Here is a 112,955-nt window from a genome sequence, read left to right on the forward strand (position 1 = left end):
ATGGTGTAGGGAATCCCTCCAGATAGTCCTTTCGTTGGGCACCTGTTGCGAATGTAGCAAGCTGTGTTTACAGCTTCTGCCCAAAACATTGGAGGCGCTCCCGCTTGTCTCATCATGCACCTAGCCATTTCCACAAGAGTTCTGTTTTGCCTCTCTGCCAATCCGTTTTGCTGCGGCGTATATGGGGCACTAAGCCTACGCCGGATGCCGTGCTTCTTCAGATAGTTATCAAACTCCACGTTGCAATATTCGGTTCCGTTGTCCGATTGTAGTGCTTTTATTTTCCTTCCGGTGAAGTTTTCCACTTCTGCTTTATATTGCTTGAACATTTTAAACACCTCAGATTTTTGTTTAAGGAAATATATCTCGCAATATCTTGACTGATCATCGATAAAGGTTACATAATATCTGTAACCACTCATGGACTCTTTCCTCATTGGCCCGCACACGTCGCTGTGTATAATTTCGAGCAAATCAGTCGTTCTCTTATCAATTGTAGTTTTATAAGTTTTTGTAGTTTGTTTCTCACTTATACATACTTCACATTTCGACAACTTTTCGTTGTCTTTGACATTCATACCGTAAACTTTGCCGCTTTTCGCCATGCTCTTTAAATCTCCTTCGTTTAAGTGTCCCATGCGGTAATGCCACATGTCAATATTCTTTTGACTGCGCCCTTCTATGTTGTTTGCTTGGATCCGCTCACTGTCCAAGTAGTATAGGTTTCCATATCTTTTTGCACGCAACCAAACCGTATTATTGTTTTTCATTATCAACGCATCGTTTTTTCTGAAATGGACCTCGTAACCTCTGTCTGTGATCTTTGCGATCGACAGCAGATTTTGTCTCAGATCGGGCACACAAAGCACTTCACTCAGAGTTACATTCTCTTTTGTTTGATTTTCTACAACTGCGATTCGTACATCACAGACTCCACTGATCTGTGTCGTTTCATTGTTTGCCAAATGCAATGTCTTTTCGATCATTGCGATATTTTCAAAGGAATCCACATTTGAAGTCATATGCGCCGTACATCCACTGTCTAGGCACCACATACCAACTTTATTTACACAGAAATTGGTCTGACAAGCGAGGGTGGCTTCTTCAGCTCTCTTTGCTCTCTCTCTTTGGTTCTCTGGCTCTTCGCCTTTGCCTTTTGCCTTGTTACGACAGTTGCGCGCTATATGTCCCGTTTTATTGCAAGTAAAACATTTTCTGTTCTCTCGCATTTTTGCCGGCTTATCGCGTTTACCGTTTTGTCGGTGAGCGAACATTACGTTTTGTTCTTCACGTTCACACTTAGTTTTGCGCGCATTTACTTCTTCTAGTATTTTTACTTTTAGAACATCTGACCTTGGAAGATCATCTCTTGCTTCCATTGCGCACCGAAACGTTTCGTATGATTCGGGCAAACTGTAAAGCAGCAGTATGCTGAGCAAATCATCGCCTATTGTCACGCCAATTTCTCTGAGTTGCTTCACAGCCTCGAAGAACTCGTACACATGTTGGCGCGCATTGCCATCTTCACTTAGCCGCGACAATGCGATTTTCTTCAGGAGAGATGCTTTCCGCACTGGTCCTCTTGATTGAAATGTTTCCCTAAGCTTTGTCCAGCAGTTGGCAGCTGACGTACATCCTTCAATTACGGCCAATTCGGATGGCCTAATCGCCAACACTATATCCGCACGTGCTTTTTCGTCATACGTTTTCCATACGGCGGAGTCGTTCCCGTCCGTGAGAGGGCACTTCTTAGTGCCGTCCACGTACTGCCATAGGTCGTTCTTCACTAGTACGGCTTGCATTTGTAATTTCCATGTATCGTAATTTTCTGCGCACAGTGGTTCTATTTTTATAAAGGCACTCATTTTTTCACTTTTTGCATTTATAACCTTCTATTGTTCTCAAGTGATTATTATAATTTTCCGCGCAGTGGAAGCGTGCTGGGCCCATAACCTGTTGGATATTTGGGGTTATGGGTGCAGGCTTACTAATCGAAACACCGGGCCCATGACCATTAATAACACGAGGAGTTTTCTATAGAGGTTATGTTCATATAAACGTTTTAATAACTTTTCGTCGAGCGCTGCGCGACCTTCTCTGCTTAATGGAATGGAACGACTGAATTACGCTAATCAATGTTCTGCTCGTCTTTACAGTGATCTGTTAAGAGACTCGCATACAGGATGTTAAGGTACCTCTATGTACATTGTGCATACAGAACTATGTAAACATTGTTGCTTTAACATATTATTATACTATTCGCGATAATAACAATATAAGCAATTATGCGCTTCAAGTTTCAAGGCTCAATGGTCGGACACACGCATGACGAACATTGCACAAAACCAAGACACTTTTGTGTCTTCGTTATCAGAGAATAATTAGTCATCTATTTAAGCAACTAAAAATACACTTTAAAATGTCGAAAGTGTGATTCTGAAAAATATTGTCAGACAAACTGTGTTGACACAAAACAGAAGTAATACAAATAATTTATTTATAGAAAGTTTGAAGCTAAGATTTTGTTTGGACACTAAATAAATGCTCAAATATTTATTACCCGGAGGTTGTTTGTAAAGGCAAAAATCAATCAAAAAAATAATAAATGTGGAGTTCAGAACGCAAGCCCCTCAAAACTCCAGAAATCTCGACAATAAAGTAGTCCTCAACTCATTTTTAAATTTAAACAAGAAATGTAATGGAATATTAATGTGTAATTATTACTGTTGGACTTATCTGGAATATAGATACGAGCGATGTGAATTGTTAGCTTTACGAGTTTAGCCTGTTCTCATCTCTATACTAAATAATGAAAAATCGTCCTCACCTTATTATTTCCAAAACGGAGGGTTGTTTTCTGCGATTCCCATTGATTTTCTTTTCTTGATCCCAAAGTACATTTTCCAATAGCGAAGGAAAACTATATCAAATTTCGATAGTGTTCTTTGTTGATGTGTACACAGAACTATAACTTTAGCTTTTTTGCTGCTCCTAAATTTATTAAACAATATTTTTTGAGATTTCGCTTTGTATACAAATATTTTGGAGAAGTATAATTTAATTTGATTGTACGGCAATTCACACCCAGGCGGTAATGTGGACTGTAGCTTTAAAATTGTGGAATGTACGTAAAATCCAGAAATGTATTTTTCGTTTTTAGTTTAATTTTCTAAAATTCATTTCGTATTTTTTCAAAGTGTAGCTGCAATCCTTCAGTTCTTAAAGTGCTTGTGCTTTTCAATAGGGTATTAAGCCCAAAGTAAACCGGTTGGCCATGTTCATGTGCAAAGTGCAGACATTGCCAATTGTTGTCTTGTTGTTTTTTTGCTGGTGTTTTTGTTGCATTGGCCTCGCAAATTTGGCCAAATTTGCAACGGGTCGTACCTGAATTAGATTTGGTGTGCCCGAGTCTGAGTTTGATTTTTTCGTTCATGTTCGGTATTTTCTATTTATATAAATTATTTGATTTTGTTTTTGTGTGTTTTTGGTCGGCTTTAATGAGTCGCGTGGTCGACCGAACGGACCGCGCTGCATATGCGTAATTAATTCAGAAATCACATCTAGCTGGCTTTCGTTGGGGCCACAGCCATAACAACAATCACCAGAGACAGGCACAAGTGGAGCAGCAGACAGGAGGGCTGGTGGAGGGTGGTGCTCGACCAAACACAGGTGGATAGGGATACGGGGGTCCTTGACTGGAGCCAGAATGCTTAGGCAACCTCATTGAATACATAAGAAGCAAATCCAAAACAAATCGACTTATAAATTATGCATTATAAGTCACACATGATTTCCACAATATATGTAATACAACTACATATTTAATTTCATTTCCCTTCTGCTTGGACATTACTGTAGATATTAGAAGAGAGAACGGTGCAGTCGGGCGTAACTTGTACTGCGAAACACTTTGATATGAACAAGTCAGACCACCTAATTACGGGTACCATAAAAAACGGTGGGTGTAGCCAAGAAATACCCAATTATGATGGAGATTCCTAGTAATCTATCCACCAAGTTTGCCTTTAGAATTGCGGTAGATATAGGCTTTTGTGAATTTTGGAGGCGGGATTGGGCATGGCTAAAAAAAAAAATGTTGGTGGAGTTTCCTAGTAATCTCTATTCCAAGTTTGGAAACGGAAGCTTTTAAATTACGAGAGGTATAGGTTTTTATCGTTTTTGGTGGCCGTGCTTGGTCAAAAATTGTATTTCCGAGTTTTTAAAAGGTTTTACTAGAAATATACCTTTTCAATTGGTGACATATATTTCAAATTTTGTGGTTTTGTCGATTTACACTAACAGGTATATCGGGGGACGAGGAGTGGGCGTAGCCATATAGTTCTTTTCTATCAATCTCTTAGAGGAGTTACAAGTAAAATACTTTCAAGATTTTGTGACTCTAGCTTATAAATTGTGGAAGATATACGCATTTCAGATTTCTAGGGCCAAAGTTCCTGGAGCTGCACGTGTGGACTTGGTATAGAAATACTTATGCCGATCTTTGAAGGAGGCTACCAGTAAATTATCTTCAAAGTTTGGTGACTCTATCTTTAAAATTATGAGTGATGTGCGGATTTATCGATTTCCACTTTGCGAAATACCGACTTTGGCTATTATGGGCGCAGGCCGATCTTTGAAGGATATCGCCAACTATCTACCAACAAAATTTGGTAACTGTAGCCTTAAAATTGTTTGGGATATGTGGTTTTATCGATTTGCGATTATCGATCTTATCAATTTCATAGCCTCCTAGTGGACGTAGCACTCCACTTTGTACACTTTGACGCGGGCACATATCATTATATATTCCATGTTTCAAGTCTCTATCTCTAAGGGTGTCGAAAAAAGTTGCGTTCATACAAACAGATGGACGAACAGACGGACAACAAATTTCTATTACTATGAATTCGCTCAGAAAACTTACAAATACTTTGACGAGATTCTCCGAAACTTTGCGGGTATCGTTATTTCTTTATTAGACTCGCAATAAAATTCTGTGAAAAGAAACAGACTCTAGGTAACACAACGTTTGAATTTAGACAGGACAAAAAAACCATACAATAAATATTATGATTTAAATAAAGTTAAAAAAAAATAAAATAATTTTTTAATCATTCTTTTATTATTCATTAGACTATATATAGTCTGACTGATATAGTCTGATCTGATTCTTGATCGGAAGCAATATCGAAATCTATCTGTTTGAACACATGGATTGCTATAAGCTATACGCCACAATTTTAAAGTTATATACATATAGAGTATTACTGAAATATAATTTACCAGAATAATAGAGGAAACTAGCGGAAGCTGGCAGAAATATCTGTGAATTTACAGATCTTTGTACTCTGTACGTATTAAATTAAATTCAAGAATAGCTGGACATGGCAATATCAACTCACCTATTGATACTGATCAAGAATGATGACAATTATGTAGAAATACCACGAAAAATTAGCTTACGCAATATTAGCAACTCTTTTCGCTAGCTAGTTATGTTATATGTTCCGTGGAAATATGAGGATTTGGAATTAATCACGCGGGATTGCGAACTTTTATGCAGCTAAACTCTAGACATAATTGAAACCAATCGAAGAAAATATAATAGTTTTAGATGCTATAAATAGATTGGAAATATCGAAAAAGTATTAGATGAAGGATTTATAGTTTTAGGTTTACCAGAAATAAATTCTCAATTAAATGTTTTAAACATAGATGGGAATAATGAAGATGAAAACTTAGAAGATAATATTGTCCAATTAATTAAACAACCAGCTGTACTTTCAGCCGAAAACTTAGGAAATATTTTTAGAAGATATATCTAACTCGTGTTTTGCACAATGCCAACCACATATCTGTGTATTCCGCGCCGACTAATATTAGCCATTTTTCAATCTCTGTATAATATGTATAAAAGTAAGTCAGGAAGTGATTCAGCTTCTGTTAAAATACTATTATGCGCAGCCACAGGTAAAGCTGCCTTCGGAATCAGTTGATCAACACTTCATTCCATAATTTCACTCCCAATTAACCAATCCGGTTCCGACTGGAGCGCTTCAAGCTATGGCTTAGTGAAAACATTGTATTCAAGGTTGATTGACCTTAAACTCATAATTATATATTAAATATCTATGATAGGCTCCAAAGTGTTTTCTCATTTGGACTCACGTATGAACCAAATTTTTAAAAATTCTTCTTTAATTGATGGAATCTCTGTCATAGTATTCGGAAATCTATGACAGCTCTCACCTAAAGGGGGTCGGTGGATTTTTGAATCCAATTCAAATGATCCCTATAGTTCAATTTATACTTGAACACTGAAGTTAAGCGACAACGGGAGGATCAAATTTTTTCTTCTGCTTAAATAATATGTCACTGATATTAGTCTTGTCCATGTTAAAATTTTGCCCTAAAAAATGCTCTTAGCCATAACTTTCACAAAAGTAACTCTATTGTAAAAAATCAGGATAATGGTTTGACTTCTATATGAAAACTGCATTGAAAGTTGGAAAATTTTTCAACGCCATAACTTTGTCAGAAATGAATCTATTTTCAAAAACCTGGTGAAAAACAGTGATCTTATACCAAAAAAAATGGTCTTTGGGACAATTCAAAACTTTCAAAAAAAAATAAAAATTTTGTTCTTCCGAGTCGTCAATGTCTGTTCTGATAAAAATATAAAATATATTATTACTGTCGATGTAAATACTGGGGATGAATTAGTTTATGGAGCTTAATGGAGTTTAAGGCAAACGAATACAAATAGATTTCGATGCATCTAACACTCCACACACTTTTTGGATGAAAGAGTGGAAGTAGGAGTAATTGCTCGCTTAAAATATACACATCGTACAGAAGGTTCGTGGATCCCCAGTCAGAAAATAGTGGTAGCTTTCTTTATAGATGAATTGAGCAAGTTACTATCTACCGTAAGCAGTTTCCTGTTGTACCTGGAAAAGGTATAACAATTCAGAAAAGTCAGGGAGCTACTTAAAGCAAAGTGGTGGTTCACATTTGTTCTTGAATTCAGCGTGCTGCAATATATACCCGATTTTTTATATATTGTTGGGAATTTTGTTTCTCCTAGAAATCCCAAAAATGACGGACAGAAAAACTACTTCGAACATATTTTGATTATTTAACAGTTACGGCATTGAAATTTTTATACTATAATACTGAAAACCTTCACTTTCACATTGTTGCAATAGTCCATTTTATGTTTCTTTGAAGCCTTATAATGAAAATATTGAAACTCCAGGGTTTTCCATTGTTGTCCGTCTGGATTGTGAGACAATGCCTCATGCAGTGCGACCTAAAAGGGAGATTGTTATTTATGTCAGGAATGAAATTTTGAAAAAGTAATAAAATCGTCTGCATCAGAAGTGTTCGAGTTAGCCGTGTTTCGATTGAAATTTAAGTCCTCTTTAATTGTTTATAGGAGTACGAGGTGTGTTCAAAAAGTATCGCGAATTTTGAATTTTCGCGGGTTACGTATATTCGAATTTCGATTTTTTTGTAGCGTTATGTTGGTACTCATGTCTCTCACTTATGCCGACAAGCTCGGCCATTTTGAATGTTCACTTAATTGTTGACAGCTGCTTTGCTTGCACGTGTTTTGGATCGTCTTCGATTTTTACCTATTCAAAAAATGTTTTCCGAATGTTGATTGTGGCATACGGAGAAGCTACCTTGGACCGAAGCAACGTTTATCGGTGGTACAAAATGTTCTCAGAAGGCCGAGAAGATGTGAACGACGAAGAGCGTGCCGGACGCCCGAGCACTTCAACACATAGAGAAGTTGCTGAGGAGCTAGACATATCGATTGGCTCATGCCATTCGATTTTTATCAATGATTTGGGCATGAGACGGGTCGCCGCGAAATTCGTACCAAAATTGCTCAATTGCGACCAAAAACAGCATCGCATGAACATTGCTAATGAGATGTTGGACTCTGTCCGCGACGACCCAAATTTGCTCCAGAGGGTCATAACTGGTGACGAATCGTGGGTTTATGGTTACGACGTGGAAACCAAAGCTCAATCATCTCAATGGAAGCTGCCGCACGAACCAAGACCGAAAAAAGCGCGCCAAGTTCGGTCGAATGTGAAAGTTTTGCTGACAGTTTTCTTCGATTGCAGGGGCGTGGTGCATCATGAGTTCTTGCCACAGGGTAGAACGGTCAATAAGGAATATTACCTGCAAGTTATGCGCAATTTGCGCGAAGCAATCCGCCAGAAACGCCCGGATTTGTGGAAGAACAAAAATTGGCTTTTGCACCACGATAACGCCCCTGCTCACATATCGTTGCTTGTGCGCGACTTTTTGGCCAAAAACAACACACTAATGATGCCGCAGCCACCGTATTCCCCAGATCTGGCCCCCTGTGACTTTTTCTTGTTCCCTAAACTGAAGAGGCCCATGAAAGGACGACGTTACGCTACGCTTGACGAGATAAAGACGGGATCGAAGGAGGAGCTGAACAAGATAAAAAAATGATTTTTTGAAGTGCTTCGAAGATTGGAAAAACCGTTGGCACAAGTGCATAATATCTCATGGGGATTACTTTGAAGGGGACAAAATAGATATTCATGAATAAATAAATAATATCTGAAAAAACACAAAATTCGCGATACTTTTTGAACACACCTCGTACATCTTATTCCCTTACTATATTTAAATAGGAATTTTAGGATCGATTTCAGCAACATTCAGTTTTGAATGATAAGTATACTATATTAAGAGACTTTAATTCGTGCTTAAAAATAAATTTGATAAATGTGGGACACTTTACAATGAACTAGTTCGGAAAGGATTTCGGTGCTTCTTAGATTTGAACACTTACACTATCAATAATAACTCTTTGGTTGGGTGTTTTCAAATATTTCCAGCGGGTAAATTAGCTAGGACCTTTGAAATTGTTTAAAGTTACTACAATGGGATTTATATTAGTACTGAGACTAATGTAAATTATCTTTTCTTGGAAAATTTCTTTAATTAGAATGTTTGCATATAGATATTTATATAAATAAATCTTATTTTTACATATTCTAAAATCCTTAACCATAATAAAAATGAACATAATTAATATATAATTACGACATGTGTTTTTCCTATTGTATTTAACAGCTGGGTTCAGGATATATCGTAGTAGATCTGACTGGGCTAAAACATTCTTACTTGTTAAACATTAGAGTTTTACGATTTGACATATAAAAACACTTCAGGTAGATCTATATCATTTAACTTGAAAGAACGATTCGAGCCGTCAATTCCGAGTTGCTTTTCAGAACATGAAAAGGATTTTTTTCATGAATAATAAAAATGTGATTTTGCAATTATTTTACATAGTATGAAATATCTTCCAAAGAAATAGAACAGAAGCCTTTTAAGAATTTTCTTGTATATTTAGAAAATATTACATGGCGATTTCCAAATTTCACGCCGATTTTATTTCTGAGTGTATGCATATTGTATGAGTGTATTAAAAGTTGAAGACGACCGATTGAGCTTAGCGAGTTGCGTAAAGTTAACTACCAAGTTTGCTGCTGTGAGCAGCCCAAAGTCTAAAGATCTACTATATGGTCTAATCCATGGTAGCTTAGCATAGGCAAACCTAATCCGTGCCAGCTCAACCAAAACGACAACAACGCCAACTGTCTATCTCTGTCTATCAAGTTCATCTCCAAATTGGCAATCTCAGTGCACATTCCAATCGAATGCCGCATATTGCGACCACATGCCTTGGACTTCTCGGCCAACTGGATTTTAGTTCAGTTCTGGCCGAAAAAACAAAACACAAAAAGCAAGAAACTAATAAAGCAACTCAATTAAGCAGCAGCTGCCGATGCCGCTGCCAAAAATATATTCCCAATCAGCAAACATTTTTAGGGGTTTTATTCTTGTTATGCTTCCTTTTTTTTTGTATGGCTGCCCCAATGCAGGACACGAGGCCGCTACACATGGCAGTCGGTTTTTTGCCTATAAGTGCGTAATAAATAAAAATGAAACTAATTTCATTAAAAGGCAGTCGTTAGGCAGCAACCAGCACCACCATCGGCCATAGAGAATGGCTTTTTTGGCATTAACGCACAACGCCCATGGCTCCTACCCACACACACTCATAACCACACACACACACACACATATATTTATGTACATACTTTGCTGTGAGTGCCCCACAGCCAGTTAAAAAAATCAAGTCGCCAAAAGACTCATGCAGCTCGCAAAGTCTTTCACAGCATGTCAACAGTTGTTTTCAATACTCTGCATCTTGGTGTCTCTTAACTGTGGATTATTTGGCTCTGTTCATTTTGAAAGACAGATAAGCCCCATATATATATATATTTAATTTTTAGATTTAAAATTTTCATTATTTAATAGTAAGTGCAAATAAGTGCATTACCTACCAGACCTTCAGCTCTTCTAATAATAATAGAGACCTATATTTTTATTTTTATTCTAGGAAATTGCAATCATAAGTATAGTTACATATTTAGTCGATGTTGGTGACAAAATTGGATGATAGATGGGATAAGTGGGTCTTAGGTGAGGAAAGTGGGCTTTTCTCATACTATCTAGTGTTGAACAGGCATCTAACATAGTTCGATAGCTGCTAATACCTCCACGCAAGGCAATGTGCTTTTAGAAATTCTAGCACATTAAAACATGTATCATACATATAATATTAACTATGCGTATCGGTAATTTATTCATCATTATTTATTTTATGCAATTCTTTTTTGCTTTTGAGAAAATTTTAGAATGAAACATAAAGCTCAGAATTTAATTGAACTCTTTGTTGTGATTAGTTCGTTGATAGGGTTTCCTTTGGCAGCATTTAAAATATTAAACTTCAAATACAAATACTTTAATATTGGATTAGATTTGACTGCAATGAAACAATCATTTAAAATATAAAATAATTTTATGCAATCAAGAATTATTAAAAATCTTTTTATTAACGTGAAGTTTACCTGCCAAAAGTGTATTGGACAATCGGTGTACGGCATTTGGTGTATTCAATTTTGTGACGTTATGTAGTAGCTTGCCTCGTTTGATAGTCATGTAAAGAGGGGCGTTGGGTCTTTGTGGCGCGGAGTACAGGCAGGCGGGTGGAGACAGAGGGTTCAGCACAATTATTTATGCGTCGTGTGACTTGTCGTTCGATTCGCGACGCATTTTACATAAGCCGCCAACAGCTGCACCGCCATTCACAATTTGATTGCTCCGAATCTGAATTTCGATTCGATTTTGTGGGTCTGATAAGTACAGCGATAAGATTTGGCATTTCCTGAGCAACTGACAGCCTCTGTTGCCACATGCCACATGCCGCATGCAACGCTGCATGCGCCTTTTCCCAAATTGCGTATACGCAGCATTGCTCAAGCTAAGAAAATTGATCAAATTTACTAAAACTAAAAAATGTCAAGAAACAAAAATTAAAAAATTGTTGAGTGCGTTTCGAGTGCTGCAGCTAATTGCAGCACTTAAGTCCAATTATCTGCGAATTTCTAGTTTGCCGCTTGCAGCATTTTAATGCCCCTCAGCCATTATAGATAAACACGTTTGTCCCAGCCAACATAAAGACTTACCAAAATATACATAAAAGACCAAAGAAACTTGTATACTATTTTAAGCGAATGATTTGAGAACAAATCGAAATTTTCACATATTGCACAGAGTCTGAGAATTTGCCTAAAATAAGAGACATCGATTGTTAGCTCTGATTCCCAGTTCAATCATAATTTTCCATTGAGTTCTTGAAAATGAGCACAACAAACAAATTGATTGCAACATTTCTGACCAGTGATGATAATTAAAACAATTGTTAACAACAGCTTTGGTGATAGGTCTGTCGCTGTTGTGGGCGTTACCAGCCCTGCCCTCTTTGTAATTGTTATTTTGTGGACAAATTTGTTCACATAATATCTGCAAATGGCATCAAAAGTTGGCCCATACAACAGTCTGAATCGCGTTTCTAACTTGAGGACTCCAAATTATCATTATGCAAGCAAATTTCATCACGTACAGCAACGCAGATTAAAAAGTTTCACTTGCAAAATGAAAAAAGTCAAAAAAGTAAAAAAAAGTCAAGGAAACGCTAACACAGAAACTTAAAATGACGCTGAGAACTGCTAAAGACTTAAACACTAAATACGAAGCACATATCAGATTGTAATTAATGTAATGTGTGTAGACTTTGAAAATGAATTCAATATAAATATCATACGTTCATTAGTTAGATATTGTGATAATGTTATCAAAAAATGAGCTATATATTTTTAATATATTTAAAGGCATCTCAATGAGAGTAAGCTGAGCTGTTCAAAATTGAAAAAGTTTCGCATACTCAAATGTAAGCAGGTGTAGAAGTGCTCCCATTTTTGTTTGCGAAGCATATGTACTGAAGGTACTGGCTAGAATACATAATGAATCAATTGACATTATAAATAAATAAAATATTATGTCAATTATTGCTAAGGTAAATCGAAATATTTCGATATTTTCAAGTTATCGATAAAATAAATTTAACTTGACAGGCATGGTATATTCGAATTTATATTATTTTTAATTTACTGGTCTCTGAGATTCACGAGTTCTTACATAGCTGGATCGACTCAACTGTCGATCCTGTTCCAGAATATGTATACTTTAGATCGGAGAAGCTTCCATCTGCCTGTTACAAACTTTAGCCCAATACCATTATACCCATTTTAGCCATTTTCAATAGGTATACTTAAGTATAAAGCCTGTTGTATTACAATGTATATAAAAGTAGCTCTACTCACATTTTCATGAGCAATTCAAATAGAATTCCAGAGAAAATCAAATCTGAGGTTAACAAGCCTCTGAAATCTGTGAAAACATTGTTGAAAATTGAACAGCTCTTTATAAGCGGGTTACTACAAGTTCGATTTAACAGACTTCAACAGAGCCATGAATAACTGAATGGATGTTTGCTTATACTTAATCTTGTTATCTATGAAAGCTTTTGCTAACTTCAGCCCCAAGCCCTCCCCCCTTCTTCCGCTGGTAAGTATCGGCTGTAAAGATCAAATATAAAATTAACCAAAAATCTTGTTTGCCATAGACTTATACCTACAATACAATAACAACACAAAATTAATGCACAAATTTCACAACAAATTAACACACACACAAGCAAAGTGTGGGCGGCATTGATGATAACTTGATTGAGATAAAAAAATAAATGAAAAAAATAAAATGGGCGTATCTGACGGCCCCGACGTTTCTATCGCAGCTGTGGCACGAACAATTCTACTTATGAAATAAAATACTCGTTCTAAGAAAACGGAAAAATGTATATCTAAATAAAAAGAAAAAATAACGAAAAAACGTAACGCAGACAAAATCTGGCCCCAAAAAAGAATCTCAGCGTTGTCTTTTTGAGGCGTGCGGTGATTTTTTGTCGGTGATTTTATTGTTGTGCTTATTGTTGTTGCTGTTGTTGTGGTTGGGAGGTGCGGGCACTTTTGCTTATTGATTCCCAAATTGAAGGCCGAATTTTAATGTGCTTGGCTTCGTATTTATAAGCACTTGTCTGTATGAGTAGGCATCTATGTAAGCACTTATATGTATACATGTATTTACGAATATATTGTATATACTATATACTATTCTGCGACTAATTGAGTCCAACGGGCCACAGCATCACCTCAATTTGCAACAGTGGGCCATGTCCACACGTACCACCAGAGGCAAGTGTTTTTCCAGCTCAAATTCAATTGACAACTTAAATTTTGTTCAGCTTTAAAGGGCTTCAAGTGAAAATCAAAAACATATATGAGTAGCACGGAGGCATATTAATAATACGTCAGCAGTATAGTATATAATTAAACGCAAAGTCTACACATTAAGGAAAAAATCTGCTTGAATTTTATAAAACGGTCCTGAATACTAGTAGTTTTTCTTTTTTTTACAATATTATAAGAATAATATCTAAATATTAAAAAATAAAACTGTTTTTAACTTTGCAAGGCTTCCTTTCTATTTTTCAGGAATATATTTCCTAACAATCGAAAATATTTTTAACACGTAGAAGTGCAAACTTCAGAAAGGAAAGTTGTTTTCTGAAATTCCCAAAACAATAATTAAATTTGCTCTCCCGAAATATACATTCTGAATAATAAGATAAAATCTGGTTATTGCTCAAATATTTATATATTCTTTTGTTAGTTACTACTGAATAATGGTCCGATAGGTATGAATATAGGATATAGATTGTAAATAAATATATGTAGAAATCGTTTTGAAAGCGGTATCCTTGACCTCATCACTTAAAATTCTCAAGCCAACAGTTATTCATGTTATGATCCATGACATTTGAATATATAAAATGTAAACATATATTTGTGTGGGTTTATTGTCATATCATGTTCATAATAATTGGTGCTATTTATTTTGAGCACCCATTTAATCGAGAGCCAAACATAAACGTCAAGTTTGACATGCAAAGAAGACGTAATGCACATTTTGTTTCATAGATGTTGTGGGTCGATGCCACTGCCACACCGAAGACAAATTGATAAACGCCGCTCATTAATCTTGAAAGCCGTGGAAATACAATGCAAAACTAAGAAAATCAAAAAAATAATAATAATAATAAATCTAATATTGCATAGTGCCGTCCTTTGGTGATCGGTGCTTGGTTGTGTCTTAATGGCCTGACAGCGGCGAATGTTTAGGGAAATGTGGTTCCAGACGACGGCGACAACAACAGCAACAATAGAAAGCAGGACAACAGACAGCGCAGAACAATGGGCCAAGAACTTGGACAACAACGTCAGTGACATCAATAGGCGCAATTGAAACAAGTATTTTGTCACGCCGTTGACAGCGACGCTGACGTTGACGCAGGCGGCAACTGCGACGCCATTGTCCTGTTCTAATGGTTGGCAAGCAACGGTCAATGCAAAACACTGTCCTTTTCATGATACCCTTGCCAACGCTGTGCGCTTAGGTGTTTCTGTGTAAATTGAATGCATTTTCCAAAATGCAATGAGCAGAAAATGGAAATTTAAAAACATCAATTGACTTTAAGTTAGAGATGGCACTGTTTGATTTATGTGTGTATGTATGAAATTACGTATGTATGTATATATGTATGCATGTATGTATATAGGTCGCAGAAATGGGAAGTTTCTTGGAATTTCATTGGCACAAGCAAGTAATTAATTATGAACCTGCTAATATTCGATACAAGGTTTCTTACAAGTGATAATATATACAAATATACACTGTAATTGTAACAAGGGACTTGAATTCGGAATTCTAAATGGTAAACCACCAAGGGTATTCAGTCATCGCATTTATTTTTTGTGTTTTGGATTTTGTTGATTATTGTGCCTTTTTGACCCAAATAGACATGTAAAGTTGCGTCTGACTGGAGAGAACAGTGTGCAGATTGTTTTAAAATTCCTAGGAAAGCATTTATTAGGAGGGCGTGCCTGCAGTACAAAAGAAATATGTAAATTTCAGACAGACCAAATAGTGGTAAAAAAAACCAATATGAGCAAGATTATCGCGCATGGCCATCGATTGCTGATGTCTTGAAAACTGTATCTTTATTCAGCGACCAAAATGCAGTTAGAGTGCTTAACTGTCGCTATTTGTCTTGACGGCAACAGCAACAAGAGCAGGAGCAGCTCATCTATTGAACATTCCAATCCTTAGAGTGCATTTGTTGAAAGTCTCTGAACCAATTGAAAATGGGTAAAAAGGGTATACTGGCTTGTAACAGATAGGTGCAAGCATCACCGATCACATAAAGTTTAAATATTCTTGATTACTATCAACAGCTTAGTCGATCTAGTCATTTCGATATGAAATATATTATATATATGTATATGTAATCAACTGAAAACATTTTATGAAGGTCGAACAAGAAACAAAAAAGTTATAGTCGAAACGTATTCTCATGTTGAAATATTGTGTTTAATTTAATTAATCATACACGCGACAACTCATTTCCTATGTCGTTATATTAAATGAATAAGTGAATTAAAGGAATCGTTCAAAAAATTCTCGGGTACTCGTATCGTTCGCGTTGCTAACTTCAAGTGCTTTACGAATGGGTCTCAGTATTTGACTGGGAATTTCTGCTCAAATTGCAGTTATACTTGTTTGGCCTAGTTTGTAAATTTGATTTTTTTCAATTCATTCTCAATTTATTTGTTGTTTTATTATTCTCACGCAGCAGCCGCCAAAAAGGCGCGGAAATTGGGCAGCCAGCCAGGGCCAGCCAATGTATCCATGCGTGGCCCCAAAATCGGGGCCTGTCTTTTCGCTTTCAAATGCTCTGACAACAGTGGACCAGGCGGTGAGAGGGGCTGGATAAGGGGAGGCCTTTTTGTACGTTGTTTGATTTGTGATTTTGGCATTTTTTGTATAGTATGTCGCACGCTGCTAAAATCTGAGTTGGCTTTCGATTTTGTGGGTCGAACAATTTTTGCGTTGCCCAAGTCGTGACTTGGACTGCAAGATTGCTGCATGAAGCATGGAGCGTTACAGTATTGAGCATGGAGATGCAGTTATGCAATGTATATGCGTGTGTGTATGTATGTGTGTGTCTATGTGTGATGTGGGGGCTGAGCAGACTTGTGAGAGTTGCCTCCATTGCACTAGATTCAAGGAGCAGCTGTAACTTGTTCAATGTTTTCGCGGCAGAACAATTAACGACGCAACGCTTTGCCAGTTACTGAATTTTAGTCACATTTTCTTATACCATTCAATACGAATTTTGTACGCATAATTTTTGGAAAAAGTTTTTTGACATTGACTGATTAAATATTACAATTTTATGGACATAATCAACGGCCAATTATGCAACCGAATAGTGAGCAGTGAATATTGAAAATAGGTAAATAAAGTTTGGCATGATTAATAGCAGGCAATCAGTAGAAAACAACGACTGACACTTGGAAAGAAATGGCTTTGAAATTTAGAAATGCACCATACCTATGCCACTAGGGTAACTCACCTAATTATTCAGACAGTATATTTCTTTCTCTTAATTTCAGAGTAAAATTGTATAATAGTTAAAAAATAAATCCAATATTTTAACCATTACTTTTTTTGTTGCTTATATTATTAATAAATATTAGTTTCTTAAGATTACATATAAAAAACATTTTAGGTAGCTTTATAATAAATGCATTTCATTTCATTTGAAAAAAACGGATGATTTTACGGAGAGTCGAACCGCCTACACCCTTGGTCTATGGGCTGTAGACAACAACTAAACTCTTATATAATAATCGAATCAGATAATCCTATGAAATGTACTTTTAGTAATAAAAAAAATTTCTAAAATTTACGGCAAGCCTTTCAAATTTTGTGAATTATTTTTTTCTTGTTTGGAAATTATTTTAAAAGTCTAGTTTCCAGTGCGAAGCTTCATTGGTTATATTTCCAGTTAGATGCTTGACTGCATTTCAATTTTCAAATAAGTTGAGTGACTTAAAGACTAGTCGTATATATAGCTTGCAATCATAGCGAGTAATTCGTAAGTAGTTCTTGTTAATACTGTTGACTTTGTTAAGCAAACAGGCTAAATTGCAAGTTGGGGTTTCCTGCTGCCGCATACTTTGGCAAGCTGTTATATTGGAATTTCCTTGACCGAATCAACGAATTATTCAACAACATTTTCCAATTAAACAATGGCATTGATGATGTGATCTCGATTAACTTGAATTTGTTGTTGTTGCAAACTGAACGGCAATCAACAAATGGGCAGAGCAACAACTTAGGGCGGGTGTTGGCTGCGAGTTGCAAGCTACAAGCAGCGTCGGCGTCTGCATCTGCGCCACGTTCCGTTGCATTACATTGCCGCGCCTGTGCAGTGCGAATATTCACAATGGACCCGCGGCTGCCTGCTTTGCCAAAAAGTCAACGCGCAACGAATTGCAAACAAGTTTTCCGTGGCTGCTGCTGCTGCGGCTGCGACTGCTGCTGTTGCTGGACCATATTTTCCCAGCCATACCTGTGTGTGTGGCATGGTATAAATAGACGCAAAGAACGCGATACTGAGACAGTTTTCGATTCGAAGCCCAGCAGCCCGGTGCAGCAAATCAACAAACAACTGCTTATATTCTTTTTTTTGAACGTGAAACAGCACACAATCAATAAAACCCATTCAAAATGGCATTCAAGGTGCGTAAAAGTGTCAGCCCAGTACTGAAGTGTATGCAAGTGTGTCTATGTGTGTCTATTTTTGTGTGTGTATGTATGTGTGTGCCCAAGTGTGATACAACAGCAAGGCAGATTGACAAGTTGACTGCCCGACAGGATACACTTTGTTGTTGTTTCCAGAGTTTGCGAGAAAGAGTGAGTTAGTGAGAGAGAAAGAGAGGCAGAGAGCGAGCGAGACAGAGAGAGAGAGAGAGAGAGAGACAATGGAGAGATTTCAGCTGCAATTGCGACTATCCCTTGCACTCAGGTGTAACAGATTCAAGGCTGGCTGTAATTGTCCTTGCAATTTGATTGAATTGCATTTGTGGCCACAATAACTCCTGGCACTCAAAAAGTGCAAAATTCAGCTCAGCTTCGATAAAACTATAATTTAGCCATTTGTGTAATGTTATTTAAAAATTTAAATTGCTGTTTCGTATTCGTTGTTAGGGTTTTCAAAAAACTTTAGTGCATTTTTTAGAGTACCTCTACTAATTGAATTGACAATGCAAACATGACAGTTCGGGAGAAACTTTTTAAAACATCTGACGTAAAACTATATATTACTCAAATTATATTATTTTGCACTTATTATTATTTCCACACTTCAAAGAGCGTTCTCGGTTTCTTTTACTGGCACAGTACAGTGTGGCGGGAATTGTACGACTTTTCTTCGTATGACGTATATTTGATATTCGATCAACTGTAATTTTTAGGCAGCATCAGCGAATTAGGTAGGTATGAAAAGATCAGAAAATATGAAGTTTCCATAAAGTCTTTGTCCATTTTGAAGTCAAAACAAACATATTTGATTCGCGAAAGCCATAAGTCGATGACAATGTTAAAGGAAAAACAAATTAAGATAATGCCATAGGAGTTGAGCAGCGACCAAGGTAAAGTGGGTCAATGAAATGAGCAAAAGTCATTTCAAGTCATACAAATATTTCATGTGAGAAGTTTTGCATTGGCTCAACTAAAATTGCCCATTTAAACCTGCTCCTTCAAGCTAAGCTTCTATACTATTCTTGCTTTAATTTTTGTCTTCATTTTATTTTTGGATGATATTGTCCTACCTCCCGCCGGTCTGCCCCCCACTTCCTGTCCGGCAGTCGGTTACGCTTAATTAAAATCAGATAAATACCCAAAGACAAATAAAAGCCGCGTCAAGTCAAGCACGAGGCAGACTGCCATGCAGAAAACAAAACACAGCAGAAAAAAGGACATGGAAACGAAACGAAAGTGATATAAATTTTAAATAAAAGAAGGCAAGCAAAAATTCCCTGTTGGCCCAACTCACCCAGCACTTAAATATTTGTTGTTTTTCTTATTTGTTATATATATACATATTTTTTTTTTTGCATTTTTGCGCGTAAATTGAAATTCGAAGGAATTGTTTATAAAATGTAAATGTAAAATCGCAAAAAGCAACAAATGAACCAAAGCAGAAACAAAAGAAATAACGCACCCTACAAATTCTCTATCATGGCCAAACAAAATCTAGGTAAGCACCAGTTCAAAATGAAAATTCAATAGAAGCAGTAGCGAGCAAAAAGAAACGATAAGCAAATCACAAATAGTAACGAGTTGGCAATCAAAAATTAGCAAAAGAAGAAGCTAAAATTAGAAGGGATACAATGAGAAATAATTATAGAAAGGCGGAGAAATCGAAACCTAGTAACGAGAAAAAGGCGACGAATAGTTACTTGCGAGTAATGAGTAATAATGCTGAATGTACCAAGGGAATACCAAATGTGGACCGAGTTTGAATGTACGAGTAGCGAGGGGCAGCTAACGAGTAGTTATGATATTAAGCAGGTATATGGTATGATAAGCAGATGCCATATGTTAAAACAGTTTGCCAAGCTCAAAGCACAACAAAAAGTTGCTATGGCCGCTTTCCAAGCAAGTATATTGTACATAAGACGTATTTGCCGCATTGCCCTTGGCAGGGCAGCAAATGTACACGGCTGCCGTGTGGCATTCACGAAATAGGGTAGGCTCTCTCGACATAAAGAGAGAGAGAGAGAGAGAGATAGAGAGATAGAGAGACCCAGACAGAGAAAGTGTGTATGTGTGAGAGAGAGAGAGAGAGTTTTCAACTACTTTGGCAACTTAATTAAAAGTTGATGCGCCTGCAATTTCCTTGTGTTTGTCTGTCGACATGTAAACGAAATACAAAAGAGTTGTCAAGTGGCTGCTAAGCTCACTGATTTATGCATGGCGTAGTGTGTGTGTGTGTGTTGTCTGTTTAAACTGTATTTAAATGATTTACGCGTATACAGCTCATCTTCTGCGTGGCCGCAATGGCGATTGCTTGCGCACAGGCCAAGCCCGGCGGCCCCGCTGCCTACTCGATAAATGCACCAAGCGTGGATCACGGCTCCGTTGGCAACACACAGGAGCATACGGTTAAGGGACACTATGGCCAATCATCGCAATCAGACTATGCCAGCCAAGTGCAAACCGCCCACTCTCAGTCCCATGTGCAGCGCTCCAGCATCAGCAACGATGGTGGTTTGGCGCCCGCTCATTATGCTGGTTAGTACACTCAATAAGTACTCACTCATTCACTCACACTTGCACATGCACAACATTCACAACACAAAGCGCACAAGGCACTTATTGAATATGCAAGTAGTTAATATGCTAACACACAAAAAACAAAAACCCGAAAAAAACACAATTCGAATTTAGCGGCGCCTCAAGCTAGCTACTCTGTTGGACACACTGCACCCGCTCAGATACAGTTGGCATCCAGCGGACATGGATTGGCCTATGGCGGTGCTCACTTTGCGACCGCCGCTGCTCCAGCACTGGCCTATGGTGGCCATTATGCCACTGCTGCTGCCCCATCCTATAGCTATGGCGGCCACTATGCTGCCAGCGCGCCCGCTATCCACCTTGCGGGCGGCTCGCATCTGGGCTTGGGCTATGGCCTTGGTTATAGTGCTCATGTTGCTGCACCGACATTGTCGCATGGTTATCTGGCTGCCGCACATGCTCCAGTTGTGAAGTACGCTGCCGCCGCCGCTCCAGCTTATGGTAGGTGCCACAAAGTCCAGTTAGCAGCCTCCAGCACATCCCAAACTCTAATCTCCTGCACCTTTTGCACACGTTAACGCTTTGTTGCTAGTCTTGTAGATACGTAGCTTTTACTAATTTTCTACCAATCATTTTAACCATTTTTTTGCAGTTCCTTAACACTTTAGTGATCTGCGGTTGGCAAACAGCTGCAGCAGCTTTAGTCCTTTGACGTTATTGTTCGGTCGTACTTTCGCTTTTACTGACCAAGTACATTTGCCCAAAACCAACTTTATGCTTTGTAAACACAAAGCACACCTTTATTCGGGCCATGTCTGCATTCAGACAGATAGGCAGCGGGATTGCCGGGGGATGAGGGAGCAGTAGTAAAAGCGCGTGCTTGTAAAAAAATAAGTAAACATTAACTCTTTGACCCATGACGAGGGCGGGCAGTTTCAGAACTTGGATAATTTTCACGAGTTGTGCACTGGCACAAAGTGAGATAAACTTTGAGAATTTGCACTTGCTCCTTTTGCTGACAAAAACATAAACAAATTGTTTTCGTTTTTGAAAACAGTTAAAACTATTGTCAACTGCAAGCATTGCACTATGAATGATTAAAACTAGATAGATACTTAAAGAGCAACATTTCTCAAATGATTGTATATCAGTTATTTGAACTTAGGCCAGCCAAACACACCTTTTCTCAAAATATTTGTAGAAACAAAAAAGTTTTCCATGCTTAATAACACAACTTACTTATGTTTTAGGGCGATAACCTACATAGGAATCAAACATTTTTAAATTGTTATATGTGGATATGTTGCTCATAGCTTTAACAAACAAAAACCATAACACATAAAAATGAAAGACACATTCGTCGGTTCAATAATTATATAAATATAAATGAATGTATCAACGACAGCATGCTGCAACTTCGAGTCTGCATATAAATACTTTATTATGCGGTCTGCTTGGCGTATACTCGGCAAGAATTCAGTGCAACCTTTCTGGGCTATAAGTTAATCGATAGATATCAGGTAATATACATTATGTAATTATCTCATCAATATTCCATAAAGCCCAGCAACTCCCTGACTGAACTGAAAAGCCACCCATATATTATCAACAAATAGGGACGTGTTGCGCATTTCATAAATGAATATTTTCAATCGTTGAACGAATATATGAGCGAAGTGGGGGTTTGTTAGCAATGTCGGCCAACGCATGTCGTATAATTAATCATTCATTCATTGTTGCCAACTACCTTAAATCATTCGACACGTGGCGGGTCAATGGTCGTGATGATGACGATGACGATGACGATGACGATGATTGTGATGATAATGATGATCATAAGTCCTTGCTGCTCAAAATAGGGCAAGTCAGCTTGTCAGTCATTTGGAGAAGTGACATTTGGCATTGGCTAGCCATGCGAGCTGCCAAAACAGCAGTCAGCGACTATCTTTTTGTCTAAATGCACATTTCACATATGAGAGCATTTTAAGTGAAGTAAGAATGTGAGTGAAGCAACCAACTACTCATTGTAATAAATTCGGTTCGAATAGTTAGTTTCATCTCATCTTTTGTCGTACCTTAATGGAATATATACTTACTTCTATTTGAATTTATACTTATTCAATTTATTTTACAATTTCAAAAATTATATACAGACAACTACTTACTGTAAGCAGCTCTATGAAAATTGTCAGTCCCATCTGCTCTTTTATGCTATATTGATAGATTGAGGGTAAAGTATCATTTAAAGTCTCCTTTGTTGCGCTTGGACATTTCATACTGCTGGTTTGCTCAGCTTCAGTACGTTGTCACCGTCACTGTCACGGTTTTCGCCGTTTTCGTTGAGCTGTTGTCGCTGTGTAAAATATGCCCGCTTGACAATACAAAATGGCAGACCTTGGCATGTCAGTTGATTGATGTCGACTTGTCAGACGTGTTCGTATTCATGTGCCCGAGTGTGGCCCAACCTGCTCAGATTTCAAGCTGCTCTCTGTGCTCTTGTAACAATGACCAAAACAAAATTTGAGACATGGTCATTCCCATTGTTAGTGATGACAAGCAGTCGGGCTTTGAGATTATGGATCCTTGTTCGATACCTGGCGCCCGGCAGCCGTATATCAAACGTGCTCCACACTGATTATTCGCCTTCCTGTTCGCATACCTGTCTACCTGCCTGCCTACCCTCCTGCCGCTTGTTTTTAATGCAACTTGTATTCGTTCTTCGCAGCACCTGGCATTATTGGACACGGCATTGGACTGGCTGCACCGGCCGCCTACGCAGCACCCGCCTACGCCGCACACTCTTATGCAGCACCCGCCTATACCACGCATTTGGCTGCCGCTCCCGTTCTTAAGTGAGTAATTAATGCCGCTGGGCTTTATAAATAGAGATGGATCGCCTCATGCTCCTCATCATCATCAAAATCATCTCATTTTTACGCAGGGCCGCCGTTGCTGCGCCCGCACTGGTGCACACATCCGTCTCTGGCCATGGCATTCACTATGGCTACTAGAGCAGTATGCTCGGGATGACCCACAGCATTCAGCATTACATCGTAACACCCGTCACAAACCATCAACGACCCTAGCATGGAGCTAGCGGCTGAAAATATTTCTCACGTGGAGCATTTATTGTAAATAATGCGTCTTCTTTTGCCCATATTATTAGAAACTCTAAATTTTAAATGGCAACTGCGTAAATGCATCGTTGCCAATTTTTTCTGAGTCATTACTCATCCTATATTTTTTTCCTTTCATTTCGTTTTTATTTTGTTAGCTTTTGCAAGACTCCACGTTAAAAAAAGTAGAAAAAACGAAGCAGTCTCTCTTAACTAAGTAAATTTCCCTGTATTTTGTGCGTGTGTTGTGTTTTTGTTGTTTTTTTTTTTTTATCGCGGTTGAATTCACGTTTTACTTAAAAGTTACTTTGTACAGAAAATGCATGTCAAATGTTGGAAAAAAATAAAATCATTTAATATATAAACACTTGATGAAGACCATGTAGTTTATTTCACCTCGTTTTATGTGATATACATACATGTATGTACATACATTGGTACAAACACAGCCCTTCTAGTCACCCTCTCCCACCATTCACAGCAGTTATAACATGATTTATGATGGCCGAAAACTATGCTGCGATTTATATGCCAAGCTTCAGTTGAGCACTTGTCATACGTATGTACATAGTACTGCATACTTTATGGCGCATTCCGTAGAATTTATCATACTCGCAACATACCATACACATACACATATACATGTCTATATGCTGTATGTAGGCTGAAAGAGGTTATAGATATATGGCTAACTCGCAAATGTGGCAAATGCCAAACTGAGTATTAAAGTTCAAGCGACCAAAAGCCTTTTTAGGCCACACAAGCATAGCGTTTCACGCATACGCTCCATGCTCTCCCACAGTCAAAAATAGCATATTGAAACGTATTTTTAAATCGAATGCCTAAAACGGGATGAAGATGTCTAAACACGGAAAAGTTATGCCAAGCCAAGCGAAAAAAAATACTTGTAAAAAATTGTTTTCAAAAGCACAACATTATTTTAAGGTGTCCTAAAAATACTCAAATTTGGCAATTTTATTTAAATTACATACTATGATTTGGAAGTCTAGCATAAAGTACACATTGCTAAAAACATTTCAAAGCAATTAGAATTCCATCAATTATGAAAATAAAAATTGAATAAGACTGGTTCTGTCATAGCTTTTTATGCCATATATATATTGTATGGTCTTGCAATTTGGTATCCCTATTTATTCGTTCGGGATACAATTGCAGCCCTTAAAACCAATCAAAAAAAATATGTTTCTAACTACAAAATCATTTTTAAAAGATGGCTTTCAGTGTTCACTTTAAACCCAGATAACAGTTTGCCCTAAACTTTAATACATTTGTAGATTTCAAATTATAAATGTTTTGATTGCAAAGAAAAGAACACAGATTGAATTAAAAATAAGAAAGATTGCTGTAGTCGAGTGAGCGGCATGTATCGATATTCAAAAAACGGATGCAGGTATCGATAAAATGAAATAAACTTAATCTGTGTGTACACGAGATTCTATATACATAGCTCCTATAGTCTTCGAGATACGCATGTTCATACAGACGGACCGACGGACGAACAAACGGACATGGCTAGGTCGATAGATAGATACTAAACAGGATCGGAGATGATTCTTGTGCCAATATCACAAAACCATTATAGCGCATAAAAATATTTCTCGCTTGCATATCATTGTCAATCTTACTGATTTATATATTTTCTGCATAGTATTTTGTATGGTATAGCATGTAGGAATTTTAAAATTCTTCATTTAATTTGATGGAATTTTTGTTCGCAATATGTTGTTTTTGTACAAAAAATCGAAGTTCGAAAATTAATGCATCAGTTGCTAAGCAATTTTTATGGAATTTAGCAGTAAGTGGCAATTTTAAGTGGGTTTGGTAAGCGCAGAGTCTTTGAACAGAGTTTTCAATGAAAAATCAAAAATTAAAAAATTGTGCATTTCAGGCATTAACATAAATGGAATGCTGTTTCAACACTCAGATAAAAATCACCATGAAGTACTTTTTTCGCGGAAGGTAACCTTTTAAGAGCCAGCCAAAATCAAAATGTTCTAAATTCTGGAATGTTTTTTAAGTGATCACCAAATTCTAAAATAAGCCCAGCGATTTTAATGTACTTTTTTGCTTTTTCTAAAAGCATAAATGCAAAATTTCAGAGATATTTTTGCTATGTGCATTCTAATATTTACTTGTAGATTTAAATATGCGTTCGTGGAGGTAATAACCGATTATTTCACACTTTAACAAGAATGAAAGCGTTTCCAAGATACCAAATGCAAGTGGTTAGCAGGGTGCCTCAGCGACATACTTTTGTCTATAAGGAAAATGGCAAATACACCAAGCCGGATACAAGAGTGACTAACAAATATTGAGGCAGAATCTTAGGCAAAAACAATTACTTTGCACAAGTAGCAGGATATCAAATAAGATGCAAGGTTGTGCCACAGCAACGCAATGCCCGAAACCCTCTCCTCCCCACCCCAGCCCAGCAATATTGCGTTCGATTGCCTTGTGCCTCGGGCTTGCTGTGTGTGTGATAAGTGTGCAGTGACTTATTTCGTGTAGCAGGGAGGGTCTTAGAGCACAACTGTCAGGTAGCAACAGTTGTCAGCCAAAAATCTGTTGGTATTTTCATTTAGAGACACCTTAAATGATAATAGAGTCCTGTGCCAGTGTGCAGGACACCTGAGCCCAAGGATACAACAGTCGCGCGCCAATATAAATATACGAGAACAAAACAGTGAAAGCCATGGAAAAGAAAAGCGCAATGAAAACTCAATGCCAAAACACGACAATTGCATTAAAAATTGTCACTGCAATAGAGCTCTTGGCTTTACCACTTGGAAAGGGAGAATAGGAGACAGAGTTGAAGTAAGGCCAAGTCAGTCCGAGGCATGAAGAAGAGGCACTCAAGAAAATTATACAATGCTAATCTCAGCAAGATGTCAAAGCAATGCAAAATGCCAACAATATATGAAGTCATTATTCGACTACATGCAATGGGGGACTGAAACACTTATACGTGTACTTGTTGTGTGTGAATAACAGTGCATTATTATTGCTGTATTGGTTTAGGTTAAAGAGAAAAGCAAACTTAGCCAGTAAGAATGCTGGAGTCGCATGAGCTCGACTACGAGACAACCTTAAACCCAGCTGTTCGGTATACTTTGCTTGTTTTACTGTCAAATATTCCTTTGGCAATTTTTTGGCTTTGGCTTTGCACGCTCAAACTTAAGCAGACGTGGAATATAATATGGTTCTAAGGTATCAATTGAAATGCTATACTATTAAAGTTGTGGTGTTTATTGCTACCGCTAAGTCGATACGTATCGATTGTCGCGAAATTGGGAAACTTCATCTGTGCTTGATATACGACAGTTTTATTGCAAATTTGTCTGTAGCTCTTATGGTCTCGGAGATCCGTCTGCTCTTACAAAGCGGACGGACGGACAGACAGACATGGCAAGATCGATTCGGCTGTTGTTTCTGATCAGGAATATATATACTTTATGGGGTTCGAGATGCTTTCCAAAGTCATTTGGTGAATAAATTAGAAGAATGTTTTACCATCAAATTTCATGCGGGTGAATTATTTGTACGTTGATATAAGAAGAATGAGATATCGTTGAGAAGGGGGTGCAGAAGCGGGGTGAGTGTGAGGGTGAGACTAAGGGTGACTGGGGTCGAGTGCATGCATTTCATTCTGACCATTCTGTGGCTACTCCCAAACCTAATATGGTTCGCATAGAAAATTTCAATTTAGTGGATCCAGCCAACAACATGAACAAATCAACAGAAATGTGCAGCATAAGGCAAACGGAAAAGTGGTTAAGTCGGACACAGATACACTAACAGACAGACATACTATGCCACAAAACAAGGACGAGAGAGGAAGAGAGGGGATATACCTGTGCATCCAGACACAAATACGTTGTGGCAATGTGCGGCGATTTCCCGTTTCCTGTTCATTGCGCTAAATGACAGAACACAGCACAGTCAAAATGTCCAGCAGTGACAGCGATGAATGTAAAAATGTAAGGAACATGGCACTGTTTCTCCATCAACGCGTCCTTCCCATTCCTCCCCCCACTGCGGGCCAACCATTTTTGTGAGCCTGCATTGCACGCTTGCAATGTCTTCGGATTAGACTGGACCACATCGCATTCCAATTTTGTCAACTATGCCATATGCACAATGTCAGAACAAATATGTCAATGTTGTGTTCATACCACAGCACATTTGCCTTATGTCAACTGCAATTAGTTGCTAATTAAATTTGTGTGCTCTTGCAGATGTGTGGAAATGAGAGACAAGATATAAGGAAGTTGTGCAAATCTTTGAAAGAGGCAGAAAAAAACATATCTTTCATTGTAAGGGATATATTTGTTTGATCAACATCAACTGCAACAGTTTCATCAATGAGCTAGCCGATTTCAAAACCAATAAAAGCTATAAACAAAATTACTGTACTAAAGTTGAGATATAAATGGGATTAAGTTCGGTCCCGTAAGTTTTTAAAATAATAAAGAGCAGGTGGAGTTCGACTAGCAAGTTTATTTGTTTATGACAAAAAAAACGATGAAAATTAATAAAATCGTTTATCCCATAAGTGTAAGTTCGTATAATGGAGATTAATGGCAACATATATGCTAGAAATGCAGAGACAGCAAATAATATAAATTCCGGTATTAACCATATTTCAGAGATTATTTTTAGTTCATTTATTTTAATTTGTTGTGATTTTATTACGGACAATTTGGGACTCATAGCTGCGTAATTGCAAATTTTCACGAGCTTAACAAAAAATATTGAATAATTATAGCTATTAGGATAATAATAAATTAAACTAGTTGAAAGCAAAAAAAAAAAAAAAATGTTTGACAAAAAAATGTGAGTTGATTATTAAATAGTCAGTTTAATTTGGTCCACTTTGGCGAACTGGATTCGAGGTGCGACAACAGCGCCTGGCACTTTGTGAACTCAGGCGGTTTTCTTAGAAGTTGTAGTTGAGATTGCCGCTGCTGAATCTAAAATGGGATACGGCTGACGCAGGTTGGTACGATGGAGTACGTATTACGGAAGATTCTGGAACGGCCATACCATAGTTAGTACTGCTGGTGGTGCTGGGGGCAATTTGTCCAGTGGCGAACTGTTGTGCAACATTCTGCTGCTGATCGCGCAGCACATCTTGCTGCTGTTGCTGCAGGAATCCCATGTGCTGCTGGGTCGAGTATGAATCGCTGGATGGCGTTGGCAGCAACTGTGACTGAAACGGGTACTGTTGCTGCTGGCGTTGCTGTTGTGGCTGCAACCCGTTGTTGCTGCCAAAGACCGTCGGTTGTTGGCGTGTAATGAAGCGACTGCCGGCGGTATTAATGATAGACTGTTGCTGCTGCTCGGGTTGCTCATACTGCAGATGTTGCTGCTGGCCAGAGACATCGGGATAGTGAGTGTACAGCTTTTGCAGCAGCTGTTGCTGTTGCTGCTCAAAAGCCAATCGCTGACGCTGGTTATCCAGGTAGGCGGACTGCACCTGTTCCGCTTGCAGTTGCTGTTGTGCCAAATATTGCTGCTGCTGTTGGAGCTGTTGTTGCTGCTGCAATAGTTGCTGCTGCGTATTGTCAGTTGGCGCTAGCTTTGGCTTGCTACTTGTTGCAACGGATTGCTGCGGATATGCTGCTGAATATTGTAATCCAGCTGGCGTAAATCCGCTAAATTGAGTTGGATTTTGCTAAAAGAGAAAATAATAGAGTATAGAGAGGGAAAGTTAATTAGTTGATATACAAATGCCAAAACCTAATCCTTTACCAGTTTAACACCATTATTGGGACTTGTGGTAGATTCCATCTTTAATCAATTTCAGTTTGAGTATACACAATAACAATTTTGGTTTTAGCTGTGATGCACGTAGAATATAACCAAGCAAAAAGTAAATTTCTAAAATTCAAAATCAGATCAGATAAAGCTACCAAACGAAACTGCCAATCTAAATACATACAGTCCGGAAGTTTAGTTCAAAGCCTGCCCCGTTGCGAACACTAAGCCCAGTAAAAACATCAAATCACATCAACAATAGTGCTAAAATCCAATTGATTGATCATACGCCGCGTTGCACAGATGAGCGGCACGCAAGCCGATGACGTGCCAAAAATGCTGCATAAAATAGGCTGTAGAAACACAAAATCGACACAGTTGAAATATGCATTCTAAATTGGAATTAGTGCTGCTGATGGGCTTCTTAATGGGCAGGGCCTGGTCGCGTGTCACCGCCCAGAATCCTTTCGAGCAACTGGCCGTTGGTGCGCTCAGCGTGGGTGGCCAGATCATGAATAGTCTGCAGGAGGGTGCGCTGGCTACGCAGCAGATGAACTTTGATACTGGCTTGGTGGCCATGCGCTCCAAGACAGCGATGGGTTATGGCGATGCAATGCGACCGGTCAATGATGATGACTCATCTGAATCAGATGAAAGACGACGACGCCGTCGCCGCCGACGCAGCATGGATGGAAACAACAGCATAATCAGTCTGCATCAGGCGCTGCACCGTATCCGTCGCTCGCCGTGCAATTGGAAGCAAATGATGGGAGCTACCACGGAGATGACGGATGATGATATCGAAGCACGCAGAAGGCGTGCACGCAAACGTGCCGCCAATAATGCCTCAAAAACGCGAGTCACCAAGTCCAAGACAAAGACAAAGAAGAAACTGCTCGAAACACGTCGTCGACGTCGTCAAGCGCTGGAGTCGCCGCAGCAGGAGTCGGTTGGAGCTAATCTCGGAGAGCGGGTGAAAGGCTTTTTTCTTTCATTTATGGGAAATGTGGGTGATATGATGCAACAAATGGGACAAAAAATCAAAGGAACCGCTGCTCAAATCACCAACAGTACCAGATAAATCCAAATTTATTTCATTTGTGTTAATTTTATATGATTTTTTTTTTTGTTCCTTACTATTTGAGCTACTTAAAGCAAAATGTAAAAAAAAAAACTAATTTGAGAGCAAATAAACATGCGATAGAAATATAACTGCAACTTTTTAAATTAAATACGATATTAAAAAAATAATATTTGTAGATTTTCATAAAACTACGACTTGAAAAGAAAAAGTTAGTTTACTAATAGCAAAACCGTATTGAACAGAACTATTCTTTAAAAGTGGAAGATGAATTAAAAATTAAAATAATAATCCACTTAATAAAATGCATTATGAACAATGGAAAAAATAATAATAATAATAATACTGAAAGAGCCAACACTATATGAGGACGTATAGCAGAGCTTAAAAAATGAACATAGTTTTATCAATGGTTAGATGCTGTTGTGTTCAACAGTACTTCAGATAATATCAGCTAGTTAACCAGTAAACACTTCCGGCACGAGACATAAACAACAATTCAATGCACGCCACTTTGATCGTGGCCCAATACAAAAAGAAAAAAGTCAATTTGCATTGCGACAGTTTATACAATGAGTTCTATTTGGCGTTTACTATTTGGACTGATCTTGTGGCTAGTGGTACTTATGCAGGTGTCCTTCTGCCAGGACGACTTGGAGCTGGACTACTCCAATGAGTACGATGATGTGCGACCGCATTTGATTTACCCAGATGAGCCGAGGCTGGACAAGCGTCTAACCGAAGCGGCAAAGGAGTTTGGGGATAACATTCGGAATACGTGGCAGTCCATGGTGGACTCATTCCGCAGTTATTTTGAGGAGCTGCGGAATGTATTTGCCGAAGGCGTCGAAAGCAACGTGGAGACCTTTCCGGTGGCCAATTGAACCGAGCTCAATTATAAGCCACATTCAAGAATTTCTCAAATCGTAGCTTTAACTATTGTTGGCGGATAATATTTAAATTTCAGAATTAGCAGCGCATTGGGTGCAGATGGAATTGAAACGCATTATGAAAAAGATCGATTTTTGAATGAATCTAAGAATTGTTGAATATAAAATGAGTAAGCTCGTTAATGGCATGCAATTAATATAATCAAAAGAAGAAATTGAAATGAAACATTTAAAACAACCAAATTGCACTAATAAATAAAACATGAGCTCGAAATTAACGGAAAATGGTGAAATTGAGCATGCGATTTTCACATTAGTATATATCGAATCGCAGGGAAAATATTTCGAAAAGATATGAATAAATATGATGATGTAAAAAAATAAATAAAACAGAGTAATATCGCTTGGCGAGTGCATCCGGGGTTGTTCAACACTGGCACATAATAAGATCGCCGATACCGCATTGGCAATGTGGCATGCCAGCACCAATATGTGAGTCGCGTCGAGCACAAAACAGCCCGATTAAGATATATTGCCTGTAGCGGATGTGTGCAGCAAGAACACGATAGCGACTGTAATTATAGCAGTGTTGTTTTGCATTGTTTTTACTAATTAGCCTAATAGCAAATGGGCTCCCATCCAAACGACGACGATCAGTTAAATAAGCTGCATCGAGCGCCAAATTAACCAGTCCCAGAACGAAACCCAAACAATTTCCATACAAATGCATTGGACGGTTGTTGTTGCTGCTGTTGCAGCTGCTTCGCTGCTGTTCAGCAGCTGCACAGAAGGTAGGCCGCAGGTAAGCTCATATCTATCACTCAATCACGTATGTATGTGCATGTGTGCGTATGTGTGTTTTTTCAAGGATTTGGCCACTGGCATGCTGTTGGCTGTTGCACAGGTAAATCAGCTGGTGGAGACCGGCGCTGCAGCGCACGATGAGAAGGAGGTGGAGGTGCTCGGCCAGAAGATGGGCGGCTCCATGAATTTTGGCTTTGGCGATGCAATGCGGCAGCCAATTGGACGTCGACGCAGAAGTGAACACCAGCAATTGATGCTGTGGACTACTTTGTATCCGACTCTTATCTAGCTAAATAAATGCACTAACTAAACTTACGGCTTGTTGTTGTTGCAGCTCCGAATGCTGTGGCTGTGGCTGTGACTGTGGCTGTGCCTGCTGCTTAGCAGCGCCGTAGTAGCGCGTGAAGCTCTGCTGTAATCCGGGTGTCTTTAGAGTGAACGAGTTGGTATTGGCATCGGTGTGAAGGGATAATTGTGCGTGTCCATTGTGCACCAGCAAGCAGAAGGTCAGAAGGCCGAATGAATTTTGCCACAAGCCAAGCATATTTCCAATTCAAATTATTTATAATGATGCCACCGTCTTAAAATGCAACTTGTAATTGATTCAGATACCACGCTGCGATGCAGTTTTTTCGTTCTCCCCCTCTCTCTCTCTCTCTGTCTCTCTCTGTCTCTCTTTTTCTCTTTTTCTGCAGAGGCTAATGGCTAATGGCTAATGGCTAATGGCTGATGGCGTTTTCGTCGGCCAAGTTGATTTAATTAGGCGTTACGTATACGGCAACAATGTCCCGTTTCCAGCGAGTAACGAAAGCTATGACAACAAACCGGCTGCAGTTCGTCCAAATTACGACTGTGCTTTGCCCGCCCGCCGCTTAAGCGTTTTATACTAGCTTCGCTCTTGTTGACATTGAGTGCGGCTTTTGGGCTCTGTGCTGTGCGCTGATTTTCGATATTTAGTTGGCATGCAACAAAGACACCGAATGGAAAATTTTCTTTGTTGGCTTTGTCTTCACCAAGTGCCGCAAATTTAGCAGCATTGCGAGTCGATGTGTGTGAGTTGACAGCACAACGGAGAACAGGTCTGCGAAAACAATTTAACATAAAATAGGGAAACTGGAACTAACTTGAGATCGACTTAGAAGTCAGATTGTGGGGCAAGATAAAGTTGCACGAATTTAAGTCTAAGTCACAACTAATAAGTTCTATTACCCCCAAATTCTCTTACGCACTAAAGAATATGTAATTTCTTAGCATAATAAATATAAAGCGGTCAGCTGAAAATTTGAATAGTATCCAGATTTAGCTTTGTTCTTTGCAGATCAAAGCCAGTGGCAACTTGTCAATGTTTAGTTAAAAACTTTATAATTACGCACCATACATCATATGTGAATAATAAATTCTATTTTTATTTAGTTTTTTTTATTAATATTTCACTTTCTATAAAGTGGCGCTTAGGCACCCACAACACTTTCCCAAAATGCCTTTTGAAATTGAATGCTAAACAGCAACAACAACACCAATAAACTTCTATGCATATTGAGTACGGGTACTATGAATGCTTATGTAACACACTGTGGGGGAAAAAGGGCAGCAAAACTTATGTGACCACAGTGGTGTGGCCAACTAATATAAAGACCGGTATACAATGCTGTTTATAGAGACGTGCGTGGCATACGAAAAGCTCGAGTGCCTGCAACGGGTTTTCAAATATCAATAAATTTACAAAACTGAACTCCGAAAAAAAAAAAACAGAAACTGATAAGGAAGCGGGGTTGAGACTAACGGATAAGACGTTGACCACGATTGCATTTGCAATTGGTTCAAACCGTTTGCAAACTTTTCCACAAAGATTATGAAAGTCGAGTATTATGAGTGCGCAAACACACACAATAAATGCTTACACATGCATGTGTTGGTATGTATATTTAAGAGTCAGTCGCAGTGGTCAAGCATTTGCCGTCCGTCCACACTGCGTATACGTGATCAACATACATATTTTTGTTGGTCGCGCGCCTTTCATTTCATTTTGCAGACGCAGTCGCAATTGAAAGCGCAGTTCAAATGATTGAAAGTTGCTTATGTGTGCCATTTGGTGGCAACATCACGTAGATGCCATGCCACGAGGCGTGAAATACCCATGGATATGCATAAATGTATATATATTTAGGTATGGAAATTATCTTGGGCTTACGATTAGGATAGGGATTGGGCAAGGTTTGGCAGCCAGCGTTAAGCATTCGTAATTTACGATTTAACATGCAATGTGATTGTGACAATGAACACAAAACAGCCAGTGAACAGCAAACAGTAAACAGTCAGCAATAACCTGTTGCCAGTTGTCTGCTGAAATTGCTGCCTGGTTTGGCGACAAAAAAGGTACTCTGGGTTATTGCAGTGGCGCAAAAGTGTAACAACAAATAATAATTTACTAAATGTAAACAACAATAGCAGTTCGAATCCTACATTACTTTGTCCTATTATATTTTCCTCACACTTGTGTATTTGTAAAAGTCCTTTACAAAGTCATAGCTTATATGGAAATACATATTTACTAGTTTGTTTGATTTAAAAAAGTTAATAATTCTACATGAGCACACGTACTCCATCCACGGGAGTTTAAATATATAGGAAAAATGAAACGATATAATTCATTTGAAATTGTTTAAACATCGATTTTCGACAAATTCACGTAATTTCATTTACAAGCGAGTTAACAAAAAATGTTTGACTTACTGTTGGACCTTTAAACCTATTAAATTATTGAAAGCACATCAAAATGACTAGCTTGTTCTGGGTGACTGCGAGATACCCCTTACCAAGGTGCTTAATTTTTTAAAACTAAATACATTGCAAAACAAATGCTGATCATACGCATTAAAAGCCAAATATCATTAATATTGGCCTGAACTTGAGCTAAGCAGTGTAATTTTAATACTACTAGCAGACTTTTTGTCGGAAAAATAAGATTAGAACCTTTTAAATTTATATACTCTTCTTATCTCAATCGGAACACATTCCTTTGTGTCCCTAACGGGTACCTATAAGTCTCAATTTAACAAGTCGATCTTGCTGAAGCAGTTGTTAAATAATAAATACATCAAAAGAATAAATGAAAAGAATACAAATCGTAATAATATAATAAAATAAAAAGAAAACATATGTTAAATTATCCAGCAGAATTTGCTGAGACGTGTCACAAAAGAAGATGGCTAGCCAATCGTAGAGCATAACTGCTAAATAACGGTACTTAATCATATAACTGGGTCAGTCGAAGGGAGCAGAGCGACCTCCACTGCGGGTCTGCCAACTGACCTCTCAAAATCAGAACCGGAGAAAAACGGCGAGCAGCGGGAGGCGAGAGTGGTAATGTGGATACTATATGGACCGTGTGACCAGATACAGATTTGAGGCTGTTAAACTCCATGGCTGAACTTTTGAACTCGTACTGTGACCCCATTGCACACAAACTCACGCACATTTTTACACAATCCCTCCTATCGTTATCCAGCTCCCTGCGTTTTTCCATTAAGTTTATTGTGCTGCGAATCATTTTCAGCTATTTTTTTTTTATTTATTTTGCTTTGCATTTGCACAAATTAAACTGATGGGACAGGCCACGTGCCTTCAGTTCCAGCTTCAGCTCCAACTCCAGTTTGAGCTCCTGCTTCGTCTCCTGCACTGACTCCCCAATCGCATCCGAATTCGCATTCACATAGTATACGCAGCTTACCTAGGCCAGTGCCAAAATACATATATACGTACGCATCAACCTTTTAATGTCATTGCCTCTACACACGGCACTCAGTATAGTTGAAGGCCTCAGAAAAATAAGTGTTGTGAAATAATAAAAATATAAATAAATATTTGTGGAAAAGTTGTAATATATCTTTAATATAATGAAATTAATAATAATTGTAGTTATATATTTAGCTTAATAAGCTTTCATAATCTGTTTATACCAATGAAAGAGATATTGATGTAAAGTTTCAATGCCTCATTTATAAAAATAGGGTTTCCTTAAGTTTTCATACTGCTTGCCAAAAACCTTCGGCAAATATTGTGCCAATGCAGCATACTTGTGTCACTGTGCGTAGCTGAAACGTACATAAATAAAAACAGGAAAAGGGACACCAATTCAGCAGTTTCTTTTGTGGGTTTAGCTCACATAAAATATTTTTATTAGTTTCTCTCTTTGTTTTATACACCAAATATAAAACAAACAAAATCTCAAAGAACAAAATAAAACCGTATTCAATACAATCAAAAATATGCGTATATAAGTAAACATACATACATACATTATATTGGGGGCAATTACATTTGATGTTGCTTTCGTAGACTTTATTTGGATTTCTTTCATATGCACATTCCATTTGCTGCTTAGCATTAGTATTATTCGTTTTTTTATAAAGTTAGGTTGGAGGGTGTCCACTAATAGTTGGTATATAGCACCAAAAAAAAAAATAATAAAAAATAAAACAAATAAATGGAAATGCAATTCGTGGGGCTCACAAGAGTTGCAAGACTTTCTCGAATGCGGTTTTCGGTTTATTGTAACACAAATATACATAAGTGGACATTTGAGTATGAGTGTAATATGCGCATAGATATTTAAGGATATATTCTTTTCTGTTTGTATGATAACATTCAATAAACGGATTTTTTTACTGTTGTGTTGTAGTTTAGCATTAAATATTTCTTTTTATACCCTGAACCCATAAAAATGGTTAAAAGGGAATAATGGTTTTATGCAAATGCTTGTAGCAGACAGGAGGACTTATCTCCGACCCCATAAAGTTTATATATTCTTGATCAGAATATAAACATATCCGTCTGTCTGTTCGTCCGTCCGTCAAATTTGGAATATAGATTCCCGTATACACTTATTGATCTCATTTCTATCTGCAAAGCCCAGTTACCTACGTATGTATGTATGCCAGCCAGCTCTGTCTTAGGTTTTTTTTTACTCTGCAGTCCGTGTGCCTGCCATAAGAAAGAAATGCACTTGCAGACCTGCTCACATATATTTAATATATATATTTAACAGCTGGGTTCAGGGTATATCGTTGTCGAGCTCACTCGACTTGGTTAGTATGATATTTTGAAAACTTATACACAACATTTCTCCATAAATATTTAGATTGCATACTTATGGAGTTTACATTAGAATTATTATGTTTGACTAATTTTCTGACATTTTAACATCAATTTAAATATGTAACTTTGATAAGATAACAACAATAAATTTTGCATCTTACACTGCCTCATTATAATGAGAGTGCTCTTGGTACATATGTATGCACAATATTTGTATGTTTTTAATGTATTTAATTTTTGTTTAGTTTAAACATTGATTTTTATATGGCTGCTTGGCACACTTTGCACGCGTTTGGCAATGTTTGAATATTTGATTTATTTTTTATACTTGATTAAACTCAGCAAAATTTGTATTGGTTTGACTTTTGTGTTAAAAGTAGTTTTGCTTCATATTTGTGGTTTATACCAAATTTGTTAAATATATAATGTAACTTCATATATTCTTGCTGTCTTGTAGAAAAAATGTAAGTATAGCTTTCTGTAGCAAAAATCAAACATTTTATTTAATTTACTTGTTTGATATCATATATTGTAAGTTATTTTTCTCATTTGATATTTTGCTGTAAATATTTCAAGATTTTTTTTTTAATTTTCGTTTTGTTGTTCATTTTTGTAACATCTTTTTTAATCAACTGTTTGCAGTCGCTTCAACATCCCAAGGAACGTTAAAAATTCATGATTTTTTACATTACAATTACGTGCATATAAGATTTTTAAACACACACCGTAATAAACGCACATATTAGCGAATTATGTAGACTAATTATTTATTTAAAAATGGTTTTTATTTCCCCTTTGCGATAAAAATCTTGACAAAGCAGTTAAAAATTCTCGTACAAAACTTGCAGCTCACATTTGGCCGCTCCAGACAAAATTTAATACAAAAACAAGTTAGAACGTTGCAGTCGGGTGTCACCGACAGCGAAATACTCTGATACAAATTCAACTTACCAGCTAGCCGACGGCAAAAAACAGCGTAGGCGTAGTCAGCCCTTCCTAATTTGATAGATATAACTCAGAAACTTCGGAAGATATACCAATTTACGATTTTTATGTGGTGGTCGTGGCCGATGCCGATCTTTTAAGGACACCGCCACCACCTACCAATATTATTTGCTGATAGCAGCTTTAAAATTTTTGGAAGATATGTGGTTTGCTCGATTTGCGATTATCGATTTGATCGTTTTCCTAGCCTCCTAGTGGGCGCAGCACCCCAATTTTAACATTTTTTTGACGAGGGTGCAGACATGTACAGTACGTGTTCAAAGTTTAAAAGCTCTAGCTTTAAAGATGACGAAAAACAGACAGCATTACGGACATTGCATTGGACTAATATACCTTTATACCTTCGGTATCAGAGTACAAACATATTCCATCCCATTCACAGCACCCTCTCCCATTTCACCTGTACTACAGACTACTCCTAAGCTAACAAGTAGAAAAAGTTACAGCTGCAAAAATACTTATTATTTAAAGAAGAAAAAAAAAATGCACACACATACACACACACACACACACACACAAAATGCGACTGCATTCCGAGCTTATTTGGGGAGACTTAAATTTCTGGTTTGGTTTGCCATGGAGCGTTTACAGCTCGGCGAAGATATTCTCCCTGAAGTCGAGTTCAGGGTGTGCCGAGTGAGTGGACCCATGTCCATAATCTCTCGACTTCATTGAGCTGCGTGCCGAGCTGGAGCTGAAGCTGGCGTTTCTTGGGCTGCTGCGGCGCATCCGCACATCGAGGCCGGTCATCTTGTTCAGCGGCTGTGTGGGATCCAGCTCACAGAATGCGCCCGCAATCAGATCGGTGCCGTTGAGCGAGTTGAAGCTTTCGCGCTTGGAGCCGCGCGTGGAGATGCCGCCGACGCCACCACCACCAGCCGCATGATGCGATCCGGCGCCGGAGCTCTTGCGACTTAGCCGTCGGCTATACTGATACTGATAGGCAGGCGGGGGGACGGGCTGAGCGGAGGCCGTGGCTGGCACCGCGGCGGCATTTGTCGCTGGCGGCAAATTGTTGCTGCTACCGGGCGTATATCTGTCGTAAAAATCCTGCGGCACTTCATCATCCTCCAGTTGCTGCTGCTGATGTGCCTGCAACTGCAGCTGATGCTGCTGCTGCTGTTGCTGTTGCTGATGATCCTGGAGCGTGGAGCACAGACTGTACTCTGTGGGCTGACTGCTGCTGGAGAGCGACATACTGAGCGGGTCACTGCCGGGCATCACCAGCGCTAGAGATGTCTTATCATACCCACAGCCGGAGTCTCGTTTGGCTTTTGGAGAACGTTGCGCGTAGAGCTTGCCAATATCGGGTAGCTGGCGGCCAACACTGCCGCCGACAGACAGACGCGCCTTTTCGCCGATTTGCTCGCGTTGGATCATCTCCTGTATGTCCATGCTGCGCTCACGCTCCAGCAGATCGATGATCTCCAAGTCCCGGTCTAGTGTGCTCGAGGAGAAGGTGGTGCTGCTGCATTCGCTGAACGAGACATCCTTGCGACGCATACCGGTCGAGTTGGGCCAGCGCTGTGGTGGATGCATCCTGCTGCTAACCACGGAGCTCTCTTCGCCATCGCCATAGTTGCTGGTACCGCTATCATCCAGCAGCGAGCTGTTGTTTGCATTGCAGAACGTCGATCCTGTCAAATTGGATACTGAGTTGTTAGAAACGGACATTGACTCCATTGCCGCCTGGTGGCGATTATGACCGTGATTGCCGTGCGGTTGCCGACCGAGACCCTGTGCTGGATGCGGGTGAGCGGTGCCGGGCGTCTTGATGCGGCTGCTGCTGTTGTTGCTGCTGCTGTTTGCTGGCTGCTTGCGTCCCGATCCATTTGTCGCATGCCCGCCATCCGAGATGATGTTGATCTTCACATCGTGCTTCTTGCCACGCATATTTTTGCCGAGATTATTAACAACGCCAGCATCGCCAGGGCCGCGTCCACTATTCGTGTTGCCACTGCGTTGTCTATCCCGTTCCCGTTCCCCCCTATCCCTATCCCTATTTCTATCCCTATCCCTATCACGCTCTCGCTCCTTGCTGCCGGACTGGCTCTGCCTGTAGGGTGCACCGCTATACCGATCAGTCGAAGTTAAGCCGTGACCCTGACCACGCTCATGACGCAACGATGATAAGTTCCCCTTGGACAGCGTCTTGGGTGGCTCATTTGCCGCTGTTTGTCCAGTGCCCACAATGCTGGTGGTATTTGTGGGCTCATCCTTTTCAATGGAATCGTCACGCCAGTCCTCACTGCGACGCTTTGACTTCATCTTCCGCTTGGCCGACAATCGAAAATAGCCGCGCAGACGCTCCTGTTCATTCCTGAGAGAGAGAAGTGAGAGAGAACCAAAGAAAAGTATAGAAAAACGAAATGTATTTACAAAATGAATGCAGTGAAGCAATAAATTAGATTCGTGTCTGGCACGAATCTTCGCTTAGGCAACTCCATTAAAATATAAAATACAAAATACATTCCAATCCATTCATATGCTCAAACAAATGATGATACTACTCGTATGCTAACTAACAAAATCATTGAACACTGTAATGCAACGCAGTAAAATAGCAAACTTACCTTGGCAATATCTGTGAGGCATAAATACAAGGAAATATGACTGTGGGCAGAAATGCAACCCACACAAACATCAAGTAGGTAAAATCAAAATGCTTCTGATTCTCATAGGTCTCCTCGAGTGAAAGCCGTGCGAATCTCAGTATCATCAGAGGGCACAGACAGACCACCTGGGTGGCGGCCATGCTGCCAAAGTTGCGCTGCTTGCGCTTCTCACGGTTCACGTCCAGCTCGGCGCTGTACAGATCGTAGGAGCGGGTGCTGGTGCCGTGTCCATTGCTCAGGCCAGCCACGCCCCCGCCGCTGTGCGTGCGCGGCTCGGCAGATGTTGTCGAGGAGTTCCTGTGGAGTTACAAACAAGAACGAAACGAAAGGAGGAGAAAAAAAGGTACGAAAGACAAGTAGCGAAAGGTGAGCAAGAGAAATGTGCAAAGAAAAAGTTGTCGAGGAAATCGAAGTCATTAAACTGCCATTGGGTTGGAATTGAGCTCATTAGCAACGGGGCAAGCAAGATTGCTCAGGTGTCACGTTGCCCAGTGGCTCTCTAGTTACCATATCCTCTCCCCCTTACACAAGCTTGCACTCAACCAGCTCAATCTCAATCCGTTCACAAAATTAATCAGCGCAATTAGCAGTGTTACGACTTGCAGGATTGAAACCCAAATCGAAGACCAACGACCCAGGTGTGTAATGAACTCAATTTTTACCAATGCCCGACCATCCCTTAATATTTAAACTTAATGTAATACGCCCAAAGGTAAAACATTGACAGCAATTATTAGCCGTTTTTTCCTTTCCTTTACGTATAATTTAAAAATGATATACTTTTGTTAGCTTTGTACATAAAGAGATATCTGTATTTCTGATAGTTAGAGGGCCTGAAAACAGTCAATCAGTTGAAACCAAGAGCTAGTTTTTGTAACCATCACTATACAAACATACATATATAATATAATTATTATGTACTGCTAATTCTCAAGTTATCTGAAGAGAGGCTTCATAATCTCCGTTTCTAATATAAAATTAGAAAAAAAAATTTTTTTTTTTTTTTTAAATTTGGCAAAAGTTTTTGATTTTCTACTAAAACTACTTAGGATAGAAATTTTTTGAATGAAAATTTGAGATTTTTTGTCACTATGAAAGATTTTATGCAGGTTTAGTATAGTTATCACCTTTGTCTCATGCGAAGATCAGCGCGATGCTCGTACATCATAACCGCAAAGGGTCCGTCCGGTGGTCGCAGCTCCTGCGAGGTACGTATATACAGATAGGATAATAAAATGGCCGGACCGCAGTACCTGAAAGCAAACAGATAGAATACATTTTCGGACTCGAGCTATTGTTCAACTGTCGTCGACATGCGGAACCTACATGATTAGAAACAATCCCCTTGAATATTCTTGCATGTCATCCATCAAATTGACAACGCACAGACCAATGCCATCCAGCTGCGGCATGTAGACCTGCAAATGAAGGATAGACAACAAATACACAATCAACACACTTACGCATATTATAAAAAACAAATTTCGAGCCAAGTCAAAAGGTCAACGCCAGGCATTTAATCAAGCCGTATGACGGTTATAAATTTGACTTTATAATTGCCTCAAATAGTACACGAAAACAAGTTTGAATGCTGTTTACTCGACTGATCCATCTGATGAAATTCTCACAAGCTTTAGCAGCTTTCCATTCTCTAATAGTTTTTGAAAATACATCAACATCAACATGCTAAATGAAAATAAATCTCATTTAATCAGCTCAACATAATTGGTACTTCGGCCATTGCAGTTAACGTAACAGTTAGCCAGATCTGATTACAGGGTATCCTGTGCAATTGCACAGAAATTTTGTTTGGTCGGTCACACATTATCGATTCCCGTTTCAAAACCAGATAATTGAATAAAATTTCCATTAAAGTTTGGTACACACGAAAAGTTCAATTTGCTCGATGTCCCTGGCAATGGCCCTGACTGTGGCATGGACTTTGGCCCTGGCCTTGGCTGTGGCAGATGTCGTGGCTTGTGACCAATGACTGCGCTCCAACACCATATCTGCTTCTGTTTCTGTTGCTATTGCTATTCCTGCTTCTTCTCGCCCACCCAAAGTTGTATTGTTTATACCCATAAGATTCTCCCACACTTAGAGTCGATCTCCATGCCATTGGCTTGTTGTCGCATTTTGCGTAATTGTAATTACACATACACATTCAAGTATGCATATGGGCGTCGTGTGGTAGAAGGATGGGGGTGGGAAAAACCAGAAGCCGGAAATGAATTTATGGATACAGACTTATTGCCGTAATGGCCCAAATGATAACACACATGCGTCTCAGCTGTGCACAAGAAAAAAAATATATTTATATATTACATTGCGAGTAGACATAAGAATTGATGGCAAGAATGTTTCTTATCTGAACCTTAATGGAAAAGTTCTCAAATTACTCGAACGCAAGCGGGTTGGTATTGGTCCACGGATTACGTATACGTCGAGTGTACTTTCAAAGCATTATGTGGTGCAAGCAAAAGCTACGAATATTATGTAAATATACAACATATTGATTTACTTTTGCTTTTTTGCTGCTACTTGTATAAATGTAATAAAACCTTTTCGAGAGTATTGCATCTACTGCAAGGATGTTGGTACCAGGAAAGTCATTGCGTGTGAAGATGTCTGCTCCGTGGAGCTTTACAAGGCAGCCGTGGCGGGGGTTGGCGAGGGCTATCTTGCGGCTAAGCTGGTCGCTCTAGGCTGCAGCGAAGTTCCGAGTAGACCTCGGACAAGCATCTGGATTCCGGCATCATTGAATGAACCGGACCAGGTGTTGAAAAGTTGCAAAGATGCAACTCACCCTTCCCAACCCATGACTGGAATGTGGTCAAGATCGAGGCCATACAAGGGCTGATGAATCAGGTGGTGGTGGTTCTGAATTAGAAATCTCTGCACCGATTGAAGCGGCCAAAGTTGAATGAAGCTTTGGCTTCAGTTCTGTCACCATAATGGAGTAAACGTCCGTTTCGGCGGCCCTGGGAGACTCTGCCAACAAGCCAGTCGACCAGAATCCCTCGTCAGAGGCATCCGACGAGCTGGAGCCAGGTTATACGTCTGATGCGTCGGCGCTGACCCGGTGCCTAAGTAGACGAGGAAGTAGACGAGGTCGATTTTCTACTGTCCGATGAGGAGGGCAGCAGCAAGACGGTGCTGAGAGTGGGATCTAAAAATATCATTGCGTCTTCTGCAGATTAACATACATCACTGTAGCAGCATTCACTACTCTAATGCTTCACTTGGCTGGTGGTGGAGTCGACGTAGTGCTAGTTCAAGAGCCTTGGGTAATTGGAGGAAAGTTTTGCCGGCCAGGAAGCGACATGGTAGTTCAAACCGAAGGTAAAATAAGAGCTTGCATTCTGGGGAAAAACAATAGTAGTATGCGTGAAGCTCTAGTTAAACCCGATAGGGCTATTCTCAACGTATATGGCTCACAATAGTACTGAGCCAACACCAGACGAGATCACACAATCTGTCGTCCTAGAGTACAAGAAACATTTTAACTTCTGAATGTGTAATACGAGAAATTATTCTACTTTGGTCGTTAAAAATCGGAAAGCGGTCACAGACCTGACCCTTGTGTCTGACGACCACTCCTTCTCTGATCACAGGTACATTGAATTTGAGCTTAAACAAAAACTAGATCGATCCCTTAAGGAACACCCTACGAAAGGACCAAATACTTTCGCTCATCTCTGTTATCTCACAGACACTCACAAGGGAATGTAAGTTTATCTTTAAGCCTACAAAAGATTGTACCATTAGTAGGCTCCTGCCCAAAAAATAACCACCATGGTAAACACCTCAAGTCTATTTTCAATGTCTAGTTCGGTGGAACACAAAAAAGCCGTTTAAGTCTTCAGGTAACGATAAAATACGTCCGCCCAACTACAAAAGGCGGACACAACATCTACATGAACTACTACATGAAATTTTGAAGAAATTTCTTACGACTGACCAAATCCCACCCTTTTGGCTTCAGTCAACTATCACTATCATATCGTAAAAGACCAAATCATCACATACCAGTTCTAAAGACGTTAGCTCCATCAGTCTATCATATTTTATGTTAATAATATAAGAACGACTCATTAGTCTCCACCTCACAAATTCGATTGACTCTAAACTTATCTCTGGGTCCTAACATGCCTACTGGAAGGGCAGTTCTACCGATTCAGCTACCATCTCGTGGTCAACATAAATGAAAAATCTCGAGTAAAGAGTATTCCCTGATAGCTTTCTAAGACATGGAAGCTGCTTTTCACAACGTCATTCCACAGGCGATAACTGGAGCTCTGTTGGAACTGAAAATTGACTTGAGAGTGATAAACTGCTTACTTGCAGGACTGTGAAATCTACACTTGGATCGTCAACTCTCTCCAGGTATGTCAGCAGACGAACGCCTCAAAGGCGCGTCCTGTCTCCCCTCCTATGCAACATACCAGTAAACAGACTGCTGCGGGACATGGAGAAAGGTTGCCACACTGTTGTTATCTTTATAGGAAAGTACTCCCAGAACCTATGTAACCTAATGACAAGTAAATAAAAGTATTGTCATTCTGGGCAGATAAATGTGGGCTAGGCGTAAATTACACAAAAACCGATCTTGTTCTCTTTACAAGAAATTATAAAATGCCTCCTGTTCTCCTCCCAGACTAAAAACATAACGCTCTCATTCAGTAACAGCGCCAACTTCCTGGCGCTGACACTGGATAGGAAAGTAGACTGGACAGGCAACGGTCGCTTTATACACGTGCAGGACATTCGTTGGAGTCAAAAATTTTCCGAGGGCTATATAAATAAAAATTTTTTTTATATAGGGTTATAAAATTGTGGGCTTGCTTAAAAGCCACTCAGAAGCAATTTAACAAAGTTCAATGCATCTCAGATGCTTTTCTTCTGGGATATTTCATGTTTTCAAAGACAAGGCATGGAAAATGTAATATTCATGGCCTGAGGGAACCCTTAGTCTGGATTGCTCAGGAGAAAGGTCATGCATCTATTCTAGATGGAAATACAAGAATCCTTAAAAAAAAGATTACTGTGCCACTAGTACAACCTAATACACTCTTCCGTACGTACTTCCACCAAAGGATGAATGGATCCACGGTATCCTCAGACCACCCGCTGTCGTAAGCTTCTTCACAGTTGGATTAAAGCTGGATAACAGTGTAGGCGGAGGCATCTGCCCGGAGCAACTCAATATACAGCTATCTTTCAGTCTTCGGAAACACTGTAGCGTTCTTCAGACCGAAATACTAGCCATAAGAGAAGCACTTAATTGCCTAACGAGGCTCGAAATCAGCTCAGGTAATGTTAACATATATATTGATAGCCAAGCGGCAATCAAATCAATCAGCGCGATATCAACAAATTCGAAGTCAGTAACAAGCTGTTGCAAATCTCTGCGCAAGGTGGCTAAGCAGCATGTTATCAGCCTAATTTGGGTGCCTGGCCAGACATAAAACATTAAAGGCAACTGCAAGACTAATGAGCTAGCCACACAAATAAGGAAAGTATATAAATTCTTCTCCCTACCTGTAAGCTCAACATCAAAGAAGAGAATAAATATACGCAGGTCTAATGACACAAAACAGAGCAGAGCAAAACAGGCAACAGAGCTGGTCAGAGGCAGTGGGACTCCGACAAGCCAGATGTCTCCTAAGTGGTTATATTCTTAAACGATTTAAGCAAGTTAGCCATGAAAAAGAACAGTCGAAGGATACTTACCGGTCTATGGACAGGACTCTGTAGAATAAGAAGTCACCTAACTAAACTAGGGATATATAGTAGCGATCTTTGCAGGTTTTGTGAAACAGAGGAGGAATCCTCGATGCACATCCTAGCAGAATGTGTCGCCTTAACTAGAAGAAGACGCAGCGACCTAGGAATGCATGTTTTAAATTTCGGAGACATAGATCACCTCAACCAAACAAAGATCCTCACGTTCGTAAGGGAGTTGGGGCTGATGGAAGAGCTATAGGCTCAGAAGGGGGCACAATAGATCTAGAAGGTCGCGTTGCACTAGCCATCTGTCAAAGTTGGCAAACCAGTTGGACCAGCCAAGATTGCGAACTTTATAAACGCAACGGGCTGGATCCCAGTTCACATGGGTGCCAGAGAAATCCGAGTCAAATCCCAAACGCTGCCACAATGGGCCAAGCATGGCCTATGTGTGTCAACCTTACAGGTTGACAAACGCCTAAACGAACCATCTGATAAATTTGAAATATTGGGCTAAACATAAGGCATAAAATAAATTATAATATTGCTTTGATAATGGAAATGTCAATTTTTATTTATTATTGAAGTCCACAAGTCCGGCACACAAAGATATTAAGATACTAGACTTGTATTTGTTAGAACGTTAGTGTTTGACGCTTTGGTCAGTTGTTTTAGTATTTTTATGAGTCATGTTCATCGAAATACTACAACAACAAATACACAAACATAAAATAAATCACAAATTTTGGTTGGGATTGAGGGGTTTAGTCTAGAGTAAGTTCAACTGCAAACTTTGCCTAAACTGAATAAATGTTCATTCGCAATTAATTGCTTTCAGCTTGTTCTTGAAACTAATCCTTATGAATTTTAAGACAATATATGAATTTGATAAGCTTTGCAATTGTTCTGAGTATCTCTGGCCAGCAATTTATTGATATTGAATAGAAATAGTTTTGAAATTTTAAGCGTCTTTTGTGCTCTTGCAGCCCGAATGAGTGCAACACACATATATAAATACAGTTAATCTGGCCTACAGAATTACAATAGACGGATTGGTTCAGTTCAGTTGAGTCGAGTCCACCCAGGTGGCCACACTTCAGGTTGGTGGAGCTTCAGTTGATTTGATATGTTTACGTACTCAAGCGTTTGTGTTCGTCGTATCGTTACCGATTTACGTGATTATTCCTCAGAGTGGCCACCTGAGCTTTGTCGACTGGCATCAGACATTATTTGCAACAGGGATTGGACTGTGAAGACGTCAAGCAGTCCTCGACCGTTTCTCGTTAACAAATTTATTTTGCTTAGCAACTTGGCACTTTCTTCAACTTTTGATATGCTCTGCATATGTTTAGTGCACACACACACTCAAATACACAGACACACACACACACACACACATACATGTGCACACACATCATTAAATAGTAGGGCACTTGAAAATGATTTTGTGTGAGCAACTATTTTAAAAGTTTCTCCAGTTCCCTGAATAACAGAAGGCACCTCCCAACTAGAATAAATAAGTACGGCTGCGGGTCGGGGGTGGGGTGCTGAACTGGCTGAAAAAGTTTTGCCAAAGTTTTAAAGAACGAAAATTACATTAAGTAAACTACGAGCAATATGCATAAGAAAAATAAGCAAAAGTTTTTGGCCTGGCCTGGCCTGGCGAGGCCTAGCAACAAAATGTACAGCGAAACCTTTTTCAGTGGAATCAGTGCTGCCCCGAGAATTCGATGCCCAACCCTAGAACATGACTCCCTATTCCGCCTGCCCACAGCCGTCATTTGGGTAATGAACTGTTAGCGCTGTACAATCTGGCTAAGAAATCTGTTTTGAATTCCCTCGCCACCACACAGCAAAATGCAAATAAAGGACAACATCAACGACAACAACAACAACAACGGTGACATTGACAGTGATAGCGACGATGACGATGAAAATGATGACAAGAATTAGGATGAAGATGAGGATGATGCCTTAAACGAGACATTCTGCGATTTTATTAGAGTTGCGGTTGCGGCCAAGCGAGACGCCTACGGACCACGCCCAACGTTACGAGTACGGTTACGGTTACTGTAATGTTTAGGGGAACCATAACGGCTACATCCATGGCAACTTAAATGGGAACGGGAACGGAATTGGGATTGGGAACGAAACGGAAGCTGTACGCAATTTAACGAGTCTTGCGGGCATCTGTTTGATACCCCGCACAGTCTCAGACAGACCGTGGGACAATGTCATCACAACTGTATTGTGGCGCTTGGCAGCCTGTGTAGAAGATGTTGATATGATAAGCCTCCATCTAGACATGATGAATGATGGCCAGGTCATCTGTGTGACCAAAAATAACTTTCAGGTTTCGCTTATTTACCTTCAAGTCAATTAATCTATAAACGCATTTTTGCCAATGGGTTCCTTTAGTATTTGAATACATTTAGTTTACCCATTCGGGTTGAATTCGATTCTTCGGAGCTTATTATAGAGATTATAGAGATCTGTATCAATTTTGAGAAATAGCTTTAAGTTCAACTGTAAATTGTCTTCGAGGAAATCTCATGAATTTAGAAATAGAATATAATATGATATAGAATTGAAATAATGAAATAATTGATATAAATATATATGTATATGTATATATATATATATCAATTCTATGTCATATCATATTTAAACACAATTTTATGTGAACTACGCTTCAAGGATTCATACATTTTCCCAAGTATTCTCTGATTTGCTAAACTTTTTCATCATGCGAATACTTCTTTTTGTTTTTTTCTTTCTCATCTTTATTTACTTTTTGTTTTCGTATTTCTTTTTACTGAGTTTACTGTGCACCGTCTGTGACTGTTTCCGTTCGGCTTTTAAGCTTTCTCACGCCCATCGCTTAACAGCGGGAATGATGTAGACTGTGAGAGGGGTGGGGTGGAAGGAAGTGGGCGTTGTGCGGCCATAACGAATCTGTGGTGCACCCCATTTGGCATTTCGTCGTCAATTGAGTCGAGTTATGATTATTTTGGGCTCAAGCAGTGCAATTGATTTGCTGCGTATGCTTGCCACAATTCAATTTGACGGCAGCCGTAAACAGTTTATGGACGCGTCGTGTCCTCTTCAACAAGTGGCAGCCACATTAAATTGCCGCACATTATTTGAGCTTTGCGCCACACCCATATCCACACACACATTCACACAGATACATACAAAGCCATTTAGAATTTAGCGCGTGTTTCAAATAATTCATTGAGTATAGCGAAAACTGAACTGAAAGAGAGACTAAGGCCAAAAGCGTTGTATGAAGCAAGCGCATTAATAACAATTTATTTCCATCATGCCAAAAGCAAGCAACAAGCGGGCAAACATCTAGGGGCGAGCAACCGAGGTAACATTCCACAGATTCCAGCCGCAAAGCTAGAGCCAGATACAGAGCCAAGAGAACAAGCGAATGGAGATAAGTAGGAAAATGGTATGGCTTCGGAGTTGCTGATGTGACTAGGAACATGTTGGGTGGAAATAGGGATGGGTATGGGGATGGGGACGTTGGTTGGCACAGACAACAAATTGCAACAGCAGGCGCAAAAGTACTCGTAAGCATAATCGTGCCCACTGTCGTAATTTTGACATTGACGAATTGTTGCCAAAGGATATCACAGGATATCAGAGGAGCGAAGAGCGGACTGTGTCTGTGTGTTTGTGTATGTAAGCTTGTTTGTGTCTGTTGAAAACTAAAAATAAAAAGCACTTAATAATAATTTAATATAAGCTAAAACGAGTGCGCCCAATGGTGTCCTCATTTCGCTGATGACCACCAGGAAAGCACATTTTAAATAAATGAGTTGATATAAGATTAGCCTCCCAGAAGGTGTAACCATTTGCATAGCAAAAATAAAACCATTGATATTTTATTTTCAAACATCGATATTTCATTGGAGCTTTTCGCGTTCAAAACATGTTACGATAAATACGATAAAAATAATATATATATATCAAAGCATTTCTAATACTAAGGTATTCTTCGCTTATTTCAATAGATTCAAATGAAATTTACAACCTAAGACTTATTAAAAACAAGTTTTAAGATTCGTGTATATAGCACAATTATGTCAATCTCTTTTTAGCTAACTTTTAGCCTCATGGAAAGCCACTGTCTTCACACAACCACACCCACACCCATAACCACACATACACACATAAATGAATTGAAGAAGAAAAACGCACTCACCGGAGGCAATGAAATTTTGCCAAAGGAATATACGATCTAAGCAATATTAACATTTTAAATATTTAAAAGCCTTAATTCAATTAAATGTCGTTTGAAGTCAAAAATTGTATTACAAATGGGACAGGATGGGGACCTTGGCATATGTGTTATTAATTTTCTTTTTAATTATAAGCAAATAAATTATTGCCCATAGCAACAAGGAAGCTCATGAAAAACGTAAGGCTTTCGTTTTTAGAATTTCCAATTTCTTTTAAAGTTTAATAATAATAACAATAAAAAAAAGAAGGAAGCGCAGAAAATGTTTCGATGCATAATTAAAATCAGTGCGCATTTCATAATTTAAATTATAATAAGAAAAACAATGCCAGCAGAATGGGCACAGATTACAACGTAAGTAAGGGCGAACCCAGCGGTAGAAGGGTGTGACATTAAAACGCCAACGACCCCGAGAGCAATAACAACAGTGGTCACCCAAAAAAGGCACTGCAGGGGCTTAATGGCCGTAAAATGCTTGCCAAGCAGACCATCCAGACAAGGTCAGGCCTGAAATCACACAGAACACAATACATCCACACACACACACACACACACACACATGACGGGGCAGTGGAGCATAAGAAGCACACGGAACCTGACCAGGACTGTGTCCGTACGCTTATGATAATAACACAATTATGTACTTACATAATTAAAGTCGTAAAGTGCACAAAAAACACAAACTAAGAAGCAAAGTAAACAGAAACACACTCCAACACATACCCACACACACTACTGACATAGCCTTTAAAAATGTAAGTGACTCGACTTTGATTCCAGAAAGATCCAGCTGAATCGTCATAATAATTTCATCAGACCCAATTTGAAAACAGTTCCACAGAAATGCGCGAAAACTAACTCAAAGAAAATAAAATGATTTTTGGATCGTATTTGAGGCTAGGCTATGGAGGCCTCGATGCCCAAGAAGATGGAAATTGAAGTCAATGCTATTTAAATCTTATTTTAAGGCATATACGAAAACGAATGTCCAGTAATCAGCGACCTTTTCATTATGTTTGGTGTCTGCAAGTGTCTATCTATCTATGACAGACGAAAATTAATAGACTTTCTTCAGATTCATAGGAATGAATATTACGCGATATCTTGCGAAATTGCATTGAGTGATATTAAAGCAAGTGTAACAGCATTGTATCTATAATATGTTACTACAATTTTTGCTAATATGTGCTTCACAACAAATCATTTATCGAATAATGTTCTCTTTGAATTATAGATATGACAGCGAAACTAGATTCCAATAATGTTTGAAATTCTATAGGGGAAATATTCATTATTAGTGATAAATCCCAGAAGCATTGAAACTTCTAAACATAAAATCGAGCCAAATTAATGAATATAACGAAGAGCATAACTATCGTTATAGGTAGAAGTTTTATTAACTGAAATATTGTACATTTTTGTCTCCCCTGTCTGATATTAAGGCGTATTTATATTGATTTCCTACATTTCATGTTCTTGTCTTCCAATTTGCAAACCTCATTTGTTTTCATTTGACAACAAATATTTTAGTTTTTTATTGTTTTTGTTATATTTTGTAAATTGTTAGCTGTAAAAGTAGATGATATTAATATTTTATGCTTATTTGCATGACAACGAGTAGCAGTTGCAAACAGCACCAGCATACATAAGAACAGCAACAACGGCAGCAGTAAAAGTAGCAATAACAGTAGCAACAACAACAAGTGGTTGATTTTTTAGAGCTGTTAACAATGGCAACAAGAGACGGCAAAAACCTTTTGGCCAATGTGAGTGCGTTTGTACGTGTGTGTGTGTGTGTGTGTGTAACTGTTTGCTATACAATTTCTGAATACGAGTACATTTGTTAAAAGTGTTTGGCACTTGAAGCTGTTTTGTATATTTGTATTTTTGTCTCTGTATCTTGTAACTTGTCTGCTTGCAATTCGGCCCGGACCCCTTGGCATTCGATAGGCAGTCAGGCGAACGATGGGCAAAATGCAGAAGAGCTTCGTCTCTGGGACTTTGAGCTGCCGGCAGACTACAAAGCATACATGTATGTATAGTGAATGAGTGAATGAATGATACGTGGGCAGCATGTATAGAATTCATATATACGAATATGATGGTGTCTCATTTTCTATCCTTCGGACTGGTCTTAGTCTGAAAGTTGCCTACATTTGTATATGACCTGGTAATGTTATTCTAATACTCAGCGCAAATACAAATACATATTCATATTAAGTTTCGTCCGGAATTAAGTATTTAAATTATCTATATCAATATTTTATACACATATATGTATATATAAAGTTCTATGACCTGAGTGACTGATTAAGTTAATTTTTAAGTTAATCATTATACACCTAAAATATGTCAGAACATTTTGTTTATGTCATATATACTGCAGTAATATGTTAAAAGGGAAGCATTTTATGCTGGCATGAATAATCATGATATGGCTAACCATTTGTTGAATGGAATTTGATTACAAATGCATTGCACAGTTCGTAATTCGTTTGTTATGTGTACATAGGATATGGGATATACTGTTCGAAACCCGTTCAAAACACGAAAAACAGACAATAAACCCCAACAAGAGCAAGAAGTGGTTTACAACAATAAGCCGCTTACAGAGTATGCCTATAAGGTAAGCAGCAACAAAGGCATCAGCTGAACCAACCACTTGAGCAAGCAGCAACGGCACATTAAATTTCCAGGACGTTGAAACATCGTAAATTCGGGTGAAGTGGTCAGAAGCGATATTAAGGTACGCATAGACGATGCCGCCACGAGCACACACATACTCGTACACATTGCGAGTGCATTTACTCTCAACCAACTGATTTGCTGGGTAAAAAAATATTTCTCTGAAATTAGAATAGCTAAATATACATAATATTTGTAAAATCAATATGGTTAGTAATTTCGATTCGATTTTGATCATTTATAATAGCTTAATGGACAGCTTATGGATATACAAAAACTATGACAACCACACAATCAATTTTATTGGCCCTGTCAATAGCAGAGCAGACTTATACATGCAACTCAACATATATATTGTTTATACTGATGAAAATTCTAAATATGAAACAAACCGAATAAGTGTAAATTTGTAAAAGCGGCCAGGAGGTTAGAATTCCAAATCTATATTAATATGAAATATGTCAATGTTCTCATCTGGAGTATATGCAGTTGAATAGTGGAGCCAGAAATCAGTGAATATTTTGTTTGCAATTGTCGCACAATTCCCTAAGATGCGGAGCCATTGAAATAACGTTGCATAGCGAAGAAAAAAAAATCGAAACTACAAGTTCTACACAAGCATACCTCAAAGTAGGTGGCATGGACTACTCACAACAAAAGTCAAACGAAATCTCAAATAAATTTCGAATCATATCTTCTGCAACAAATCAACAAGCACTTTACTGCAGCTGCACTACTGAGAGCAATTCGCTTTTATCCAACAATGGCAAACAGCTACAACAACTCCAGCGAAACATTTGAATGAGGTCGACTATGATATACCCTGAATCCAGCTGTTTTATACAATTTATTTTCAATGTAAAATTTCCATCTAAGAAATTTGCGTGAATTACTTGATATCTTATGGCAGGCACAACCACAGTGCGCATTTTCTTATTCACAAGCCGAGGCTAAACTGAACGCATATCTATAAAAATGCTTTTACCTGCTAAAAAAAAAAAAGAGATCAGTATGAGAATACGTTTTTGACTATAACTTAGGTGTTTCTTATCCGATTTTGATTAAGTCTGTCCATTGGAAATCGAAATGAATAGATATTCAATAAACGAAGGCAATTATATATAAAAATAAACAAACTTTATCTACCCAAGGTAGACGAGAACTAATATTCCAAATTTGAAGTCTATAGATTTTGTAGTCTTTGACAGCTGCGTGTCTATACATACGGACGGATATGGCTATATCGACGGCGATACTTCCTTCTTCCTGTTGCACACTATTGCACAGACCCATATACCCTTTTTACAAACTTTCATTGGGTTCACTGTATAACTATCAAACTCCAGCTGATATATGTCTCATCTAAGTATGCTTAACATTTCCCCCCACTGTAGATGTGTCCTTGCAAAGGAAGTTGGCGCATAACCCATGTGCATACATTTCTAATTTAACGATAAGGTACATCATTTATGTTCACATTACTTACTTTAAACTATACACAAATATTCCTTCAGGTCTTTTTAATAAAGTGTGCTGGCATAACATCAAAGAGATACATTTTTTATTTGTTGAATAAAAAATGACATGAATTAGCAAAAAGAAAAAACACATTCAATGGCTTCCTGGCATTGACAATACACTGGATAAACTTTTTCTGATGAAACGCCGGAACGGTGCTTATTTGCATTGTGCCTATCTATGTGTAGTATTATAATGAGTTCCACCTATATACTGAATATCTTCAAAATAACTAAATTTCTTATTTTCAATATTATAAATATGTCAATTAAAAGAGATAGAACAAGTAAGAACGTTGCAGTCGGGCGTAGCCGACTACGAAATACTTTGATGCCATAGGTAAGTTCCCTAGTAACCTTCCTTCCAAGTTTGGAGATATACAGTTTTATTGAGTGGGCGTGGTTATCAAATTTTTTATCGATCTTTTATGAGCATATTAAATTTCCAGGGTCGAAGTTCCTGGGGGCGGCGGGTGTGTGCGCGTGAATATATATATGCCGATCTCTGAAGGAGGTTACCAGCAAGTTACCTTCCAAGTTTCGTTGCTCCATCTTTAAAATTATGGGTGATATGCGGACTTATCGACTTACACTTTCCGAAATATCGACTTTGGCTATTATGGGCGCAGGTGTGGGCGAAGCAATTTAAATTTTTTATCGATTCTTCAAGGCGACCAGTAATTAACCCACAAAATTTGATGCCTGTAACTTAAAAACTCTAAAAGATATTGTCATTTATGGAATGGGAGCCTGGGGCGATGGTGGGCGTGGCATATGCTGATCTTTGAAGGATATTGCCAGCAACCTACCAACCGAATTTGGTGTTTGTAACCTTAAGACTGTGGCAGATATGTGGCTTTATCGATGTGCGTGGACGTTGCACTTTAAATAAATGTTCCAAGTGTCAAGTGTCTATATCTAAGGGTGTCGAAAAAAGTTGCGTTCGTACAGACAGAGAGACAGCATGAGGGACATTGCGCAAAAGCAATATACAATGATACTTTCGGTATCAGAGTATAAGAGGTAGCACATTAATATGCCATGTAAGTCCCTAACAAGCGGTGTGAGAAAAATGTTTCGAAGCTACAATCTTCGTTGAAATATTAACCTATTAGATTTAATCAATATTCGAATCTTATCTAATTTAAAGCTCTGAAGTCTTAATAGTGAAAATATTAAGGTTTTGGAGGAAAGACACACAAGTATTGCCTATGGTGAGTATAGGGTATTGTCTAGTTGCTCACATGAAATATAGCACACATGTTCCATGTTTCGCCATGTGGTCGAAATTCCCACAGCTTGAACAACAATTTGCATGGGTTGTTTGGTCCGCCTACTAAATAGCAATTTAATATGGCCTGGACATACCCACTTACCCAGGGCTAGAATATGAGGTCGGCTAACAAAGTTACAATCATCATAATAACAATAATGATGCCCAATATAAAAAAACAAAATGTTCCTGTCCTACTGCGACTACGAGGCACTTCCATTTCCTGTACGGGCTGAAGTCGCATTTAATAGATCAAATGTGAGTGTTACGTTTGGAAAATTTGTTATATGTGGCCCGTAACAGAATACCAATTAAACAGTTATTGCATTTGCCGTTCTGGCTGCGACAGAAACACTCGAATTGCTTTTTGGTGCTCATACAAAAACAATCTCAAAGTATGAATCCAAAATAACTTGTCAAATTAAAATATTTTCTTTTAATACACTAATTGGCTACACTGCTTACAAAATATCACCGGTCTAGTCACTTTATATATGAAGAGTAGACATAACTACACAAGTAGAACTAATATGCTGCAGCCACAAAATAAACTAACTTTTGTAACTTTTTTAAATAAGACATGAAAGAAATCTAAGCAAACTTTTATTATTAAATTAAACAAAAAAAGAAAAACATTCCAAAACCTTTCTAACGCCAAACAATATTGTTATTGAATTCAAATTCATTCATTTTGAATATATACGACTGATCAAACAGTTCGCTTTAGTTTCATTCATGGTGTTTAATTTAGGGAAGATCGCAATTATATGCTATCCTATAACAATCCCAATTGCATGCCTTTTTATTAGAATTTTTCATTAAGCTCACACAAAAATTAATTTTTTGTCAGTTTTAGTTATTCTTCTTTTCGCTTAAAACAAAAAATATCTCAAAATCCGATTATGACTATTTCAATGGGAGCAAGATGCATAAATATCCTTAAAAACCTCTAAAGACAATTTTTGAGTAAACAAATGTTCCAACATATATTATAATGGGGTCTAACACAACTTCTAAAATGTGTCTCTCTCCGGAACGATGAATAGGAGTTAAGTTAAGCTTAAGACATATAACATATGTGTATAATATATATATATATTTATATATATATACATTTGCATTCCTCTGATCCGCCTAACAATTTACTACACATTGTTAAATGTTGCCCGATGAACCCTAGCACAATCATTTAGGGGTATAAGAATTTGTGAATAGCACTCGCACCCATTGTAACCGCCCCATCCCCTGCCTCGCTATAGCTAATGCCAAACCCCTAGTCTGTTTACGATTACTTTAGGCATTTAATTTTTGCGAGAAGTCACTTGTATTTTCATAGGTCGTAGCCAGTAGCATAATTTCGTTTTCCAAGCGTATATCCGGGAAAGCTCAGTGGCTGATCACGAGGGCGGGTGCAGAGCTGGGCCAGTCAAAGCAGTCAGCGTTGGTGATGCCCCCAGGATTAGGAAGGGCTTCATGCCAAAGTCAACGCGAGTAAGCGGATATTCGCAACAAGACGTTGCTCTACTACAACCACAAATAACATCAACATCAACAGCAACAGCAACGGCAACGGCACTGGCAACAACAGCAGCAACGTGGTGAACATAAATAAACTGTGGAAACATTGTTGTGGGCCTTGGCTGGTCATGGGTGTGGCCAGGAGTGGCAGGACTGTCAGGATTGGCACAACTCTGCATACAGCATGCATATTTGAGCCCTTTGAATTTCATTTGCCGAAAATGAAGACTAGAATCCAGGGCATACAGAAACTTTTAGCTAAGCCAGTTATAAATCCTTTAATCTCATTTTTATCTGTATATAACTTGTAATTAGTTAACTGAGTTAGTTGACTGACTGCGGTCGACACCCCCTGACAGCTCAGTGGCAAGATGCAAATGAAAAAACCAAATAAGAAAAAAAGGGGGAAAACGCCATTTAAGCGAATGACAGATTGGACTTGATGTAGGAAAAAGGATTTATTTTTTATGCCCTGAATCCATTAAAAATTGATCAAAATGGGCATAACAAAGGCAGAAAGCATATCCATTTACAAAATGTATACATACACATATGGCTGTACATGGCTTTACGCACATTTTATAAACTTGAATATCTAAGACGTATAATTTATGATGGGTACAGAATATCAGGGTACGGGGTATCACGAGCTGACTGATGGAGCACTCTTACAAGGTAATTTGTATCAACGTTGACATTTTCATTGCACAACATGCGACTCCAATAAAAATATACAACATTTTCAATTTAAGATATATTTTTTTTTGTTTTGTTTTTGACACAAAAAAAATACTTTTTGGCACGTTTTGACAACGATAAACAAAAGTTGTTCATCCGCTAAAATCGTCGTGCCACAATGCCCAAACCCGTAACTAAATCTGCAGCTTACTACGCAGTCCTTGTATGCTATTTTGCCACGATAAACAAGAGCACATAAAACTGTTATCTGGGCCAACAAAAATTACCGGCAAATCGACAGAACGTTTTCGAAAGCAAGTCACGAATTCATTAATACAAGAGAAATGAATTTAACGTTTAAGCAAATCGAAACAACTAAGAACGTGCTTATAGAAATACAACACTTATTTTCCAGAAACTTTTCAATTATTTCAAACAAGTTCTCAAACATAGCTAATTTTGTTGCTAATTTTTTACCAACTAGCTGTCGCACATTCACATCAAACACATCAAAATGGATATCAAAGTGATTTTCGACCGTCCATTGTTAATCACACAAAGGAATGCTAGAGATTTCAGGAACTTCATTGACACATGACGAATCAAAGCTCACACACACGTACATGTGTGTGTGTGTGTGTGTGTGTGTGTGTGTGTGTGTATGTGTGTGTGTGTGGGCTTGTGCCTGGGTGCGTATGTCAAAGCAATTTGTTGAACCCAAATAGCAAAATATCAAGCCAAATAGCACAGCACTTCTACCCTCTTCAGCGGCAATTTGGCCATAACGTATAAGTAAAATATTCATAAATTGCACAAAAGGCGAACCCAAACAAGATAATAAGCCCTTTACCAGGGCCCGTGGGAGGGTGACAATGGGGGAACTAGGTGAATGGTTTCTGTCTGTGTATATTTCTGTTTGGACTCCTAGTAGTGCCTTCGCATTGAGCTTATATATACATATATTAAAATAATGAAATTATTGACGACTGATTGAGTTTGACTGGCTTATAAGTACGCACATACACACACATACACACACATACACACAGAGACTCAGACTCAGACTCAGACTCAGACACACACACGCATAAGCGCTTGATGATAATCGACTTTTAGGCATAAATATTATAAATCATCGCAATTATCATTTTTATTATTATTACAAGTAGCAGTATCATCATCATATTGATAATCATCTCTGTGTGTGTCACTTGTTGCTATCATCTTGTCAGTTTTACGAGTCCTAAAAATTCACTGAATTGCCATATAAATTATTCAAATTAACGTTTGGCGTCGCCTGAAACTTATAATCATACAGCCCATGCTTCATAAATATCGCATATAAATGCTCGTAGCAACTAACCCAATAAAAAATGATGTATTGGCTGTCGGAAGCGTTTGGCAACAACAAACAACGCACCCGTAGATAATTAGTAGTACTTAAGGGCTTGGCATTCTATGCTCCTAATGCTAGCTCTACAGCTCAAATAGCTGGCAAATTTAGACCAGCAAAATCAAGTCCTAATTCTCTCATTCGCATCGCATTATTAGCTGACATGAAATGATAAATGATATACCCTTTGCTTGGCACTTTTATTCGTGCTAAATAATTAATTTAACAACATATTATAAAATTTGCTTAATGACAATAAGAAGATTAGTAATATTGGCGGGCAGCCCTAAATATATTTAAAGTCGGCTACGACTATACATGAAAATCAAAATTGTCAATTTTTATTAAAGAGCGTAAAAAGCCAATTTTATTATAAAAAAAATGTTATGACGACCGAATGAAACTTAAAAAAATGCCCTTAATTGTACAATTTTCAAGTCAGTTGTTATGGAATCTTTTAGCAGTTCAAACGTTATAAGAACCGTTAATTTGCTAAACTAACATCAGAGTGAAATAACAACGGCAAATAATTCTCTTGATTCAAAAACTGGTACTCAGGTCGCAAGTAACCCAATTCAGGTAATATCAAATTTATAAGCTTTATTATCAAACTATAATTAAACTTTATTGACTGTTTATTAAATTTTTTCCAAAAGCTCATATAATAATGACTTTCTGTCAGATTTACTAAATAATTAAGGCCATTATGGATATTTAAGAAATAATGGTGATATTTATTTTTCGTTCAATAATATAACTTAAAGTCTCCAGCTCCTAAGTATTCCAAAACAGGTTCCCACTCGTAATACTGTGCATTATACAAATTAAGTGCTGGCTCAGTCACCAGTCTCAGATCGTATGCAATTTAAAGTGCGATATGACTGTGTGTTTACTGATCAGGGAGTAGCATATTGGTTTTGTCACAGTGTATCGTATTTCAACATACGTTTTACAATTGCAGGGTATTTAAAATGCAGTGGTGCAGTTGCTTTTGACTATTTTCGATAGCAAGCCAGCAGACACACAACAACAACCATCACGAAAGCGAGAAGGGAATCTGGGACAGCAAGAGAGCAAGAACACGTTGAGTGTATCAAAAAGTTGTTACACTTTATGGCCCATAAATATATATGTACAAGTACTATGTGTGTTGTCGTTGCCGTGGGCTCACTTTAAGAGCCCATGTTGCAAATATTTTGGCAGCAAGATGCAAGCACAGTTGATATTTGACAATGTTAACGAGTTTCAAATTGGCCCACACACACCAGCAGATCAAAAACCCAACCCCCGACCCCCTCAGCCTGACAACCCTTCACCCTTTATGAGTCAGCTGAACATTGTCAGACGCTTCGCAATGAGAAGCAGCAGCTTGCCAATTTGCCAGTTTTCAGTCGCTAATCAGGCCGTTGGGATTTTTTCACACAATGCTGTAAATTTGCCAAGTTTTTCCATGAACGCTAACGAAACGAAAATGCGTTGGTTTACGAATTACCTAACCACATGAGACACACTGAACCACAGAACTATTCCGCGAACCGAAATTTAATGCGTCTAGCTTGGTTTCAGTACACATATCGAAAACTCTTGCACTAACCCAGCAAATTCGTTCCCAAGCTTGAAAAGTGAGGCAAAGACGTTAAGTCAATGTTTTTGTTTAACATCCGATCAGCTTGAAAATCATTTTCAATACGCAACAAGTTTCCCTGACTTCAGAAACTTCACCCGAGAAGCCGGGAAATATCTTCTAGTAGATGTATACATTTTAAACACATTTTAAGCTTTCCACATATTACAAGATCCAATCGTCATTTGTTAAGCTTATTTCAGCTAACATCCAAAATGAACAAGAATATCGTCTGTCTTGGGTACACCGAAGATAATATACTATTGTAATTATTCTGCTGACATTTAAATTTTAGTTGGCAGTTTGAATTATCGAATATATCGCATCAGAAAGGGTAATATATTTGTAACCAAAAGCTGTAAGCAAAAAAAAAAAATTAAATAGAATAGCTAACTAAAAATATATAAATTTGAATATTATAATAAAAATAAAAGCTAATAAATACTATATTTCTTTGTCTTTAAGTTAACAGCACATTTTGAGGCGAATTTGTTTCTAGTACTTTCAATATGTTGATAAATTTCATGAAGTGTATTAGAAGCATAAAGAGTTTGTCGCCCTCTATGACTGTCGACCGTCAAATAGCACAGCTCAATGCTTTAACGGTCTGCTGAATTCACTTTGATCTAGGCAGGTACAAAGCACACACATTCAAATATCCTCACACACACAGAGATACGAACACTTTGTATCGCGTAATTTTTAATAAAGCAAAAACCCATTGAGCCTCCACCCGCTCTCGTTAATGACTCACCCCGAGCTCCACGTAAATCGTATATATGGGATAGGGGAGCGCAATCACCATGCCAGTTAGCCAGGTGGCACAGCAGCAGACGAAGCCGGGTATGCGGCCCTTGAGCGGATCGTTTAGCCAGCGCATGCGATCCCAGGCAATCAGAATGTGCGATATCATGGCAACATGTAACGGTATGTCCTGCAAGCACAAAATGAAGAAATACAGAGATACACAAACATTACATATACTGAGTACACTGAAACAAAAAGCATGAAAGTATTTTCATTCGATTTAAATTAATCGTCAAAACATGTAGGTTCTCCCTTAAGTGTATTAAAATTATATTTATCTTAAATTTCAAATACCGTTATATTCCCCGGTATTTTGTGAAGTAAACATTAATTGCTATTCTGATATTGTTATTCTTCGTCTTCTTTTAAGAAATTTGTTTTAAGAAGTTGGAAATTGTTTCTCATAAATTTGCGAAGAGTTTCACGTCGATTTTCTAAGCTCGAGGGCATATATGTTTTTCTGAGTGTAAGGGGCAGGGACTGGGTAGTGAAGTAGGGTATGAGAGTGATTCCTCAGCTTTGTTTACTTAGTCCAATGGCTTAGGCAACCATTTTTCGGCCGTGTGCGGTGATTGAAACAAATTTGTTTTCCTCTGATTGTTGTTGTTGGGGTATCGGAGCTGGTTTGGCTCGGCTGGCTGAGCATTCGCATATGTATGTACATATGTATGTACATACATGCATATATACATGTATATGTACACCTAAATATATTTTTATGCACATATGTATAGAAATTCGGAAAGCATGCAGACATTTGCCCTTCTTGTTATGCTTGAATGCGAAATCCCAAAGATTTGCCACGGTTATCCTTTTTGGCTGGGCTTTTGCTCTGTTTATTTGTTTGGTTGGGTTCAGATTGGATATTGTGACAACACCTCACATGGACATGTGAGTGTTTGTATGTCAGTCAACCATCTCGAGCATAGTGTCTGGCATTCAGCAATGGTCAATCTATTTTTCTCAGTATAACCACCTACTTAAGCCTAGATAATACAAAACAGCATGAAAACAGCTCAAATCTTGGGGGTGTCGAAGATTTGCTATCTATGCGAGTAATCTAATCACACATTAAATCTTGTTAAATAGTTGCGAACTGTGTTAAGCGCAAAATAATCTCATGTTTTTATCTCGAACCGAAGTCACCGGCTTGCGAAACATGCGAGTTATCGATTTATCGAAAATAGAATAAACTTGATATGCTCGTAGTATTCATTTCAAATACAAACATTAGTTCCGACATGGCTAGATCGACTCGACTTTGATGCTAATCAAGAATATGTATTCATAATAGGACTTTCTAAAATGTATAAAGAAATTGGTAGTAAATGTTAATCGGTCTATTTTGTTGAACAATTATATTAGTTTTATCGTCAGCTGTTTTCAACTGAAATCAGATATGCTGCAAGACTTATAAATCCTAATTCATTCCTGATAAAATACGAATTAAATTTTAATATTTAATAATTTAATTACCGCAATCTATACAGTATGTTCGCTTCAGTTAATTTATATTTATCAATTCGACAATCTAATTGGTTTCGACAGTCATTAAATGGCGATAACACAACCGTAATGTGGAACCGACATTAAAAATGTAAACATGTCCGGAAAAAGGTTTTAATCGCAGCAATGCCTCCGACAGCCCGACCCTACTTCCAGCGTCCGAAGTCTATAGAGTAATACCAGTTGACAACAGGTAGTAAAAAATAGGGTGGCTGTAGCCAAGAAAGGAGAGTTTTAGTAAAGTACCGTTCAAGTTTTGCCTTTAAAATTGCGGTGGATATAGGCTTTTGTGAATTTTGGGGCCTGGTGTAGGCGTGGTCGGAAAAAATCTTGTAAGAATTTCCTAGTAACCATCCTTCCTAGTTTGGTAACTGTCTCTTAAATTATGGGAGATATGGGCATCTGAGAATTTTGGGGGGCGGGTATATGCGTTTTGTAAGAAATAATAGAGAAGGTTCCTAGTAATATTCCTTCCACATTTGGTAACTGGGGGCGTGACTGGGCGTGATCCCAAATTTTCTGGATTTTTTGAGGGTGTTACCAGCAATATAGCTTTCTACCTTTCAGATTGTATAGATACATGGTCTTAACGATTTACGCTAGCAAATTTGGGGAGGAGGGGGTAGGCGTGGCCATCCAATTTCTTATCGATCGCTTATGGTAGTTATCAGTAACATACTTTCAAAATGGTGGGGTGGGTGTGGGCATGGTCTGAAAATATATTTGCCGATCCTTGAAGGAGGTTACCAAGGAGTTACCTTCCACGCTTGGTGACTCTATCTCTAAAATGTTGGGAAATACCCTGTTTTATTGACCTACACTTTCAGAAATATCGGCTTTTGCGATTATGGTCATTTATTATTATTTATTTTCAGGAGCGGAGAGCCGGGGGGCAGTGGATGGGGGCGTGGCATATCCCGATCTTTGAAGGACTGTAGCCTTAAAATTGTGTGACATATGTGGCTTTATTGATTACAGTTTTGAATTCTATGCGCACACAAGATAAATGATAAGAAAATCAAATTTGGAACAAAGAAATAAAAACACTGAATTTTATGAAAAGAGAGGAGGAATCCTCGATACACATCCTAGCAGAATGTGCCGCACTAGCTAGAAGAAGATGTAGCATCCTAGGGTTGCATGTCTTGAATTCTAGAGACATAGAAGACCTCAACCCAACAACGATCCCAGCATTCGCACGGGATCTGGGACTGATGGAAGAGCTATAGGCTCAGAAAGGGACACAATAGATCCAACAGGTCGCGGTGCAACTTCCCCAACAATAATAATAATAATACTGAAGACACAACCTTCAGTGATAAAAGTATTTGCATTTCAGAACGATTTATTTTCTGAGTGTGTAAGCACATTCAATTCACCTGCGATGTGAGAAATTGGTCAAGTATTAATCAAGAGGTTGAAGAAAGAAATAAATACAAATTTATTGTACGGCTGACAGTCGTAATTACAGTTCGCATTCTAGTGCTATTTCTTGAAGTGATGAAATTTAAGGTGTCCCAAGTAAATTGTAATTTTTGTTGAATGCCTACGTCGCCAGTGGCATCAATCAATTTTAATGGGGTGTTAGGCATGCGAGATTCACACACACACAAACACAAACACACACACACACACACACACACACTCACACAGAAAAGTGAGCACCCATGACCAATGTGTGTGTAAATGCGACAAAAATCCGTTTGCATGTGTGTGTGATATTTGTCGCGCATTGTGATAGCAATCAAATCGAATCATATCCGTTGCCTGGCATTTTGTTTCACCTCTCTTCCGTGTCAATGAGTAGCTAATACAATCATACGCAGCGTCTGGCATCTAAATGTTGTATCTTTAAGTAGAATAAAAAGACAATGATATTGTTGGGCAGTGTGCAATCCATAAACTCAGTTCAAACATGCCTGCAAAATATTTGTAGACTTCAGAAATAATATCGAAATTCACGAAATAAATTTGTTCCAAAATATTGTCAATTTAAACAAATTTCTCTCCAAATAGAATTTTATTTATAAATTTAAATATATTGGACCTCATACCTGTAATTTCTTATTTTTAACCAACGCATCTTGAAATTCTGAATGATATGGAGCACATATTTTGCTGAGTGTATAATAAACGTACATACACGCGTTCATATGTATGTATGCATGTAGTATGTAGTTGTACCTAATAACAACATCAATCATCAATCAATATTCTTACTAACTAAGTAGAGAAAAAGACAGAGCATAGAAATAAGAAATAAGAAAGGAAATAAAAAATAAAATAAAGGACAACTTACTTCCTAGAATCGTATCTTTACCGGCTTAAGTAGCTATGCGACTTGACTCGTGCATTTGATTATTCGATTTCCTGTGGCTGCCTTATCATTGCGAAACATTTATTTTCATCACAAACGCAGAGATGGGGAGACAAATGTGAACTGAAGAAGTTAAATGAGAGTAACAATACAAAAAATCGAATAAGAGTAAATTATATTTTATCCCAATGTATGTTGTTCGTATGGTTGTATGCCTATGAATGTATATATATTTATATATATATATATATAAATGTATGAATGTGTTTACTACCTGCCGTAAAGCATGTCAATCATTGTGGCTTTGACAATAAGACATGCTTCGAATGCGTCGAATGTCACAGGTGGCCAATGAGACAAGGTGTTAAATTCATTTTGGATTGTCAATTCGCTTTTGATGGGCTTTGTTACAAACTTCAGAAGGCACTCCGCTCTTGAAATGGCAATTAGGTTCAGTTGCCTGCCCCTTAGCTGCCGAATAAGGGAGTAGAAAAACATTGGACTTGGCCGCATCGCGTGTTAACTTTGAAGGCACACCACAAAGCACAGTATTAACTGTTTATAGCATATATACATATGTATGTAGGTATATAATATATTTGCAAGAGATAAATATAAGACGCTGTTTAAAAATATTATTTGATATTTGTTTTGTTGAAAAAATCTGAGAGTCATTCATCATTAATTAAGATGCGAAGTATTTCGTGCTTAATTCGAGAATGCCTTCATGAAACAATTGTACTTAAAATTGTTAGATTTCATTTTATCGCGTAGATTGATGTTGCACACATCAACAATTGTGTTCAACATATCATCTTACGATAAATCAATAAAGCAAAATGCGTGTGTTTTATTAAGGAATGAATCCTTTGCTTAATTATTTCTGATGTTGCAGATAAATTTAAAAAAATGCCATATAACGTTGGTTACAAATTCTACTTATTGTCAGGCGCTGATTTTGCTTTAATATATTAAAGAATTTCAATATACATTTATTTATTTATTTACACTTTTAATGTATGCAGAGCTATACTTGGAACTGTTTTCATTTCTTGTTGCGCAAGAACTATTAAGCCAAAATTAAGAGTATTTATGTGTACAAATATTTGAATCAGAACTAATTTACAACTGAACTAACTAGCAACCAGATTGAATTGGCGAATTTAAAAAGTTTAACTGCCAAGCCGATGATCCCCATAACCATTAGAGTTCATTGATTGTTTTTGGCCATAGTTTAGTGACCGCTTCTTGGTTCTAATCAACTAACCGTGCTGGCCTGGAAGTTGCAATTGCCATTGTGGTGAAGCAATAAAGAACCGATAAGCCAGAATGCGTTAAGTTTATGAACTTGTCATAGTGCCATAAGGATTATCGTCTCATATGCCCCACCGCTTCCAACTTAGCAGCTTGCCAAGCCAAAAGAGAGAGGGAGAGAGAGAGAGAGAGAGAAAGAGCAAGAGAAAAAGAAAGGGGACCAAAATAGATAGCAATGCACATGAGTAATCTTAATTAATATGTCCTGGACCAATGGTGCAATGGCAATAAGTAAAAGGCGTACGGTAACAGTAAAGTTGGCACTCACCTGAAGCATGGGTAGAAAGAAGCACAGGAACTGTCCAAATATCCAGTTCTGGAGTAGCATCACCATCAGCGAAATGGGTAGCACCAAAGCGCACTGCACAAAATGGCATAGGGCCAGATTAATGATGAAAGCATGCGTGATGTCCTTGTAGAGTCGATGATACATGATGTACACAATGATGGCAATGTTGAGCAGTACGCCCAGCAGCGCCAGTGCCGCATACTGTATAAGAAATAGCCAATAGACCGACTTGATGCTGGCCTTTAGTATCGGTCCATTGAAGCGCTCCATGTCCTCCGTATCGTTAGATTGGCCGGCCAGAAAGTGTGCAATTACCAGTAAATACTTGTCAGGCACATCCTTCCATTTCTCCCCACTTGTGCTGGCCGCCATCTGGAATTCCTCATCGCCAGCCGTACTGGGAGTGCCCACATTATGGTCAACAGGCGACATTTTTACCACCTGCGATGGGAAACAACAGGAGCAACTAGAACAATGAATATCTAACACACAGATCCGACAATACACACAACAATGAGACACAACTGATGCTTAACCAATGCATCGCATTAAAAGAGGGAGTTAGACCAACAATAGTTGGTTCCTCCATTCGTTTAACATTGTGCATGCAAAAATAGATATTGTTGAATAACAAAAGGGAAAGGCGGAAGGTGATATGGAAGATGCACAGTTGGTTTTGTGAACTTATGCAAGGCATACACACACAGCAACACACATAAATACATAGGTATTACTATGTTTGAACACCTGATAAAGCAATTGCAAAAATGAGGCTAAAAATATTTTGTTGGAAAAGCCAAAAAACTTAAGTCTAAAGAACTTGTGGGATGGATCGGGTGGGGCTGAACTGAGGCCACTAGGCCGGTCGCAGTTGCGAATAGCGAACGGTCTTCTCTCGTGGAGGTTAGCTGCGAATAATACGAGATTCCTCGCTGCGGACAGACTGCAGATGCGCTAATCGTTAATCATACTAACAAGGCGCCTGTGTTTCTGCCTTTTAAAAGCATAGCCTCACACAAGCCCAACTTTCCTGCACCACTTACCTACCTCCATCCTTTCTCTACATCTCACTCCGGGCTGGACTAAGGTGGCACTCGAACCGTGCCGAAAGGCTGCTTGACTAGACCAGTCTCTGACGATGAGGTCAGCCAAATGGCGGCCGCCTGTTCTAATTAACCTTACCCGGCTTATGCGGATCTCTTCCCGGGTGGACATATATTTCTCCGCAACATGTTGCTAGACATTTAGAATACCGAACCCTAGATGGAGACGGTCCTCCAGTGTGGTAGACCAGCCTCCACACCGAGCTACTCTAGCACTAAATAGGAGAGTGCCGCAAGCCCCACCTTCTAGGCGTAGGAATGTGGTGGTTAGACTATTTTGACCATCACGCCTGACTCCGAAGCAAAGCGGACAACACCTAAAAAAGGGGAGGAGTTCCTGCCACCGATGGGTCAACCGGTGGGGTGGACGACCCGAATTAGTGGAACCTCTGCGGTTCGAAGGGCAAGTGGTATTTACGGTGGCCGAAGACCTGGACCTATGTCCGAGTACATAATGTGCAGCGTCATGAATTCCAGCTCGTCAACAACCACAAATCCTTGACCGTCATATACAGATATGGCGAAAAAGGCCGATGAGTACTCAGTTGATAGGCTGAGCACCGTAGTGCCGCGGCTACAATTGTGGAAAGGTGTGCAAAGTGGGAGACGAAACAGACAAGAAAGAAGATGCCGCTGATCATCGGATGCGATGCCAATGCGCACCACACAATATGGGACAGCAGCGACATCAACATGAGGAGTGAGTGCCTCACAGATTTTCATGTAAATATATAATAAGCGACATTTGTCGCTAGAATCAGAGAGGAGGTGTTACACATCACCCTGATCAGTCGGTCCCTAAAACTTCACTTTAGGGACTGGCACTTTTCTCCAGAAGAATCTATATTTGTAAGAATTACAGAAACTTCTGCGAACGCATAGTAAGCACAAGCGAAGGCGCCAGGCTTCATAGAGCACTGGTAAAGCGAGACCCGGATGAAACTTAGCTCTGAAACATAGGGATAACTCCTTTACGAGCAATAATATAGAGAAACTAAAACTCCTTTTTGAAACGCACTTTCCAGGGCGTCCACCAAGTCAGCAGTCATAACGGAGAGGCTAAAATGTGCAATGGGTACATTCCAGCCCTATAAATCTCCCGGACTTGACGGAATATCGACAGTTTTCCATCAAATGGGTCAGGACATACTCCGCTTCCATATTAAGAAACTCTACTAAGCAGCCTAGCTCTTGGACATATACCGAGAGCATGGAGTAGAGCTAGGGAGACATCACCAACCCAAAGTCCTTCAGACACTTCAACTTAACATCGTTTTTACTGAAAACGTTGGAAAAACTGGTGGACTAAAAAATTAAAAGACTTTGCTGCATCCAGCATGCATACAGAGTAGGCAGGTCCACGAACACAGCCCTTTACGAGTTGCGGTGTTCTTCAAGGCGCCTTTGACAACACATCAAGGGGACTGGACCCAACTACCAGCATGTGGATACTTACACTGCTGCGGTCCAGACAAGCCATGACAACAACTCATAACAGCACTAAAGGCTGTCCCCAACGGGGTGTATTGCCTCCGCTACTCTGGAGCCAGTTAGTAGATGAACTGTTTTACCGACGTGCCAAAAGGAGTGTTCAATGTCAGCGATATGCCAATGGCATTGTTATCATAGCACGAGGCAAATTTGAAGAATCGCTCTGAGACATTGTTCAGTTAGGGTTGAAAATAACGAGTGACTGATTTACGGAGGTTGGACTCAGCCTAAGACCAACAAAAATTCTCATTGCCCCTTCACCAGACGATACAAGTTACAGACAATGCGGCAAATATGGCTTTCAGGAAGCCTATTTGAAACAAGCAGAGAGCTAAAATACCTCAGAGTCACATTTGACAGTAAGTTAAACTTTGGCACCTATGTACAAAATCGATCGCTTTATACATGTCGTAGCATAGATGGGAAGTCATGGTGAACATCGCAAATAATGGGCTGACTATACCTAATGGTAGCAAGACCCATGCTGACCTATGGAGCAATAGCATGGGGTGATAGGGTGCGGCTGATCACCGTGAAAAGACAACTGGAAAAGTTACAGAGAATAACCTACCTATTTATGACAGGAACCATGCTCACTTGGCCAACAATAGCCTTGGAAGCCTTAATGGAGCTCATGCCACTCCACCATACTATAAGGCTCCAACACAAAGCCACACTTTTGAGGATGTCGACAGAAGGAGTTGGTAGCAATCACATTCTAAGCCAGAGAGATGGCCAATTTTTTTCAGATGAACTTCCCCTACTGATGCAACCTACGGATGAAATGTTAGCTGAATACGTATTCCAACAAAATTTCACAATTCATATGAGTAGAAAAAGGAAATTGACGACTCTAGTCCTCCCTATGAAGCCCCACACCATAATATGGTACACCGATGAATCACTCACCAATCAAGCCACAGGCCTTGAAGTGGTGGGCCCTCGGATATCGTACCATGAATGCCTGGGGACGCACACCAGCATATTTCACGCTGAGGTGTGTGCGATAGGGAGATGTGCGGAGTTCAACCTGAAACGTACATATATAACGGAATACGGATATATCCATCCTATCGAAGATAACATCTAAAGTAGTCCATGAGGTACATCTAAACTTGACCAACTCGGGACACACAATAAACTCAATTGTTATACACTTACAAACACAAACACTTATTGTATTACATACTTTTATTAAAAAGACAAAAGGAAAATTTCTTAACTTATATACTGAAAATGGAATCCACCTGAGCTGTTTTTCTCAAAATAATATTTCGTTCATTTTGAAAATTAATTGGTAAATTCTTTGATACCCATACAATTATTATAAATCTACGGTTTAAATCAACAAATTGTCAGTCACTAGTAAAAATTTAAAGTTGTAGGAATAGCTTTAAATTGACAACTTATGTAATTTTTTTAAACTAAATAATATCTTGAAAGTGGTTATATACAACCAAATATGAAAGGTACAGAAAGTGTAGAAAGATGAGAAAACAACAACTACTGATAAAGTAAAATGTACTTCGACAGGACTTAATACTTATTTTTATTTGTACGAGTAACACTCTTGTCGAGTATATATTTCGTTCATTTATTTCATTGTTTACCCGTCGTCTTGTTGCTGCTGCTGTTCTTGTGTTGCTATTTAGTTTAGTTCACCATTCTTAGGTATGTGAAACGGAAATTACGGAAAGCATTTCAAGCGGAGTTGCATCGACACACTATGTGGAAATTTAAGATACATATATTTGTATCATATATATTTATTACACTTCTGAAATTCTATTTGACTGTGGTCGGTGAGCTGCTTGCAGTTAATTAAATAAATTAAACTAATTTTAGAGATAGATTTGTTTACTCATGAGAAACAAATATGAGGAACTATCTAAGGGTTAAACAAAATGTAATCAGAGTACGGCTTACGAAAAATAATAATCCAAATTTGAAGTGTAGTGCTTTAACAGTTTTTGAGATCGGCGTGTGCAACCAGATGAACATAAAGACAGATAACAGAGGGACATTCTTACATGCATATCCATATCTTCTTATAATAATTTTATTGCGTTCAGTGCATAATTGCCAACCGGCTATCTCTAACACGATAGCTCAGAGTTCTTAAATACAGGTGAACACAATTTATGGATTAGTTATCACTCTCCACATGACAATGTGCACCTTGGTTCAGTTTCGCGTTGACTTTCAACACAAAGAGGTACTTATATAAATTGAAATCACTCATTTACTAAGCTCAAAGCTTTTCTAGTCATTTTAAAAGGATTTATTCATTAAGATCTTCTTTATATACTTTGAAACCGAAGGTATCATATCATATATTGTTTTTTTTCAAAACCCGCGTCAGACAAAGTGCATAAATTGGAGTGATAAGTTCACTAGGGGGCTAAGAAATCGATAAAATCGATAAGGCCACATATCTCCAACAATTTTAAGGCTACGGTCTGCAAATATGGTTAATAGGTTGTTGGCGAAGTCCTTCAAAGATTGACATTTTCAGACCACGCCCACTCTCTTCCGACGGGCAAATGCGTGGACCTCAAAAATAATAAACTTAGAAAGTTGTACTCGGATACAGCGATCCGAGAAATTTTAGTTTGTAAAACGATTTTGGACATTAAGGTACTGCTAGTTAATAGACAAAAATTTTGTTACACAAATTTAATGTTAAAATGATACAGCGTTACTTGTTCTAAAGAGACAAATTTATTTAGATCAAATATCAAATGTAAACTCGGCTATCGGCTATGCTTTGCAAAGAGAATGAGCTGAAGGGAGAGCCAAATCTCTATACCGCAGGCTTTGCTCAGTGTGATGATGGTAAGATGTGAACATAATATATTTTATAATATCTCCTTTTGCATTATCTATTTTTAATGCTTCTAAGCACCAACTGCGATTCGTTCACTTCGCTGCTTGTCAAATCTGAAGCGGCCCAATGACCCACGCCCAACAAGAACGAGTGTGTTTTGAATGATAACCTTTTCTATTATACGCTTATCGTACGCGGATCAGTCAAAAAACTGTTTGCCTCAAGGAAATGATAATAATGAAAAAACTATAAGTCAACAATTGTTGTATGCAAAATTTGATATCGACATCGTCATCACCGACTGTAAACAAAGGTTGCGCCAGAGAAACCGACAAGCATATGGTAATGAGCTTATGATGTAATACAACATTAAATAGACTAGAAGATACCATGCATCCAAGCCTGTACATATCACAGGTACACATCTTCGATATTCAAACAAAAGAAACGTTTCCGCAAGTTGAATTTTTGATTTATTTAACAACTTCTATGTTTTAAAACGATCTGGATGAAATCCCCGATAGTGGAGACTATACCTTTACAATGTTCTTTTATTCGATAGCCGATATATAATGCTATAAACTTTGTTGGAAATAACTGTATTTGCCTATGTACACCGCAGCTTGTCTTGCATTCCCGTTTTGTGGTCCTAATCTGTTGCTGCCTGCGAGCAACGGTAATTGTCAGTTCCTTATGATCAAGACCTTCCTCGATGGTATGTTTAAGCTACGTTCATGGAATAAGAGTCAGTCGCTTTTGGTGGCTTGAATCGCGTAGTATAAGTCGCATGGAGCGGACGTATATTTGGTATTAAATACAAAACTCTGAATAATTATAAGCCCCAAGTTATAATAAACTTGTTATGGAAAACAACAATATCATTTGATAGAGTGTAAAAATAAGACCAACGTCAGCTAAAGAATTCAATCTAGATGACTAGACAATAACAAAAAACAACAGACCCAACAACAGTACACAGCACGCACGCATATAGGCTGTGGCTGTCACGAATGTTATGTGTATGTCTGTATGGGTATTTATGTGTATGTATGTGTATATGTTTGCCAAGTAGCCACAGTAATAACCGCAGACAAACAACACAAGAATCCTGCTGTTTCTCGTCTGTTCTACGAGCCGACTTTTGTCCATGTAGACATTTACCAATTGCCGTTCTTGTATTTTCCAAGTTTCCGCTATGCCGGCTATTTTTTTGTGTTTTGTTTCTGTTTTCATTTTCCATTTTAAGCAGCAACTTCCGTTCAATTTATTGTGCCTAATTTTTCTTCACTTTCGGAAAATATTTGTTTGCGAACGAAGCTGTCTGGCAAATAGAGGGTGCCTTAGGTACGGAAATGATGGCTCGAAAGGCAATTTCAATTTAAATTACAATATAATTCGCAATTTGCATAATATAATATATCGTAATAATCAAAATCCTTTAGCCAAATGCTGCGATAATTTTGAGAATGCGTTAATTGTTGTTGCATTTTATCTTTGTGACTGTATTATTCAAAAGGAAATTCAATCTAAAGTGTGATTAGATTCATATAAAAGCTTCTATTCGATTTGAATCGACTAAACTTTGGAGCACACTGTTTATAAGATATATTCTTTAACACTTTTACTCTCGTATCATTATATTTCAAGTTGACCACATTAGATCCACATCATAATCAGAACTTAAAGTCTTTGGAATTGAAATATATACTGAAATGAATTCAACTATTGATTAAGCTATATATATATATACGTCGCGAAAAGCAAGAAAAAAATGTAAAAATAAACAAAAAATATAACAAAAAAAATGTAACTTAACACATGATATTTTGAATTTCTTTGCTAGCTTAAGAAACTAGTTTTATTTATTTATGTTATATGTATTTAGAATGCAGTACTCAAATATTGCTTAAATTGACCACCGAGATACACTGATATGTAAATCAATAAGTGTGTGTTTAATAATAATATTAATATAGATCAATATTTGTCCTATATTTCGCAGAGCTAGAATTTGAAATATAGTCCCGAAAATGCACCAAGAATAATAGCTACCTACAAATAATTTACAAATGATTATCTTGCTTGGGGCAAATGTATTTGCATCCTTTGCATCTCTTTTGCCACTGTCAGCTAGCGTCATTGAGGCTTCGGGCAATGCACTGCCTTTGCTTTGGGGCAAACGGCTGGAGCACCCTGTACGCTGTGCTGGACTGACCCCAACTGCAGCGACCACTCGGTTTGATGACCCATGCACTGGCAACTGTTAGGGCGCTTAATTTTATTTGAGCATGCGCCCAACCCAACTCATCCCGAACCACCCAGAAAATATTAGAAGTTTTTTGCCCTCCGACTGGTCGGCGGCGTAGCTTATCTGTGCTACGTTTGGGCACACTCATACATACACGTACATATGTACATATGTAGATGTGTGCGAGGCCCCAAATGAGGTGGCCCATCTCCGCGCTCCATGGCTTGTCCAAGTCCCTGCCTATACAGATATATATATACAAATGTGTAGGTATGAATGTATGTATATATCTTTTGGACTGCACGTCTGGCGCAGCGTGTGCAAGCGTTATGTGCCGACTGCCTGTCGAGTTTATTATGCCTTTCAATGATTTATGCAGCACTGACAGACCACATTACGGCCCATAGAGTGTCCCGAGGGGTCGAGTGCAGGCAGGTTGCAACTATCGCCCCAGTTTCGCTTCAATTCGTTCAGTTAGCTCATCTGCATTTGCGCAGGAATGCAACGGGCAGAATAATGTGAGGTTTTCTACACTTGTTGAGCATTGCACACACACACACATACAATTACCCAATTTCTGTCAATTCCCCAGACATACTACGTATGTATGTATGGATGTATATAGCTGCCAGCCTTATTTGGCTTATTTCTAATTATTACTACTAGTGAACAGAGAGCAACTTAAACGATTTTAACGCATCCTAGCTAGCCTTTGTTTGCACTGTGCTTAGAAATAATTTTGTATTTACTCCGAAATTTTGACAGATGCATTCTCAGGCCTGCGGCTGAGACGCCTCGAACGAGACTTTACAGCTGCCTCGTCTGTGGTTGCTGTCTGCCATTTAGCTTGAGTACTTACTCCAGCTTATATTATGATATAGCTAACTGTAGCCTAATTTTGCTACTTATATCAAAGAAACAAAAGTGAATCGTAAAAAGTTGTATCAATACACTCCAAAAAAATTGTGTATTTTAGAAAATTACACGGAAATACAAATCGCAGCAAACATTTTCTGAATTTTAGAAAAGGTTTCTATATAAAAGAAAAAAAATATTTTTTCTTAAAGTTGTTAATAAAAAATGTTGCTAGAAAAAATGCAAAAGCTTATTTTAAAGAGAGAACGTTGAAGTCGCGCGCAACCTATTGAGAAATACTTTGATACCATAAGTTATTCCAGCGGGTACCAAGTAACAAAGAACATGGTGGATGTAGCCAAGAAGTGCTGTCCAAGTTTGCCATTCGAATTGCGCTAGATATGAGCTAGTACCGTTCCTTCGAAGTTTGGTAACTGTAGCTATTTTGGAAATTTTGGGGGAGGGAGTGTGCGTGGCCGAAATAATTATTAGAGAAGGTTCTCATTAATCTTCCTTCCAAGTTTGGTAACTGTAGATATTAAATTGCGGGATATATGGGCTTCTGGGAATTTTTATGGCGGGAGTGGTCGTGGCCAAAAAAAATGTTGGAGTATGATCTTAGTAATCTACATTCCAAGTTTGGTAACTTATAAAGCGGGAGATAAAAATTTCTGATCAGTTCTTAAAGGCGGCTACCTGTAACATACCTATGCAATTTGACGGCTCTAACTCAAAATCTGCGGATTATATAGCTATAGTTTAGAAGCGAGATGCGTGGGGACGGTTTTTGAAGAATATCGCCAACAACCTACCAACCAAATTTGTTGACTTAAAAGCCTTTAAATTGTGGGAGATATGCGGCTTTACCGATTTACGAATATCGATTTTATCGATTTCCTAGCCCCTTAGTGGTCTTAGCAATCCAATTTTTACATTTTGTCTGACGCGGGCACAGACCAGTATATGTTGCAAGTTTCAATACTCATTCTATAAGGATGTAGAAAAAAGTTGCGTTCATACAGACAGAGGGATAGATAGACAGACAGCATAATGGACATTGCACAAAACCAATATACTATGATACCCTCGATATCAAAGTATACAAAATTCTGATAGGCAAAAAATAGTAATAAAATTTCCATTCTCGACTAGTATGAAAGAGTTTATGTGGATTTGAGTCGTCGTAAAGTCTTAATATTTTTATTCTTTATGTTTATGTTATAGACTTTAAGCTCCTGTCATTAATGTTTCCTTGACAAATTAATATTTTATAACTCTTCAGTAGGTTGACTAATGCTTAAAATATTAATGCATTTTAAAATATATATATATACATTTTTTTATTTTTTATTTTTTTGATTTATAAACTAATATTTTTATTAACATTTTATTATATTAGAAAATGTTCTGTATACACATAAATAAAACAACTCGAATTTAAATAGTTTTTCCAACAAAAAAAATATATTGTACACTGTAATTAAGGAAAGAAATCAAAAGGCACAACCTTCCATTTCAGAAATATACTTTCTAACTAATTAGAGCTCTCTTGGCGCTCTTCTTTCGTTTTTGACAGACACCTTAATGTGTTGACTAGCTTGACTTGACGTGTTTTACATTCTGGTTAGTTCTGTGTAGTTTAAGCTTAATATATCCAAAATGAAATTTAGGTGTATCAATTTTGCAATGCATATCAGCGAACAGTGAATACATACGATTAAATATCAGAGCTATACATAGATGTTATATTAAACATCACTTTCTGCAAAACTTCCAAATTAACATGGCATCATAAGAAGAAAGTGAAGTATGTTTAATTAAGATTATTTGATAGCGTTACATTTTAAACTTGCGATTTATATATTGAAATTCTTGAAAGGAGCACATTTACATTTTAATTGAAAAGCAGCACAAAACTTTGAACATCAAAGATGCATTAAGCTGTCAGTACGAAATAAGGTATATACCTATTAGCCAACTTATGCGCAAACACGAATCAATTTTTGTTACCAGTCATCCAAATCCACTTCATAGTGCTGACAGTTATGGGTTCAACGGCGGCCCCCAAAAGTCACCATATTCGTAGCGCCAGGGAAAGCGTCAGTGCATCAATCAAAGCCATTTAGCAATAGCTCATAAAAAAAAACAAGTAAAAGTGCTGTAGTCGAGAGAGCTCGACTACGATTTACCCTGAACCGAGTTGTTGAATATTTCTAGTTTTATTGGTAAACTTCCCTTTAAAAGTTTTGCACCAAAATGTGAGCAGGTCTGCAAGTGCGCTCTGCCAACAAACACGTGAATATCCATACATACATACATATATACATACACGCAATCGTAACGGGATGACGGGGCTCTTCAGAACACACACAAAAACATATTGACGCTCGCGTCAATTATCATGCCATCTCTTTCTCACATGTGCGGTCGCATATTTATGCATAAAATATATTTTCGACTATAACTTGGGTCTTTCTTATCCGATCTTGATGAAATTTATGCAGTTGATCAATAATATACATATGCATGCAATGTATTAATTAGAAGATTCTGCATTTAAAAGTGTAGCATTTATTCCTATCGGGATTTTAAATGTATCGCTAATCGAGAAACAGAGACAGTTGTCGATAAAATAAAGCAAACTTGATCTGCGGGTATACGATAACCTAATTCCAAATTCCAAAGTCTATCGCTCTCATAGTCTCTGAGTTCTGCGTGTTCATACAGACGGACTTGGCTATATCGACTCGGCTGTTGTTCATGATCAAGCATATATGTATATACTTTATGGGGTCGGAGAAGATTCCTTCTGCCTGTTACAAACATTTGCACAAAACCATTATACCCTTTTACCAATTATTAATGGGTTCAGGGTATAAAAAGAGCGATCCGATCCGCCATTTAGTTGGCAATTAAATGGCTGGCGACTCAGCTACGCTTCGTTACCACCAAAACAATTTGCCAAGCGTAATGTCACTGTGTGTGTGTGTCTGGTATTCGCCACTTGCAGATGCTTTTGGCTCGCTTTGTTGCCGACTAGAAGTCAAGCTAGTAATTAATACTGATTTCTGGAACGCTCATCGATGCGGAACATCGCACACCAGACGAAGGTGCCACTAACGACAGCGACAACGGCAATGGCAAAAACCACAACAAGAACAGCCGAAATACGCAATGTGATGACGACAGCGATAACAACAATAACAAAAACAAGATTCGACTAATAACCATATGCTTCTCAAGGTTTTACTCACCTATATCCTGAATAGAAAAAAACACATACCTTCGACACCAACATACTGCCCACACCTGTCATTCAAGTTGCTTGCTCATTTTGTTTACTCATGGCGTCTTTAATTGCTTAACACCAATTTCATTCGCATACGAAACTTTGCTAATTAAGTAGCTGTAGCTGACAGATTAACATGAACTCACATTCAGTGAAATGCCACGAATTATTTGCAATGTACATAAATTCTTACAGCATTGTCTAATGAGAATCTAATGCGAAATTCATTAATTTTATGTGAATCTTCTCTCTGTATTCTTTGTACATTAATATATTAACAAACTTGAAATTCATTTGTGTGAGTATGTGTAGTGCGCTTGCCTAAGTTAATAAAATGTTATGCCCAAGATTATGCTTTGGTTTTCTTTTAATACAATGTCGAGCGCTTTTTGCTAAGTTTATTAAAAAAATTTCTTATCGCAGGGGACTCGAGTTCTGTCTGCCGAACATGATGGTTTTGCAAGCCCCAGCGCCGTAGATTTTTTTCTTTTCCTCGTGGATTTAAAAGTAGTTAAGTGCGATGAAAATCGACTCTAACCAACAATTATTTTACCAATTGAACAAATAATATAATAGCCACCAACAGAAAATATTCTCTGTGGGCAAGCGCGACGCCAACAATCAAATAAAAATTATTTCTTGCGGAAATTATATTCAAAATTGTTTTTATCGGCATTAAACATAAATAAAATGAGCTACAATGATTTCCAAGCCGCCGCCAAACAAAAAGAAAAAACTATAAAAATAAATAAATATAATAAAAATACTCTGTAATAAAACCCGTGACCGATTTACTGGAGAATCAAAGAAGAAGAAAAAACTAGACAGAAATTAAAATAAATTAATACCTGTTATTAGGATATTGTTAAATGAATATTTAAACCTTTTCCTTTGGGAGTCATGCAACGCACACTGAATAGAGGATGAAATAAGTAGTCGTTGTTTTAGGGATTATCAAATATTACTATGTTTAGGTGCCTGATGATCTTGGTAGGGTGGGCATCTGCTGAGGCAATTACATCAGCCCAGCTCAAATAACGAAAGCCCAGGAGGGTCGCCTCCATATTATATTTATGAGATCGGACCAATTCCTTTCCTCTCTTCCCGCACGCAATATCTTTTAATTAGTATTATGCACAGCGAACACGCAGCACAAGAAACTTTAAGGAGCCCCAACCAACTACCGATCATACATATATTAACATCTGCCCATCCAATACCAGGTTATATTCTACATTTGTGTAGCAAAATTGCTTTCTATACAGTATATATAAAAAAAAAGGGTATCCTGTTATTTTGAAAATGTATCTAAGGACAGGAGGAGTCATATTCAACCCATGCCATCTGACCTTCCGTCTTTTTGAACACTATTGTTATTATTGCAACAGACTTATCCGCGCGTAACAAGTTTATTTAATTTTCATTTATGAGTGGCATAAGAAATGAGAGCAATTTCGTTGAAAAATTCCCTAAATGAAACTCGACAATAAATCTAAAATATATTATTTGAGTCGAACGCCGATAACAGCTAGAGCGCTTAAAATTTTACAGTAAGTTAAGAAATTACTTCACTTCTTTATTAATAAAGAAATACTATTTTGTAGTCCAGATGAAAAATATTATACCTGTTTGATTGATTGATATAATTACTGTGCACATTTATAATTATACCTTCTACGAGAAAAGGCCTTAAGGATTATTTTGTGAGTGAAAATTAAAACTCATAAATAATGATTATCTTGCGAAGCTCATAGTGGGATTATAACTTTTTTTATTGTGACTAATGATCCCCAGCAATTAACAATAACCGGAATAAATTAGTTCAATAAATGTTTTACATATTTTTTAAATATGACAATATTTGAAAATCATTTCTTTCATATTTACTAATCCCATTTGCTTAATTAAATTGCAAATTCAACTGATCGTATCAAAATCCAATATTTTCTACTGACTAGTTCAACCCAAGTGCAAAATCAGATGCCAATTGAGAACATAATTTCAGTCCAAATGCGGATTCAAATTATTTTGCTGTTATTGTATATGCAAAACTTTTAATCAGGAAATTGTGTTGTTTTGAAGACCAATTTACAAATTAAAACGAATAAATTTATAAACATATTCAATCCAATTACCAAAATATGGCAAGCAACGTTCATCCATTGAAGGTCGATCTAAAAATTTGAAACACTCAAACCGTGGCTTATATGCTGTAATTACATTGCACTGCGCTCCATTTTGGATGACCTGTCAAGTGACCCTCGCATGGATTTTGACGATTGCTTCTCGTTTAATTTTACACATTTTGAATGATGTACAAATTCAACAAATTGGGTGGAATTCTTCCCTATAAGCGTAGTGCTTATTATAGTTATTTGTTTGGTATTATTATATAAAATTCACTGAATTGCATGCATGGTCAATTCGATGTGCACACCACCCAACCCAACCCACCCCACCCCACCGCATATGGCTCTACACGCGCTATAAAGCATGCCACGTATAACTTGAATACGCAACAGTGACAAAAGTAACAATGACAAGAACAATGCGACAATGCGAATTAATTGTTTGGCAACACGCAAAGCGACATTGAGTAGAAAACATATTTAATTAGCAAATAAACGATTTTGAAAAGTATACCCCAACGTCGTGCCGAACAACAGCTGAGCCGTTAAATGAACAGAGCATCCAAATTATTTCACCAACAAATTATCATGAAATATGTATGTGTGGGTATGTATGTATGTAAGTTTGTATGTTTGTTTGTATGTATGTATGTATGTATGTATGTATGCATGTATGTATGTATGTATGTATCTATGTATGTATGCGCGGCAAGGCCCATTAGGCTCTTGCTTTTTAGTCAAAGTAATTTAATGCTCTAAATCTCCCTCGCTCTATCCCTCACTCGCTGACAATTGTTAAATGAAAATAGCATTTTGAAGCAACTGCCTGCGTCAAGTTTTGCCGGCCATAAATTAGCGCACAGTAAAAGTCATTGAGACGTTAAACATTTCAAAAACTTTTATCAGCTTATTTTATGGCCGCCCAAAAGCCATCCAATCCAACCCCCTTGCCATTCCCGGCCACTCGCTGCCACCACCCCTATAGTTCCCATTGACTACGAATGGCAGTCAAATGAGCGCGACAAGTGGCAAACCAAAGCAACGGAAAATAAAGCAACGAAACGGGCGACAACTATTTGAAGGTCGGAGGGTAGAAGACATTGACATTGATGGGCCACACACACAGAGACAGACATACTCTGACACGTAAACACATACGCACACACGCACATACACACAACAACACTTGCTCAATCAACAGCAAACGAAACACACTCTCACATCATATGATCTGTCCGTGTACCGTTTGTACATTTTATGTTTATTGTTTTTGCAACACACACACACACACACACACACAGAGAGAGAAGCATGGAGTACATGTAGCATATTTAGCAGGGTCTTCGGCTTGAATGCCCTTGGGAATCTGCAGCACCTTTGACATTGTCTTAAAATTTAGCCCAACAGCTGAAATGTGAAAGAAAATGGCAGTTTCAAATTGATTTTTATATAGAGCCCCAAATAAAATATATTATACATTAGATGCAATCGGACAAACAGTTGCTCAGATTTGACAATCCCCAGAACATTGTATTTAGTTTACGTGTTAAACACACTTTCACTTACATCTTAATTGTAAGCATTATATATATGTATATACATATATATAAATATATATTGAGTTTTTTGTTATTTAAATTGTTTGTTCTTTTTATGAGTATTTAGTACTGTGTACTATGACCTTGAAAATTGGTGTCCTATTTAATTGTTTGCGCCCCTGTTATTTATCTCACCAGAAAGTCGCTTTGAAGATATGAAAACAAGTTTTTGACCGTCACTGAATTGTTTGACCTGACTTTTATTATAATTTTCAAGCAGGATATGCTGCTTAGCTTCTCCTCATTCATCTAGGCTCGAATGTTATGTATTGCAACCAACTAAATTAATTAAATATTTCAATTTAATTACACTGTGGTAATTGTGAATTGAAAATGATTCAAAATGAATGGTAATTGAAAACCCCAAATCGAAATGCATTCAAAGATTGTAACACTAAACACAGCAAATTGATTTTTAAGCCAATATCTTGAGAGTCTTTTACATAACGTGTATCAGGCCACTTGTAATGTAGGTAATAGACTAATAGTGACGTAGTAATAAGTCTGTAATTTAACATATGTATGTACATAACATTGATATCGATGTCGATCGATATCAATTATGTGTGACTACCAACTTGAAGAAGAAGAAGGAGAAGAGATCAATCCTTGCGAATAGACTAAAGTGAGCAGACATGTTTTAGAAAGATATATAATATAGTTTTGACTGTCACGAATATCAGAAGTGATGGAGATTAACATCAACGACGTATCGGTGGCCATTCTAAAAAGATGATTGCTTACTCTGGGTCTACCGACGAGGGGCCCTTTGACCGAAATGCTGGCGTGATTGAACTCATTGCCAGCAAGTGAGCGTAGCAGCGCTCCAGAGTAAGACGAGTTAGAAAACAAGGAGCGATCGCGCAGCAGCCTAACATCCCAAGGAACTATTTTCGAAATACAACATGTCCAAATCTTCAAGAGCACAGAGGCCATCAATAATTTACGTGGGGAAATAGCTTCAGCGATGCATTTACTAGAACAGCTGCACTTGCAAGCCGACCGCATCGGCGCTTATGAGCGGCAGACAGTTTAATTAGTTTAGTTTTAAAATAACGGCGAATGTGCAGAGTAAGCGGACAACGACAACAGTTGTGACGACGGCCGTCGGCTAGTTGTCGCCAGCGAAAACGGCCGTGCTAAAATTCAACAGGCGGAGTCAGGCACAACAATGCACGAAGACAAGCCAAAAGGTAACGGCGCATTATCGACGATGGCATTTTATTCCTATTGGATTTCGACGGCAATTTTTCAGTACGCAATTGGATCGTTCAATTGAATAATGCTGCGAATTGTACCAATTAACTGAGACGCAGCGCCGATTGTCATGTTTAGCCAAGGCGATGCATTACAATGGCCGACACGCATTGTCAAACCATTTATTGAGTTCTTGGAGAACTTAATGATTGCATTTGGTAGGAGATGACTAAGAAATTTACAAAGCATTTTGAGCGCAAAACAAGATGGCTCGAGTACTGGACATGGACGACGCTGAATTGCTAGATAGCCTAATTGCAGGAATGGAAGTGGAGCTTCAGATCATGTGGTTGCCTTATATGCCAGAGCAGAAATCACTCTTAGGAGATGGAGGATCAAATAACTGCGTAAGATGCATTAAGATAGCTTTAGAATGCCTCATAGATTCAAGCACTCCTATCTCATTTATTAGACGAATCGGTGTTCCTCAAGGAGTAAAACTCCAAACTCACGAAGAGAAATATTTTGGGCAAAAGTAATTAAAAGCTTATGGAAAAATTGCATGTTATAAAGAAACAAAAAAGTACACTTTGACTAAAAAGTGGTAGCCGAAGAGTCTATGAAATGGACTTGGAAGAGATTTTTTGAAAATTATTTCAGTTGAGTATCTGATAAACCTTGTGCAGAAAATGATAATGTTATTGCACCGGTATATTGTGAGCACAATAATGTAGGCATGTTCGATAGCTGAGTATTAGAAAGGATTTGGTTAAAGGAAGTTCTAACAATGAAAAATACTATAATGGCAAAAGGATAGCTCCAGCGAAGTCCAGGAGAATATGTGATGGCAAAAAATTTTGACAGTACGGCAGGAGTGTTTAGAAAACCAAACGTCCATAGACTAGGTGTTGAAAAATGTTTGGTATTTGCTGAAAGATATTGATGATTTTCAGTAATTTCGAAATCCAAATCGTTTGGAGTGCAGCTAATTTTAGACATTAGACTCATTAGTAAAGAGATAAATATATAATAAAATGATAAAATAAATAAGAACGGTATAAGTTCAAGTTTTATTGTGAGAATTGCAAATTAATAATGTGTAATACAAGTTTAAAAAAATATAACATTGTAAGCTATACATTTATAAAGGAAATTGAGGACTATCTCATGGTCAGGATGGCCGAGTTATAGCAGGCCACTTGTAATGTACGTAACAGACTACTAGTGACGTAGTATTTAATAACGCAATATATTTACATACATAGTGTTGATATCGATGTCGATCGATATCAATTGTGTGATCACCATCTTGAAGAATAAGAAGAAATCGATCATTCACTACTCTCACAATTATCTATGTAACAAGTATGAGCACACGCAATCACATCTCATTTAACGCCAGCATGCACAGTGGCAGTTAAGCGATTCTCTGTCGTCTAAGAACATTTTTCAAGCATACATATACATGTACATATATGATAAATATATATATGTATAATGTATCTGGTACAATATACAGTATACGAGTAGTAAATCGCTGTCAAAGTGCGCAGTCGTTATCCAATCTACGTCGAAGGAAATGCAATTAACGTTTTTGGAAACAAGGGCAAATAGACAATTGTAGATAAAGTTCGCAACGCTTGCTCGAAGATAATTGCGCAATTATATCATTAGAATGTGTGCCAACCATTTACAACAAGGTACACGAATAAGGTGTGCATCGCCACCTGGGGATTGGATGTAGCCAATGTTATGGCACGGGGGAAGGGGCATAGGGGAGAGCCAGCGGTAACTGAACCCGAGCTAATTATTTTAATAGTGCCAATCGAGTTAATTTACAAACTGAGGAACGCAGTCAGTCATGACAATTGTCATCGCTGTCAGCGCAATAGTTGACCTTCATTAACCCCACACCCCAGTCGTAGTCTAAGCCCTTGCCCTACCCACTGTAAAAGAGCGTGCGTATAATAGCATACTTTTCTGCATAAATAAAGAGACAGTTGTGCAGAGTTCCTCTCTGTTATGGCACTTAAAATAATTACTTGTTAGCGCTGTCACTCTCACTCTCACTCTCACTTATTCCCACTCCCACTCGAGTTCGGCTGGTGCTGGTGCTTAACGCCAAACCCCAAGCGGAAATTGATTTTGCAAGCCATCGGCTGTTCGACTGCACTACACATTCACAGCAATTTAAGCTCTGATTCTCGTATACACTTACTTAAGGTCTACGCATTTAAATAATTCACGCTGCTAACCAAGTTCAAGAAACCTGTTAAATTGTCAGATATACTATGTTAATGTTTTACTTTAGTTATATGTAGGCTATGGACTGAACTCTTTTATAATATGGCAGGTAAAATGAAACCTGTATATCCATTCATTCTTAGTCCAAGGTTCTTGAAATATTCATACATAGCTGTTGTTCAAATTATTTGAAGTCTAAGTATCTATTATATCTTAATTTTTTAGCTTCAAATAAACCTGTGCTGTTGAGACATTCACTTCTAATAAACCAAATATAATATGTATATTTTTGAGCATACTTACATATTTAATGAAACTGCAAAATGGCATTTCTGTATTTCAAGGAAAATTTATATAGTTTTCACTTAAGGTAAAAGATTAATCTATTTAATTTCACTTTTTTCGGAGATTTCGAAGTTTGAATTGAGTAGATGCGCTTCATTTTAACACTGTTTTCAATAACGTATTTTTATGTATCTTATAGAAATACTCAAACAGAAAAATCTACATTTTTATACTTCGATACCGAAGGCATCATAGTACATTAGTTATATGCAATGTCCGTCATGCTGCCTGTCTGTCCGTCTGTATGAATGCAGCTTTATTGACATTCTTAGAGATAGAGACTTGAATCTTGGATCATATACTGGTCTGTGCCAGCGTCAGAGAAGTGTCGAAATTGGAGTGCTTCGTCCACTAGGAGGCTAGAAAATCTATAAACTCGATAATCGCAAATCGATAAATCCACATATCTCCCACAATTTTGAGGCTACAGTGGCAAGTTGCTGGCGATGAAAGATCGGCATATGCCACGCCCACCTCCGCCGCCTCCAGTCCCACCACCCCAACAAATTTGAAATTGCTATATCTTCAGCAGTTTTTGAGTTAGAACCTTCAATTTTAATAGGTATACTACTGGTAGCCACGACCATACCTACGCCCATAATAACCAGTGCCTATATTACTGCAAGTGGAAATCGATAAGTCCGCAAATAATGTATATCACACAATTAGAAAACTAGAGTCATCGAATTTGAAAGGTATATTGGTAGTAACACCCTCCAAAAATCCGGAAAATATTTGGACCACGCCAACACCCGCCCCCAAAAACGATAAAAGCCTATATCTCCCGCAATTAAAAAGCTTACCAAGATCGTCCTCCAAAATTATTTTGGCCATTCTCACTCCCGCCCCTAACATTCCCAATGGCTCATGTCTCCCGTACTTTAAAAGCGATAGTTACCAAACGTGGAAGGTTACAAGAAACTCTTCCAAAATAGTTTTCAGCCACGCCCACTCCCAACCCCAAAATTCACAACAGCCTATAACTGCCGCAACTTTAAAGGCAAACTTGGACGATAGATTACAAAAAATCTCCTTCAAAGATAGATATTCCTTGGAAACACCTACCCCGTTCTGTGGCACCTGGTTTCAGATGGTATTACTTATGGTATCAAAGTATTTCGCAGTCGGTTCTCTCTTATTTTATGATGACACTCTTGTTTAATTTACTCATAACCAACGCCAATAAACTTCTTGGGTTAGGTGTAAAGACATATTCCACTATGACAAATATTTCCATCCATTTAAATTCACATCTCTTACATATGAATAAATAAAACTTTTTTTTTCCATCCGTCAACAATTGTTTTATGTGTATTATGACAAACCACGTCTTTATTCACATCTTATATTATTTTGCAAAGTTATTGCCATAGAAACATATTTCATTTGAAGATAATGTATAAATAGAAAAATGCTGTGGCTATCTACAATTGACACCACAGGAAACTCACACCGAATCAAGACCAATCAATGTCAACAACGGATGCAGAAATATGTATACTTGACAATGAACTCAGTCAAGATGAATTGTTTATTGTTTGGTGACCTTCATTTATAAGTTAAATATGTGTTTCGCTGGCTCTGTTGACTCTTTACCTTTTAAAATAGTAATTACTGAATACTGCATTTATACTCTTGTTAGCTTTCAGTCTTATAATTTTGCAACCCAATTGACAAGATTTCAATTTGTCAAAAAAACAAAATGGTAGATAGATAGAGCGTCTAAGCGTCGCCTCTGTTTGCTTTAAGATTCTGCTTAGTTTTTTTTCTCCTTTTTTTTACTACACTCCCCATGCCTGGTCGCTTCTTTATGCAGTAACAAGACAACTATAAAAGCGCAAAAGGCGACGACGTGAACTACTTGGGTCGGTGTGCTGCGACCGGGAGGCAGTGGGAAATGGGTGGTGTGTGGTTGTTTGGCAAGCTGGTGAGCTAAAGGACTGTTGTCCAGTGGGTTGGAGCCTCTAGAAATTGACAAGTTTCAGCTCGAGTGTGCAGTCAAAGAGCATTGGCGTTTGGGTCTAAAGCTAGTGTTTGCTCCTATATCTATGTCTGTGTCTAAAGCTATATCTGTTTATATGTCAGTGTCTGTGTCTGTGTCTGTGTCTATGGCTACGTCTATGTCTATGGCTTTGTCTATGTCGATGCAGGCAACGGCAATGCTGCAACGCCCAGTGTGACGCCCACTTGGTGCAGTGTCGCTCGTTTGCTTTATTTCACTGCTTGCTCGGCTGCTCCGTTGCTCAGTTGCCTGTCCTCGGTCATTGACTTGCTGGCGCGATTGCAATTTTTAAGAAATCAGCAAATAAACCAAGCAACTACCCACCCACAAAGCACACGCCTCCGTCTATCGTCCAACCAATTGTCAATAGCAACAAAAATTCAAAGCGACATGAATTCCATACAAAATCGTATAGGAGGGCAGTAGGTGGGGAGTATATGGTGTCGGTTGTGGGGGGTTTTGTGCAAAAGTGATACTGAAAACATCATTGATTTTGGTCAATGGCCTGTGGACTGGCCGGCAGTGTAAGAAATTGGTTGCTTTTGGTTATTGACTGGGCCCATAATCAAATCGCCATTGCCAGCAGCAAAAGAGCTGAAAAGTTAAGACTGTTGTTTTGGATAACCATTTAAATGTTCAGCGGTGCGTATGATTAATCTCAGTTTTGTGGACAACCTGCTTTAACTAAGTGCCACAGAACGAGCCACGCCCGCCAACCAACTGCCAGCCTTGCTGACCTAATTGCAATTTAACAGAACAAGTCAAATTGAAAGGGCTGGCAATCTCAAGGGGTTCACTGCCTACTAATTGCCGACCCGTCTCCAGAGACAGACTTATCGATTTTTGTGATGCGCCTATACGAATCCAAGCCCAATCCTAGCCAGATGGTGGCCCCTAGAGCTCCTGGCATGCTCCCGCGAATTTATTTGCATAGGTTTTCTCTGACTCTCTTATTTGATTTCGCTTCTGATTTTTGTATGGAACAATTGAATTTATAAATGCTTCAATTGCAGCTGCTTTCCGTTTGCATTGGAAATACGACTGCTGGAGAACCCATCAAATCAGTTCGATTACTGCGAAGGGGCTACGATGATGTGCTGACAAAATAAGCATATAGTAACGACTTCTAAAAGACTTATCCAAGTTATCTCACTTTGTTAATTACATAGTCGGTGCTTTGAAAATTATGAAGCAACTGCAAAACAAATCATATTAAAATCAATGGGTTTGAGGTGTTAGACACAGTTATTTAATTCATTCTAACAATCGAATTGTGTTATCATCTGTGTTTTGGCATAGACGGCCTGTACTCAGCTCTTGAACTGGTCAGCTCAGTAGTTTTCTTGACTTGACAGATTTCGCAGCTGGTTGTTGAATGCGCTGACGGTCCGATATCCTCTAACCTTGTGGGGCTGCAGAGATGGAAAGAACTGCAGAGCTGAGCAGCTCAGACGCTTGTTTACACAGAGGTGCGAATACATTATACTATATATATATTATATATATATATATATATATATATATATATATGCTGTGAATTGCTGGTTTGTTTACGCTTTTGTTATTTTGGGGCGAGCAGCGATGGATGTCGAGCACATTTGCATTTTTTGGGGTCAGGTAGCAACAACAAAAGCCGCCCTCCCCGCGCACTTTTCATGATTTGCACGGGAAACGAGATGAGATGAGAGCTCTGCAATCTCATTTAAATGTTATCTGCTGCTGCTGTTCAGCTCGAGGATTAGGCCCCGGCAATATGAGTCACCAATTTGTCAGATTAAAAGCGACGCGACATAATAAATGCTTCGCATTAATTGCCAAGCAAAGGCAAAAATAAAGACTCTACCTAATAAATTACTATTAAAAATAAAGCGCCCTCATTTCAATTATGTTTCAAGCAAGGCAAATGTCAAATACGACTTAAAAATAACGATAGCAACGAAGGCAATAAGAATGTCGTAGTCAACACAAAATCAAAACAAAAAATCAAAAATAAATGAAAAAGCACTCACGAGGTGGCAACGATTTAATTTTGACATACATATATTCATTTAAAATACAGAGCGCCTACGGGCCGTATGCGCAACGTGTAAGTGACGAAAACATTTACAATGGCATATGACAAGCAGACAAACGCAAAGCGAACAACTTGAGCACCTTGCAACACCAAACAATCTGTAACATGATTTGATATTAAGAAAATTGCCATTAGTACTAATTACATAAATGTCATCTTGATAAAGACAAGTCCATTGATTTTTGGACCGATTGTTAATTGTTTACAACACAAACAGTTCTAAATATTTCACACACACAACTTAAAGCGTGGCACAGCAAATCGAAGAGCTGTAAAATGTCCACGGAAACCTAAAAGAATTTAACGAAAACTGGTGAGAGGAGCAACCATCGAAAGAAGAAAGGGAGAAAAAACAGCTAACATTAAGTTACAGGACTTGAGCAAAAATCACTAAGAAATATCAGTGTTTAGGAGCTAAAATCTATACAAACAGCGACCAACTAGAAACTGAGAAGTGCTTAAATGAGGCGAAAACTGCATACAAAATTACAATAGAGAAGAGATGTAGTGAATCATTATGAATGATGTGTTCAGATACGTATAGAAGCTACACTTGTGCATAAACATCTGACTCCATTCATAGTGTCATGTTATTGCTATTTATCGATACAAATATATGTCAGTTTCAGTTTAATGGTTCAATTTTTGACAGCAGCCAACCGAAATGAGTTGTTTTCAAATTTCGATTTAGAAGTGTTTTAAAGTTTTATTGAAGCAGGCGGCAGAAAAGGAAATACTGAGCAACAACAGCCGCAGGGCTCTCAGCCCAGCCAAATGGGACAATCCTTCCATTGGGCCCCATTCCCCAATCCCGCGATTGATGAAGTTAAAGTTGCTGCTGTCGCACAATTGAATACAGTGGCGCGTGCGAGCAGCTCGATGGCTTCCAGTGTGAGCAACTTGTGGTCGAAATTTACACCTGCACAATGTGGGGAGCCTATGGCTGGATGCCAAGGATTCGCCTCATGAAGGGTGTGAAGCATGAGGCGAAACACTTTGTAGATGACAAGCACAGCCATGGGGCGCCCTTTGGATAACGAAGGGCTTACTTTCTATTTTTCGACAGGTGCTTCCAAATGCACATTTCACTCCATTTCCATCCGTTTTTTCTTTGGTTTTTCTTTGAACATTGAAAATATATTCAATTGTACATTAACAAAAAAATAAAGAAAAATCGTTTTAATTTTCCTTCTATAAGATCCTGAAAATCTTAATGTATTATATTTGTCTTCAATATTTTAGACGTTCAATTTTATTTTAAATATTCCTTTTTTATTTTAAATGCGAATTTTGATATTAATTAATTTTTTCAAATTTATTTCTAAGCTTCTCTTTGAAATGTTGGGAACCTTAGACTTAGAAACTACAAATAAAATATTTATATACATTCGAAAGTAGATCTTTCATCTGTTTTTTAAAATTATGTGCATAAAAAGCGTTTGCGCTTATAGGAATAAATGCCGATTTTGATTATATTTCAGTTGACTTTGTGTAGCTTTGGCATTGGCTTCACTCTTAAGTCTATCAAATGCTGCCTGCCATAATTTTTTAATGCCGCAACGCTGTTATTCATTAAGTTTAATGAGTTCATTTAAATTTGACTGAGTGTCGGTGGAAGACAGACGCATGGAGTCAGACCAAAAGCCGAAAAGCTGCTCAGTTCAAGCAAAAGCGAACGATTTGCGGACGACAATCTTAAAAGGCTTGAAATGGAAGCAAGGCTACAAGACTAATTGACAGCCCAACCCATCCCATACTTGGGCACCCCATTGAAAAGGCTACAAAAAGAGGCAAATTTAAAATGGCAAAGTGGAACTCTAAGCGACATTACGCCAGCTGTCAGCTGACAGTTGCTGCCTCCTGGTTGCTGCCTCCTTGTTGCTGGTTGCTGACTGCCACACAACTAATTCAATTAGCCTCGCTAATTTTAGCTCTATTAGCTGAAAGGCTGACGTTTTCTTGTTCGATGGGCGATATATTTTTGTCGAACACTGTTGCAAATGACAGCACTTAACACCGCTACCATGGGTGCGTTTGCCAATCTAATGGGCCAACCAATGATTAACATCACACTGTCCTCGTAGCATCTCCTGAGCAAGCAAAACTCACAAGTGCTTAAATAAATACTTGAAAAGATTTATTATGCTGCTGTGCGTTGTGTGACAGTAAACTATGCATATACATACTTAATCCATGATAATTATAAGCAAACAACTTTATTGCAAGCTAGCCTATATTTTCATTATTATTATTATCATTATCTGAATCTTTTGACTATCGAACTATTAATTTCAATGCAAATATAATTATATTATTTGATAGCAATTCATTAGTTTAAAGGGATGCATATTAAACATACATGCATTTGAATTAAAAATTTCTTTTAAAATTTTTTTAGAGACCTTAAATTAAATTTGAATACTTATGATTTATATTGTACTGTGAAAATTGTATATTAAATATCCAATTGTAGGATTGCTTAAAATATGAAAATGTGATTATCATTATTATTTTGTGGTATGTCAAATACGATGAAACATGATTTTAATTGGCAGTCGCAGCAACAGGCATTTAAATTGCTATAACAACAACCCCAGCCACAACAACTAACAGGAACCACAATAATTTATTCACTTTATATGCAGAAATGTCCATATTCGAAACTTTTTAGTTTGTGTTTTGTGCAAATGGACATACATATATATATACTCTATACCCGTGGCTCCTGTCTCGAACAACTGCTCTGTCAATCCAGCTTGAAAAAGAAAACATCTCAACTTTTGTATGTTCGTCTAATAGACGAGTGATAAAAGCAGTTTCTAGATTTCGGATTGATTTTTACTGATTTCGTTAGATAGTTCATTAAATTCGATTTTTAACAAAATATTTCTTGGGATCTTTTTATCTTTAATACTGAAGGTATCATAGTATATTGGTTTTGTGTAATGTCCGTCATGCTGTCTGTCTGTCTGTCTGTCTGTCCGTCTCAGTTTTTATTTGAAAGTGTACTTTAAATTGCGCCCAACTAAATGCAGCAAGTTGCCTGTTTATTTATTTCTTCTATTTTTTTTTGTGTACACTTTATTTTTTTCATTAATGAAATTTCATATGGTAGACAGACGTGCGTGCATATGAGAGAATTTCATGATGCGTGCTCGGCTGCTTTGCCAAAGTGACAGTTTTGATGTTTGGTAAGCCAAACATATGCAGACGCCGGCACGCGTTCATGTTTGCCTCCAAGTGGAGCCCGGAACATTGATGGGCCCATCCGGGCATTGGAGCTCAAAGTGGTGGTGGCAGCAAATGGTACAACACGTGCTGCAGCGAATCGATTAAATTTCCTTAATGCCAAACCATAAATTTTCAGTTGTTTTACTATTGTCAACGACCTTTCAACCGAAGACAATACACACACACACACAAGCACAAGCAGCTATATATACTTTTGTAGCTACAAAATGACAGTCCCGAAATACAAAACAAAAAAGGAAAAAAACAAATTATGTCTAACATCGCATAGTCCCGAGTTCGGCTGAAAGTTAAGTGCCATCCATATGGGATTATAATATAAGCGTATATCTATATGTATATGTGAATATGTATGCATGTATGTTTGTATGTAATTCGGTTCTTGTTTTTTGTCGTCCCTCTGAGTGTGTCTGTGTGTGTGTGTGTGTGTTACTGTTATGCTTTGTTTGTCTTTTCGTTCCCTTCAAGCGATTTCGTATGCAGTGATTTGGTGATTTTTTTTCTTTGTATTTTGCCTTGTATGTATGAACCAACGAAATGAGAGATTTGTGTGAAGATTTACGCGCTACACAAAAATGAACTTGTGTAAATTTATGTGCATTACAAGAACAGACTCACGCACACAAATTGGCATGTGGGCCTCTGAGCAGCAGAGTCCATCATCAGAACCCTGCTCGAATGCCTCCCCATTAAGTAACTAACGCCATTAGTTGCTTAGTTTTTAGCCGCCTTCGCCCTGCTCCAAGCTTTTTCGGCGTAAGCAATTTTTATTGCTGCATTCCTCAAAGCATCATCAAAGTATCTACGAGAAATCTGCACTTAAGCCAGCTTTGGACTTTAGCTATGTGCAAGCAGTGAGGGATTGTTATGTACAAACCTATAGATTCGGTCGTAACAATCAACCCATCATCCTTGTGTCCCTGCACTATTAATATGTGAAGGATAACAGCCAAGCAACCGTTGGTTTGCTCTGAGCTAAGAATTAGAGAGCATTCAAAGATAACTATATAGGAAGCAGTAATTACTCCACAACATTCCCATTAAATTGGTGACCATAATTGATTCCATTTTTTGTTTTTAGACATAGATGTCTTCAATGCCCGGAAGAAATTCCAGTTACTCAATTACTCATCAAATAAAACACAATAAAGTCAACAATGCTTTAAAATAACATTTGATAAAAGGTCGTCAATATTTGGGCTCGATTATAGATTGATCTGTTGAATTAAATTGTACACATATAACATTATCCAATAGAGATCATTTTTATTTAAAACGTTTCCTCAATTCGCGATAAAGGTTAATATATTAAATATTTGACACAAATTTGCCAATCACAATAAATTAGAACTACATTAAACAGTGTCTATATATGGAACTAATTTCATTTTCAGATTTTGACTTTCTAAATATACTTCAGAATAAAATTCACATCATAAAAAAGTTAGCCTACGATGTGTTATTTGAAGAGTTTATTTAAAAAACAAATAAGACATGAAGAGGGCAGCAAATATGCATTTTCAATTCTTCTACTATAAAAGACTACAATATGTTAAGGTAAGCATTAAAAAGTACGGCATACTTCTTATGCAAGTTCATTCACTTTAGCTATAAGAGTTGCAATGGGAACTTGTTTTGAAATTCAGAACTCACTTCCAGCTGCGTAATACGCCCAAACAAAAAATATGCAATAAATTATGAATATTTATCACAAATTGTTCAGGCCAACTGCGAGTATGCACAAGCTGCTGGCGATTGCTTTCAGTCAAATTTCTTTTAACACATGAATATTCAATGCGCCCATTGTTTTCATTAACTTAAAAGAAACAAAAATAAAGCAAAAATATATTATATTTGGCACGCCGACGATTACATATCCTTGTAAGCCGGAGTCAACCTGCCAACATTTACATTTAAGTCTGGAGCTTTTATTTTTATGATGTATTTGTATGTTTTAAGTAAAGTGTACTTATTTTTCCATGCCTATCTCCATAGCACTACTTAGAACTTGTCATTCGACCGGTTGCTCCAGTGATGATGAATCTTTGCAAGGATCGTAATAGCATGGTTCTAATGGCAGTAAACTACTATAAAGTTGTTCGATCCGATCGACTCCGGCGATTTTGTGATCTCACCTAAAAGACGGTTATATTTTTTTTGTTTCATCAATGCTCGTCTAGCGAAGCTGATCAAGAATATATATACACATGGGGTCGTAGACATCTTCTTTAAAATACAACAAAGCTCATGACAAAAATATAATAACACCGCAGGGTATAGAAATGATATAAATGTTTAAGCTGACAGAGGCGCATCATAATCGACACCTGCGACCTGCCTCAACATATCTTTATTTATTTTTTTGAGGGAGCCTTTTTATGTTAGCTTGTAAAAAGCCGCCATTGAAGTAATTTTAGCCATACGGGCCATATGATGTTCGTGAAGTATTAGTGTAAAGAAAAATTGATTTTTTTTACTCTACTTATTGTTCTTTTTTTTTGTACTATCTACTCTCACATTTACTAATTAAAAGAGGTCACAACTTGAGGACGATTGTATTTGTCAGCTCAAATTAGTACAGTATTTAGCACACACACACGTAGCCACACACACATAATGGAGAATTGGGCCGCAGAAGGCAAATAAGCGGCCAATAAAAATATTATTAATATGCCAACGACACACAAGCCTCGACTTTTGGCATCCGCACCGCTGATGTTCGCAGCGGTGTCGTGTCACAAGCTAACACACACACAGACACACACACACACACACACACACACACGTGTAAAAACCGGAATATTAGCAGCGAGCCAGAGCAGACCACAGACCACACCACACCATATCAGCTGGGTGTGTTTTGGCCATAAATTTATTAACTTAGTGTCACATTTATTGCCGCATTTTCCAACTAAACCGCCGGCAGCAACATTCGAAGGACACCCACGTAGCCCACAGACACCCTCAGGGTACACACACACATACATAAGCAACAACAATTGTCTGTACACAACACCCACTCACTCCCTCTTGCCCTCTCTCTCCAACAAAACCCCAACCGCTATTAGGTGCAAACGTTATGCCAACAAATTGCTTAAAAATGCACTTCATAATGTTGTCGCATTGCTGTCAATAAAGCAGTGAACAAAAATTTTAAATTTTAAAGTGTCCACTTGACTGATTTGACAGCTAAATATACTTTCACAGCAACTCACATTCTATAGATATAAAACATTTTCAAGCGTCTATGCAACAACAACAAGACTAAATGAAATGGCTAAGGCAACGCTAGTTACCTTTTTAAGCACATAAATTATACTCGAAATGAATATCAAAATAGCATCTATGCAGCATCTTGACTTCGATTTAAGCACACACACAAATACACACACACAGGAGTGAACAATGATTGGAACTTTAATTTTTTGAATCAATGTCGCGATTTCGGTTCCGATTTCATTCCGGGCTAGTTTAAAAATCAAGAGCAGAAGTCTTATTATATATAACATTTGATATTTCTGAATTCTTACAAAGTATGCTATCTAAAAAAAATATATACATTTATCATCATTGCATTTCAGACGGATCAAAATTAGTTAAAGCGTTTATGAGCCAAAAAGAAATACTATTATTAATAATACAATTTTCTAATCTAAGAAATTTCACATAAGAACATATATAACTGCGAAAGGAAAAATATCACAAATAATTAATTCTGTCTTTGTAAATGGATTACTTTCCAACAAACGAATTTCCCAGTTCCTGAAAATACAATCAAAATATATAGCCCTAACCATTCGAACGTTACGAAAAGAATTTTTGCATTTTTTTGAATTTTTGAATTTTTTTAGACTAAGATATTCACTCTTTATTTATTGGAAATCCGGCTCAATGACTCCTAAGCAACAACCAGCACTTGGCAACGGACAAGCAGTGTTAAAGTCAGCCCAAAGATTCTCGTTGGGGTTGACATCTGGAGGCAATGCAAGATATGCTAGGACAATTGAATTGCCCTTAAACCACTTTCGAGTGCTATTTCTACTATGCTTAGAAGCGTTTTCCTAATGGAAACCCCTTTATCTTTATCTGCGTAAGGCAACAACACACTTTTCAATATTTTAACGTAAACATGTTGATCCATGACATTACCCAATATCAATCAAACCTTGTACCTACATACTTAAACTTTTTGCAAAACAAAAATAGGCATATTGAAAATCTTACAAATCTGTTAGACTCCCAAACAAAATAAAAATAAAAGTATAACTAAAAATATTAATTTTTAAACTATACGAGCAAATCAAAAGGGGACTCAAATCCAAATGGTTTTATTTGCCGACTTGATTTGATAGCAATTTAACCAGCCCTACCAATTGATTTCCAAAGTTAATGTTTTCGAAAATGAATGTTCTCACTTAGAAGCCTTAGCAGGCTTAAGTGTAATTTAAACCAAACACGAATTTCGAACAACGCTGGAGCACGCAAGGCTCTTCAGCAACTTTTTGTAAATTGTTTTATATGAAAAGTTTCTGAATAGAATATCAAATAATCCGCTGATATTTTAAATATGTACAAATGTCGGAGGGTAGAGGCACCTGTTGTCCATGGCACCATTGTTGCCCAGTTCTTATCGCAGCACACTTTTGTTGTTGGGTAGACACAATGGCTGCCAAACAGGTATTTTATCTACACATACATCTTGTATTGTTTTCGATGCTTATCGAGAATGGGCGGCACAACAGATGTACAATTGAAATCAATTTCCCAGCTAGCTTGTAATTAATGCGTCAATATGTGGCACTGATAAGCACAGTGCGGTGCACGATTCTGGGCAAACACAGTTAACAACAACGAACAGAGATAAACAGCGAACTTACATTTGGGGCACACAGAACCGTTAATTTTACAACTCTTAACAACAATTTCAATTCAAACTAAACGCGCCAAACGCGTTGCATACCGCACGGCGCAACGAGCTGCGGAACAACAACAATAAGAAAAAAAAACACTAGAAAAAAAAGAGGTGGTTTTAGTCTCAAAGAGTTGCTCCAAGTTCGGTCTTAGTCGCTTCCTTAATGCTGGAAACGAACTAACAGCAACGCAGTCTCGCGACCAACTGAGGCACTCAAAGCGACAACAGCAGCATTTAAGAAGCAGCTGAAACAGTTGTTGCCCATACAAAGTGCGTCTCTCTGTGTGTGTGTGTGTGTGTGTATGTGTGTGTATGCGTGTAAGTGAGTGTGTGCGGTGCTGCGATGAGCCGCAGGTCAGCGGATAGTGGCGGCGGCGGGTGTTCAATGCCTGATAGGCCACCACGACCAAGCAAGGCAGCGGTATTTTGTAAAGGTTAAGCCAGCAGCTGTTTTGCAGTAAACAGCCCAAAAGCTCAGTAAGTCAAAAGCTTAACGCATTTGCTATCCTTTTATCTTGCATCTGGCAATGCTGTACGCTAAGAGCGCAACTGACAGAGAGAGCGAGCAAGAGAGAGCTTTATTGAGGACATCGACACTGACAATTGCTCATCCTGCTCTGTTTACGTAGGCGAGTGGATGATATAGAGCGCGCTAGCTGTATCAAGGATACATGTTGTTATAGAACCAGGAACTAACTGTTATGGAACCAGGAACTAACTGCGTCAATGAACAAAAAAAAAACCAAGACCACTCGCGCAAAGAAATGAATCAAATGTCAAAAGAAATAGAATAGTGAACAATTTTCTGTTTTTGATTCTTAATTTATTTTATTTATTAGGCATTTTGGCTATATCTTATTTAATGTAATGTAATGCTCACTGATTCCTGGAACTAGCTCAATTTTTGGTGTTTCAGGAATAATGTCGAAAATGAAAAACTTATCATAATCAAATATTATATGAAGGACTGATTTTGTCCTGTTTATCATTGATATAATAGGTATAAGTATATTACTGAGAAAGGTGAGTATTGGTTTTAGAGCGTAGTGCTCGACTCTATAAAACAACGAATTATTTCCCCGACACACCGACAACCTTACAACTTTAGGTACTCGGGACTTTGACGACTTCTTATTGATGATCTGATGGAACCGTGCGCTTCACGAACTCAACTCTCTCGTTCTACTGCTCTTCACCGACTCATGCTTATGCTGCTGTTAGCGTTGCCATCCAACAGCAATGTAATTCCACTGTAACTACTGGTTACATTTGGTCATTCTGATCATCGGAGTCTGACCCAGACGACTAGTGCTTGTCGCTGTGCTTGTCTCCGACTTGGCTGCCTCCTCTTCGACGTTTCCACCATTCACTTTCTGTTGTTGTTGCTTTTCCTGTTCGCTATCAGCTCCATTTTCGGTGGGTTGCAATTCAATCTTGGCTATCGCTTCGGCCGCTGCTTTATCCGTGCCCTGCTCTACTTTATCCGCATTGGCTGCTGCTGCAGTTGCTCCTTCGGCTGCTGCTCTCTCTGCTGCTGGCTGCTCCGCTTCTCTCTCAGCTGCTGCTACTTTAAGGGAGGCTGGCTCACTGCCGCATCCTCGCGCTGAAGTGACAACTGTGTCGATGTCTTCGTGTTGATCAGTATATTCTCGAGATTCTTGCCCAGCTCCTCCTCAGGCACTTTGAATTTACGGAACCACTCCTTGACCCGCTGCAGCGGATTGAAATGTGTTTTTATCAGTTCCGGTCTCAACGATGTTATAAATACTTGGCTCATTTGTTTCAGCGATGTCCGGCTGCACTGTCGCGAAGTCAAAACCCGATTGGGTACAGTATATATTAATATCAAAATCAAATTACTTTGACTGAGATTTGGTGGCACAGTTAATAAACAACTAAAAGAAGATCATTTTGGTTTTGATCTAATGAACGCCCTATCATATCAAAATTGCTAATTTTCCTAAGCCAAAAATAAATAACGTTTGTGATGAACCAAAATTGCTAAGTGCTATTACCGACATATGCGGATAGACGTCTTCATCCACCGGAATAACACCCAAAATGTGCTTCGTTAGGGATTACTTATTCTGGCGTTCCTGAAAGTAATGGCACGATGCAGCGAATAGTAATACTGATAACAATAGATGATAATATTAATAACAATAACAAAATTTTAATAATAATAATAAAAGAACGGAAGTTAGAACTCTATAGTCCAGTGAGCTCGACTACGATATACCCTGAACTCAGATATTAAATATATTATGGGTTTATTTCCAAATGTTTCTTTAAATAGTTGTGCACACCTAAATGTATGAAGATATGCAGTGCTGTCTTATGTCAATGCTACTGAAGAATAAACACACGATATATTAATTATGTTTATTTTATTCCATTTTTATTATTAATATATTAAATAAATATATCAAAATAAAATTAATTTAAATAAATATGTTTGCATTCAAGTTTAAGAAATTTTACAAGCTAAGTTAATTTACACTATTATCAATGCTCATATACGAGCATTAGATAGATCCCATTGCGGTAACTATAAACAGCCTCAAAGAAAAGTTTAGGGCATAGGAGGGTATGGAATACCGAAACTACATATTTGTTGTGCACTTACTACTCTCCTACAGAATGTCCGTGATTATGAATTTGATACGCCAAAATTGGAATTACAGCCGAATTACTTATGTCAGTTGTGATAAACTGATCAATAAAGGAATTAACACGGAGAATACTTGACTCATCATTTAACTCAAGCTTGGCGGCATCCTTCATCCGAAGCATGTCATGCATATGTGGTTAGCCTCGGTGAAACTCAATTCGCCAATAACCCTATGACCGAAATTACAGCCTTCCTTTTTCATCAATTTTAGAAGTTGTCTATAACTGAAATCAAAATACCTAACGCAAGTTACTGTATCAGCTCTTGTTAGACACGATTTGTCATTAAAATTTATATTTTATGTCTTCAGAAATATGAACTTTGTCTATGTTTTTCGAAGGTAAAGCTAAGAACTGCGCCGACCTAGTCTCAGCTGCTGAGAAAGTTATTAAAAATGTCGGAAGACAAAATACCCATTACTTCTTTTTCTGCTTCCAAGCAAATTGATGTATGTATTATTGCTTATATTAATCATTTCCAGCTTTTTATAAATGAGAAATAATTTATCAGTTCCACAACCTCTTTTAACCAAATTCCTAAGTTCGGACCTAACTATATTTGTAAAACTTTTTGTGTATTTTCTTTTAATACCTGCGAATATTGTTGGGAAAGCTAGCCCCTCAAAGTCCTCGTCGGCAGTCATGTCCAAAGGACGCTGACCTTCTCCAGGAGCCATTACTATCCTCTGCACCGCTACATTTCCTAACAATGTTTCTTGACCTCAAGGATTGATATTTTCTATGTCTGAAGTATTTTGTTCGCAAATGGAGGCTTGAGCGGACCTTTCTATTAATTCTGAAACTATCATCAGCTGATGCAACAAATGGAAGTATGCCAGATGATAAGGAAGACACCCATTATTCGTTAATAACAATCTGGGTTTTCCTGTTGACCTCTGTACTGACTAAATAATTCCCTGCATTAGCAATTTTAGAAGGGGTTTGGGCCATGAAATCATGGCTATATTCCGTTTTACGCTTAAGGTGTATCTGAACTATTGGCAACGGGGTTCGGTACATTGACCACTGCTCCCTATATGGCATTTTAATCATAAAAGGAAGACGTAGGGACATAAGTCGTTTCTTTAAGCAATCCGGAGATCTGCAATGTCCATCCCATTTGTTATATAAGCCTTTGGTTTCTTGCCTAATCATAGGTTCCAGCTGCATATCTTGCAAAAACCATACTTACTGTTGGAACAAAGCAAGCCCGTAAAAAGATTTAAAACATCTACTAATTTCTAAGGTACATTTGCTTTCTACAAGAGCCCGAAAAATTTGATCTATTTGATGTGGAAACCTGATCTTCTATTGAGGGCGACTATTAAAGCATCTAAATTAGCGCTTATTGACTTGACTTGCTCTATTCTCTGGAAAAGTATTTGCATGTTGCTCACTGTTATAGGCCGTATTTTGACTATTTTCAACTGCCCCATTTTCAGGATTGCTCCTATATTAGCTTACGCTTTCGGACAATTTCCTATTCGCGTCTATTGCAACCCGACTTAATATTATTCTAATGCTCCTCCTTTACCTATAACTGGGGCCTGCTCAATAGTCCTACGAATGGATTGACCCTAACCATGGACCTGTGACTTCTATCCCTTGCCCATTATAAAATTCTTTGATCTATGTTAGTCGGCCAAGTTATGTACCGTGTTATGTCTCTGTTCGTCTGCCGTATAAGCAGGGTCTAGTTCGATTTGCCTAACTAAAGAAACTGACCGAGTAATTTGGTGACGCTGTCTAACTAAACTGCATTCACATTGGCTGAATCCTTCATTTTCCCTACACTCTCTTTGAGCCTGTGTATTATTGAATCTGTCCTGGTCGGCATAGTCGGAAGTTGACGTATTTAAAATATTTCTATCTCTACGCCTGCGAGACCTAGTGGAAGCGGACATTCTATTTACTCGAGGCATATTTAGAATATGTGTGTAAGAATACTAAGAGAAAAATAATAATAATAATAATAATAATATGTGTGTATATAAAGCGGCAATAGATAATAATTGTAATTATTAGGAAATAAGTCTTTAGAACAACTATTGATTTATGAAGATTATATATGGAAGACAATTTAAAAGAGTTACTTATTTTCCTAATCTTGTGTAACCAGATTATTAACATGCACAATGACTATTAAACAATTACATTAAGAAACACAATACATTTCTTGACACAACCTTTGCTGTTAACTAAAACAACGTCTGCCTTAACCACATTTAACACGGCTCATTCTCATGTGCTCATAGACATACATGTATGCTGACCCTCTTTAATGCAATATTTCCTTTTCATGGCAAGAAATTGCCAACACGGTTATGTACATGCAAACAGGTAGGTATGCAAGCGTATTTATAATGCTAAAATATGTTTGAATATCGCAGCAACGATTAATACTTAAGTATCGCTATATCGATTAGTATCGAAGCCCTGGTCACACATGAATTGTCTTTCCTGCTTTCTGCTGTGTATTTATTCCTAAGTTCAAAAGTTGCTCTCAATTCTTCAACAAGTAAATACGCACTCGCGCGTAATAAAAATAATCCATAATCAGAAACTGCGTTTAACTCTTCATTTTTCTATCGAAATAGCCATGTCCATTCATCTGAGTGAGCACGCAGATCTCTGAGACGATGAGCATAGAGACTTCGCAAATATCAATACACATCGATACCCGATGGCAATCAAAGCAACAATTTGAAAGGCAGCGCATTCCCAAGCTGCTTACAACCGAGTGCCAACAACATTTCTTCGCACCCATATAACTACACACATACATGTACATGTATGTACATACATACATTCTTAGAGCTCTGCAAATTTACAGACATTTCTGCCGTCTTTCTCTCGCTTCCATTACTCATCAAGGTAAATTACATACATACATACATATATTTCATTTACATTGTATAAATATATCTTTAAAACTGTTGCTTATAGTTTATGAAATCCGCGTGTTCATGTAGACGGGCATCGCTAAAGCAATTTCACTATTTGAATAGTGCGTTGGAAAATACACAGAAATATACACTCCGCGAAATTCGATTAAAGGCTCTCATGTTTATGGTGCTAAAAACAGTACCAAGCCTAACGGAACCTTGTTTACGCATTTTATAACGTTGCTTCTTCTTCTACTTACACTGTTATGATGCATTGGAATGAAAGTTCCGTTAGTTTTTTTCCCCAATATTTTAGCATATTTGTGTACTTTAGCTAGTTTGGGTGGGAACTTCGATTAAAGTCAGACAACATCTAGCCTTCGGAAAAGTAAGTGGGGCATTATATGGAATTTCTTTGAAAAAGATAATAAAGTATACATACATACATATCTACTTAATATTTTATAGGTAGAAATAGATGAGTTGCATACAAAAATTTGGAATGGGAGGGGGAAAAACACTCTTGCCTTCAAGTATACTGGACTGATCAACAGGCAAATATCAATTAAGCCGATCGGCATCACCAATTGAAAATGTATCAAAATTAAAATAAAACTACATTAAACAATGCTAAAAATCCAATAGCAAACAATCATATAGGCAAAACTCTGCAATCTTACGGACTGGACTGGCTTTAAATGATACGTCATCATTATATTTGGTTTAAGGTAACAAGTATCGAAATATCTTGTTCAACAAATTTTATCAGGTAGTGATCGATTTGTTTGGAAGAAAATAATGTCAAGGCTGGCCTTAACGGAGGTGAACCAAATGCCACATCAACACATGTCCTGGATCCAGAAGTGGAGAAAAGCGGTATCTTCTGATGAGAAACAACTAAGTATTGTAGTCGAGTGAGCTCGACTATGATTACCCCTGAACCCAGCTGTTAAATATATTCTAAAATTATTGGTAAATTTCCCTCTATAACGTTTTGCACCCAAATGTGAGCAGGTCTGCCCGTGCACTCGTTTCTTTTAGCAAGACACTGAAGAATTAAAAAAAAAATAATGCAGCGCATGTTTTTATTCACACTGACCCGAACTAGCTGGCTACAAACATGTGCACATACATACATACATACATACAAAAATATGTACGGGCAATCATGGATAACGGAGCTCTGCAGAATACACACAAAAACAGAAAAAGACGTTCGCGTCGAATCCCGTGTCATCTCTTTCTCACACATGCAAGCAGAAAATGTTTTCGGGTGCTGATAGAAATGAGAATAACATTAGAATATATTTTCGACTCCAACTTGGATGTTTCTTACCCGATCTTGATGAAAATTGGGCAGTTGGTCAATAATATACATATGCATGCTATGTATTAATTAGAAGAATCTGCATTTAAAAGTGTAGCATTTATTGCTATCGGGACTTTAAATGTATCGAAATGTGAGAAACGGAGGCAGTCATCGATAAAATAAAGCAAACTTGATCTGCGCCGGGTATACGATAACCTATTCCGAATTTGAAATCCATAAGTCTTATAGTCTCTGAGATCCGCCTGTTCATACAGACAGACGGACGGGCGGACAGACAGACGGACATGGCTATATCGACTCGGCTGTTGATCCTGATTAAGAAAATACATACCTTATGGGGTCGGAGAAACTAATTATATATAAAAAGTTTAGCTTACATTTTAATAATAATAATAATAATTGATTACAATTGTTTAATAAATGAACCAAATCCCTCTTATTCACGATACTTAAGAGACTGAGCTTTCCAAAATGAATAGATCTAAGATACATATGTAATGCAACACATCAATTTTGTTATGCATTGATTATCAATTATACAAATAGATATTCAACAAAAATAAGCAAATATTAGACAAATGCATTCATGAAGTGAGAGAGATACATATTCAGTTAAATGATAAGTAAATCGATTATAGTTCAAAATATTTAAGTAAATTAATGTCGCTTTTTTACTCTACGTTTTGTAATTTTGCTTTTAGTTCTGGCGTAAATTTTTCATCATTGGATTCGACTTCGTTCGACCCAACTTCTCTCGCATCAGGCTCTATACTAGGTACACCTCTTCCATAATTCTGAACGGCAATTCGATCATCATCATCAAAGGAATCCTCATTGCTATTGGCGGGTTCTTCTTTTGGTGGCGGCAAGAACTCGCCCACTTTCAGTTTGTCAGGTAACTGTTGCGAAGCTCTTACAACTCCATATGGCTTTAAGTGATATATCAGATAATCGAGAACATACATCAGCTGGGGTGAGACATAATGAAATGATATGGCATTGTCGGAACAGCAATCGAGACCCTATAACCAGATTTTATATTAGAATCTTAAATTTTAAGAACCGAATATCTCAGCTTACCTCGTCTGACTTATAGAATTGGTATTTCCAATACCAAAACTCCTTATCCTTACTGGGTATTAAATGGGCCTCAGGATCAAAAGGGAACATACGTCCTCGACCATTGATATCACGCGAATCGCCAGCTGTCACATTTAAATTCTCCATGCATTTACCAATTTCGATATCCTCATTGACAACTGTGCCAGGCAGGCACATTTTGGGATTGGGAATACCCTGAACGACGAAGCGACGTAATGCTTCGCGACTCAATACATAGCCACCTCCGCCTGACATGTAACCCTGATCCACGTAAGGCTTGAACTTGTGGCCAAAGTGTACAGGGGTCTCCGGGTTGTACGGATATAGCATGTAGCGCAAATTCTCAATCACTGCATAGGTGTCATCATCAGCTTTGTAGAACCAATCCGCATCGTTGAAATGATGCCTGTAAACATATTTAAAGGCCTCCTTCACCTTGCGCCATAAATTCTCTCGACCCTCTCCCACATCCAGCTTCACCGTAGGCAGTTCATCATCCGCTTCGGAGCTCATGAACAGTAGAATATTACAGCGTTTGCCCCAAGTGCGCTTAACATGACGAGCCTTCAGTTTGTGGTTATTCGGATTTGTCATAACCCAGCAGAGAATGCGCACATCCTTCTTTAGCTGATCGGCCAGCGAGGTATTATCGGTTGGATGATCGTGCCGAAGGACATCAAAATGTGGTATAACATCATCAGCATGGGATGGCGGGGAACGGATATTAGAGTCTGTACTGGCCAGAAAGTTGGTGGGTTCGATGTCTTCAGATATGGTTATGTAGGAAATGAGCTCGGCCACACAATAACCTATGATAAGGCCAATCATAAGCATAAGAAACGGACGTGATTTTGTAGCACTCGCTAAAATATCAATTGTCTTTAAAAACATTTTTGAACTCTCGCGGGAATTTGTACGGTTACCTGCGTATACTGCGGAGTGTGTTCCCATATTGATAACACGCATTTTTAAATTAGACACAGAATAGGCTTTACAATGAAAAATTTAAGAAACCGACATTTTATAAATGAGAATATTTATTTCTGAACCGACACTAACTATTTGGCGCTGGCGAATCAACTAAACGAACAAAATATAAGTTGTCTGCGATAAATACAACAATTAGACAGCAACAAGTCTTTGACTTGTATGGGGAGAAGCCGAATAATGTTTACACTCTAATACTGAAGGTGTAAGGCTACATCCGCTTATGCACTGTCCGTCACGCTATCTGCCTGTCTGGCTATCTGTTGGTTTGTATGAAGGCGACTGCTCTTTAGACGTCCTCGAAACTAGAGATTTGAAACTTGGAATATAGACTCGAGGTATACCCAGCTGAGAAAAAGTGTTTTAAGGTGGAGTGGTGGCAAATCAGTAAATAAATCAATAAACCTAAAATCTCGCACAATTTTGAAGCTAATGTAACCAAATTTAGATGCTAGACGTCCATCCACCGACCCAAGTCCATTCACACTGCTAAAATTCGGAAATGCATATATTGTTCACAAGTTTTGAGCTGGAGGCAGGTACGAGGCAGATTACATAGTCTCTTCCTAAGATTGATAAGAAAATTTCTTGATCACGACCATCTTAGCCCCACAAATCAATTTTGGGGCAAGAATAACAAAAAAGATACATTAATAAGAATTCAACCACCCCGCCACTCTCACCGGAAAGTTCTTTGCCACCTGGTAATAGTGTATTCCGTAATCGGTTACGCCTGAGAGCAACGTTCTCCCAATTTTTTAATTTGGTGCTTTTTATCTCCTGTTATCATTACTCATTATGATAAAAGGACTAATTAAAAGCATAAGAATGCTGTAGCCAAGTGAGCTCGACTACGATATACCCTGAACCCAGCTGTTAAATATATTCTAAAATTATTGGTAAATTTCCAAAATTAAAGTTTTGCACCCAAATGTGAGCAGGTCTGCCAGTGCACTCGTTTCTTTTAGCAAGACACTGAAGAATTAAAAAAAAAATAATGCAGCGCATGTTTTTATTCACACTGACCCGAACTAGCTGGCTACAAACATGTGCACATACATACATACATACATACAAAAATATGTACGGGCAATCATGGATAACGGAGCTCTGCAGAATACACACAAAAACAGAAAAAGACGTTCGCGTCGAATCCCGTGTCATCTCTTTCTCACACATGCAAGCAGAAAATGTTTTCGGGTGCTGATAGAAATGAGAATAACATTAGAATATATTTTCGACTCCAACTTGGATGTTTCTTACCCGATCTTGATGAAAATTGGGCAGTTGGTCAATAATATACATATGCATGCTATGTATTAATTAGAAGAATCTGCATTTAAAAGTGTAGCATTTATTGCTATCGGGACTTTAAATGTATCGAAATGTGAGAAACGGAGGCAGTCATCGATAAAATAAAGCAAACTTGATCTGCGCCGGGTATACGATAACCTATTCCAAATTTGAAATCCATAAGTCTCATAGTCTCTGAGATCCGCCTGTTCAAACAGACTGACGGACGGGCGGACAGACAGACGGACATGGCTATATCGACTCGGCTGTTGATCCTGGTCAAGAATACACACATACCTTATGGAGTCGGAGATGCTTCCTTTTGCCTCTTACATACATACATTTACTCAAAATCATTATACCCTTTTCACGCATTTTTAATGGGTTCAGGGTATAAAACGATAACGTCATCGTCTCTTGTTTATTTCAATTTAAAGCAACAGCATTTTCAAATGAAACCCATCACCATGAGAATAAATGACTCTTATCACTATATAAAGTCATTACATTGGCTTTTATTAATGCTCTTAAATAAAATTTATATGTTGTGACATATAAGATAACTAAGTTTTGATTAATAAAAGCTGGGCAAGAACAATTCAAAATCTACAAGCAAAGTCGTAAGGAGGGTCTGGCGTTGGCAGGTTGGGGTCTCGTACTCAAACTTATGTATTCATATGTATGTTTTATTGTATCCAGCAAAAAAAAAATAGCTGACTGTAAATCTTACATCAAAATGTAAAAATCATATGCAAATATGAAATCCCGAAATGAGAATTGTAAATAAATAAATAAATCAAATAATACATACTATAATTCTCATCATGTACATTTTCCAGACAGTTCTTAAATTAAGGGCTTGATTACTTTGAGTTATTATTAGTTATCTAATTAGTACTTAAGTTCCCAAATCAATCCTAATATCAAATTAACTATAATAATATAATCCTAATAAGTTCAATTATGGTAACAAGAATTAGTATTACTCACCCAAGAATATTTGAAATGAATTGTACTTCAAATCATCAGAACAAGACAATATGAATGTTAGAATGTTGGAATAGGTTTTTCTTAAAATATATGTAGAGTGAGTTTGTTTGATGGGGGTATTCGCAATCCCTAATTCAAACAATGGTTTGAGCTGTACTATACTATAATTAATGTATAATAAAATAAATATACATATTGTATTGTCTACTTACTGATTATATCCCACATAAAGCTGAGAAACTAATCAGCAGAAAAACTAAAATGGTACTCTTCTTCTATACTCACCCAAGCTTGTAGGAATTAAAATTTCGACCCCACCCTAAACAAGCCTGCGGTGCTGTAAAACTAAGGCGTGCTCTTATGAAAGAAATGAATTCATATTCATTCGTTATAATATAATTCGGAAATATTCAGAGCATAATTCATGGCGTATCGATAAGATAATATTACATGATTAAAATTAAAATTAATTAATTAATATTAAATGTACTATTCTAATAATTGCAAAATATGTGCATTTTAGGCAGTTTATTGTAGACTATTGAACCTGATGATGCAACCACTTCCGGCTGTGCTGTACTTACTACCTTAATACTCTTTTGTAATCCACCGATATCAGCAGACCTGTCGACGTAGATGGACTGTGGGCAATTAGAATCAAAATTAAAGATGCATCAATTCAAAATACAGCGCTAAACTAAAAAACATGAAAGCAAATTTATAAGTATTGAATTTAATTTAATTTAAATGTAAATTTTATTTTTAATTATAAATATAATGGCCTGTTAATCCCTTTGTAACTCGAAGAAAAATTGTAATTTCGGTGCCAACGGGTGTTGTTATATTTGACCACCTTAACGCCTCTAGACTAAGTTGCGTTGTGTTTCGGATGTTTCCAGGTTCAACTTATGTCAGCGTGAACATTTTTCATGTGGATTGTAAAAATATTTCGCACGGATTTCAATAATTGCTTCTGACCTTGGCCGAAGCATGCTGAAGAAGAAAATGCATGCTTAGAGCGGAAGCGCAAATGACTTAAAAGTTCAATGAGCGCAAGTTTCAGCCAGCCATCCGTACCATCGAGGCCGAAATAACATGCACATGTCATTGAACGTATGCATTTACACACGCTGCCATTAAAATATGCATGCCTCAAATAAATTCTGCGTACATATTAAAATATTCACACCATTACACCACAGGTTTGATTTACATCTATTAGACAAAGATAGGAGATGATAAAAATCAAAGAGATGCGAATTGAAAATTTTGACTGCTAAATGTCTTTTGCATAACAATGGCCTAACTTTTTTCCATTCAAATATTCAAGAAGATAAATCAATCGGCCCAGTTTTTTCTTGAATCTTAGCCTTAGAACCGATAGGAGATAGGTTAGAGTTCAAATTATCTGCAACCTTGCTCAAAGAAAGATTTCTTTTGATCACTTTCTGATTTATTTCAAATGCACGTGTCAGCTCGAAATTTCTGAAACTCGTCAGCCCTGGGCAGCCTTGCTGTGCTGTCCCTAAACAATTCGAGATTTCGCAACAATTTATAATCTTTGCCATGAGAAATCATGTGATGTCCAATCACTAAAAAATAAGGCGATATGCCAATCGACTGGTGTATAGCTGTTAAGACTACTTGAAAATGTATCCCAATCACGCTGATCACTGCGAATATAGGTTCTTAAAGCTTTATTTATTGAACGACTTACTCTTTCCGCGGCGTTCGATATACACTCTGCGAAATCTGTATCATTAACAGAACATTTTTTATTAGGTGCGAAATTCGATTAAAGGCAATGCAAATGAAATTGATATAATATGTAGAACTGAAATGAAAATAACAAAATAATAATGTGATCAGCCTCCAGATTGGTTTATAACTAAAAAAAACCTCGATTTGATATCGATTCAACAACTTTTTAGAACTCATATAGCGGGGTTTTGGACTGTTGATTACCCATTTAAGCACGACGGAAAAGGTGTCCCCACATGTTCTCTTTGGGATTCAAGTCGCCGGTCTTCAATGTGGTGTTACCAATAATCGCCAAAACCACAGCTGGACACTTCATCAATAGTCAGTGTACCCGTTTTGATGTAGTCGTCGATTACGGGCTT

General features: G+C 38.0%; 7 protein-coding genes across 8 annotated transcripts; 4 read left to right on the forward strand and 3 right to left on the reverse strand.

Moving 5' to 3' along the window:
• The first annotated feature begins 20,492 nt into the window (after positions 1-20,492).
• On the forward strand, positions 20,493-23,886 carry LOC6565036 (cuticle protein 16.5). 2 transcript variants are annotated; one of them, XM_032738350.1, is made up of 4 exons: positions 20,493-20,714; positions 20,937-21,231; positions 23,456-23,582; positions 23,672-23,886. In XM_032738350.1, the coding sequence occupies exons 1-4, from the start codon at positions 20,493-20,495 to the stop codon at positions 23,739-23,741; spliced, it is 714 nt and encodes a 237-aa protein (XP_032594241.1). In that variant the 3' UTR covers positions 23,742-23,886. The 2 variants fall into 2 exon arrangements, with proteins under 2 accessions (XP_032594241.1, XP_032594242.1); XM_032738351.1 differs by lacking the exon at positions 20,937-21,231 and having other exon boundaries at positions 20,493-20,727.
• A 4,769-nt stretch (positions 23,887-28,655) lies between these two features.
• Positions 28,656-29,727, reverse strand: LOC6564523 (putative uncharacterized protein DDB_G0271606). The gene is made up of 2 exons (XM_032738371.2): positions 29,619-29,727; positions 28,656-29,541 (listed from the first exon to the last, which is right to left on the reverse strand). Exons 1-2 carry the CDS (start codon positions 29,655-29,657, stop codon positions 28,804-28,806), a joined length of 777 nt encoding a protein of 258 aa, XP_032594262.1. The 5' UTR covers positions 29,658-29,727; the 3' UTR covers positions 28,656-28,803.
• A 287-nt stretch (positions 29,728-30,014) lies between these two features.
• LOC6564524 lies at positions 30,015-30,836 on the forward strand. Its single transcript, XM_001990923.2, has one exon. It carries the CDS (start codon positions 30,040-30,042, stop codon positions 30,703-30,705), a length of 666 nt encoding a protein of 221 aa, XP_001990959.2. The 5' UTR covers positions 30,015-30,039; the 3' UTR covers positions 30,706-30,836.
• A 435-nt stretch (positions 30,837-31,271) lies between these two features.
• LOC6565440 lies at positions 31,272-31,979 on the forward strand. Its single transcript, XM_001990924.3, has one exon. It carries the CDS (start codon positions 31,278-31,280, stop codon positions 31,587-31,589), a length of 312 nt encoding a protein of 103 aa, XP_001990960.1. The 5' UTR covers positions 31,272-31,277; the 3' UTR covers positions 31,590-31,979.
• A 337-nt stretch (positions 31,980-32,316) lies between these two features.
• On the forward strand, positions 32,317-32,714 carry LOC116805598. Its single transcript, XM_032738372.1, has 2 exons — positions 32,317-32,397; positions 32,464-32,714. Exons 1-2 carry the CDS (start codon positions 32,320-32,322, stop codon positions 32,686-32,688), a joined length of 303 nt encoding a protein of 100 aa, XP_032594263.1. The 5' UTR covers positions 32,317-32,319; the 3' UTR covers positions 32,689-32,714.
• A 6,277-nt stretch (positions 32,715-38,991) lies between these two features.
• On the reverse strand, positions 38,992-99,690 carry LOC6565441. The gene is made up of 7 exons (XM_032738219.2): positions 99,542-99,690; positions 67,993-68,454; positions 62,535-62,714; positions 42,443-42,534; positions 42,244-42,369; positions 41,075-41,413; positions 38,992-40,821 (listed from the first exon to the last, which is right to left on the reverse strand). Exons 2-7 carry the CDS (start codon positions 68,443-68,445, stop codon positions 39,087-39,089), a joined length of 2,925 nt encoding a protein of 974 aa, XP_032594110.1. The 5' UTR covers positions 68,446-68,454; positions 99,542-99,690; the 3' UTR covers positions 38,992-39,086.
• A 7,439-nt stretch (positions 99,691-107,129) lies between these two features.
• LOC6571130 (glycoprotein-N-acetylgalactosamine 3-beta-galactosyltransferase 1) lies at positions 107,130-108,952 on the reverse strand. Its single transcript, XM_043215610.1, has 3 exons — positions 108,486-108,952; positions 107,542-108,425; positions 107,130-107,483 (listed from the first exon to the last, which is right to left on the reverse strand). The coding sequence occupies exons 1-3, from the start codon at positions 108,526-108,528 to the stop codon at positions 107,133-107,135; spliced, it is 1,278 nt and encodes a 425-aa protein (XP_043071545.1). The 5' UTR covers positions 108,529-108,952; the 3' UTR covers positions 107,130-107,132.
• Positions 108,953-112,955: the final 4,003 nt, after the last annotated feature.

This window comes from Drosophila grimshawi, unplaced genomic scaffold (assembly GCF_018153295.1).
Source record: "Drosophila grimshawi isolate 15287-2541.00 unplaced genomic scaffold, ASM1815329v1 contig_1006, whole genome shotgun sequence".
Classification (NCBI taxonomy): Eukaryota; Metazoa; Arthropoda; class Insecta; order Diptera; family Drosophilidae; genus Drosophila; species Drosophila grimshawi.

Coding starts and splice junctions, on each gene's coding strand:
- LOC6565036 (XM_032738350.1), top strand. CDS start 20,493: ATGGCGATTGCTTGCGCACAGGCCAAGCCCGGCGGCCCCGCTGCCTAC. Junction 20,715..20,936: donor ACGATGGTGGTTTGGCGCCC/GCTCATTATGCT, acceptor GCTCAGATACAG/TTGGCATCCAGCGGACATGG. Junction 21,232..23,455: donor CGCCGCCGCTCCAGCTTATG/GTAGGTGCCACA, acceptor CGTTCTTCGCAG/CACCTGGCATTATTGGACAC.
- LOC6564523 (XM_032738371.2), bottom strand. CDS start 29,657: ATGGAATCTACCACAAGTCCCAATAATGGTGTTAAACTG. Junction 29,542..29,618: donor CCAATAATGGTGTTAAACTG/GTAAAGGATTAG, acceptor TTTCTCTTTTAG/CAAAATCCAACTCAATTTAG.
- LOC6564524 (XM_001990923.2), top strand. CDS start 30,040: ATGGGCTTCTTAATGGGCAGGGCCTGGTCGCGTGTCACCGCCCAGAAT.
- LOC6565440 (XM_001990924.3), top strand. CDS start 31,278: ATGAGTTCTATTTGGCGTTTACTATTTGGACTGATCTTGTGGCTAGTG.
- LOC116805598 (XM_032738372.1), top strand. CDS start 32,320: ATGCATTGGACGGTTGTTGTTGCTGCTGTTGCAGCTGCTTCGCTGCTG. Junction 32,398..32,463: donor GCACAGAAGGTAGGCCGCAG/GTAAGCTCATAT, acceptor TGTTTTTTCAAG/GATTTGGCCACTGGCATGCT.
- LOC6565441 (XM_032738219.2), bottom strand. CDS start 68,445: ATGTCGCCTGTTGACCATAATGTGGGCACTCCCAGTACGGCTGGCGAT. Junction 42,535..62,534: donor CGATTTACGTGGAGCTCGGG/GTGAGTCATTAA, acceptor CTTCATTTGCAG/GTCTACATGCCGCAGCTGGA. Junction 42,370..42,442: donor AGGGGATTGTTTCTAATCAT/GTAGGTTCCGCA, acceptor GTTTGCTTTCAG/GTACTGCGGTCCGGCCATTT.
- LOC6571130 (XM_043215610.1), bottom strand. CDS start 108,528: ATGCGTGTTATCAATATGGGAACACACTCCGCAGTATACGCAG. Junction 108,426..108,485: donor ACACTCCGCAGTATACGCAG/GTAACCGTACAA, acceptor TTGATATTTTAG/CGAGTGCTACAAAATCACGT. Junction 107,484..107,541: donor AATTCTATAAGTCAGACGAG/GTAAGCTGAGAT, acceptor ATCTGGTTATAG/GGTCTCGATTGCTGTTCCGA.